The sequence below is a fragment of the Cuculus canorus genome, chromosome 15 (genome assembly GCF_017976375.1).
Source record: "Cuculus canorus isolate bCucCan1 chromosome 15, bCucCan1.pri, whole genome shotgun sequence".
NCBI classification, from domain to species: domain Eukaryota; kingdom Metazoa; phylum Chordata; class Aves; order Cuculiformes; family Cuculidae; genus Cuculus; species Cuculus canorus.
The window spans coordinates 17,643,586-17,773,342 of record NC_071415.1 but is presented as its reverse complement, the minus strand read 5'-3'; the positions used below and the strand labels follow the sequence as shown (position 1 = coordinate 17,773,342).

Sequence of the window (129,757 nt, the reverse complement as noted above, 5' to 3'; positions counted from 1 at the left end):
CAGACTAACATTTGACCCATGCAAACACTATTTTTTTTTTTATTTTATGGATGGATGTACACAACAGATTCAGACTTTGTGGTTGATAATTCACTGTTGTGAGTTCAGAATGTTACAGATTAAGTCCCTTATGAAAAAAATACACATAAAATTGTGAGTGTGGTTAAAATATCACATTGATTTTAAATGGCAAGCTTTCCTTTTGATTTAAGGTAGCAGGCAGTAGAAGTGTAGTAGAAAGCAAATTTCCCTTGGCAGTCTGATTCTTAACAATTACTAAAGCATCAAAATATGCAATCAATAAACAGGAATTAAGAAAATATCTTTACTTGCAGAAGACCTAAATAATGTAAAAGTTACTTTTTATTTCAGGATGACCTACTTAGAACAGCAAACCCAGGGTTTCCAAAGCTTCCTTGATTTGAACTTCCTGAATTTTTTTACTACAAGCACATGCTGTGTTTAATATTTCTTTCCCAAAAGCATACTTAAATTTCTTTAGAATTTTTAAGTGAAAGTCAGAAGTCCATCATTGTGGACTTTGTATATACTAAGAAAATAAAATATTTTTATTAAATTTCTTTTAATAAAAAGAAAATTAATATACAACACACCCAAACCAAATGTAATTAGCTTGAGCTTAATGTTACTTTTGCACAGGCCTATGTATACCAATAGACCTTCAAAACTGAATTAATAAACAGCTGTATTTAATGAGATATTTGGAAGTTAAATCAACTTCAGATAACAAGCAAAGACTTTGAGCCTTGTGCAAACTCGTGTAGTTTAAGTGGCTTGGATGGATTTGATTATTGATGTTTCTTAGGAGGCTCAAAGAGACAGAGATAAAGCTTTGTGAAAGGCTGTCCACAAGGGAGAGTGGCCAGTGTGTTTTTTTCCAGAATTTTAAGATACCAGTTTTACCTCCTGGGGAAGTTTTCTATTTCAAATGTTGTAACTTTGCCATTGTTACACTTGCCAATATTCTGTCACATTTGCACCATTAAATTTACTAATTTACCATGCATTAACTTGAACCATTTTGCACACATACAAGTAGAGATTATTAATACGGTTTCAGTTAAGGAATCTTCCCTGGTGAACTTAAGCAAAATTTTATTTCAGTAAACTGAACTGTTATGAAGCCATCTGTTTGCAAATGATCTAGGACTTTTAATTTACTATTTTTGTCTACATTAACTGTTATTGAATTAACTCTTTTATTCCTAATTATGTGAAACCAACAAGCAGGGATATATAAATCTTGGGATTTATGTATTAACTAGAATAAATTTTTGTGATTATTTGTTTGCTGCTATAAACTGGTAAAACAAGAACTGAATGGTTCAACTTGCAGTTCCCTAAAGAACTGCAATGTAGGCAATCTCCATTATTTTACTTTCCTAACTGATAATTTTTTTTTTTTTTTCATAACTTAACTGGAGAAATAATGTCATACACACAGCAAACTGTTAAAAACTCATGTTTTCTTACCTTTGGATTAGCAGTTTCTGATTTGGTGCTTTACTTGGATGGTATATAAAGCCAACAAGCAGGTTGAAATTGGGTCATAGGAATCTTTCTGGTGCCAAAAAACAACTTAATGGAAATTGTTGAGCATAGCTGTATTTTCTAAGGAGCTTTTCTGTTCTCATCTGATTCTGGCACAATATTCTGTATTATGTATGTTTGAAACAATTGTAAATTAACGCTGAATCCATTTGGCTCTCGTCAGCTCCTGTCAACAGCAAACACGTTTTGTACAGATATACGTCCACGGGAAATAGGAAATATTTTATTTGAAATGTTACATCTTTACTCTTCCGTGTTTATGATCTTTAAATTTCAGTATTCTTAATGAGCTGAAGCTGTAAAACTCCAGTCTACCGAAAGGTGTTTATTAGGTTAATCCTTACTTTGAGTATTAATAAATAAAACTAGGTTTTTTTAATAGGACTGAGCTCAATGAGTAGATTATATATATTGTCTATTTATTTTTTTTTCTCCTTACTATCTGTCTACCTTTGTTATCTTGAAAGCTGTCATGAGCTATAGCTAATATACAATAAGAGGTTGGTATTTCTCAAGTAAGAACCCTAGTAGCTATCTTTCTGCACTGATCAGAGCTGATCTGTGTGGTCCTTCTCATCTCTCTACGAATTAGACTCTACTTAAACATTGTATGTTGGCAAGGAGCAGGGAAACCCCAGGTTAGCTGCAGGGGTGACACAAGCCTGGCTGCAGCAGTCTGGGAAGGATGGCTGAACTAAGCCTTTTCCCAGTGGAAAAGATGGTGTTTTGCCCAGTAGTGGACTCACAGCTGCACTGCCTGCCCGAAAGCAGAGAGGTTTGTTAGATGGAGTTATTGATGTGTGGGCAGGGTGACTAAACAAAACTAAACATGCCCATGTTTGTATTACTACCATTTCACTTATTTTTGCCAGGGCATGTTATAAAAGACATTTCCACAGATGCGAACACTGTCAACATGTGAGCCCAGTTCAGTATGCATCTACCTAGCATTCTTATTTCTGATAATTAAATAGTATTCTGAAAGAATTATAGTTGTTTTACTTGACCATTAAGTTTAGATAAGTGATCATTTACAATTATGTCAACAGATTAGGAAGATACTGGACTAAGAAATGCATTTCCTGCAAGTAAACCTTAGGTTATATAACTTTTTAAAACCAAGTCGTTTGTCACTGTAACTTGTGTAATTTGGAACAGGGATGAATTTGTTTCTTTTTCAGAAACATTTGCCCAGAACAAATGTGTGTTATACAGCATTTTGTTTAGTTACTAGGCTACTTAATGTAATTATATCTTGATAGGATTCCATTGCTAAGAAGGATCAACACTTTAATCTTACCCTCTTTTTGTAATGCATTGTCTAAAATTTAATAAGGACACACTATTACAGCTAAAAGGTGACATGCAGCACACATGGCAGTATACAGTATGTAATATTATGAAATAAATCTGTTCAATCCATTTAATTTTGTTAATCATAATTTGTATTGTAACAGTATTTTTTTAAGTAACTGAAAGAGCTCTTTGGCGTCTATCACAAACACAATATGTTATGTTCACAAGATAATTATAGGTGATAGAAATTCTGCAAGTTACATCCTTTTGTAACATAAGCAGGTAAAAGATGAGTCTACTGTAGGTGGGTTCCCAGCACTCAGGAATAAGCCCAAGAGAACATAGAATGCTCTGGCATGAGTTAACACCAAACTTTGTCAGCTTTTGGTGACATAAAAGGTTTCTCTTGTTTGCCAGGATTTGTCAGAGTGTTGGGAGTGAGTTAAATCTTTACCTGGAATTTTAGGATGTGAATCACAGTGGGCACCTCTAATTATAAATGTTTTGACTGGGTGTCCCAGGTGGAAAATACTGGCCACTCAGATCTCACTGAAAAACAGTTCTATAATTCTCTCCTGACCTTAATTTTTATTAATGTTTTATTGTTTCCTGTGTGGAGAAAAAAATACAACCCAACATCCACACGACTTCTTTTATGGTCATGATTCACCACTATGGAAATCAAGCAAAGCTTGGAAGAATACTGCATGATGGCTTGCCAGTGCTTTGAAGTGCATGGCAGTCAAAGCTGTTTGGACAGGGTTTAACTTGAACATTGTGCTAATGTGTGATTTCCAAAGTTTCTGCTTGTGGTTCTCCACCCAGAAAACAAGAAGACAATGACAATGCACCCTCATGGTTTTCTCCTACAAAAAAAATTAGAAATACACAATAATGAAGAGGAGTTGAAAATATTTAAAATGCAAATTATTATCCTGAAAAGTGGCAGTCATGATTCTTATGAGTAAGGAAGTCAAGGACAGAATTAATTACCTGTAATGTTAAGAAAACATCACTGAATGTTGTTCTTATTTTTAGTGCATCTACAAATGGTTTGAAATTCCAGTTTAGTGGCTTGGGTGCGATTTTGCAATATATTGAAGAATATGCATTTTGGTTAGGAACAATTAGTTATCTCAGGCAGGAAATCTTCCTCTGGTATTTGGCTAAGAACATGGGAAGACTAGCAAGATAAACATATAGGAACTCAAATTTTGTTAAAGTTATTTAATGAAGAGCACTCAGGTGACAAAGAGCCATTTTGTAACTACGAGTATGTGGAGTGTTTCCTAAAATCATCGTGACTGTTGACTTTCCTTGAAAGTGAAAATTGGACAACTGACCTGTAATTTCTAATTAATGCAATAGTGAGAAGAAACACAGGCATGTTACAGTCTTGATAGCTTCCCATCAGCAGGAAGCCTACTGTATTGCTTTGCTTCAATTCTAGCTCTCTAAGCCTATATGGCTTTAAGCTTTGTTTGGTCAGTTTTGGAAGGAGGTTTGTCTCTGGTTTAGTTTCCAGCCAGGGTTATTTGTCTTCTATTCCTTGGTAACCATGAGGCTTTACTGGCTACTTGCACGTGCTCCTCTCACTCTGTGGGTGAATTCTGACAGCTGTGTCACTAGACTTTCTGAAAGGTTTGGCACATCTTTTCCCTTAGCGCCCATGTTCCTGACTCTGGGTTTACAGTTCACTTCTTAGAAACACACGATAGTTGAAGTAGACAAGCGCAGATGTAAAAATGCCATAAAATCAATGATTCTTTATATTAGCTGGCACAAAGTGAAATACAGATGAGAAAACACAAAATATACTACGTATACTTCCCTTCCTTAGTTTTCAGTGTTGTTTTGAGCATAGTCTACGTGCTCCATGTTACCCATTTCCGTACATGACTTTTCTAAATTATGTTGCATGCATGTCTGTGTCAGAATTCTGAAGCCTTCTTACTTGGCTGGCCCACAGTTAGCAAAGCATGCCTCACTGTTTCTTCTCCAAGCACAAGTTTTCTGTCTCTCTCTGATTCATGGCATTTCCCAAATGCTTTAGCTTTTGAGATCCAGTCATTGTTTGATCTTCCTTTTAGTTTTCCTGGGAAATTCCATAGCTCCAGACCCTGGCTTGCAGGAAGAGTTTGGGTAAATTGATTACTATCTTGCTCAGGTACCCCATTGTCCTTTTTCATTTTCACTCTTGACAGGGAGCTGCTAGGCTGGGATGTTTTCCAGTACCATGTCTGGGAGACACATGACTCAGCCCTGACAGCATATGGTTGATTTCACATCCCTTGAAGTATTTAGCATATCTGGCTAATCCAGTCTAAGAGCTGGTCCTGATGAGAACAGTCATCTTGATCCTGGCTTCGGAGTCTTACCTCTGTTACACCAATTCAAATGAACTAATCTGGCAGATGGTGATTTCCTTTTCTGTAAGGATGATCTTTTGCTTGCTTCACTCCCTGAACTTACTGAAAAAGATCAGAAGGATCCTTCTGACAAGATTCTTGTCAGAAGATGCTGGTTCAAGGGTAGGGAATGAGGTTGTGTGGCCAGAAACAACAGAAACCCTTTATGTCAGCACCTAAGTAATTGTATTGGCTTAGCTCCATCATCCACACTTTCACTGTCATGTTGACCATCTTCAAATTAAATTGCTTTACTTAGATTTTTCCATACTGGTGTAGATATAAACGTATCAGCTAAAACTCATTGTGTTAAATATTTTTCAGATATGAAATGACTGGGTTTCAAAAAGTGAAAGAATGCTTATTAATGTACAGTAGAGCACTTAGAAGAAAAAATTACCAAGAGGCAATTTTAATTGTTCTAATTTTACATTGGTGTACATTTTCTTATACCTACTTGTAATCTAATAACTTTAAATATATGTTTGGCATATTTGAGAATGAAAGAAATATAAGCTTCAGATTAATGTTTTAGCATTTAGTCCAAGCATTTAAAGATTTTTAAATAAGTATTCCTAGAAGTTATGTTGCTGTATCCAGTATCCAGATGTGTTAGCCTGGGACTTAGCCTGGCTAATTCTGAATACCATAGCAATCCTTAGAAAAAAAATCCAGCAAAGCTTAGGAAATAAACTTTGACCCATTCTTTGTTTGTAGAATGATTTACATTAATAATACCTTAACTATTAAAAAGGAGAGAGCATAGAACAGAAATCTTTTATATTTCCAGTGTAAACATAGTAAACATTTTGTTCTTTTTTAAATTTTTAAAGATAGGGGCCAGGGTTCTGTATTGTCCTCATTAAAAAACAAAGGTCTGGCAACTTTTGTCATTGAAATACTGGAATGACCCAAAGGCTTGGAGTTGAGATTTTATGTTGGCGGGGAAAGTGGCCTGCCTGTTGAGCATGTGCTTTTTGTTATTTCTGTGAAAAATCAACATATTTAACCAAGTTATAACTTTTTGGCGTAACTCCTAGTATGATCTCCGTTTGCTGGATTTTAACAGTAAAAATGTTTGATAATCCTATCCCCTAGTTATTCCCATAACATCTCTCTGCACGGAGTATGTGCATACCAGGTCCACAGAACTTTTGGGTATGCTCTGTCCCATTAGAGATCTTAATGTGACTAAACTGCAGGTACCTTTTAGTGCAGACCTAGTGGCCTAATGAATTTGCTTATCTTAACTGATGTTAAAGGTGATTCAGCTGAACCAAAACGGATCAGGAAGTCCATTTCATTTACTGGCACTTGGGGACAGTAACAAGTTAGTAAAAGAAGTAACATCTTAAAACTATGTTTCTGAAATGTTTGACCACAGCTGGAGAGCCCCAGTAGATGAATTTCTTGGCAAGCTGGTTAAAGAGTTTGCTGTGTCTGTCTGCTCTGCAACTCAGCTGGCAGTGCCTGTCCCATAACAGGGCTGTGCAACCAAAGGAATGTTGGCTTTGTGGTTGCGGTTGTTGCAGTTCACAGCTCTGTATGTTAAAATTTAACAAATAGCAGCTTAATTTCACATGCTCAGCAGTGAACTGTAGTAGTTTCCCCCCCACCCCCCCAGTTATTGTTCTGAGTAATTAGCATAAGTTACAGACCTAAGCTATATATGTGGCTAGCATCAAAAAGTACAGCATGTAAAAGGTTAGCTGTATTTGATGTTACCAACAGGTGTTGGTTATAAAGTCTTTGCAGTTACTCAACCTTTTCACCTGATATTAAGAGAGTTATACACATGACAGTTATATCTGATTATGATGGTTTAAGGAAAATAATCTGTCTGAAGGATTCTGCAAAACCACTGAATTGCAAAAGTTCTGAACTTTCTTCGTCTGTAAGTTAGAGAGTTGTCTTTACAGTATCAGCTTTATATGTGAGCCACCTTACATGAGTTACAATAGTGTAGCTGTTTAAATGAATTCTTTTCAAGGCTTTAACATGAATTCAGCCCTCAGTAATTCCTGTCTCTCCTCATAGTAGTATGTTATTAAGTACTAAGTGTAATGATTTTGTAATTTATGATTTTTGTAAGGATCCAATGTTTGAAAAATTTCAAACCAGTAATTCAATGAGAACATCAGTTTAATGTTGACCTTCTCCAGACCTTAATCATCTTTAATAATTCAGATTTTCAGTGACTAATTATTTATCATTAGTCTGTTTAAATATTGGGTTCCTCTCTGCACTATGACTAAGCAGTCTGGGTGCTTAGATCTTAAACTGAGAACAGAAAGAGTTCAATTCGAAGCTATGCACTGAACTAAATCCTGAGCCACAAAAATCCATTCGTCTCGTAAGCACACATAAACACATGTATAAAGTTACATGAGCAAAGAGGAATCAACAAGGAAAAGTTACCTATCACCAGCGATGTCTCCAGTGTCTGTTAAACAACGGATAAAATTAGTGCAAATGACTGTCGGAGATACTGAGAAGGCAATCGCTGTCTTTTAACTTCAGATTCTTTCTATTTTATGCTTTAATTTTTATTGACATAAACATAATACTTAGAATTAAATCACCTACATTTAAACAATTTTTATATTGTTTTTATTTATCTCCTGAGCATATTGAATCTTTCAGAGCTTATGACATACAAAAGTAGCCTCTGTAAGTCAACTAAAACTTTTCTTATTGCTGATTTATTATGAATATGACAAACTGGTGGCAGTACTTCTGAGATTCTAGCATGCTTCTCAATGATTTTCTTGTCTGCTAGAAACTCTATTTGTGCTAAAAAGCATTTCAGTTCCCATCAGTCTCTGGAAAATGCTATTTTTCTAGTAATTCAAAGTGTTTTGGATATCTGATTTTCCAATAATTACTCCAGTGCCAGAATTAAACTCCCGTGAGTTTACTGCGTCCTTTGCATCTTGCAGCTTCCAATGCCTGTTGGATCCACCTTTTTTTAAACCAAATAAAAGTGTCATAGTTATGGGATGGTGGATCTGAGTATGGGTTTAAATTCTGCTCAAGACTTCCTTTTTCTTCAAACAATACAGCCATGTATTTTAAACATGACAGATGTATAACACATATGTATGTGCACTGTTCAAATATATATGTTGCTTTACTTTTCTCCTGTCATCTCTTTAAAAGAGACCTGGATTCCAGTGCATGAAAGAAATAACATTTAGGATGATAGTGGAAATACTTGAAAGCAACAGCATTACTTCACCACCTGTCACTGCATCAGGTATCCAGGTACCAAACTGGAATGATCACAACACCCAGCAACACAGCAGCAGTCCTGAACTTGTTGAAGTTAATTCATTTACCTGTAGAAATATTGCTCTAGAGGAAAGAATACAAGTACCCTTACTTCTACTTACTTTACTACTTAAGCTTGTATATTTAGCATCATCCAGGATGTCGTGGATGATATCATTAGGCTTTTGCAAAAATCTAATTGAATTTCTACATAATCTTAAATTATTGTATGTGAAGTCCTTGATTATGTTTTTGCTTTTTTATTCTGTCTTGGGAGAGTTCTGTGAGTTTGCTTCTTTCCAGGTCTCATAGTAGCTATAGCCAAACTTTTGTCTGAGGTTTTTCCTTGCCTTAAGCTGGGATTTAAATACCCTCTTTTTCTGTTATGTTCTGTTTACCTCTAATAAATAGACAACTTTGTGTTGGTGCATTTCTGGCTTGGAACAGAATATGGCTTTGACAATCTGCTATAACTAAAGTTAATACAACTTTGCACTTGATTTCAGTGAATAAGATTCCAGGCTCTCTGTTCTGAAAAGCAGTAAGTTGATTATGCTTGTCCAAAGCTAGTTGCTTTTTATTTGTTTCTCGGCATACACTAAGTACTGTCTAGCTTTTTGTGTTTCCAACCCAAATGAAGTCAACTGTTTCACCTCCTACAATACATTATTTGAGAAGAAGTCTGTTTAGCTTTTGCTGGACTTAACTTGAGTCATTTGATATGAAATCCACAGAGTCCAGAACCTTGGACATTAGTCTTCTCTGTCAGCAGGGAGAGGGAAGCAAATTTCACTGCACTTTTCATTTTATACATTATATTGGGGAGGTCTTGCTGCATTTCTTCTCAATTTCGAATAATGCTTAAAATGTGAACATCAATTTCTTTCAAATAAACTGTAGTTTCATGCTTAACAGTTTTATCCACAATTTGCAGGATGATACTTTTTTGATTTTTTCCAGATGTTTGCACTTTTGGGAACATAGTAGTAGTATTTACCTGTTGACAATTAATGGGAGGTCTTGCAGTTTAGATTGTCAAGGTCTTTTGCATATTTTTTTTTTTTTCTTTTTTTGACAGATTGAGGATTTGTTGAATTCCTCTCCTCCTAATATTTTAAACTTATTAAATATTCGGTCTTCCTTTGCTTGCTTGTTTCCTTCTCTGGCTCCTGTTGCTTCGCATTTCACTTTAGACTGCTGGGCATGTCTGCCTTCATTTTTATTTTCTTCATGAGTCCATTATTAAGTCTGAGTGACATACTGAAATAATAGGGGGCACACATTACTGTTAACCACCTGAGTTTTGGGGCAGCAGTATGGCGAACAGAAGGTAACATCTTGAGAGATGATGCTATCTTTACAGCAAAGGCAAGATCTATGGATTAATCTGTGACGTGTATTTGAAGTACTTTCTTGTGAATACTCCAAAGAATACGGATTCCATCACTGAACCATGTTCATATGCAACAAATGAAGCCCATTATAGTTAATTTGCTATACCAAAGCTCTTTTTAGGCTGGTACACCCTCCTTGATTTGCAGAAATAGGATTCAGAAGGAATGTTAATGCCCAAAAGACACAGAAGGAAACGTGGTAGAAAGATAAATTCACTGCAACACAGTAGTGTTGGAAAAACTGTCTTTCCTCTTCCCTTGTAGATGAGGAAAAGTTGAAAATGTTACAGAGCTACTGATTACCTTAGGATCTTACATCATGCTCTTTCGGAAGTGGTTCCAAGGGAGTCATTGTACTCGTCTGTCTCTGTCATCCTGCTGCACCTCGTGGTTCTTGGATAGCTGGATTTCTCTACCTTTATTTTGGAAAATATTGTCTTGTTTGTATTTGTTGTCTGCATTTGAAACGTATTAAATCAATAGGTCTTATATTTTATATCCTCATAATATTCTTCAGAATCACAGTAATTATTACAGGCTTTTGTGCTTCAAATTTCCCTTGATGCCCACCAATACCATGAAGTACAGTAAGGATTGCAATGTCTCACTTGCTTTTCTGCTATGAAATTTCAAGTTTTAGTTATGTGGGATAGGATTCTCGTTATTGTTTCACTTTTTCCATTTTAGCATATGTATAAAAGCAAGGTTCTGCAAAATGGCTATGGTACCCTGAGGTATGTAAAGCAATTTTTAATTCCCATAAAAGATTGTTGTTGAGAATGCTTAGCATTTTGAATGTCTTAGACTTAAAATAGATGGATGATCATCAGAGTGAATTATACTGGAAATTACAGAAGACCAAGGAAAGGTATAATCTGCAATTTACCTCTTCTCTTTTTAATTGTCTTACATAAGTATTTTGATTAAAAATGTCATCAGTAACAGCACATTTCCTGAAATAGAAAAATGATTTATAAGTTAAAAATATGAAATTACTAATACATAACACGTTACTTAAGTGACAACATGTGAATTTCTTTCCGTCAGTTGATTTGTATAGTCAGCCTGACAGAAATGAAAGACTATAGGGGTTTCTGTCCTTGTGATTTTTTTAATAATTTTTAAACATTCTGTTTAGTGGGCAGTTAGTCCATGGTTCCCCTACTGCACAACACAAAGGTTCAAATGGCTTTATATATATTCCAAAATGGAATAAAGCAAGTTTTGTGGGTTTTTTACATTAAACATAGTTTATGGTAGTGGGAAAGACAGCTGTATTTGAAATATGCAGAAAATATTATGTGGAAAAAGAAATAGACAATCCCATGCGTTGCTGCCATTAAGCATTGACTTATAAATGAATTAAAATAGTGTAAATGTTGAATTCCATGACTTATGGTTCCTCTTTCATAATGGGGTGTTTTCTTTTTTTGCATGAGTGGGAAACAAAGTGTAAGAATTTAGAAAAGAAAAATAATTGCAGTTATTTCATAGAGCATCTCCTGATTCTTGCAGACAACAGTCTGAGAGGCTGATATGGAAAAGGTTAGATTTTAACCAGCTGGCTGAATGTCATTGAAACTTTAGAGAATGAGAGAAATAGCAGTTACAACATAATTTATCTTGATAATCAGAGAGATTGAATCACTTACCACATTCCCATAGTGCAAATATTTGTACAGCTAGGTTTTCTGGGTCCTTTCTTTGTCTAGTCAGAATCTTTGACAGTTTTCCTCTGTGCCTTCCTAATGTGGATTTCTTCTGGGCTTTTCCTAGACCAGTACTGAACAACATGAAAGAAGCGGAAAGATTTTGTTTCTCATGTTTAATTACCAGTGCTCCTCATTGTCTTTGCGTGCTGTCTTATAAGTGCACACACTCTTGGACAGTACAAGTAGAGCAGCAGCAAATAACAGAGATAAACAAAGACTTTCAGAAAGCAGGGGAGCATTATTTTGTACGTGTGATTTGGGAATATGGAAAAAGAATTGCAAGGCTCATTTAAAACTTCTGATGTTTAGTCAGGATTTTGTGGAGTGTATAATTTGTTTAATTCAGATGGTTTTATTTTAAATTATTCAAATGTAAAAGCTAATTGAGAAACCTTGCAAAAGTATGTAATTTCATTGGTAATCAAATGTATAGAAGAATGCATCTTCGATGTCAAAATGGATTAAAATTCATACTCGATATATTTCAGCAGTATAGGGTTTTCAGAAAGTGAGAAACATCAACTAGTTGGGGGAATATGTGTGGTTTTGAATTTATTTTTAAAATATGAAAATAATTTTAAGATTAAAAATGAACCTTTGAATAGCTGTGGTAAGTGAAGGGCTTGAGTGGAAAAAGGACAAATAAGCCAATAGCAACTTAATATTTGTAAGGATTTTAAATGCCATCGCTAGAGCAATACTACAAAGTACATCAGAGATATCTGGGACAGATTTGTAGATTAATCGTGAGTATTTTTTTCCTGTCCAACTCTTTCCAACAGTGTTGTAGTCTATAGCCATGCAGACTGTCATAAGTCACCTACATATGAGGTGTATATGTTGTTTCCTCTTGAAAAATAGCTATCCCATGTAAATGAGCATTTGCTTTGGAAAGGATACATCTCTTGAGTAGTTCAGAACTCCTAGTAACAGATTCTGTGACACCTTGCTGTTTGTTTTTCTTGACTGTATCCACCATAAAGTAGCATAACGGATACAGAAAATCCGTTTAAAGTCAATAAATTCTCAAGGGACAAAATGCTGTTATAAATTCTCACTAGTATAGAAAAAGTGCTACAAGACAAGGACAGCGATTTTTCTCAAGATTCTCTGGAAATACTTTGCAGTTATTTTGGCACCGAGAAGCCAACAATCAGATTATACAAATTTGCTTAACCAAGACAGTAGGCAGGAAAGGTGGTCAATGTCATGAATTACCTCCTTATCGGGTTCAGGTTTGCTATCCCACATTGCCGTTACAAACTCCAGATTGCTAAACTCCATTTTAGCAATCCAAAATTCTGGTTTAGCAATCTGGAATTTGTCCCCTTCACTTGTGAAGCCATATGAGAGGGAATTGACTGCCGTGTTTGTATATTTCCAGTTACCACAGAAATCTTTATTTTTAAGAAATCTTTATAAGTCCTTTTAGAATTCCCCTTCTTTTGGATCCTTTTTTTTTTTTCCCCCTCAGGTATCTTTCTTTACTTCGTACTAATATAATTGTATCAAATATAATCATACTTTCATAATAACAATGAAATAGTTTAATGGAGGAGAGAGAAAGTGGCAGTAACAGACTGAAAAACTGTAAAACTAAAATTGTATAAGATGCCTGCTAATTACTTACAATCGACTCGATATTATCAGACATGCTCAACACAGAAATTGTAGCAGGACACACAGAGCTGATTTTTACAGAACACGTGTAGTGCTTATCATCCTTTGTATTCCTTGTAACGCATCCCCCAGATATTATGAAAAACCATAAGGGAAAAAGACAAAAGAAAAATATGGGGTATTTTTAATTTTATTTTTAAATGAAAGCATGGGACTTTCCTTTTAAAAAGATGAAAAGTGTAGTAATGAAATAGCAGACTTGTTGAGGCAAACACATTGAAGTCATTCAGAAAAATAACTGCATGACATCATGTGAGAAAGATAGAACCAAAAAAGGGCAAGTTTTATAGGCCAAATAGCTTTTATTCATTCCCAAAGAATTTGTCCTACTCACATAAGAATTGGGAGAGAAAGAAATAAAACCTTCATCCCTGGAAGCTCACAAAAATACAAATACGTTGTTCCAGACAGAAAATGTCAAAAAAATGAAAAAAAAGAAAACAAAATAAAGCCGTTACTCTAATCAGGAATCCTTACTGAGAAACAATAAAAATTTTTGCTGCTTAAAAAATCAAAGCTGAAAGTTACTCCCAGTAATCCAGAGAAGTCCTGGAGCCATTGTGAATCGCTGTATGCTCTCGTTATCTTATGTTTTCAGCAAACTTGTGTTTGCATATAAAAGGATGGTTTTTGACGCTTTTTTCTACCTTGATCTCTCAGAGGCACTGGAAGAGTTTTACGCCTTCATGAAGTCAGCAAGGTGATTCCCAGGCACTTGCTTGGCACTAGCAAATTTCAGAAACATGAGCTGCTACATAAGGTGATCTGTGCCCTGTGGCTTATCCTGTTCTTAGGCAGATAATTGTGTTGTCTAAACTAACCCACATAGTTCAGAAGGAAATGAGGCATTTGGGTTCAGAAGGCTTCCAGGTCTGAAGTCCTACATAATCTCACTTTTTATGAACTTTAACATATTCAGGCTACTTAGGAATAATTGCTATGCTAAATACAATTGGGAAAACTTACTTGAGATTACTATCCCTACTTATTTTGCCCCAGGCCTATTTATCTGCCCTGGGCAGCTAGCACATAGCAGAACTTGCTTCAGCCATTTTTATGTTTGTTGTCTGACATGGTAGCATAAATCAGTAAAATGGGCTTCTCTCGTCAAGGTTTGGTCACAAGTATGTGCTGTATTGCACAGGCTGAAGACTTTACCGTTGCAGCACTTGTAGTAGACATACCCATCTCCTGCCCTTTCTCATGTTCAATGTATAGGCAATTAACTTTCGGCATGACTGTTCCCTCTCCCGTTACTCTTCGTGTGGTCTGGTAAGACAAGCTTTTCACTTTCCTAGTTCTCTCTGTATATTTTCTCTTCTTCTCAGCCATTGGAGTCTGCATTGTAAGCTTGCTGCACAAGATCAAACATGTTGGTTATAAGAGTGATCTTCAAAGATCACTCTTCAGCCCCAGTCTTCATAGGACAGTTGTGCTCTGGCATAGCTTGATACCAGGAACTCCAACTTCCTCCATAAAAATCACATTCTTCACAATTGCAGATACTGCTTGCTGTGTCTATAGAAAAAGAATGCAGTACTCCTGCACTACTCTTGTGGAATATAGAGATGGATGATATTCCTCAAAGAATTCTGATTAACTTTGAGTAACCTCCACTTACTTTATCACAATTGGATCCCCTGAGCTATAGGGCTGTTTCTTACTTCACTGGCTTTGACAGAGAAAAGGTAATCTGCAAACACCTGCCACACCTTGATTCCTCCATGAACCAGCATCAGCACACTTAAATTTTACTATACTGAAAAACATTCACTTCATATTAAAACCAACATGATGATATTTTTGCTTGATATTTTTTGGGATGTATTTTCCTTCTTTATTACATGTTCCTAGAGTAGATAGATATCTTAACACAATAGACAGTTTTATTAATATTTATCCATTTGCTTCTGTTTTGTCTAGATGTTTCCACTTTGTGCTTAACCTATAACACTAACGCTTGGAAACTTGTTCTAAAAATCCATTTATGTCTCTTTCTCTGGCCTGTTATTATTTTGAGGTTTTCTGTACTTCAACGGTATCTGTTTCTGGACTGATACAAGTTACCTGCCTCTTTGTTATTTTTACGTTGTCTCGTGATGGCCAGTTGCCGTTCTGCACCTTCCCTCCAGCTGTTAGCGATTTTCATGTCATGTAGCTCAATCCACTTTCTTTATTAGAAATCTTTGTCCTTGAACACGTGCAATATGCATAGAAATGAGTATATTGTCAAATTAACATATAAAAGTCCTTGAAACTGATGTTTCTGGGAATGTAGTTATACTCATGCACTATGCAGTCACAGTGTTCTGCTTTTATCAAACAGAATAAAGGAGCTACTGTTGTTGAGAAGAAATAAAACAGAAAAAAAATGTGTCAAAACTTGATAAAAGCAGCAAGATAATATTAATAGGGAACTGGCTGTGTTAAATGAAAAATGAAGATAAATTATTTTAAATGGTTTCAGTTGCACAAGATTAGGATAGTTGGATACTTTTAGTGCACATATATAAGTAGTCACAATTATTGTCTTGAATCAGTTCAGAGCTACCTTCAGAAGGCAGTGCATCTTAAAACAGCATTATTGTCACACATGAATGTCATTTCCAGGAATAACACCTAAGGTTTCAGAGCTATATGGATGCCTAAAAGCAAATTTGCTCACTTCCTGGTATATTGATAAATTAATGACATAGAGTATTTGATGCACTTTTAGCTTTGTGATTTAAAACCAAAAAAGAGTAGTCTTAAAATTCTAAAATGCTAGAAAGGAAGAGCTATTCTTAAAGGAATTTACTTTGACTACAAAATTTCTCTATGGGACCATACAGAGTTTTAAAGCACAGACCAAATCAGACTAAAAGTGTGGCTGTAGTGATGAGCAGTGCCATTTGAATATTTTGCAGTACTAATATGAGAAGTGATGTGAGATTTCTAAATTTCTGTGTACAAGTGTAAACTGTGGAAAGATGGTACTACTGTTGCCAATAATTTTGGTTCCATTTATTTACATACACGTATGCATTTAGAATCACAACTGTACTGTGGTAGAGTAAAACATCCATCCCTGAGGGACCAGTTCCCTGGTAATTCTGAGATCAAGACCTGTTCTGAGCCTTGCTCTACTCAGAGGAAGTTTTAGTCCCTTCTGTGACAGTGTTCTCACTCCACCTTTTTGAAAGCTGGGTGTTTAGTCTCCGTTAGTTACTCTGGAGTCCCTCAAGAGTAAGTCCCCAGAAAACAGGCACCCTTTTCCCCCTCCTCAAGAAGCAGGCACTTCCGGAAAGCAGCTTTTCTGCACTTGCCTCAGTCTCTTTCCTCAGGCTACACAGAGAGTGTAGATTTAGACAAACAACTTTCTTTTGCATATCTACAGAAAATTAATCCCACCTGAATCATGATAGAAACGGTCCTCTTCCTTTCACCTTGTTCTCATATATCAAAAGAAAGCATTGAGAAAATCTTCCAAGTAAAATTATATGAAGGCTGAGTCCTCTTTAGAAAGCTCATGTGAAATATGCATGTGGTAACAACTAAAAAAAAGAAAGGCCTTTTCTTTTGCACTGTCTAGAAGGAATCCCATATATTTGTTCCCATAATTGACTCTAAAAATGTAGTTGAATAAGCTTGCAGGTTTGCTTAGTAAATAGTCATCTAAATCCATTGAGCAAACTAGCATTTATGGTAACATTTATAAATGTAATAGTTAATCCCTTATTCCCTTATAATTCAGGTCCAAAACAAAGCATGCCAATACTACTTTCTCATAAATTAAGCATATTCATCTTTCTAAACAGATGAAATGCATTTGTCATACTTTACTGGAGATCTAGGGAGAAGGACACATCTGAACCTTTAGTAAGAATAAGGGCAGAAAGTGACAACCCTCTGTGAGAGGCAGCTCTGTGCAGGGAGGGTTAGGGTTTGGGGCTCCTCGTGGAGAGCTGTTCTGCTGAAAGCTGGCTGCAGAGAGTTGTCCTAGACTTGAATAAGGGAGTTGTAGGTGGGGCATAAAAAAACACCGAAAGAGTTGCAGCTTTTTTTCATGTAGGTACAAAGAACCCTCCCGAGTACAAAGGTAGTCAAGGTCTGTACTAAGAGATAGCTTTCAAAAACTTATGTTTCGGATTATATTAATTACTGTCACTTTAAGGCCCGATTACCAAAATTTGAAAGTGATACATGGAGGGTAAATAGAGGAACATGCAATGTTTTAATTTTTGGTGTTAGTACATTTTACATGGCATGTACTAGTAAAACTCTGAGGAAAGCACTGGAATTTGGCTTAAATAATGCTTTATTTCTTCCAACAGAGATAAATTAAAACAAATCCTGTGTGAGCTGGTTTGAGTTCAGCATTTCACAATCGATGCAGTTAAGTAAGCAGTTGAACTAACGTATACACTACGCGTCAAATCTTTTCTCATAAACTAATGCTTTTGAGTTGAGTATGTAAAAAGCACTTCTTAATGTTATATTCTAAACAGCGTATGTGGTAATGCATAAAACAGAAACACATCAAGAAAAAACAGTTTTCATCTCAGGAACTTGTGGATTGAAGCTGAAAAGAAATCCAAAACTCTCTATGACAAGCAAACAATTTTAACTCATAAGACTGATAAAGCAATGGCTAGGAACCAACCTGGCTCCCAGAAAAATGATTTAATGTCTCTAGCACTCTAGAAAAGCTTGGTGTGGCCTTCAGTCTCAAAGATAATTCCACTTGTTGCAAAGCTTATCTGAAGTCCAGCTATTTTTAAATTATTAAAAAATGCTTTAGATTCAGAAGCTCAAGGTTTCACTACTTTTTTTTTTTTTCTTGAGGCCATATGTAGCTCTAAAGGGGCTGTAAATAATACTTATGCATTAAAGACATTATAGGATCAAGAAGAAAAATGAAAAGACAAATGCATTTTAAAAGCACTTTATTAAATTAGATGTCTATTGCCATTGTAAACCACAAAGAATAGGTGAAATTTCCTGTACCTTAACTGTAAATGTTTCTCTAATTCAGGAATCTAACTCACTTCTTTTTCACTAAGTATAAGTAAGTTTAAGGGGAAAAGAAATGAGGAGTGAACGAATAACAACAGTTTGCAGCCATCCAGAAGATAAGTAAAAAGTAACAGTGTGGATTTGTGAACAACAAACTGTGTTAAGGAAGTCTGATTTCCCTCTCCAACAGGCTAGCAGGTCTTGTGAATGAGATGGGGGCAGTAGGAATTGTATGTTTTAGTTTGAGTAAGGCTTTTGACAATGTCTCAGATGGCATTCTCATAAACTGTCTAGGGAAATACAGTCTAGGTCGTACATTGGCAACATTAAGGGCTGTATGCCAGATTGAATTTCCCCCTCCAAATTATGTGATTAAGAACCTGCTGCAAGCTGGGAGATGTTACATCTCAGACAAGATGCTTCTTACTGGCAGTGTGTCACCTTTATGAAAGATAACGGCTTCTCATATATATCCCCACCAATGTGCTGTTATTCCTTTTGTCAGTGCACACACAAGAAGAGGGATAAAAATATAGGATGAGAAGGCTGTAAAAAGCAATAGCTCAAAGAGGCCAAGCTCTGCCAGCTAGCCAATTTTATTTCCTCTCCTGATGACAACTACCAAGGGTACTGAAAACAATATTTACAGGATATAGTCTTCTTTGAACAGATAAAAATATAACCCTACACCTATCTTCTGTCCTTTCTTGCAGAAACTCAAAGTGTATGTATAGATTTTGGTTACTCTTGCTATAGATTCAGCGGTGGTTGAAAAGTAGTCAAAAATTATCAGCTTGGTAGGACTTTACAGAGGTGCCTAAAATCTTATACTTTTGGTTTTTTGTTTTTGGTGTCTTGAATGCCAAAATTGGATGTTAGAGTATAATTAGTAAAGTTTCACAAGATGGAGAGGAGCTCCCAGTAGGCTGAAAGTCAAGATTAGGAACTGGGATAGCCTTTACAATTTCAAGAAATAGTCTGAAAAACATAAGATATGATTTAGTAAGGAAAACCGCAAACTTAAATGTTTAAGTATAGATAATTCCACCACAAGTGTTATACAGAAAATAATCTGAAATAGACTGAAAATAGACTATATCACGCTGTTATGAAAATGTGGGTGGTTTGCCATAGCCTTTTAAACAACTTTACTACTGTTTGTTTGACTAATCCTGTTAGCCTGTCAGAACTGCTAATATCTTTTGAACTAGGCACCTCCACACCAGTCATCTTTTTAAAGATTCTGTGGCTTGGTTTCTTTATACCTGCAAATTAAGTTTCTTGTGAAGCACATTTTTTAAAACTGACATGATTTTACTGAATGTGGTTTCCATCTCTTAATATGGAGTATGAGTACTTCACTGAATTCAAGTCATAATGACAGACACAGCAATAGTGCTGGTCAAATAAGCTTACAGAATCCCTGTTTTCCACTCCTGCTGTTCACCCTGACTCTCATGCCACCCCTTTTCCTGTGCTGTGCTGGCATAACTATCTGTGGGCTGATATGGAGCTGAATCAGGGAACCTCATCCACCTGAAAAATACCACTGTAAAAACCCACACCCAAACAAAAGACAAGCCCACAGAGAAGCATAAAAGACTGTGGAGCCTTTGAGGAACATGTAAGGCACACTATCCCCTAAGGGATTTGTAGAATCATAATCTTAGGCATGTCCACAAAGGCAGCTTCACAACATTGACTTATTGGGGTGTTCGTCTTGGGACCTGTCCGATTAATATTTTGCACCGAGAAAGATCAGCATGGATTACAGAAAAAGTGATTTATTGGATTATGAGACATAACGTTATGGATAATTTTTTTGCTACTTGGTCCATGGAACTGCTCAGCAGTGAAAATCTAAAGAGTTGCACTCAGAGTCACTGCTGACAGCTTGAGAAATAACAGGTGATGAAGAATGAATCAGCACCAACAGCTAACTGTTCATTCTCTGCTAAACAAACTGTCAAAAAAGCAAAGCTTGGCTTAGAAGTACAAGAATTAATCAGTGCGTGTCAGGAATAGAAACAACGATTGCTGATGTGCCACCTGGGCATATTCACGTCCACTGGTATCAGTGGGTATTGCTGATATCATCAGCAACAAAGAGTAGGAAAAATTCAGGCCAGGAAAGTACGAGTGAGCTGGCTTAGCTTCTGAGTTTGTTTTGGAGGTAGATTAGTAGCAGAGTTATGTCTCTGGTGAATGACTCTGATATGTTATGTGTCAACTAAACAAGCCAAAACAGAAGAAAAACAAAGCAACTCACCACCTCCAAATGAAGTTGAGTGCGGGTGCCAGCTATGCTCAGCTATTCAATCCAGAGTGAATCTGTCAGCTCTAAACCTGCACATTCTGACAAACACTTCTTTTATGTCAGAAGAACAAAAAAGTCTTTATGAAAAGCTGAAAAATAATTCCCTAACACTAATGAGGAAGTGTTCTTCTGTTCACGCAGCTTCCTTCAGTGAGTCACAGACTGTATGTTGTCCCGCGTAACTTCAGGTACTGGTATGTAAATTTTGAGTGCAGTCATCTTAAAGTCTTGTGTCATCCTCCAAAAGTTACTTTCAGAGTAATTAACTTTTAAGGGTTCAGCCTTCCAAAGGTCTGCATTGCATCTGGAAGTAGCTCTCATTCTGGCTTGGAGTCTCAGTTATAGATGCTATTGACAGTTATAGAATATCTAAAGCTTCCTCAGCTTAGCTCCAAAAAAATGCAGCAGCTCTGTTTCCCTCAACTTGCTCTGTCCCAGACCCATAGCAATGAACAGGAGGAAGGGTATCGTAACTAAAATGCATCATGAGCTGAATATTCTCAGATCTGGCTATTTTGTGCCATCAAATAATCCTCTGGGCAGACAAGAATGATATACTGTGTTTGGTTAGGCCACCAGCAGAGAGACCCTTAGTCCATAAGATCAGTTTTGGGAATGATCAGAAGTGTAGTGTTTAATATAGTATGTTTTGCTTCATCAACCTGAAGAGAGGATTGTTCATAAGCAATGAACAGACTAGCTCAAAATTTATAGCAGCTAGGACATGTGAGGCATGCTGACTTGATGTCTTTGGGGACTGTCTGTAATTTTTTCTTTTTTTTTTTTTCCCCCCTTTTTTTCTAGTTTGGCCATCAAGCACACACATCCTCCTCAGCCAACCTCCTCAGGACTTCCTTGCTAATGCCCAGTCTTCAGTCACAGCTGAGATAATGAAAACCAACTCAAATTATTCTTGTCTGTGAAGCTATGTTTATGTTCTAGAACTCTTTCTTATATTGCATATCTTAAATTAATTCTGTATTTCACTCTGAACTATGTTATATTTTTTAAATAGTTAAATAATTCTATTTTCCTGAACATCAAATCCAGAAATAGTGAAGCTTGATAGTCATTAATATTATAGTCTGGAATCTGTTTATTTTTTCCCCGGCTTCTGTCTAGCAATAGTCCAAGTGGTGGCATACAACAGATCATTTCAGTAAAAACTCATTCTGTAATTGTTTTGCTGTATAGTTTGCAAGCAGGCATTTTTACTGCTATTTTCTGGACTTCTTCATATGAAATTAAATGTTTGGTTTCTTAATTTTAGGTAATAAGATTGAAGAAACTAATGAATAAAGCGAAAGATGTCTCGTATTTTATCATTTAGATAAAGAGACAAATTAAATTCCTCCTCATACTACAAGAAATGCACTAAAAATGCTGTTACTTACAGTAGCTCCTAGTTCCATAACATTGTATCTTTAAAAAGAAAGTCCATTGCAGTGGCTTTGGCAAAGTCTACGGCAAGATGGTTTAAACAGCACAGCTCAAGTCAAGCCTGGCAAAGCATCCAGTGATGTGAGTGACCTTTTAAAGAGAGTTGGTCTGCATTGATTCGTTGAACTCTGAATCTAATTTGAGCTGAATGGCATTCATGGAAGCAGTAAGACTTTACAGTGATGATTTTACTTTTAATGGTTTGGTAGGAATGTACTTACGATGCATAGTGAAAAATAAGGGAGCTATTGAGTTAAGGGGGAAGTCAGGTGTCCTCCACTGGGATTCCAAATTTCCTTATCTGAATACTGGGAACTGTCTTGGGAGCCAGGGCTTTCTTACTCTTTTACCAGATGATCCAGACCTTTCTTGATACAATAAGGTCTGTAATGTCCGAGAGGGTCACTGTCCAGTCTAGCACAGCCAGCCACATAGCAAAGAATGATTCAACTAAGCAAAGCCAATGTTTCATTGACCCATCAAATGTAAGAGCATGAGGAATGGATACCAGAGGATTATAGTGCAGGTAAAAAGAACATAATCAGCCTTTAAGAAATCTTGGTTAAACAAGATTGGGTTGAACAACATAAAATGTGGAAGAAGTATCATGTGAGCTGATGTTTTATTGACACACCTGTATACAAATATCTTGACTAGCATGGGTAATTGTAAGAACCTAAAAGCAAGAAAATACTACAAAACACTGGAATTAAGAACTCAGGTTTTATGTTTTGATAAAGAAAACAACGGGAGTCAGCAAGACTCTGGTATTACAGGATGTTAAACAATAGCAGTTGAGGCTTTTTGCCCCACACATTAGTATTTTGAACAATGCAAATTACTGTTCTGTGCTTCTCACCAAAGGTCTGTAGGCAACATGATTTCTCTCTCCAAATGTTAATTTTTTTTCTAGGAAGAATGTGTGTACATGATTAAACCAAGTTTGCCCTTCTACCTACTTTTTAGAGAAGAACCATCTTTCCATTGGTGTACTATAGGAATGAAGCTCCCTCCCCCTTTACAGAAGGTGGCACAATTCAGAAGAAGTTTTTTCAGAACACACTTAGTTTAATTACAGGATCACTGAACACAGCACTGTTTTCTTGGCAAGAGGTAAAAAAGCTGGCAGTTAATCAGTTTCTCTGGAGCAGTTTCTTGGCATTACATTGCTGCATTGGAAACCTGGATTTCATTTCTTATTTTGTTTTGCTGTTCCCCTGCTTCATTTCCTCTTTATCAGTTTTTTTTTTCCTAGTGGTACATAAAAATAACTTGCTGTATTCTTCGTTATGAAGAAAGAATTAACTCATTTGCTTTTTGAATTTTGAAACAGTTATGGGATGTGCGAAGAATTCTGCATATACGTATGCCTTATCTAATAATAAATAAGGTAGCTAAATGAAGATCATGAACAGCTTAGAAGGAGAGATAGCAGTTTAAAGGGATGTGTTGATTGTTAAATTTATATAACTGCCATTGTTGAACTTATGTATCAAAGTGCATTACAGACCTACCTGTTTTTTTTCCTATGTATACAATGTAAAACTACTAGTATGTCAGGCAAGAGAAAGCCCGTAGGGTACCCTGAGAGAGCACACCCACCAGCAAGACCTGTGAACTAGGTTAGTGTTTAATCACTGTTTTAATTACTGATTTACTGCCTGTCTCACAAAATTAATTTCTATTGATCACTGCATATAAGTTGAATTTAATACTTGGAAGTAGATACAATATATTAATAGCTGTATTTTTCAGAGAAAATATATTGTTCTCCTTCTCTTGTCCTTTTGAAAGACTAAGTAAAAGAAACAACACAAGTAACTGGCAACTGAAGAGAAAGATGTTGTAAGCCCTGCATATATATCTATACCTGGCAGAACATAATTTTCCAGATTTTACAATTCAGATTGCTAGTCTTCTACACTTTAATATAGACATGCATTGGGATTATGAAAAATTAATTGATAATCTGCATTGGATTCATCATGGAGCTATCTGAGCAAAGATCAACCACAAAGAATGACATGCTTAATATAATTTTTATCTGTATACCTGTCTAGCATTCAAAATTGCCACGTCTGCTATATTCTTATCTTCATTTCTATCATCTCTGCTTTTAATGCTCTCTGAAAATAGTTTTATCAATAATTCACTTTTCACAATTAAAAAGTTGTATTTTTTGCTCAGATACCTTGTTATTTTTATGTTTGTACAGCATATGGAAGCAATAAACAAACAGATTATTCTTAAGAGCAGGCCATGCCAGCACTTGGGCCTTATAGTTTTAGTTCATTTTTGTAATTCTGTGTTCTATGCAAGCTCACTTCATCTAAAAGAAAAAAAAAATTGGAAATAGTGATTGAATATGGTTCCCATTACTAATTCACGTCTTGAACATTATCATGTCTGGTAACAGTTTCTCATTCCACAGTTTCTGGTGTGAGCTTGGAAGAAGTACCCAGATGAGATAACTGTTTCAAAGTTTTTTGTCTTAGGATGTAATTTTGCCCAGTGCTGAAGTAAAATACTTATGTTCCTATTTTGAGGTCTACAAATCAGAAAGTAGAGCCAAAACTTTGTTAGGTTAAGATGTTATACTGTGTTTTGTGAAGGCAGAGCTTTGGAGTTCTGAGGGTGTTTTTTAAAACAGGCTTTCTGTACTTCTGTTACCTTCTATGAAAAACAGAATATTTTCAGAGGCAAAAAGGAACAGGACAAAAAGAGTTAAAAATTGAATAGTACACTGTCTGAAAAAATTTAAAATTCACCACTAACTCAATGCAGCAATAGCTTAAAATTTTAGTTTAAATTTTGCATCATGTTATGCAGTGTTTGTAAGACTTCGCAATGTTTTTCAGGAAGTCTACAACTCATACATTAAACTATGTTTCCAGAAGTATTGCTTATGCATATCTAGGTCTCTAGTGGCTTGAGCTGATCTCTCATAAATAATGTTCAAGTAAGCATACTCCTATATCTCCTATATAAAACCTTTTTTTTTTTTAAGACGAAGATAACACAGGTCTCTACCCATCCATGCTAGGCTTTTTGTACAACTTTTGTATTCTGTACTTAGAAAAACAGTTAACAGAGCTAGATGATGTTTTACTCTTTCTGCAGAGGCATCCTCATTCTGAAGGAAGATTCAGTTAGCTCATTAAGTACATAGCATAAATTCAGTTCTTAGTACCCTGTGTGTTCAAATAGTTTACGGAATCAGGTTGGTATTGATTAAAGTCATTTCCTGCACTTGAGGGCTAAATTATGCAAGTTCTTGGAAGCAAGACTCAGATTCAACTGCTTGTTTGCTCAAGTATATTCCTAACTCAAAAAAGGGCTGCACTGAACTTTTAAGATATTTTGGTGTATTTAGTAAATTTTTAAATATCTAAATACAGTATTTAAACTGGATTTCCAAGGGGTTTGATATTTCTGAGAAACATAAACTAGAATGTTACTTCAATAGTTTTAGTTCTTTTTTGAGAAGTTATTCTTTTGAGCACTCAAAGCATTTGTTATGTAATACTACTTTTACTATTCTTGAATTTCTCAGCTTTGGAAATAGTACTGAAGATGTACCTTGGATTTGCTGTTTTCATCTTGTTTCTTCCTTTTCTCTTGACTGCATTCTCATACTACAGTTTATATAATGATAAATATGAGAGTAACGCCTAGTGCTTTTGAGTCACTTCTGATGATAAATATGAGAGTAACCACTAGTGATTTTGACTCACTTCTGATTTCCTTTCGGGGCTTTCTGCTTTTTCAGGCTTAATCACTACTATTGTAAAAATATTTGTTGTCTTCATACAAGTTCCCAAGTGATTTTGAGTATGACTTGGGTGTGCCCTGTTATTCGTACATATATAATGGGCACATATATACACATTGCTTAATTAACTGCCAGTTAAGTACAAACCTCTCTATTTTTACCAAATGTTAAATTGTTAAATATACTTTTATCCTGTCATACTGTTCCACACTTAGGACTGTTAGAGGATTTTACTCGACCTTTATTTAGATGTGCTAATCCTGGTAAAATATATAAAAATATTGTTGGTAGTTGAACTTAATCGGTTCCTATTTGTTCTACTTTTATTAGATTTAGTATCTAAATTTGGTGCATGAATATAAAATCTTTCCTGAAGTGCTCAGGATCTTCCAGGTTTAAAGTACTTAGCAGAGTCCAGTCTTCTCTCAGTGATTTTCTGCACTCTGAATCTACAGTGAACATTCTGTTTCCACTCTCAAGAAATAGTTTCTTTTTTCTTTTTAGGGTACTGATTTTATTAATTTATTAGCAGAACACTTATTTAATCACATAGCATTTACTGTGCCTTCTCCGGGGTTATAAGTCATTTGCAGAGTAGAGGTTTACTATTAGTCTGGTTATCTCATGATTTTCTGATATTAAATGTAAGAATAAAGCTTTTCCCAAATTGGAGTAATGGGTATTTATAGCTTACTTTTGAGCCATGTAGTGTCAAAAGCAACTGAATTTGTTTCCAATCTTTCACATAGATACTTTTCAGTCAGATTTATTTTTTTCACCATCTTTTTCCATTATTTGTTTTCTTTTAACTGAGTTGTACTATTGCCATTTACAATATCGACACAATTAAGAGTGAGAAATAGAGGACAGAAAGGAAAAGTAAGAATAAACAACTTATAGTGTTAATAATTCTTAATCAGCTACTGCTTTTGATACTTTAAACATGTGATAATTAATGTGGAAAGCTCTGGAAGCCTTAGTAAACTAGCTTGATCATCTGAAGAATGCCAGTACTTATTAGGGAAAGTTCATGATTCATACGCAAGGATTAAGCCAAGAGAATCTTGTGACCTAAGCAGCCTTGCTCTCCAGTGGTAAAAATGAGATTTTCTTATCTTCAGAAAAATAATAATTGAGATGGAGAGCAGGGATGGAAGCAGACAGTATACATTTGATCTAAGAGCTAGCAGTACTCATTGTGGAGGGAAATTGCTGGTTTGGCAAATTGTTGGTGTCATAATAGAAATGTAAAGTTAAACTACGGTATATGGAGTGTTCCACAGAGATGAATCAGAGCATGCCTGAGAAAGAGCAAAGATGAGAATTGTAACATGAAAAGTTAGAGGTTTATCTTCAGTGTCTGAGTTATCCTTAAGAAATTTTTAGTCATTTGCCTAATAGTCAGAAAATTGTTCTTCCTTGTGTGTTATAATGAAAAACACATGAAAATGTGTGTCACATTACGGTAGGTAGTTAATGCTAGAAGACTGGAAGCAAGATTTGGAGTGATGACATGAAATCTAATCCTATTTTTAATAGTAAACATTGACTTGACAGAGTCAGTCAGCTTCAATAATTCAATTTCTTCATTTCTACAATGGGGATAATAATTTAACATTTTATTTATTTGTTTAGAATCTTGAAAGAAAAGGCCTTTGAAAGATGAACCATAAAGGATAAAACGTGTAAGGGAGCATTGCAAACCAACCCCCTGACTGAGAAAGTCACATTGACAGAAACAATCTTGGTTATATTTAGATATACTTAGATGTCTTGCCACCTCTATCTCTCTCTCTTCATCCTTACTTTAGTGTTTTAACTTATTATATTTCACAAATTGAAAGGGGAAATGAAAATAAGATGCAAAAGTTCTAACCATCATCACTTTTTAATTGGAATCTGCATCCACAAGCATGGGGAAAGTAAAACAGTACAGGTTCGTGTAAGTCCAGTCATCTTATATTGCTTTCATTTCCTTAGAAGAATGGATGAATATCAGCAGACAAACACGTAATCATTGTATAAACCTCATGAGCATGTTGCTTTCTTTAAAAACCATGCAGGCAAATTCCTTAGCATTCACAGTGTAGAAATCTCTGGCATACGTTGAGAGAAGTTTCAGTGGCAGCTTTTGTGGGAACTATTGGTAGGATAAGAGCAAACTCCTTTCTGTGCAGTCTTCTGTACTGGCATTTGTATTTTACAAATCAGTTATAAGGGCATGATGCTGTAAGGGACATACGCAAGAACGCTGCTCATTTTAATAATACGATATCAGTAGTTTGGTTTGATTTCTGTGGACGAAGTCATACCTTTAAAGCTTTGAATTAGCATTTAACATTTACAGCTTCCAGTCTATAATTGTGCCTAAATTGTTAGCTTTCAGTTCATATTTTATTGTTTACCATTGTGCTATTACATAGGAAAATGGATTGAAGATGTTGTACTAAAAAGACTCCCTTATTTGCAGTGTCACTTCTAATTACTTCTACTTTTGTTCTTGCATATAACTTGCTGTTGAGTGTGGCATAGATGTAGTTTTCTCACATACTAGAATGAGAGCTGACATTCAATGCTGTTTGAGAATATGAAGAGCTTAAGTAAGTGCAAGCAGTTGCTGGGTAACTCCGTTGCCTAGCCCTACCGGGGTTTGTCAGTTCCAACTTGCAGAACTAGTCATGGGATTCATTTAAGTAGTGAAGAAAAAGGACTGCTGAAGCGGTCCAAACCATGCAGTGTTTGCAGGCAGGGACCAGTGTGTTCCCGTTCGCAGCCTCTTTTTTCTTTATGCCATATATGGTAAAAGATTTGACACATAACCCTGAATCTGTCCAGGCTCCTGCCCTTTAACAAAGTCTATTCATTCTATATATATATATTTTTTTTAAAAAAAAAAAAAAAAAAAAGCCTATGATGTGCTAGACCAGTTAAATTGTGGTGAGAGAAACATAAAGAAAATGCATCTCTGCCAATCCATAACACTCTCCTACTTATTGTTCCCTGGAAGAAATGAGTATTGTAGCTACCCATTGGAAGTATCTGTTGAAGGGAAAAACAGCAAGGAACTTTCACTTGGTGAACAGGGACAATGTATAAATGTAACATATTTTAAAGTGACGGTTGTAAGAAAACAAGAGGCATTCTTTCTTTCAAATTTATTATATATAATTGACAAATATATATACTTGTATATATATACTTATACTTGTAACCTGTATTTACATTTTGGTCCATCTCTGATTTCTTCATGCTAGAAAACCCACAAAATTTGTATTAGAACAATATTTGATACAAGTTTTATGCTTATATCAAAGTTATACCCAATGTGAATATCTAAAACACACATATATAATCCTGACATTTGTATGGATATAAATTATCTCCATTTTCAATATAGCTCTGAGTAATAGACTGGAATATTTTACCCATTATAAAAGCAATAAGCAAAATGTGGATTACGACCATATGTAGATATTTTAATTTCCATAAATATCGTAAAACTTTAGTGAAATATATTTAAATTTATTTAAAAATTATTAATTATTTATTATAAAAAGAATTTAAAAATCTTGCATTCTACACTGGCATTTTATCCTGGCAGTTGGATTCCTGTATAGAGTCCGGTCCATTTAGTTATGTTCATTGCAGAATACAGATCTACTTACTGAAGTACCGTTTGCACAGGGAAGAATAATACATTTATATACCATAAATAAAAACTGCTTCTACAATGTTATACAAATGTAGTATTTAAATTTTGGAGAGCAATCCCAAGCCATCTCCATACTTAAAAGAAGATTTTGACTCTGTAGTGAATACCACCCATGGATATGGAAATCAAGGAACTATTTTAAATATTAGATGTAAAGAACAGAGGTATAATATTATTCACAAAATTCTGTCACCTGAAACTGGAAAACACTTTACTTGGCTTTATTTAAAGTAAATGTAATTTAAATTTTTGCTGTGATGTGTACTATCTGCATGCAAAATTTCTCATGATAAAAGACTGAAAGACAAACTCTGGAAGTCTGACAAGAAAGAGCTCCATAAAAATACAATAAAAGCCAAGTTTATAACTTTTAAATATAGCTTTAGAGAGAAATTAAGTTTATCGATATTTAAGTACCTCAAGCAAGGAAAACTGGTTTTCTTTCCAAAAAGAAAGCAAAATAAGGGCATAATATAATATTTAGGAATATTTATGTACCCGCAAATCCATGAATGTAGTAGTTCTTATTTATGTTTTTAGCATTCAGGTTCAATTCTCAAGATTTAATACCCTGAAGATGTGAGGTTCAACATACATTACTGTAATACATCCATGTGTTTTCAATTATCTGCATACCACAGCATAAAACATATTTTCAAATAACTTTTTTACTTCTGATTTTGCATGCCTCAATTTTTGAAATGTATTTTCAAATGTATTGAACATTGACAAATCCCTGCTGATGTGCGCTGCAACTGGAAACTGCCCTGGAAGCCAATTCTTTTTACACTCCAGAGTAAAAGACAGTAAAGTCTTGAGAGTGAGTGGGGAAGAGAAAAGTTCAGTGAGAGATGCTTTCTGCCAAATGTTTCTTTTACAAACATAATCTTTTTCAAAATATTTTATAAGTGGAATATGAGATCTGTTGGAATAACCCCCTAAAATTTATAGATTGGAATCGTTATCGTAAGTCGCCTTGTTCCCTGGCCCTGAAAGAGTAATGCCACTGTCCGTAACTCAAAATTATAAAGGATTTCTTCATAGCAGGCAATACGCTGAATAACTCAGTTTTACAAATACTGGAAATATAGAAATTATTTTAAAGACAATGCTGTATTTTGCTGACTTTTTAACTTACAGTGTTTATTTTGACAACATTTAAAGTTTTCATGTCAGTAGCTGAAACCCAGTCCTTATCAATATTTTAGGAATGTAGCGTATGGAGTTTGTAAATTCCACCAGTGCCCTTAAATTCCACCAACAGAGTGGGGTTCCAGAGCACTCTGCAGATATGTAGCAGCTTGCTTGTATCAGAGGATAACAATTTGCTAAATCTTTTCTAAATGTAATATAGGCAACTCTGTAACATAAAAGTAGTTTATTTGAAAAAATCTCATTGTAATGTGTCTTAATTAGGAGATAAATTTTCCCTCAACTATAAACCATTTTAAATATTGATCTAGTTCAGGTTTACATAGCTTTGACATAAGGCTGAAGTGAATTATTCAGCTTGGAGCAAACTTCATTGCTGACAAAAATCAAACCTTCCTACAAACAGAACAGATACCAGAAATACTAATTACACACCTACAATTATTTCACTACAAGCTGATTGAGATATAACAATCATACTTAAAAACATATTTAAATGACTATTATTTTCAGAGTATAAATATTTTTTGCAGTGAAATAAATGTAAATCTCTCCATTAAATTGTTGTGATGCTGATTTTTTTTAAGAAAGTGAGAGAGATTTCTCCAGTATTTATATGCTCGTATACATGATTAATGGTGTCAGTGCTGTCTTTTTTATTAGCATGTCTTTCCTGTGGTATTTATGATATTAGAGGATTAATTCTACTGGCTGCAGTCAAGTCTAGCATAGAGAGGCACTATGCAGGCTTCTCCTACATATTTTAACTAGGCCACTACATTTCAGGACAGATTCTGCTAGCCTAACAAGAAGAGAGTGCTCAGATTAACACATGCCAAGAGGGTAAGCAGGTTAAAAGTCTAATGTGAAATGGAGTAAAAACCTCCTTTGGCACTCATCTACATTTTCTTCCAGCAAAAGCCTCTGTAAATGTGGATAGTAGCTACCTGACCATTTTTTGTCTGTTGCTGATGATGGTGGGGATAGAAAAGGTCCTGCTCAAGCACTAATCATGCTTTGTACCACAGAGACCTTTGATACACAAAGAAGAAAGGTCTCTCCAGTAAATCCTTCAAAGTTTTCATATTTTATTTATCCATGCTGGTAAAGACTTGAGGAATTCTGACAGAATTGTGTATGCTGAAGTATTTGGTTTGGTGAATAAGTGGTTATCTCAATTTAATCAAGCCAGTGAAGGTTTTCCCATTTAACTTCAATCTAAGTATTAAAAGACTTCTTTAATGCCAAACAGTAGCAAACTGTAACCAAGGTGTTTTCTGTCACTAGACATTAGTGATTTATGTAGGTCATTGTATAAGGTGGTTGGACTGAAAATGTGCTTTTTACATTATCACAGAATCACACAGAATCATGGCATTAAGCACGTCAAGTCAAGCAGCCGCTTTAAGGATAAACCTTACATTACATAGAAAAAAAATCTATGCTTCAGTTGAAGGTAAGAGTTATATTTTTAATAGGCATTTATGAAGAGTACAAGTATTCAGTGAAAATATGTATTTTTACAGCTGAAACATGGAATCAAGTATTTTGTTGTGCACAGTGTGAAATAATGCCTACAAATGGTAATCCTGAATGTGACTTTTCAGGAGAAAGTATAGTTGTCCTAGATGGTTTTAGCCATTTCATAATATGCTTCAGCTCAAAGCAAGTACCTGAAATGTGTCTCTGCGATAACATATCATGTCATATCACATCATCTCATCTCTTTATCTGGTCCAGCTACTGGAATAATGTAAAAATAATTTTCTAGTTATCAGGAAATGTGCTATTTTATAACGGAGAAAGTTCCTTATATTACATTAACAGTCTCATTTTGCATAATATTCCATCCCCCCAAGACAATGGTCAGTATGAAGGGATAGACAGCCAAGCTACACTTTGCCCTCATGCAAAACACATTCTGATTTTGACTGGCAACTCCTAATGTAGCAAAGGAACCTATTTAAGATGATGAACTAAACATATGACTTATGGTTAATTTGTTGTGATCTCTCCTCCTAAACCAATGGGAGTATTGCAGAAGAATGAGTACAAAGAAATTACCAGTAGTAATCTCTAGAAGGTCATCATCCTTGTTTATTCAATGTGTTAATCCAGCTACCAGAGTTTAACTATGCTCGAGAGAGAGCCTCCTCTGGGACAGGAACCAGGCATTTTTATCAACCAGCATTTACAGTCTCCAGTGTTTAATCGCTGAGCACTTAGTAAGCTTGTACAGCAGTTGCGCGATTTTGGGGGTTTGTTTTATGAATATAGCAAAAACTTTTCATTCTGGTAACTAATTTGGCATGAAAACTTTAGCACAGATATTTCCTATATCTATTAGACCTGTCAGAACAAGAATATTCTTCATACCTGAAGAACACTAGATATTCTCAGCGAACTTAGAAATGAAGAAATGCAGTTCTTAATTCTTGTTATTCACCATGCGCTTTAATTCTCCTTGAATTCGTGCTGATTTATGAGTTCACACCATCCTTTGCTTCTATACACATATGCTTTCTTTCACTCACCTCCCTGACAAGATGCCAGAGCTTTCTTTCTGAAAAATTATGTTTTTAAACACTTTCCTGAAATACTGGGATGGCAGGTGTGTGAGAAATGGCAAGAATTTGAAATCAGAATTTGAATGTTCATCCATTGTAGAGACAATAATTTTTATGGTACCTGAAAATAATATGTATGTATGTATATGGATAACTAGGAATCTTTGGGACACTAAACGTGTCCTGCAATATTCAATGCCCAGTACTATGAAATTTTTAAAAATCTATTGTACATTGAGATGCAATGTAACTTGGCATTATGCACATCCCTACTTGTATTTTGCTATTGTTCTGTCTTTTCTGGTAGTGTGAGAGAATCCAAATAACAAAAGGAAGAGCTGACTATAGAAGAATTATTAATTTGACTGTACTTAGAAATAAAATAAGTCGTGAAAGCAAGCTTTTACATGTATGTATACATTTAGAGATAGGATAGTTCCGATTCTTCTTCATTCATGTATTTAATCTAATAAGATGCAGATGGAGTACGAACGGTTACATAATTTCCATTTTGCTAACAGGTTTCTTATGCAAGAGTGTTTTGCTGAAGAACAGTCTCTGCAGCCAACGAATTATTCTTCTCTCCCTCCCCAAATTTCTGTGGTTGCTTTCACCAATGCAAATCTCAAGCTCTTTGTTACTGCTTGAACTGGTAGGTATTACAAAAATACTAGATCAATGACAAAACAAAAATGAGACAGCAGCACCTTGTTTTAAATGCATTAAAATCATTATATAATCTTTCTGAATTGTATTGAATGTTAAAGGGAAGCAAATACAAGACAGCTTTAGATTATTTTTCAAGTCCTATTTCTGAATGTCCTATTTCGCCATTCATTCTGTATTAGTAGTGATAACTTGTGATTCCTGTTTCTTTTCTCTAGACTTAATAAATCAGGGTAGCAGAACAAGTAACAAGTTCCCCATTAAGATCTCATTTCATTACTCTAAAATTGATCAAGACATTTAAGATCATTTAGGTCAAATTTTTTGTCTAAATCAGTCTGCCTTCTTGAAAGATGATATTTGTTTTGGGAGACCTAATATAATATGACGACAAAAATTATAATTGAATTCTCCTTTAGGCAGGAAAATGAGTCTAAAATGCTGTATCAGTGGTCTTTTATGATAGATGAACTTTATTCTACCCTAAACATTGAATCAGTCGGATCCAATGTAAGACAAAAGTTACCAAATAATATTCTCTTCCATTCAACTTAGATATATTAGCTCCTTATGGCCATTTGGTTTTTTGCACAAATTAAGGAAAAATATTCTTAGACTTCAGAAGAGAAATGCTGTCTGTGTCTGGTGTCTCGCCATATGTGATATATTTATCTTAAATACCTACAGCAAAGTTGTTGGTGTGGAGTTGAAAAACTATTCTTTAAGCAATGTGTTGCTCCTGTAGGCAGCCAGTTGGCTAAACTGGCACATTTCTTCTTTGCTTTTGCATTCTCACAGGTGGTTATTTATGTTACAGGCCTACATGAGTTCCTTTGATCCAGAGCTAAAAACCATGTGGAAGGCTTTCTTCGTGCCACAGTCAGGGGAATTAGTTTCCTAACATGGGTTATCTGCTAATTATCACAATATAGATTATCACAGAACAGGTTATCTACTCATGATCACAATACAGAGGTCTGCTGCCATGAAATATTAGATACTTTGGAGGAATCTCATTGCACTGCAAGAAGCTATTGACCTCACAGAAGACTTAAATTTAAATTTACACCTTATAGCTCATCTTACTAGATTGCTCACATTCTGAATCTTTTAGAGCTACTCGTTGCCATAGTTGCTTAATATTGGAACTGTCTCCTGTATCAAAAGACATCTAATTTCAGTGTGCTGTTTTATGAAGGCCATATCATGTACCAAAATTTACATCTACATGTCATTGTCTGGTCTGTTGCTTGAGTTTTACTATTCTAGATTTGAGAATCATAAAAATCAGGATAATCAATTAAATAAATAAATTTAATAAATAATTTTAAATTATTAATTAACTTATTTGAACTTATTAAGGTAATTAATTAATAATATCTAGCATGCCAACAGCAATACTTCTGTGCTATTAGTCCGAGAGTAGTTAAATTTGAAAAAAAACCCCTAGCTGACTAATATTAATATGGTGAATAAATATGCTACCAAGAAAACTGCTTATGTTTTCAAGGAAGCCAAGCATCTTCACACAAACAATTTCTGTCTTGCAGCAGAATGTTACTGTCTGAGAATACAGAGGGTAAAAAAAGCCTTTGCTCTTTCTCCTTTAAATCAGACAGGAGCATGTTTACTTTCACTAAATATCCATATGTGTGTCACACTCTCGTGAGCATTCAGTTGCTGGAAGAGTAAAACTTCTTTATCCATTTCAATAAACATCCTGCACATGCATCTCCTATGTGTGTACTCAAAAAAGGAGGAAGGAAGTCCCGAGAGAGTGTCTGTGTATTCTGTTGTGAGCTCCCAGTGCGAAATGAAGGCAAAGGACACATTTCTCCTAGAAGTGGACAAAGGTACCCACATTCCACAGTGCCAAGCAACCATAAAATCCAGAAGAATTCCTAGTCCTCATCCTTGCCCTACTCCAGGCATCTGGGAATCATTGAAGTCTAACAACTGAAAATATTACCCCTCTGGTTACTGATCACATCTTGCTAAGTATACATTTCATCTACCCATACCGATTTTCTTGTCCCTTTTACCCCATATTGTGAGACAGGATATTAAAATAAGTTCTTCGTATTTCTTTGACAGAGTGTAACAACATTTTCCAGGCAAAACATGTCACAATTTTCTTCATAGTGTATTACTATTATTTCTCTAGAGCCATAAAAATTGGCATACAGTAAACGTCAGTGGTGCTTAAAAGCCTGTCTTAGTGAGGAAAGGGACTATAAAAATAGCGTGGATACTTTTGTAAGAAAAAAAAAGTTAAAATTTTTCTAAAATAGTTGTTCAGTAAAATAAATGATCAAAAAAGTCTTTAGAATGTAGGAGAAAAATCTCCTCCTGCGACCAAGGAAGACCTTTTTCCCTTCATTTTTATCACCTGTGGTTAATATACCTACCTCTGACTTAAACCTTAATACTACATCACTGTACATTATCTTTGTTTCTTCTTGTTTGTATTATGCTACAAAACATCACAAAAAGGTAACTAAAAAAGACATTTGTAGTATATACAGCAGGATTTTTAATATTTACTTTGGGAAATCTGAGTTCAAATACAGAGGGGGTAACACTATCAATTTGTTTTAAGGCATATAGGCCTACTCCACAAAAGTAATCAAGCAAGAATTTAAGGAGTGCTAAACAGACGTGTACAGCAGAACCTGCATAGCACCTGTTTTGTACCATAACTGAATACGCAATATTTAACTGTCAATAACTCTAAAAGGCAAAAAATATGGAAGCAAGATCCCACACCCACAGTAAGTGTGAAAAGATACAGAGCAGAAAATGCTTATTTTTGATCTAACGAAGTCACTAAGCCAAATTCTGACTATCATGCTATGACTTTAGCATAGTTGCTTAAGTTTAGCAGCTCAGAATTTAGACTCCTATATTTCTACTACCTTTAAAATACAGAACCACAATGCAGTGGTGTCAGGTGTACACAGGAGAGAGAGACACTGAGGAATTCACCACAAACAGAAAGAAATGTTATCTATAGCAGTGAAAGCTCCAGTTACTAAGAATAGAAAACCTTTTTTCAGCTGAATAGTTTGGGCATTGACCAATTATTTTTCATTTTCCAACTGTGCTTCAAAACTTTCCAGCACATTTCTATCTTGTTCAAGTGAACTAATAAACTCCTGATACAACTCTTGATACTGCTTATCAACTTGTCACCCATGGCAGTGTTTGTTAACGTGCAACAAGAAAATGTTTATCTTTTTGCTACACTCAAAGCAACCAGCAGAACTGAAAGTTCCTGTAAGACTTAGATGGCAAGTGGCCTGCAGTCTAAAGAGACTTTGGTTTGCTGTTTTATTTTTCATTCCCATGCATTTTCTGAGCACATTTTCTATATTCCTAATGCTAAAGATTGGTTGTAATTATGCTACAGCCTGGAGTACAAAAAATGTTCCTTAAAAATTATTAATTGTTCTTTCCAATCTTTTAACACCCAAGTGTTAAACGTATAGATCAGGACTGGGAGATATAGAATCACAGACTAGAAATAAGGTCCCTATCTCCCAAATATCTTTAAAACTCCGTGTTTTACTGCTGTAACACTGCTGTATTCTGGTATATTAGCATAAAATACTGAAGTTATTTGAAGTGTTCTGTAGGTAGGATGGAAAAATACATTTTTCTGTTCCCTGCGATATAAATCAAAGGTAAGAATATGTCCTTGGAATATATAATATGCTTCATTAGAAATGTTAACTTTTGTGCAATAAGATGAAATTGCTATATTACAGTCGTTATCATAGACTCTGCAGAATATGGTGTTCAAGTATAGTGCTCTGCTCATATTAATTCCTAGTGAAATCAGTTAAAACCATGTAGCTAAACAGCTAATGTTATGCAGGAGCAGGGCTGTAAGCTGTTTTTCAATCTAGTTATTAACAATGATAAAAGCAATTTTCTTAGGGAGTTAGGCAAGATGAAACTCATAATGCAGCAGTTTGGAATTTCTTGCTATTTTGTGGATGACGTCTGAGGAAAAGTCAACCAAACCAGACACATAAAGTAGCAATACCGAAGGCCAAGTGTGGCCTGGTTGCTGCCCAGTGCCAGAGTGCATGCAGCACAGGGGACAGAACCGCAGCATCGCCCTGCAGGGACAGCAGTGCTGCCTTCCGCCTCCCACCATGCTTGCAGGCTTCTGCCAGAAGGCGCTGCCCCCCAGCTCCAGCTTGGTGCCGCACTCCAGTTCTGTCCATCCACCGGCGTGTTGTACGGCCCCGCAATGGCATGTTTAGGGTACAACCCGCCCCACTAGATGTGTGTCTCTGCTGCAGGACATGATGCAAGGAGTGTCCCGCTTTACAAGAAAATCAAGAGGCTTGAATTAACTAACTGGTGTAATTTTTCCACTCACACACACACCATACTGGGATGATAGCAAGAGGTGTGTTATCAGGGAACTGCAGCTGCGGCTCAGCCTTTGAAAAGGAGTCTCAGGGTGGGAGGTGGGTGTTGTCTTCTTGGAACTTTCTGTTTATTAACTGGATAATCTGCAAAGGAGGAGATAGGAACATGGGTGGCACAGAAAGATACTGTGTTTAAGGCCAGAGCTGACTTGCTCTTGCCTACTTCTCCAGATTAAACTGCATTCTGAAATTAGATGGTAGCTGTACTGCTCCCTCCAATAGGCGAAGCATATGCAGTAGCTTACCTTGCTTAGGTTCTAATACAGGCATTTTGCACCTCCCTGTGACTGGCTAGAGGCCCCAGACATTGAATCTGGAACCTCCTGAAGTTGCAACATTTATCTCCTAATGCTCAGACAAAACTCCACAATTTTAATTTCAAATAGGTTCTAAGAAGGGGTTTATTTTCCTTTTTTGTTTTAGATACACCCATATATATGCTTTTAAAAGAATATTATTGTGAAATCCTGGTACAAATTAGAATAAATTTATAAGATAATATGATTTTATATGATTTATCAAAATATTTTATCCAGGTTTTAAATTAGTCCAGATCATATCACAGAGTCTGTGTTAAATTCAAACTGCAATCTGAAGATCTTCTGGACACACTCAGCTCTCCTTACTGCTAACTCCAGTCACGGGATAATTTTGTTCTGGGTTAGTTTAGAATTTCAGACATGACTAGCACAGATTCCCTGGCTGTATATGTGAATATCTCAGGGCTTCCTCTGATACAAAATTAACCTGCTGCAATCTAGTTAGATATTTATGCTGTTCTCACCATTGAGATCTCCCAAAACCTCAGACAGCAGGCATAGCAAGGCTGTAGATTTCTCTTTTAAAGGAACATACAAATACAATTTTTAAGTGGCTTTTTCTTAAAAAAAAATACAACCATGAAGTGAACAAAAAACTCATTTTGTTTAAGAATTCCAGTCACTCAGTAGATCATTTATCGGGTAATATCATCTGTCAAGTCTAACTACTGGATTAGTTAATCATCTCCAAATATTTCAGCTTCTATTCTAATTGCTTAAGTGTAAAATAGGTCATAGTATCTTGATGAAATCTTGATTATGAAATATGTGATTTCTTTTCATAATCTTTAGTAATTCAAAATGATTCCTTATATTTCTACACTTTATAGACACTGGCAAATCTTCTTCCAGCTATAATTAAGATTATGTCAGTACAAAAAAAAATCACAGTCTGAAACAGCTTAGTATAATTGAGAAATGTAGTAGTGACCATTTACTAATGGAGTTTATTTGTGTATGCATTTCTGCTGCCACAACCAACCATTTAAGGAAAAGATACATTGCAGGCTCATCATAAATTCTGGTCTGCTTCCTTTACCCTTAACTTGTGGCCACTTTCTTGTCCCCTGTTCAGAAAACTAATTAGGTCTTTATTCTATAGACTTAGAGCATCTGAGTAGTAATTTCTCGTTTGCAGTTGATTTGCTACTCTGTTTGCTAAAGCTCTTCCCTTTCCTATACCTTTCTCTAACTCAGTTAGAAACTAGATGCCTTCCTGGAGCTGTACCAAACAGCGTCACTGGGACACGGGCACAGCACTGCTTCCTGTGTTCAGACTGATTCTGTCATTCCCATCATCACGTGCCCTGCAGGTAACTGTACATGGAGCTGCCCTGGTGTCTCCTCAGCACTGACTGAAGCAGAAACTGCATCTAGCACATCAAAAGTCCAATAACATAGTAAATAAATAATATTAAAATCAATGACCCCAAGTTCTGTATTCTGGATAACATTGTAAATAGTGAGTCTATATACAGTTGAGGTAATGTTCAAAACTTGAGATAATAATGGGCTTATTCAATACACAAATGAAACAGGCTGAATAAGATAGATTAATTTCATAACTATGTCTTTTCTGCCATTTTTGATAATCTCTTATGAGACTGTTGGTAATGACAAAACTTTATATGTAATGAAAAAATAAAATGCATTAATGCTCTTCCATTTTGTAAAAGAACGAAAGTATCCTCGTATTACTCATTTCTTGGCACTTAACAAACATTTAATATCTTTTCCACTGCGGAATTTCTATTTGAAAAATATTACCTAGTTGCTACTGTTCTAACTTTTAGAACAACACTGTGAATTTTTTGGTTCATGTTAATGACTTTTGGTGCTATAATGAAAAGAAATCAAAATCCCTAAGACAGGGCTCATAGAAATCTTTGCTTTGTTCATATTTAAAAAACAGCTAGGCAGCAAAATTATCTTTTACAAAATATTTAGTATTGAAACCTGCTCACAGCCTATTCCTAGACAAAGTGCTGTTAGCTTCAGTGTTGCAGACACTTCCTCTGGGGATGCATCAGATCCAGAGGTTTTTGTGACATATTATTTCAAAGCAAAATAATTAAAATATTTAAAATAAACAATTTGAAGTAACTATTTGAATTTGAAGGTTTAAGTATACATTTCAAACCATGTGCTTGGCTCCTGTTTTCTAATGCTTATTATTCAGTGATGAAAATGTGTAAAAAATGACAATTGCTTATCGGGTGATTCCTATTAGATATAAGAAGAGACTGGAATATAGTGTTACTGATTTTGATTCCTTTCCTTAAATTTAATCTCAGGATTGCTAAGTCCAAGCAGATATTTTTCTTGAGAGCAGCCTCTTATGATAAATATACATGTTCAGAGGGAGTATGAATTTTGCTACGGCCTGTATGTATCTAAGAAGGTATGTATGTAAGAATCAGCTGTTGAGATGTACAAGTTACACATGAAATTTTATGAAGGATTGCTTATGTTAGGGAAAAAAAATGGATGTCCTCAAAAGATTACATGTAAGATAAGACTGTAACATAGAAGAAATACAAAATCAGGTCAGTTTTAATGCTCAACTCTATCACAGTATTCTTCACATAGTATTGTGACTAGCTTAGCCCCCCAAAGACTTCTAAAAAGTAATTAAAATTCCAGTCTGTTCATATTAGCAGTGTCTACATATAAAGGTGATATAATTTAGAGCTCTGGGAGTGCTCCCTTCACAGATCCCTAATACTACAGAACTGCACAGAATATGTACAGTCTCCCACATGTTTTTTTAAACATTTTCAATTAGATGTAGAGCCTTTAGCTAGGAGTGTTACTTGGAAAGAATGTTTGCTAACGTGCACATAGATAGTTAAAAATGGTTATTAATAAGCATTAATAATTCAATTAATCTAATACCTTGTAAGTAACCTTTATCACTTTAAAAGCTGTCAGCCATTCTATGTTACACAACCTTTCATTTATGTCAGAAAGTGCTAGGAATCCTCTTGCAATCAGTAATCCAAATAAAATCAGTGAAGTATCAATATGAAAATTTAGATTAATATAATGATTAGCATTTCTACTGCATTCTGTCTATACTTTCATTTGAAATACCGTTGCCTGTTGAAATGGCGTACGTTGAAATGCATAGGCCAGCGTGTTCTGACCTGTGAATATTATATTGTGCAACACGGCTCATTCTGTCCTTCTAGAAAGTAATTTTCTTGTTATTGTGGTATTTATCTGGGCATCAAAAGTTCTGTGTTCCAGTCATAACAGCGAGCTTGCTTTGTGACCTATAGGACATGACTTAACCTGTAAGATTTTCCTGCCTGAAAAATTAGAAGCACTCCTTTAGAAAAATGAAGAAGTGCATTTCCTTGGGATTAAACTTTAATATAAAAGCGCCAGAGCAGGGGGACAATCCATCCCAAATATTCAGAAGGCTATTTAAAGGCATTGAGCACTGTCGGAGGGACAATGTGACACCATATATCTATTATATTTATTTATTTCAGCTACTGAAATAAATGTTACTAGCACTGCACATGTCAAACCAATGATCTATTGTGCTACAATACCCACACAAAAACACATCATGTTTACATTTATATATTCTGCCTTTTCCTTCAAGAACTGTGGAAATCTCAGAGCTCAGAGGAACCTGCCACCTAGCAGAAATAAACTGGGCCTGAGAGATGAAGCGTGGGCACTCCAGCCCTGGAGATCTCTCACTCTCATCCCGAGGGATGGAGAGAGGAGCCATCCAGCACGCCTACAGACTATACTATCCCACCTTCCGCAAAAACCCCACCAAGAGGTGTGCACACACAAAATGTTTTCGAACTAAATAAGCATTGAATAGCTGAGCACCCACAATGTCCTTTCTAGGTTTTATCATAAATTTGATTTGATTTTTTTTTGTGCATTTAATTTAAATAAAAGTACTGGGCAGATCTGTTCATTTGATAAACGACCTGATGTATGTTCTTAAAAATGGTTAATAGTCCAGGTGACGTCTGCTACAATTTGCAAAATATGTCATGTTTTCAGAGACACACCCATGAAATTCTTATGTTAAAAACAAGTTAATCATATGAAAAGAGTAAAGCTCTCACTCTTAAGCCAAAATATATTCCTCTTCATAATACCACACAGTTATCGGCATGTCCCTTGGATTTATGACTTATGACATTTGTTTACCAACAGGTGGTTGCATATCTTGCCGTTTATATTTTAAGCAACAGTAAACACAACTAAAAATAATATAAGATAAACAACATAAAACTCAGTGGTTTGTTTTAAAATGTATTCACAGAAAATCTGTATTTATAAGCTAGGTCTTCAAGCAGTTCACACCAGGCCCAGCAACACAGAAGAATTCTGCAAGAGCAATAAGGATTTTTAGGGGCATTATGATAGTGTAATGGAAACACATCTGCCCCCAAAAGTCCCTCATTTTCCCTGCGGTAAACAGCCATGCAGGAAGTGGTGTATGCTGTGGAACATCAAGAATGAAACTATAAAGAAAAATTTTTTGAGTTAGAACAATTCTCCAGCAATACTTAAGGATTTCATAATGTCCTGTTAGTCCACTGTACAGGGAAATTGTAGTTTTGCAAATAGCCTCTACCTCATTTACTTTGGATAAAATGGTCCTGTCTACTCACCAAAGTGAATTCTGAACCAGCTGTCTTAGAAATACTATTAGTATTGGGAAGCTGTAAACACTATACGTAAAGCACAGACAATCCAGGACAATTTTCATTTTTAAGCTCCCAAAAAAAGCAAAAAAAGGCCAAACCAACAGAATAATCATCATTAGCAGTTGACTCGCATCTCTCATTTTTACAGATTTAATTCAGTGACAGTGCAAACATTAGTGTAGAATAAAATGATACATAATAAAGTCACATAATATCTTTAATTTTAAAGAATTTCTAAATATTTTCCAACCAACCATGTGAGCAGTTTTCCACACATACAGAAAGACCACTTGGAGTAAAAACACAAAGAGGAATTCCAGTTTAGTAAAGACTGAATACTTTATATTTAAAGATCTGCTTAGTAAACCAGGTGAACTTCTAGTTATGCCTATTCTATTGACGTACTCAATGAAAAGCTACTCTTCAAATGACCCACACTACATAGCACCAAACAGGCATATCTTTCAATGAGTCTTGTAGCAGAAAGTATAAAATATAATAATATTCTTGAAAAAAACAATGCTCAATTACTCATATATTATTTAATATGGTGGTGTTCTATGTAATACATTTGCTCTTTGTTTTATTCGTGTTATAATATAAAAAATGGATCCAGCTCTTTCCTCAGGTTCCAGAAATTTTACTGTGATCTCACATGTATTTTTCATTGATGTAGGTCCAACGATTTCAGTGGAGATACCGCTGACTTACACTGGCATCCAGGCGCCTACAGACAGAGGTGTGTGCAGTGTGTGTGATTTGAAATAGGCCGTTTCTTACAAAAGAAAGCTTTTGTACAAACAGCAGCAGCATCAAAGCAAAAATCTAGATTACTCTGACATTTTAACAATAGTAATATATGAGAAATAGAAATACTGTGATAAAATTACTGCGTTCAGCTCTTTTTACTGACTAGTAAAATATCTGAAATTATTTTTCTCACCCTTTCCTATGTGCATTTTGTCTTTTTGATTTTGTTTGGTTTAATTCTTATCCTGATCTACAAAACAAAAGAAAATTTATTACTTAAAAAAATCAGTGTCTAGTGGCTGTTTTATATCAGTTCGTGTAGAAAGGCCATGATTCCAGTAAAAAGGTTTGGACTGTCTGACTGAAATTGAGATACTCAAAATAGCAAAAATGCATCAATATTACATTAGCTTGGTGAATTGTAGCCTCAGCCATTTACAGCTAAATTAAAACATTACAGCAGTAGTAACAGAAAATATTGAAATAGTTTTGTTTAAAGTTATTCAGATGTATCAGTGATGTAAGCATTCAGTACACTAGGAGATCAGATAGGACCGATACATCATTTTTAAGACTTCTTTTGAGCTCAGCTAGGAGCAAGTATGCTCCAAATAGGAAAAGGAAAAAAAACCCCATATTTTAAAACTCTGGAGCCTATCTGTAGAGAATTATGATTCTACTGTGAAAAATAAAATGTTGATAATTGAAGACCCTTGTATCCAAAAGGGGGCAGAAATCAGTGGTAACCTTTTGAAACCAGCCGCTAACAAGGAATCATATTTGGCGGGCTCAGAAAGCAAGTTACCTCAGTAACAGATGTGGTTTTATTTCTATTCCTATTATCTTTATTTATTCCGTACACTTGTAGAAATGTCCTCAAAGAAATCCACAAGGTGAATAAGGCATATCCATTCACACCTCACCTACATAAACGTTGCCCTTGCACTGCAACCTTGTAAACAGAAATTGTTGGGCAATTTGACAACAGGCAAAAAAAGTTGATTCTTTGTTTCTTTTTTCCATGCTTGTGATTTTACCAAATTCCCGGTATTGTTTAACGGAGAAAAGGATATGACATCGCAACAACAGATTCACCTATTTATGCACTGATGTGCACTGTGAACAAAGCAAATGGTGCCTTAAATTGATTAATCTCACAGAAACTTCACAGTCTCAAGGTATGTGGTCTGAAGCGGGTTTGGCAGTTCATGTAGTACAACTACTTCTCTACCACTTCTTCCACTACAGGTGCAGTGTCCAGGTGATAGCGGTGTTTTTTCCCTAATATTTTAAAGCCATCCAAAAAACTTAAACATTTCTTTGCTTCGTAACCTGTGAAATATGAGTTTTAAGGCAAACAAAGCCCTTTTTGAGTGATATTTCTGAAAAATATGTTCTGACCATGCTGCTGCGTGTACACATGTATTTTCTTTGTGGCACGAGGTCCCGGTTTTATACAGGCAAGCAGCACTGATGTGTAACATATTATCAGAGAGCGAAGAACAAGACACAGCTTCAAAACCAAACCTTGGGTGTCTCTGTTCTTGCCCTGGAAAAACTCTGGAATAGCTTCACACAGGAAGGGATGACTGCTTTTGCAGCCTTTACTGTGGAAAAAATTTTTAGTTGTTGCAGGTCATGAGTTTCCAAACTCGAGGTCACCACCTCCCTCTCTTTCTTTCTGTGGCTAGATCAGAGGGGAGTCACAAATTTTCTGTTGCAACATGAGGTCAGAAGGTGTCAAAGGTTGAGGCCTCACTTCAGAAACTGCAGGCCACCGACCAATCCCCAAACCATCCTACTGGATTCTGGTGGAGATCCTGATCTTTTCAGTGCTTTCAATAAAATTTCAAAAGTAAACAGTTCAGGCCATTTGATAATCCCCTACTGATTCAGTGTTTGTAAGCTGTCTTTTTAAAGGTTTGTTTAAAAATGCGGAAAAGCAATTCTAAAAATGCTGTTTAAAATTTATTTTAAATAGAAACATAGCTAGTAGGGCTTTCAATTTTATAAATTGTAAGTGCAGTAAATAATTGGAGCTGATCTTTCTAAGTATTATTTTTTCAATAATTCATGACAGTTTTTATCTCAGAAAAAAAAAATTTTGATCGCAAACATTCCATCTACTTTTTATCTTCTGTAAATTTCTTTTTAAATTTCAAATGGCAAGATAGGCTGATCCTGGGTATTTAATTATTAATGCTCTGGATACGCAATGCACTTCAGGAGTCTCAGCTCTGAGGCCAACACCACCCCACCCCCCCCCATTCTGCACGCAAACCTTGGGGGGAAACCAGCACCAAGGGAAAGAGATCAGATTTTTATAACATGTTCAGGGAATCTATCACTGTTTTGTCTAATCATCATTAATTTGGATAACACAAATAAAATGAAAATACATTTAAAGTTTAATATGTATACATGATATCCACAGTGGTAGAAAACCATTTTACAGCACACTAGAGACAATCAGGAGCTCCTTCTGTGAGCTTGCTAATGGGAAAAAATGTGAATAAAAATTTTGTATGAGGAAGGCCTACAGAAGTGTAACTGTGTTCTTTAACACTGCTCATTAATCATTTAAATAGTTTATTAGTTCCATAGCTAGCTAGGTTATTGGTGCTAGAAGGAATGCATGTGAATTTTATGCATATTCAGTAGAGAATAAAACAGAACTTATTTGAAAAAATATCTAAAAATAGCTGGTTAACAAAGTGTGCTATGTAAAGCACATCTTACTGAAAGCGGCTATCCAAAATTACATATTTTAATTTAAGACCTTTAGAGTAATAGTTGTGAGAAGCAACTGCTCTGTTTCAGCAGAGCAGAGTTATCTTTGCTGCTGTGTGGACATGTAAGTTTGTTTCTCTTTTCCCTTAGTGCAAGATCCTCACATTGATCCACTTCCTAATCTCTGATTCTGTGCTCTTATGTTCTCAGAATACTAGTGAAGAGACCATAAAAGTTAAACAAATCCAAACCTGACATTTGTAATATTTGACAGGTCTAGAGTGTATTCACAAACTAAGCAGTATAATACAACCCCAAAAGATATCTACAGGTAAATTTGTAGCTTAAGTAGTACATGAAAACTTAATCTTCTCATAACTGCTGCTTTTGAACAGCGTTACTTCATGCAAAATAATAGGTAAAAGACAAATTAGCAGCACTATCCTGATCTTAGCTCTTCCACATCGGATTTCAGCTTTAAAGAGGTGAGGAATTTGTTTCGCTGAGGTTTGGACATGTCCTGTTTCGCGAGTAGCAATTATATTGCTACAAAATGTAAAATGCCAACTTCCATAGAAAAGTTTTCATAATTCAGCCTGATATTGACTTGTATGAGTACACAGATCCTGCATATAGACACACGATGTATCACGTGCTAACAACTTTGTTTTAACACTATGTCACTGTGTAACTTCAGCTGAATTTCCAGGCCTTTTTATTATACACACATCGACTTAGTCAGAGTACGTCAGCACTTAAAATTAATCTGACTGCAACGATAATGTGACCACAATGTGAATGTCTAGATGTTTATGTGTAACTTAAGCAGGTGATTAGCTGGCATAAAATGTCAAAACTATGACAAATGCATTTACACCAAGCAAGAGGATGCTCCTGTATGCATTTTGTGTGCATATGCTGTATACATGAGCCATTGTATAAATGATATTGTGTGAGTGTAATGTGTTTCATTCAGACTTAAATATATGTATAGTATGTGCAGAACCATGAGAAAGTTCATCTTATCTACTAGCAAACTTTCAACACTTACTAGAATCACACAAGGAAAGTACAACTACATATTTTTAAAGCAAAAACTATGCCTAGAGTCTTTAGGGTATTAATAGCAAAATGTAAAAGAGTAACATGAACTTAAACAGCTCTACCAAGCTCAGGTTTTCAGTGCCTTACTCATAAGAATGTATTCTATGACTTATAACGGTACAAAAAGTAGTAATTTTAAAATCTCTTCATAGATACAGACCATACACATTGTAGACACACAAACACCCACATGTGAAAACCCAGCTAGTTAAAAAGACACAATAAAACAGTTTGTGAGGAAAAAAAAATGAGGAGCGGATTGACAATACAAATGTTACTGGTATTTATATGAAGTTTTCAAGGTTTAAGCTGCCTCTCTTTTCTAGGGACTTAGTTCCTTTTCTCCCAGTTCACCTCTATCGAATGAGCACTCTCTAAATTTTTCTTCTGCTTTCGCTGGCTCTTTTAAGAGAAAACCAACAACAACCATTAGAAAACTTTATGTTTAACTTTCAGAATGATAGTGTTTTCTATCCACTTTTTATTGCTAAAGACAACATTAAAGTTAGAATTAATTATTTAGAGGGTACGGTAACCTTTTACTAAGTGCAGCAGCAGTAGTTTACTACTTAGCTTGATGTCCACTGTGAGAGCCCTAATGTACTGGTTTCTTTTGCAGAACAAAGTGACCACCAAAAGCGGGACTTTGTGGGCCAGTTGGATAAAACATAAGCTCATCTCGCCCCCAAAACCCCGACTCTGGAACCACAACCTTCCAAGATTCAATTTCTAAGTAAACTACCTTGGTAAGATATGCCAAATCAACAGAGAGAAACGTTGCAGGTAATTTTCAGACTAACAGAAGATAATGTTGTAGCCAAGTCACAGTACACACCCCTTCACTTTCTAGCCAGCAGGAACTGCTAACAGATACTATTTGTTTTCACTGACAGTTTATGATTTATTTATTAAGTAGGTAAGAAGCATCTATACAAGTGCCCGTCTAAATTGTCACAGAACTCCCCCGGAATAGCAGTTATTTATCAGACCCAGCACTCAAAATCTCTGTTAAGATTTCTTCTCAAAGTGAGGAATAACTGACTAGTTCATCTCTTCTGCTACATTTCAGACTAAAGCTGACACATTAGAGATATATCTGTCATTATTCTAAATTTGTTATTTCTACGATGACCTAGAGAATATTTTCACTTTACTTGAGACGGTTCGGTCTCTTCCCACGAGCAGCGGTACTCCGAGAGCCCTCGGCTGCGTCTAAATCCTTCTACCCTCAGCATTAAGTTTCTTAAGAACTTCTTTCAAAGATGAGAGGAAAAGCAGGAATCCGTAGACAAAAGGAACGTATTTTCTAAATCCTTAGTTTATAATTCCAACAGAACTTCTAAATAAAGTCCAAGTTTAAAAGCATTATAGTTTACACTTGGACGACAGAGGTAGGTAAACGCTGTCAGTTACTTTAAAAGAAACTAATCACCGCTCTCGAAAAGCCACCGTTCCGTTTATTCTGCTTCCGATAATCGAAACGCGGAGCCGAGGGGCAGCGAACACACCTTGGAAGGAGAGCGCGGCGCAGTCGGTGTCTGAGCGGAGCCGCGCCCCGCCCGGCCCCCGCGGTGCTGCGGCGGCTCCGCTCCCGCACCTGTGGCTCGGCCTCCGCGCGGCCTGCGGGGGCGGCCCCGGCACTTACCGCTCCCGGCTCCTTCCGCTGGCAAAAGCTTCAGTCATTACATAAAAGATCGCCCTGCCAGGCGCACGGGAACCTTTCTTTATCACGGTCACGCCACGAGCTAAACGAGAGGCCACCACAAGGAGAGGAGGGGGAAATCCAAAAGGTTTTTTTTTCTTACGATCCTCTTCTTTTTAAAAAAAAAAAAAAGAAAAAAAAAAAGGCGGGGGGGGGGGGGGGGAAGTGCAGGGGGTGGCAAAGAGCAGCCGCCAGGAAATAAGTCGGGAAGATTCACTCATTGTTGCCACAAAGCCACCTCTCCGTGCGCTTCCCTCCGGCGCCCGAAGCCGAGGCGCTGAGCCCCCGCAGCCCCGCGGGGCGGCCGCCGCCCCAGAAAAGGGTTCTTTTTTCCTAGAAACTACCTCCAAATATAGTAACAGGGAAGGGGCATTCCTAGAAATTCGGGAGACGTCAGAAAGGGAAGATTTGTGAAATTCAGCTTCGCTTCCTGCAGAGGGCTCCTAGCACAGGGGAACAAAAAAAAAAAATCAAGTGAGCAGTGAAGTGCTTTTCATGCTTTTCTGATCAGATAATGGTTAAAAAAAGGAGGATCGGTAAAACACTTAACTCGCATTTCTCCGATACGATCTAGGAGTTTCATACAGGAAGAAGGCTAATCAGTAACCCCCTTTCCTCATTTTCTACTGATGTTTATAGATGCCTATCTCCTGTATTTACTTTCCCTGGTGTCCTTGTATCAGACCTGTGCAAATAATAGGAGTATGTGTATGAGTGAAAAATGGGCTGAACGATAACCCTCCCATGTATCACAGGAAGGCTAATTAATGTTCGTGTGTCATTTTAAACAGGCTTTGCGGGCTGCGTCTTTCACGCTACACCGATGTGAATAATTCATGTTATTACGGTAGATGTGTGCAATATTGTTACTCGCATGAATGGGGATTTGTAGGTTGGCTTTTACTTAAGGGCCCAGTACTGAGAATTGCTGAGTGCTGTCTGTCCCCATTGACTTAATGGTATCCTAGGCTGTTAATTAATTCTGCTCAGCAATTCATAGGATCAGGCCTTGACTGACAAATATAAATTGGGGCTTGCAGGAGACCCGCACACTGGCATGAGCCGCTATTATTCCTCACATGTCTTCTAAATCTGTATATTTGCTTTGTGCTTGTGTCTGACAACCATTCCTTCTTTAGTCATGTCTTTTAAAAAAATGCCAGTTGATATATTTCATACAAAAGAGAAATTAATGTTTGCAAAGCAGTAAATGGATGAAGAAGTTATTTATATGCTATTAGTAATATAAAGATGTCAATGCATTTGTAACAAAGCATCATTTATCTAGGAATAGCAAAGGCTGCTATAAAAAACACAATAGCCAGCTTTTGGAGAAAGATGATAGATTTCTTTCAATGTGTGCAACTCTTGCAGGTTAATTGAATTTCTGTAATGAAATTCCCCACAGCCACATGAAATCCTTGGGTTTGTTCTTTGAATTTCATTATGATTTGCAGAGTCTTCTCTGCCCCCAAATCAAATGCAATAAAAACATTGGAGTCTGGCTTTACTTCAGTGCTTTATAAACCCTCACATTTAATCAAAACTTAGTTATACCAAACTTGTCTGTCTGCAGTTCTGAAGGGGAATTAGCAGAATTCACCTGGCAATCCTGTGTGCTTTGACACCTAAGTGTGTTTTAACTGTTATTGCAGTGCTCAATAAACAATTGCTTCAAAATGTAGAGCCAGCTTTCTGAGAGGTGCACCCACAGTATTTCATTGGCAATAATGCCTGGTTAGAAGTAGATTTATTGTAAGCAATCACTTGGAATTCAAAACAACTCTAGTTAATTGCAAAAAGGCCTTTTTAAGCTGGCTGCCTTACTTAAGACATGCTGCTCTACTCTGCCTGTCACTCTCATTTCCTGAGAGAAAAAGTGAATGGCAGCTCGAAGTTCAGGATCTTTTGATCATTAGAAGAAATGGATGTGCTGTCCTCTGTTGGCCATACCGGTTGTCACATGTGAAATTCAATTAACTCGAAAAGGCAGCAAGAGGCTCTGTTTAAACAACAAAAGTGATGAAACTAAATTAAATTTTCTTCACCTCCTGCTTTCAGCAATAAGAGTGCACAGTGTGAGGGATTTCTAAATAAAAAAAATGATGCGATGATGGATACTAGAAGCTGGATTAAGAAAAGGACTCATCTCACCTGATACCACGCTACAGATTCTGTCCTGGGATTCGGCCCCATTGGACGCCGGCTGCTGTTCTAACCACTCGCTGTGGGCCACCTGCCCTGCGGTGCCCAACATGGTGGGGGACACAAGGAGCTGCAGCTGCCCTCCAGCTCCGGGGCTGCTCCCGGTGGGGGCTGCAGCGCTGCCATGCCTGTGGTGAGAGAGGATCTGCCTAGTTAAATTTTCAGTCACACAGTCCTGTCTGGGGACAGGGCCACGTGTGCCAGTTGGGATGTTTGTGCGATGTGATGGCAGCTCTGCAGCTTCTTGTGGTGCTGGAACTAGGGCAGCTCGGGCTGCGCTGGGTACACGGAATGCAGGTTCCCTCAGTCCTGCTCGTGGTGTCCTCTGTGAGGTGCCATGTGCAGAAATGCTCTGCTCTGTGTTGGGAAGCAGCAGGAATGTGTCCGCTTTGGGTTCTTGTTTCAAGAACAGTAAGTAGCAACTAGAGAGGATCCCGGGGGACTTTAGCAAGGATAATGAGAGGCGCGATCAGAGGTGTAGAAAACCCGACCTAAAGGAGAGATTTTAAAATTTGGTGATTGTGTTGTCTAGAAAGGAGAATGCTGAAGGCAAATATAATAATGCTTTCAAAAAGGCTTGATGTTGTGTAAATGAATCTATGACATGGCAGTAAACCTGTGTGGTATGTTAATTATTTCTACATCTTGACTGCTACTGGAGCTTGCAGTTTCTGGTCTGCACTAGCTTCTCTTACACTGTGATTTCAGAGATAGTTTTCTGATTATGAAATTAATTTCAATTAAATAACCATAAGACATGTCTTAAAATATTACTTAGCAAAATTTTTACCATGCTAATAATTTATCAGTGTTATTTAGCAAAATGTAATTTCTGTCTGCACACTGTGGAGAACCAGGCTCTGTATTATCTGATTTCTGTGTGTGTCCTGCAGCACAGACAGGCCTCAAACCTTTGTTTTGTGGGTGGGTGAGATGCAACCATAGCTCTTGTGCATACCTCGCTTAGTCTTATGTTGCTGAAAAACAAGCAAGGATTGACAAAAGCATTACTCATCACAGGCAGGGTGGATCCTCTCCAGGTTTCTACCTGTGGTTGTAGTAACAGCAAGCAGTATTTATCAGATATGTTTTGTCCTTGAGGCTGATTTTTATGTTTAGTTTTGCAAACATTCTTATGAAAGCAGCTTCAGGGACACAGCTGCTCCTCACTGTCCTTCATATCCATGAATACAAGTACCTGAGAGAACAGAAACCAATTTAGAACATTTGAGGCTGTTGTTTTGCATGTGCTCTGTGCTGAAACTGTCACTGCTCAAAATCAATAATTTATATTTTTCTTCTCTCTGGGGAGATTGGGCAGCTTTGTCACAGATTTCACACTAGAGATTTCAGGTTCGGAAATGGGCTGGATGGTATGCACTATGATTTCTTCTCTGCTGCTGCTTCATCAAATTTACAGCAAATTTGCTTAAGAGCAGTTCTGGAGACCTGTAAATATTGACAGTAAGTTAAGTGAAAAAAAATTTGTAATTACATTGTAATTAAGACATCCAGATAATCTTCATAACACTAAACCTGTGCAAAGAAAATGTAGAATAAATGGTTACAGCCTTTCTTTAATTCAAAACACAACTTGAATGATGATTTGGACCTACCAACAGAACGTGCGTATTTTATTTTAAAATATTTTAGAAAATATAGTGTAAATAATTAATGACGGTTATTATTGTTCACATAACAATAGTACAGTTTTTATTTTAGGCAACAGTGTGCACAACATGAGAGGAAGATTCGTCAGGAAGGAAAAACTGACTCTGTGGACTAATCAAAGGTCAGTGATGGTAAGCAAATATCAAACATGAATCAGTAAAGATTTCCTTCAGTTTGTAGCACTGTTATTTACATTGTTTTGACAGTTTTAAGCACTGTCAGCACTTAACTTCGTGTGCTGGTGTCAGGTCCATTGCTGTCCCTGAGCTGGACTTCCTGGCTGCCCGTGATCCCGCTGGACCAGCTGTGTGTGCAGAGCCCGGTCTTTGCTCGTGCTTGGACATGGGTGAGCATCATGCTTTTTTTTTGAACGTGACCAGTCCAGCCCTTCCTTTCCTGTTTTGAACGTGCCAGGGAGGTTTTCTGTTTATAAGGATATAAAATGTAAAGTGGACACTAACCAGATTGCAATTAATACTTCTAAGTGATTACTGCTACAGATGAAGAAACCTCATGGTTCACTAACCAGAAGGCAGAACTAAATTAATAAATAATTAATTTAATTAGGAGGAGGGGAGGGGCATGGTAGCTGCAGCCTGTGGAGAACATCTCTTCAAATAGAGTTTGCAGAGGCTTCACTTGTTCGTCGCAGGAGCGAATCCGTGTGGTGGTGGGTGCTGGCACGTGTAGGACACGCGTGGGACACGGCTTCGGTGCGTGTCTTTGCCCTGTGCACTTGAAACCATCTACTTTTGGTTCTTCAGGCCAAGTGTCTCGACCACAGCATTAGGCCACGCGGAAAGCGGGTTGAAGACAAATGTTTCTGTTGCTGCAAACGTGAAGAGAGGTGTGGGGAGGGAGTGGAGCGCGGGGCGGGCTGGTGCGAGTGGTGGTGGAGGGGCTGGAGAACGAGCCGTAGAGGAGGGCCTGGGGGAGACCTCACTGCTCTCTACAACTGCCTGTAAGGGTGTAGAGGGGAGGGAGCTGGGGACAGGACAGGGGAATGGCCTCGGGGGAGGGTCAGACTGGGCATCAGGAAAAAAATTTCTCACGGAAAGGACCACGGTGCCCTGTCAGAGGCTGCCCGGGGAGGGGGTGGAGTCCACATCCCTGGAGGGGTGTAAAAGGCGGGTAGACGAGGTGCTCTGGGTCGCAGTTTAGCGGCAGATGGAACGGGGGCACTCGATAATCCAGGAGCTCTTTTCCCTCCCGCTGGTTCTACGAACGCAGCAGGGCGGTCGCTGGGAGCGGCCCCGGGAGCCGTGCAGGGCGCCGCCACCGTTCCGTCCTGCCGCCTTCCCCTAAAAAAAAGGATCGAGAAAGCTCCTGCAAGCGCGGAGCCGCTAAGGCACGGACGGGGTTCGAACCCGTGATCTTCGGTTTACGAGACCGACGCCTTACCACTTGGCCACCGCGCCTGCGTTAAGAGCGCACCCCAACGCTCTTCTACGGCTGACGCCTCTCCCGCCGCCCTCCCTGCGCGCGCGCCGGCGGTTGGCGGGAAGGGGTCGGGGGGAGCCCGCGGGCTGTGGGGGCGCCTCGGGGCGGGGGCGCCGCGGAGCGGCTGCTTCGGGCCAGGAAACAGCTTGGAGAGGGGTGAGAAGGCGGGAATGAAATCTCCCTTCGCGGGGAAAAGGAGCAGATGCCAAGCGTCGGCATGATTCAACGCAATAGGTCAAATTGGGTCCGCTAAGTGCCTGGTACTTTCCCCCTGTATAAACTTCAGTGTTGTGAAATGCGGAAGAGATCACTCAAATACATGTTTTTCTAGATTTGGTCTTATGGGTGGCCAAATCTTACAATTTCAGTATTTATGAGTGACCTGAGAACAAAGCTCTTGGTTCTCATTCATTGTTGTGGCCGTCTCTTCAGATTCCCTATGAAACTTGATGGTGAAAAAAGCCAAACTTGATAATCAATGCCAATTTGGTTATGAAGCAGATATTCCTGTAGTAAATGGCGCTGGGGTGCATGGGGTAACCCACCTACTGTGTGCCACTATAGAGATTAAGAGGAAATACTTGTTATGGTTTTAAGTAAATTGCCTACTCTTTGAGCCCAACTGCCTCAATGCATGTGGTGCTCAGTGGTAAGCTGATTACTCAAAACCATAGCTTTCATAACTAGAAATGTAAATTAGGTTTTAAAACACGTAATTGCCTGAGGTTTCTTTTGATGTCTGGATACCTTTGTTTTAGTGTCTTTTATGCTGGTCATTACCCTTGTTTGAGCTCTGTGTAAAAGCCCTTATTCTTTTATGCTGAATCCTCCACATGCAGTGGTCTCACAAAATCATCTTTAAAGAACAACGTGAATTTCCTAAAGGAAGGTTTTTAGAAGGCTCCAGTGCTGAAACCATAATGCCAGAAATTTTGTTGGAAAGAGAAAATAATCACCAGGTATTTTTCCTTCCTTCCCTAAGGCTCACTCTTACGAGATGGAGGTTGTTGATTTAGGAGGGGACTTTGATGTCTGTTTTAATGTTCAAAACTAGGCCTTTTTACAAATCCCCCCAGCTCCTTTGAGGTGATATAGGGGAGCAGTCATATTTATGCAGAGTTTATGCAACAGTATAACTGAGTTTAGAAGGTCTTGCTGTGAGGTAGCTGGAATGCTCCTTAGTTATCAACGGCTTGAGTGTAGAGTTGTGCTAGCTTTATGAAAGAATATTTGCTTAGTGTTTTAACTTTTAATCAACAGCAGTTATCTTGGAGGGATTCAAGAATGTTGCAGCATGAAGTAGTCCTGCAGTACTTGTTCTGTGGAGAAGACTGGATGCTCATCTCCAGGTAATTTTTTATGAGGAGGGAAATATTTCTTATAGTTACTCTATACATTTGTGGATAAACACTTAAAAAAACAACTAGCTGTTGTGTCTCAGATGCTCCTCTAGTCTGTTACTTTGATTCTGTTTTAGGAAGGTCTAGGCGGGGTTGTAGACTGCAGTATGATTTGTAAATCTATGTGATTTCTTTGCTATCTAAGAAACATCTCTGACTTGAGATAGTACAAATATTCCAAGAAATATATCACACTTCAGCCATATTTGTATGATACACAAGCAGCCAATAGACAGGAGTATGTAGCATTTAATATTATACAGAATAAAGACAAATTGTGATGATGGCCATTTGTAGAACATGGTTTAATACATTCAGGTTTTATTGAAAACCAGGGTTTAGCTTGTGGAAGTCATTCAGAATAATCTCACACTTTGTAAGTCCTTGTCTTGGTGTTTACATCATAATATTAATATGAACACAGTCTGGAGGGTGAGGAAGGTAATGTGTTTATATTTCTTGATCTTTGTAAAACAATCAAAACCTCAAATTGCCATTTGGCACCAAAAGAAGTGCTTTATCTCTGATATATCCTAACTATAAATTCTGTGATGCAGAAACACGTAGTAAAAAACTGTTTGTACTTGTTTTGCAATACTTGTTTGGTGCGTGGTATCTGAAGGTAAGTTTGTGGCATACATGGCCTACAAACATTTAAAATATTTAAAGTCCATAAAGAAAAGGTACTTTATGAGATTTGCAGGGCATAGTAGTAAGTTTTAACTTGTTCAGGTTTATGGGTGCTATTTACTACTTGATGGTTTTTGTAATATTTGGACAAGTTCTGATGGCATCAGCGCACAACAGACTTTATTAAGGGTGATCTGGTATGGGTACTGCGTCCACAAGAGCAAGTATAACAGTAAATATTTAAATAAAGTAGCTTCATCGTGTGAAGAAACTTGTGCATATTGCACATCTCGTAGCTCATTCTCCTGAAGAAATGCATAGAGGTGTTCTAGAATACAAACAGCAGAATACAAAGTGCAAATACAAAATCTCACAGTCCAGCATGTCTTGAAAACATTGGAAGAATTCAGGAAAGTCTCAAATGAAAGTGAGTGCAATCTTGTCTACGTCAGAAGTTAATTTCCTATTCCTTTCTGTGCCTTATTATAGTTCTGAAATATCCTTTAATTTCTCACAGAATACCCTTATTCTATGTACCTACTTGCGTTATTTAACGAATTCTTTTTTATTACTGGAGAATTACAGGTAGCTCCTGTTCAGAAAAATGTGATACGAATACTATTTCCTTTCAAGTTAAATTCAAGACTAGTTCTGTAAAGTATATAAAAAAATTGCAGTATTTTGTAGCTGATGAGAATGGTCATATAAACTTTCTTGGAGATTATTTCTGTATCTGTGACAACTCAGTTAGGAGCAGAAGCCTGTGAGGTGAAATACACCCAGTACGCTGCGATAATATTTTAATAGTTTTTGATTTCACTCTGAGGGGCCTTAAATATTAATTTGTATAAGTGAACAAAATGTTGTATTTGACTCACAAATGAGGTTAAACTGTCTGGGGAATATTCAGAAGCTTGCCTGATTGCAATGGAAAAGCTTTCTGAGAGACCTGTCTATGTGGCCAGATCTGAGCAGCTCAATGGAACTATTCCACCAGTCTGCTCCAGGGCAGTGACATGCTTGAGGTTCACAATAGGAACATGCACATCTCTGGAATGCCTCATTTATTCTGTATTTTGAGTTGCCCTTTCTCCCTCCCTGAAAAAAACCCAAAAAACCTCACTTGGAGTGAGGAAGAAACTCCTTTTTTTTTCCTTGTTCCTTTTTCACTGTTGGAATGAGTCAGAACGATATCAGAGCCTGTGTGTCCCTTACCTTTGCTTTTATACACAATTTCAGTGTTGCAGCTTATTCTCCTCTCCAGCAGCAAACGGTGTGGATTAATCCAAGGGATTATCTTTAGTGACTTGACTTTTGCTGGTTGACAAAACTACATAGTAGACTCGTACTATTCTCCCCCAAATCTTACCACAGCATCTGGAGTTTTGATCAATTTTCCTTCTGCTTGCGCTGAGTTTAAACTAGTGTTTGTTCAGTGATCTCTTCAGTACCCTGTGCAGTCATACACATCAGTGCATTCGTTATGTAACCTTAATGTCCTGTCCTGTGCTCGACTTTAGAAGAATCTCAAAATGAGATGTTTTGCTCTTGTGAAAAAGAATGGGGAATGTCCAAAATGACTTATCTGTGCAGTTGTTAGTACACTGTCAGAGCTTATTAGGTTTGTGTGGTCAACAGATGGTTATGCTCTGGGTAGCCTAGGAAAAGCACTCCCTTCCGAACTGTTAATCACTTCTTAAATATACTATGGCAGGATAGGTATTCTTAGATTCTTGGAAGTATAAATTTTTTAAGATTGGGCTGAGCCAAAGAACAGTCATATTTCAATGAACTACTTAGTAGATGATGTGTGTGGGAGCGAACCCCACCAGCTGCACATCACAAGAATACAGTGACAAATTACAAAATAAGGACTGTATGGCTTATGAGCTATATTAAAAAGTCACTGATTACAATTCTTAATTTTTATGAAGCCGCTTGATTTAAAATACATTGAAGATGTATATGTTACCTGTGTGTTATGTAAGACAGTTACACTTGTGCATTTTTTCTTAAATGACAGAAGTACTGAAAAGTCTGGGTTCCTACCCTGCCTTTTCTTGAGAAAAGAATAAAAACCAGAAAAGGAATTAATATAATAGTATTGCTTAAATAAAAGTAAAAACTTAAACTTTGAGAGTAGAGGGAATCTCTGTTCTTACAGATTTTGCCTCTGATTTTGAAGACAAACTATTATTCTTTTGGAGTTTGTCTTACTGCAGATTTCATTCTTATTCCTTTTTCTGAGAAAGATATGTGGGGCATAGGCCGAATGTTTCTCAGCTCATAAGAGTAAGAGTTTTTGTTGATTATTATTAATGGTATTTTAAGTAGTAAGCATGGACAAATGAACACAGTTTTCCTTTTTTATTTAGACACTTAGCAAAAATGCTGAAATATCAAACATTTCCTCAGTAGCTACAATATTGCCACTATGTACAAAATATTTGATAAATGTAGTACACATATAAAAATACAGTATGCATTACATATATACAGTACAATGTGCAAAACATATGGCATTCAAACATATGGAATTGATCTTAGGGGTGCAAACAGCAAATACAAAGGCATCATGGTTTCTTATAGAAAGGCAATACATAAACCGACGCCCTGATTGCCATAATTTGCATTTAGTAAAGTAGTGCTTAAATGAAGAGGGCCCTAGACACAGGTGTCTATCTTCTTCTTTTCACAAAATGAGATGCTAAGACATAATTGTGACCATGAAAATAAGAAGAGAAACACCTCCCAGGGTTAGCGTTATTTCTACTGCAAGCAGTACTGTGAAGAAAAATCCTATCTGGAAAAAAGCCTGTGCTATTAATACAAATTTCTCAAACAACAAAAACAACTCTGTACTGTTAAACATCAAAAACATATTTGAAAATATCTACATCCTTAATTTAAAAAAAGTATGGGCTTTTGGGGATTTAATTTCCTATGCTTCAAAATACAAAGTGCCTCCTTTGGCAATATAAATGGCAATGCTTTGGTTCCTATTTAAATTTTTATAATATTGTAATTTATTTTAGGCTGTCTCTTGAATATCTGAGCTGTATTTTTTATAAAAATAGTGTGATCATATAGTTATTAACCATTCCCTGCTTTTATTGAGAATTTGCTCTCATAGCTAGAATGGCTTTTTTTGGCTAGTTTTCTACAAATACATTTATGCACTTTTAACTTTAAAAGTGTTTTTATTCAGTATTGGACACTACAGAATGATGTGGTGTCTCTTTTTTGCACTTTATAGTTATTCGTAGCAGACTGGTATAAAAGGAATTTGAGATTACTTCATGTTTTAATGGATGCTCTTTATTGGCCATGTATACACTGTATGCAACTCGAGTCCATGTATCTTACATGAAAAACCATCTGCAGTTTGGTGAAGAAGCCGTCAAAAGATGATACTAAAGATAAGTGGAAGGTTTTTTTTTTTCCAGTTTTAATAGAATTTATTTTAAGTTTATAATACACTGAAGATGCCATCCAAATAACAACTGTTTACATCAGTGAGCTTTACTGTGTTTTGATTACATAATGCCCTTCCAGTTAAATGTATTCTGTGACTGCATTTCCTCTGCCTTGAAAACAGTTCAGCAGCTTGTTCTTGGGTTCCAATTACAGTGCCTACTGCATTTTTCAGGCATCTGAATGTCTGAGATTATGTAACATAAAAGTTTATTATCAAAACTTCCATTTTAATCAGCTGTTTCCTTGAATGTAACTCCTGTTGGTGAATACTGAAATACCTTGGAAAGAAATTTCAGTGTTAAGTAGTGATTATTTCTAAAAGCTGTGGCCTCAGCTTTATAAAAGTCTGATTCTGCAAGCCTGCATTGCTGGATTAGACTGAATTTCTGTAGAGATCAGCTACCACAAGTTCATTTCAGAGAACTGCTAAATTTATGACAATGATTTCTTAACTATATATAATGTCGAACAAAAATTTTGCCTGTAGACTTACTTGCCTTAACTAATGCTGAATAGCACCAAAAGTGCGTAACAAATGCCATTTCTGTATTAAATGCAGGATTAAATGTACTCAAACTCAGGTTGTGACTTGGTCTTGATTAACATCAGCCTTGTAAAACATATGTCTGAGCTCTTTCCATGTCTACAAGTGTAAACACCAACTTTTAATTTTCATGCTGATAAAATGGTATTCTTAATTACTTTGAAGGATCTACTAACAACACATTTGACAGGATGTGTTCTATTAGTATATTGCAGCCATAAGTGGCAAATTTAGTGCCAGTGCATTCCTTTGCAGCTGTTCTCTTAATGAGAAATATTCAGTTCTGTACAGTCAAGCTGCACAGTCTTGATTAAATTTCTAAGATGTATTGTATTTGTGTTACAAAATTGCCATGTAAAACATGCACACACAAAAGTCTAAGCAAAACCTATTTCTGCCATAACAGGCCTATATAACTATGGCAAATATATCACATTTCAGAACAAAATCTAAAGCAAACCATTATATATAGGGTTTAATACACATAATTCTGAAATGTACAAAAATGTAATCACACATTCCCTACACTAGAATATTTGTAGTTTAAAAACTAAAATGATCCCTTTTTTTTTTCTGCAAATAGACTTTTAGAGTAGAAAGCTATACTCTACTGATAACAACACAGCTCAACTGTTTCGGTTTATATCTGCACATAGATTCCTATGCATTAGCTAATATTCTACACTGCCAGTACAGATAGTTTTGTAGCAAGATGGCTTTGCCAGTTTTAAGCTCTATTTACATGCACATCAAAAATGACAATACAGTTACTTGACGTTAATTTGTCCTCTAAAAATTAATTTACTTGCCTCTTATTTAATCAGAAGGCAGGGTCAAAAAGGGGTAACTCTAACCACACATGGTAGGAAGTCTCATGTATCACACATAATAAATTGACAGTACTGCAGAACATTAGATTTCATTTGAATTTGTTCCTATCAGACCAAGAGTCCTTAATTCTTATTCCCGTAACAGCTGAGGGCACTTAGTATCTCAGAGTACTAGCTCCCAAGACAATATGATGGAAAGGAATGCAAAAAGTTGAATGTATTTGTTCAACGTTATTGTAGAGTCCTATACCATCAACATTTAAGGCAGACAGTCCATGTGTAATATCGTACTCAAGTATTGTAGGCACAGCAAGAAGGAATAAGGAAATATGTCTTTCAACTTCATCTGTTGTTGTGAAAATCTTCATAGATTGTTTTTCAGTACTTAGTTTCAGATTCAAGTAAATCTTGGCCTGTAAATCTACTGAAGATACATGATTTAAAGTGCTGGTAACTGATACGATGCAAACATATGATGCCAGTTTAAACCATGAATCAATGATATCGTCCACTATTTTATCTGAAGCCAATGGAATTCTGTAATATTAGCAAACCAGACAGCATTGTACATCTGGAGACATAAACTTGCAGTTAATTTCACAACATTTTCTGACAAAAGTATTTTGTTGGATGCTAATATGATTGCATTGTGTTTTGGGTTTTTTGTTTTTTTTTTTAAGAAATGAGATACAGGTTGTTAAATAGTTAACAGCTACTATACGTTTTCATTATATTTCTGATACTCGAAGTAAGCAAAAGCTTCAGGGCATTTTTGTTAGTTCCTGCAAAACTTTATTTTTGAAGGTTGGTAGTGAGGAAGGAATTGTGCAATGAGATCAAGTTTCAGGCTAGAAAACATACCAAGTTTCTGTTGTTCAGGAAACAGGAAATAATTCCAATTTTATGTTTGATTATCAGCCTATGTCATCTATGGCAACATTGAACAGCTATTACCTGAGAGACAACCATATTTTACTTCTATTTGCATTTTTGGTTTTTTTTTCCACCTGCTTTCATAATAGAAAAAAACAGCAAAGGGCTTTTAAAATGTAATATTTTCATGATCTATCAGGTAAGAGCTTAATTTTTGCTGTTCTCTGTTCTAGGTATGAAATGTGCCTTTTTATCACAAAACAGTACATCCTGATACTGCTATTCGGGATTCTCACTGAGTGGCTTCTCTGTTTAGCTTCCCTGATGTTATGTACTGGTAGACAAAGCTGTTCAGTAGACAGTGTTCCTGAAGAAATGATGGTGTCCTGTCAGTACTGTCCCCTACAACTTGGTGTGATCCTACAAACAGCTTTGATTGAGGGCATTTGGGCTATTCTTGCATGGATGCTCGCAGGATCATAGTGTACAACAGCATTAATTGAATTTTTCTACTTCCTCAAGTTGTTTTAATATGCTGAGACACCGGATTCAATGATCTAACAAATACCCTCAAACACAAAGTAAATTAGGATATTTATTGTTTCCATTATAGTAATCTCGTTTGAAGACCACTGTTCCCCTCTGTTCACAAAAATAAGCTATACAAAGTTAAAAGAGTATACAAATAACTGTCTGATATACACATTAAAACCTACCTAATAAATCCAGAGCATTGCTATACAAAATTCAGTGTACTCAATATTACCTGGCATAGCTCAGTGGACTTCTTGCAGTTACACTTCATTTCCCTTTGGATGCAATTAAATTCTTCCCTCATGGTTAAAGACTGTGGGAAGAGTTTTAAAAACCACAAAACCAAAATATAAAAAAACCACCTTGAACAGAGACTAGATATATGAAATTTCACTGAACCAGCCAGTGCTTCTACTTGCCTTTGCCCTCTCAATTAATTTTGAACCTGGCTCAGGCTATCCACAGGAACAATGTAGTGCAGTGATACCTCACCCTCCATCAAACATTTGTTCACTGTGTCAATATTGACAGTTGAAATCTCACTTCTTCTCTAAGTTTAGCCATGTTGTGTTGTTCATTTAGGCATTACAAAGTCAGAGGACATTAACTTCTTTCTTAAATATTTGTGATGCATTTACCTTGTGGTACTTTTTAATCAGTAAGTACAATCATCTTTTCTTGACTTGTGAGATACAGCTTTCAGAGGGCCCTGATGCACATTACCGATAGAAGCATAAACTAATTCACTGTTGTAAACTTGAAAATCAATAAGGAATTAGCATCAAGCACTTGTTGTTCTAAACACTACTGCCTTAATTTATCTCAACTGCAATCAGAATTGTACAATAATGGACCTCTGCTGTAAAGAGACTTGCAGATCATGTTCTCATTGGCTGTAGGTTAATCCCAGTGCAACTGTAGATCTTGTGCATCTAGAAAGTCAGTAGAAAACACGCTGGGTGCAGTAGAACTGAGAGGAGTGAGTCCGGAGGAGGAGCTGGGCATTGTAATGTCTAGCCATTCCATATTGTCCAAATTTGTATCGGGAAGGTCAAGAGACAGACAAGAATTATTAGTGGTAAACTGTGGGTCGGATGTTTCCATGGGTGAATGAGAGTGATCTAAAATGCTGGAGTGATTAAGCAGATCATTCTGGAGGTCTTCGATTAAAGAAAATGACTCTCTGTCATCGTTACTACTTGTCAGTTGAGGAATTCCATTACCTGATGGTAAAGTTCCATCCAAGAGGGCTTCAAGTTGGTTTTCCAAACTTATAGACAAGCTGCTTGTTGGTTCTAACGACACAGGAGGGGGGGCCATTTGGATTTGTGGCGGTGGGCGGGATATCGCTGTATTCACTGGCATTGTCGTGATGTTGGCTGTTACTGGTCTCATTTTAGAAATGGGAGATGGTTCTTCCTTTATTGGAAGGGAAATCTCTGTAACAAAAAAAAAGCCCACAACTGAATTCCAAAAAGATAATGACATACATCCTCAGGCTTACAACATCCACCTCTTTTTTTGCCCATTTGCATCCACAAGTGAACTCAGTGGAGTAAGAGTAATTTTGCTGTTCTGACAACACGAACACTACATACATCAGACACGTCAGGTACCTTTGGAACAACAAAGTATTTTAAAACAAATTCTAGAATTCCACTTTAAGTAATACTTCAGCCAGTTAGAATATTTATATTGATGAAAAAATGAACGATTTCCTAGATGTTAGCTTTACCTCCTTCATGTTTGTAGTTCTTCTAATTAGAATTATGGAGCCAACAGATCTCCTCATTTAGAGAGGAGTATCTCAACCAATTTTCAGTTCCACTTCTGTTTAGTACCATGTGCACCTTGATGAATTCGGGTTTAAGAGATCAGTTGGTGTGAACTCTCATTCCTGATTCTGGAATCTGAAACTACTCTTCTGTCATGGAGTTCCTTATAAGACAGTGGCAGTTACAATAAAAGAAAATAAAACAAACTAAGTTCCAGTTAATTCTTAGATGAGAATGAAGTCCAAAAATGGGATCAGACAGCCCAAAATATGCAAATAAATCCTCTAGCACAGAGGATGTTTCTGCTAGCAAAAACATCCCTGACAAAATATCTTTGCACCAGTGTTCCAAGCAAACATCACATTCTTAAAACCTGTAAGAGCATCTATTGAAATAATTGCTTAACAAAAGTAAAAAAGCATTACTAGATGGACCCTGTCACTTTCTTGAAATAAATAATATACTAAACATTCTTCAGCGTTGAACTCACACAAGGGCAAGAGCCCTAAATGCTCTGCGTTTTTCATGAAGATGATCAGGAAAGGTTTGCTTTTATATGGCAACTTTGCAAATATGAAGCAGTTGTTACCTTTAAGATCAAATGGGTTTAGTAATGTAGCACTCAAAGCAAATATTTAAGTAAGCACACCAATGTTTCCTACATCCTCTGTTCCAGAGGTAGAAGTTCTTCTAACAACCCATGCAATATTTTAATAAAAGTACTGCAAGCATTTTTTTATTTAGCTTGAGTTGTTGATTGCACAGGTCACTTATCTCAGTCTGTTACTGTCTACTCTATTTTCTTCAGCTGACTTTGCAAAGTCTTTGAAAATGAGAAAATACTTTGATGTTTACAATATTGCTAAAATCTTCTAATACCCTACAACCAGTCACTTATATCCTGACATTCACTGCTGTCAAGATCCTTATATGACAACAGTACAAAACATTAAGTTACTTGAATTGCTTTGCACCAGAACATTTCCCAGTGTTATAATGGCTTCTTAGCCTACAAAGACTCATGACACCCGAAAGCTGCCTCCTTTTACCGCAAAGCTACTTTGCATATTGCTTTAGTTATTTCAGTTCCTTTCTGATAGTTCCCCTATTTTAGACACAGAAAGTTGTTATTAATTAATGTCTCTATCTAGTTCACACATACTTTTTCCTGTAATTCTTTTTTGATGTTTAGAGTTGATAATACAGGGCTATACTTCAGGAAATTTTATTATCAACATGCTTTCGCTCTTAGCTAATTCTATTTTTTGTATAATTTCAATATACATGATATGAACTTGCTCAACTTTTCCAGTTTTGGTGAAATACTTCAGTGCTAACCAAAGGTGTTATTTTAATCATTTGAATGCTGCGTGGATTACGGCAAAGGTCTGCCTGGGCTAATTTACAACAGAGAAGTTCTACAACAGGTTGACTGTATGTGTTTTGGTCAATGTTTTCTTTAATAGATAATTGCATACTTTCAGAAATACTAGTTTCATCCAGGCTGGACAGCTTCTACCTTCTCTCCTTGGAGGAATTCTTTCCTTTGATTATAGCACTGAGTTTTTATTAACAGATTTTACAGCACTGCATCATGCAGATGTCAATTAGCTTACCTCCACTCTTGATGAGTATATCAAAAAGATCATCCATCTGCTGACTGTGCGCACTGGAAATCTGTAGTGCATGAGAAAAGGGTTATTCTTTTTCAGGTGGTACTTTCGCCTCTCAATAGTACATAAGTACTAACCTATGATTAAGACTAAACCAAAACTATCAATCTAGAAAACAGAAGTATCTTGGAGAGACATTGGTAATCCCTATGTCCAGTCTCAGTACAAAGAAATAGGGAAAAAAATCTGAAAAGCAAGATGACGTTTTCATGAAGGCGACCTAGAAGACAGGTGCAGAAAACAAGGGACAAGAAATGGAATTACCAGCCCTGTTCTGTACCAGGATAAGTATCTGGCAGAACTGTAGGACTTCGAGGGTGCACCGCGAACAGCTTTCTCAGAGACATCCTGCAAACAGCCATCATGTGAGATGCATTTTGTTGGATACAGGTTTTTAATTCCGATTTGTATATTCATTTTCTTTTCTTTTTTTAACAGAGGGGGAAGCTTTTGTGAACCGTTTATCTGTTTTAAATGGCCATCTCCTGAATATCTGATCCATAAGCAAAAGGTACCAAAAACCCCCACAAACCCCTTATTTCAAAAATGGTCTAGGAAAAGTGGAGACTTTTATGGCGGTCTCAAAGCTAAAACAGTGTTTCAAAATATTTGGTATATTCTGGAGATGGGAAGTGATTTGTCATCAGGAGATCTAGCTCCCGAAAAGAGGCCAGTGGGGAGGTACCTCGCTAACTGGTAGTGATAAAGTCCTGTACGAAGACCTGTGTGCATTATCCCAATTATCTATCACCAGCTGGATACTGTAAGACACACTCGTGTCATGAAACAGGAGTTCTTTAGTTAAACACAATTAGGAAAATATTAGCAGGGTAAGTTAGAAAATATTGATGCCAAACAAAAAACTAAAATAAGCAATGACTTTGATAACTCTAAAGAAAAAGACTAAACAGGAGAAAATAACTACCTCACGATGCGATGTCTGAATATTGCGGGTCTGTTTTATGGCCTCTTCATAACGAGGAGGATCTTTTGTCTTGGATACTGTGTTGTTGAAGAGAGATTGTTGTACAATAAAAGGTTGTGCTTGTGATGGAGAGCCAGGCTGTGTGAAATAACAAAATAATGACTGGACAATACATTCTAGTGAATTCAAGATGTACCAAGTTCAAGAGTATCCTATTTAGTTGTACCAATCTACATATTTACAAATAACAATAACATAGGTAATCAGAGGGATAAAAGAATACTTTCTTACGCATGCATAAATACATATATGCATTATTAAACTCTACAAAACATTCTTCCTCCTTGAGTGAACTACAGTATGTACACAGTCACGTTATTTAAGAATGATAATACAAAAATGAACTTTATGGAACATTGTTGGGCTGATCTTACCTTACTAGGAGTAGCAGGTCCGTTCTGCACCAACGGAACCGGACTGCCACCAGTGTGAATGTTAGAGTTTGATGTTTTATTAATAAAAGTCTGTGAAGGTGTTGTAACTGGTGCAGTCTGATAGGAAAATACTGCATTTGATGTGGTAGGTGGAAAAACCTGTAAAGGATTATTGTATCAGTCTTAGTTTGTGATGGTTTGATTTTCTTTTACATTAGTAACATTGAGTAAATGTCACTAATAAAAGATTAAGACTTTTAAAAAAAACAAATGCTTGCTTAAATTCCCTATTAAGGGTATGTTATTTGTATCGACTTTTCCCTTCAGTGGAATAACTTGTAAATCTAGAACAATTACTCTTTGAAAGAAACTTTCTGCTGTCGCAGCTTTCATTCATCACTGATAACTAAAAATATTTTCCCACAATTTTGCAGGGAGCATGAGAAAATATGATATAATTTTTCCGAAATACATTCAGAAGAATATGGATTAGTTTAGTACAGTGTGCACGATCCCCCCCACCTACTGGACACTCCATAAAATGAATTTATTTCTGGCCTGATGCAAGCTCATATAGATGTATCCACACCTGTCCTATGCTGCCTGTTTTAAGATAGAACGGATTGGTTTGTGCCAAGTTTCTTTTAACTACAGATGTTGATGAACAGTGAAGTAGAGGCAAAAGATATAATTGATGAACCTGGGTGTAAACTGTAAATTTGGTTACTGGTATAAAAACTTTTTATTTCTTCAGCTGATAGTCCATGCAGTCATTGCAAATGATTCCAAGAAGTATCCTACTTCTCATAAAGAGAGAGGAAGAGGAGCTATGAGCGTTCTTTTAAATTCAGTATCGCTCCCAGATACCCTTATGAAAAAGGTGTGACAAATCTTTGATCAAGGATGGCAATAAAGCTAGGATAAGTTTTGTGGAGTACAGTCTGAATACCAAATTAAGTCTGGTGTAAGAGGGCTTAGTACAGTTTTTGTTAACCACCTGGATCATCTGTGTGAAAACTGTTGTACTTTCCAGCTGTCTACCACTAAGGTGAATGGACATGGAGATGTCTCCTTATTACTGAATGAATTGAAGAACAAGGGCCAAGTGGTAGCTGAAATGTGAAGAGACACCTCAAGTGTGTAGGAGAATAGAAATGGAATAATTAGCTGGTTTGCATAAGAATCGGAGCTACCTGAGAAAGTCTAGATGGATGAAACCGGTTCAGAGTAGCTTCTCTAAAAAGCATTATAATAATAAGTAGCATTACTCGGCTCAGTTCATTAGCCCAGTTTGCCTGATGAAATATCTAAGCCTAATGAAATGTGAACAGCAGACAGGTAGATCTAATGCTGAATGCATGAAGACTGTCCTGATCTATCATATCACATCAGTATTTTACATTCTGATGTAAAAATCAGTGCAGTTGTGCTCTTTAGTTTCCTGTAAAAGCTGACAGTAGATGTGTGAGAAAACCAGCTAGGATAGCAGGTTGTTCAGCTCCAGGACAGCGAGATGCAGACTAAAGTCCGCAGGGAACTATGTGGTCTCCATGACAACTGATCTGAACAGAGGGAAAGACCAAAGGGTACAATCCTTGGTTATCTCCTGCAATCATTTCAAGGAACTTTTAGACGGCAAAGGAAGCAAACCACTAGTCTGCTTTTTGGATATTTATGTCAGTTTTGACTTCTTTAGGGTAACCTCAATGTTAATGAAATTAAACAGGTTGAACAAGCAGTCCGAAGAGAGATGATGCTCATTTGGTTGTTTTCCCCTTTATTACCCAGCTGTCTAGAGAATAGCAGAGCATAATCATACATCTTCTAAGATAAATTCTTATCTGGAACAAGAGCCTTAGCAGAAGCAGACTGGAGGACACTGCATAGGTAGAAGCCCTGAATCACATCAGAGCACAGGTTTTATGATGCATTTTAGTAAACTGAATTATAAACTTTAAAGGCTGAGATATTTTTAAACAGTTACATAACCTACTGTACAAATTACCCTTTGAAATTTCAGCTGTTCCCGACTTATTCTTCTCTTGGTGCAGGCTGAAAAACATTGTTCTCTGAAGTGTTAGGAGCCTTAGAGTTGATAGCACTGATAAGGAAGCAATAAAAGCCCAAACTCAATCTCTGAGTAATAATAGACCTCAGCCTGGAAGAGTTTCAAAGGAGGAGAAAAGCCTTTTCTTTTGTGATGACTAGTGCTAATGGGTTGATACCAGTTACCATATGAATGCGACTGGATTGGCAGTCATAGCTGTGCACCCAGTGCTGATGAATATTTGTTCTGGAATGGGAGATATGAGCTGATTGTTTTGGCTAGAGAGGAAGAGAAGGCTCTCTCTCTGAATTATTCCCTCATTCCTCAGGAAGAGATGTATCATAGGTATGGTGGGATTTTTCACTCACTGGAATTGCTATTGTCAGTATCAAAGTCCATAACTTTCATTGAGCATGAAATCAACAGGGAAAGTAGGAAAACTAAAAGTGACTCCTATAAAAGAACAAATCTTTGAAACCACAGCTGATGGGGAATTGTCTACAAGAATCTTCCAGTTTGAGCCAGTGGCAAATAAGAGAAACTGCCTCGAATGCTTGGTATACCACTTGTGCCAAGCATGAGGAAGAACATAGTAAGAGTGGTGCCAAAAGCATGCCTTTTAAGAGGAAAATTCTTCAGCCTTAAGTATTTATTTGCAACTGAAAAATAAAGTCCTGCACGGGCCAAAATTCTGGAAAGAGAAGGAGTTAGTAGCCCACTGTATCACAGAAAAATGTCGCATGGAGATGTTACATGACTAGATCATTTATATATGACGCAGATGACACACAAAAAAATCTAAAAGCGCTACCTAGAATTAGATTACACAAGTACTTATTGTAATGCTTACTGCTATCCACAAACCTTTCTGATTTGTTGGGTCTGACCAAGTGCATGCTGCGTGATGGTATTTGGTTTTGATTGTGGAGTATGCATCTGAGGTGCTGTCTGGACCAGGCCAGAGGAAGAAACAGGAGCAGGTATTTGTGATGGGGTCTGTATTCCAGCCTGTGATTGAGCCTGAAGGATGAAGATAAAATATTTCCATTATTTGTATCTGACTGTAAATTGCATCATGTAAAATTCTATTGTATAGATTACTCAGGATAGTAATAGCACATATTCTGGGATGGGTGAGCGTGAACTGTGTCTAGGAAACAGAATTTTTACTCTGTTTGTTACTGATGAATTCCCAGCTAAAAGGTGGTGGTTATTTTGTCAACAGAGTTTAAGAAAGATAAACTGGAGATGGTCCAGTAGAGTGCAGAGAAAACGATGAGAGAGAGCATAACCAGTAAGAAAGGATTATCAGAACCTGGGTTTGGGTAACCAGAAAGACAGAACTGATGATTCATGCAAAAGGTTGTTTTTAAGAGGATCATAGTAGTTTTCAATGGCCACTGAAAGGCCAGAAGCGTGTCTAACCTCAGGAAAGAAAATTTTAGCTTGTAGTTAGGATTTTAGAATGATTTAGACAAAGATCGTTCTGGGCACGTAGCTTCCAGGAACAGCTCTTGCACTACGGACTGTGGGGCCCATCCGCATCAGAACTTTACAACCCTCATAGGTATTGCGAAACATGATGACACCCAGGCTAGCACTGAAGCATAGGCCTACAACAGCTAAGTACACTCTGGAGCTGAAAGAATACCTGGCACAATAATGGGGCAGGGGATTTCATATAGCTGTGTCCCAATAATGCCACTGGGCAGTATATGCTTATTTCTACCTTAAGCCAACAGCTTAAACTGTTTCAACTTGGTCAGATTATTCTTATACCTCTTCACTTCTAACCTATCTTGGCTTATGCTGCATTTGTCCTCTGTGATACTGCCTATAATGAGCCTAAAAATAATATTTAAGTAACCATGGTTTCTTCTTTTAACTCCACTGGAGTTCTACAACCCAGCATTCACATTTTTAAATATGATGAGCCATCACCACACAAGGAAGCTCAAGCACATGTTTTGTGAACAGGTGTCACTCAAAATAAAGTATTGAGTTTGTAGGTCTCTGTTACAATTTGGAGTTGCCAAAATGGTGGTATATGGTGATACAAACCAAACCAACTGTGCACAGAGGCAGTACATGGTAAGACTTTGCAGGAAGGTATTTTTGGGAACAAAAGTTGCAAAGCACTAGAAGACGTTATAGAGACTGGCTCTTCTACTCTTTTCCCTAAAGCAGATATAGGCTAAGCCTGATTTTTAAGTTAATGTTACAAGCAGCACATTTACCTATTTATACTGCATTATGCAAACAGTGACATACTGTTTACATGACGAAAAATAAAAACACCCTTACCTGCAACTTTATGTTTCCAACTGGTAGCTGCACTGCAGTAGTAGAATTCGGTCCCTGGATAGACAGCGGAAGGAGCAGCTGTGCAGTTCCTTGGGTAGTTAATAAAGCTGGAGGTTGAGCAACAACTGCAGTTTGTGGCTGCCTCTGTGTATTAACATAGAATTGAGAAATGGCATTCTGACCTTCAGCTTTGGCCACGGGTATCTCCTGCTTGATAACAACTGCCTTTTTGGCAGCTGGATTCTGACTGCTAGTATACACCGTTTGTCCTAAAGAATGACTGGCTACAGGCGCAGATGGACTTGTACTAGAGCAGTCAATAAGAGCATTTTCATCTTTGACAGCAGCATTCAATTGCTTCTGTTCCGAAGCAGCCGAATTACCAGAGGCCTGAGCCTGTTGCTGTTGTCCCCGTTTTTCAACCTCAAGTTGCATTTTCAATACTTCCACAAGTTTTTGCTCTTGTTCCAGTTTCCTTTTCAGCTCTTCAATCTGTTTTTCTTTTTCTTGAAGCTTGCGGTCCTTTTCTGCTACATCAAACTCCATGGTTGAGGCGCTTCCACTGCTTCGATTCTGATTGTCATCACTCATATTTGCTCTTAGCGGTGAAGTACTTAAGAACTGGGATGGTGACATCATGGTCATGATTTCTGTGAAAGTATCTGCCATACTGGCATCGTCTGTGCTTAGGCTGGATTGTTCTGAGGGAGAGGGAGATACAGGCAAAGGAGAGCTAATGTTTTCAGTATTTACTACTTTGCAGCCAGGTCCAGTAGATGTCTTTTCTGAAGGAAAGCTGGATATTGTATTAGCTGCTGGTTTATTTAGTGTTGAAACAGGAAATGCCACAGTCACTTCCCCAGTGTTACCTGTGGCCCCTGCAGAAGTGGTTACTGTAACAGCGCTACTAGCAGCAACCCCATTGTTATTAAGATCTTGATAGGGTTTCAGACGTTCAATAAGGTCTGTTTTTGTACCAGACACTGGCAATCCCCTTAATTTCAACTCCATTTTAAGCTCCGCTACCTGAAATAAAATACAGCACAATAGTAAAATATATTAAAATTTACTTCTATATGTTCTATCTTACTACATCTTAGTAAGAAAAGTTATTTTTCAGCATATTCATTAGTTATTTTGCCTCTGGGTTCTGACAGTGACTGTGATCTGTCAGAACATTTCCATGACCTGCTCCTTACCTTCACTGTTTCAGTGGCCCAAGCCTTAGTAATTGTACAATGAATAGTAGCGGTGTTATGCTCATTTTTCATAAATATTCAAAATGGGAAAATGAATGTACAGCTCCAGTTCTGGACTAAAAACTTCTGAAGCAAACCTGCCCGTGATGGCAGCAGTACAACACTGAATGCTAGTACACTGGGCCCCTTTGTTGCACTATCAAGACAGGTCTATTTCTGAGAAATTTTATCAGGTCGGTTGGATGATTCAGTAGACCTCAGTAGACATCGAACACAAAAGGCTCTCTCTAATTAGCAACTGAACAGTTACAGCTATGTGCCATCTGGGTTTCTTTTACATAAAAAATGTATAAGCAGTGAAAATTAATCTTATTTCTCATAGAAAAATTTTATCAGTTTTCCAGTAGGCTTACAAAGTGAAGTACAAATGCGTTGAGCGTAGATTAATTCTGTGCTTCAAAACACCAATTATGAATGGCTTCTGTTTATGGTATTCATACACTACATCTAATTATAGCGCATTCAGGCTATATATAAGTTAGAACAAGCTCTAAAAGAATAAAAGGTAGTGACTTAACTAATATTTCAGTGCCAGTCTATAATTTTAAATTACAGGTCTTCATGTTTTGGAAATGATTAGAAGTAACAGCCACTCATTTGCATAACGTCTCTAAGAAGCACAGCAATGCCATGTGAAATAACTGTCTACATAACAATGATTATCAGCTGTTTCCCCCAGCTTGGTATCCTCTACACTTGCTTCAGAGTGCATTCCAATTTTTCCAGGTTTCAACAATGCATTTCTGAATTCTTAATCAGAACTGATTTAGATGATCCAGTGTTAAAACCACCACCAGCAAGTTTCCAAGTATGGGTTATGCTACTGTTACCACATTAGCAGGAATGGCAGTTCATTATTCAGAAATGTGTAAGTGAACGGCTTTTAGTCACTGCAAAGAACAAATTCAGATAGTAACTTAAATATCTTTAAAAGTTAATAGTTAATGACTTAAATTTTGAAAAGCCTTTATCAAACACTATTGCTGGAATTGTATTTTAAAATCTTTAAAGGCTTTATCTGATGACCATACATTACTGTCTTGAGAATCTGATCGTGCAACCCCTTTCGTATACCTTCAAGTCTAAAAAAATGATCACTCCCATTTCTCAGAAACCCAACACCTCGGTAAAGGAAGGGAGAAATGAATGAACTGCCCACTAGATGTCCGTACTTGTCTGCCCAGGGTTTGGTACATTCATGTAGTTGCTATTAAACAAATCTGCATCTAAACCCCTTCAAGCTTCTTCAGACTCATTTCCATTAGGTCCCTCACAGTATTGATTCCCAATAATGTATTTCTGAAGGAAGAAAATCCTATGCAATGCCTTCATATTACAGTTTAAATAGACTTCACACAGTTATTTACAACTTCAAGAAGCTTTTATAAAATTTAGAGTTTGTTTTCAGATGACGTGTTGAACTCTGGTAAGATTTTGTATTTTCTCTTCTCTTTTACTAGTGCGTTTTCTCTGTTGGCTTTGTAGCAATGACCTCTCTGAACATTTTACTATTAGGTCATCTCTTAATTTATACTGCTTAACTAAACTTTGTTATTTACATACCAAAACTGTTATAAGGAAATGACTGTTCTAGCGTTTAAATCTACTTGGGATAAAATTTCACACAAAGGGCATCTCAGAGTTTACCCAAGGTATCAAATTATGCACCCATACAATTTGTCTGAAATTATTGTGCCTCTTCTAATTCTTTGGGAAAAAAATGTCATTTCTAGAACACATGCATGCGAGGAGGCTAAATCAAAACAAATATTTAGTCTGTAAGAGTTGTGTATGAAAACTCAGGCAACCTTATTCAAAACAGTAAAAAGTACGGTTTCCATTGGTGAATAATATCTGGGCTTATTCTTTACAATAACACTTTGCAGGTTATGGCCTATAGTGATGCACAGGAATGGACAAATCCTTCCAATGTTTTACCTTCAAGTCATCCAAGCTTGAAGGTAGAGGTCCTGGTTTCCGGCTGGGAAGACTACTGTTCTGCCTTGGGGAGCTGGCGGCTGATGTTGGTGTACTGTTATTCAAAGTATTCAGTGGTGTGTTCCCGTTGTTAGTCTGTTTGTCATTCAGTGGCCTTTGAGTGATAAGAAAAAGGGGACAATAACATCAATGCTAATTATAGTATGTTCTCAATCAGGAAGCTGTGATTCTGAATCCAGTATCTATCCAAGTTAATTTACAAATATTACTTTTAAAAGAATATAGTTAACATAAGACGTTACCATTAAATAATTTTAGTAAATCAGCACAGAGAGGAAAATATGTGTCAACACACTACTCTGTTATTTTCTCTTCATTTAAGTGTACTGATTTATGCTTCATAGTTTTAATTATTGTCATAGTATCCCTGAAGGATACTGTGGACTGCAGAATCAGTTTATACAAATTAATCATCAGCTAGAGCAACTAGTTACTTTTGACATCAGTAAGAACCCCCACCATGTTGAACTCTGTGTATCAACCCTACATACATACATGTCCAATGTTCAATGTAAGGACAATGTGAAGGCAGTTAACTCTGAAGATGATGCATTTTTATCAGCTGTACTCATAAGAAGAATCTCAAACATGGATCTCAAAATAATTGCAAAAATTTAAAAATGCCATTTTACACTAGATACCACAAGTAAGCTCTTATTTTGTTCAACTGATTTATGAAGAAATGTTTCTGAAATGTCAGTAAATGGAACATAAGAAGCGTGGGTAAGCAGGCAGAAACATCTCTAGTCCAAATGTTAGGATACATGGTAATTATAAATATAACCACAGATGGTATCTTTAACTTTTCTAGCCTCACTTGCTGAGGAAAAATAACTCAGTGAAAACTCATTAAAAAACAACAACAACAACAAAAAACCCAAAACAAAATAACCCCAAACAGTTGAAAGTCATTTAAATTCAGGGTTGTGTGACGGTGGCATGTTACACTATAAGCACTTCTAGGAAAAGATTGGTCTGACATGGTAAGAATGAAACCCTGCACACAGTCAGCTTCTCATTCTGCTGTACAGTACTGGCAACTCTTCAAATATTTTTCTGGCTGTTTCTGTGTATAAATAATCGAATCATAGTATAGTTAGGGTTGGAAGGGACCTTAAAGATCATGTAGTTCCAACCCCCCTGCCAAGGGCAGGGACATCCCACTAAATCAGGCTGCCCAAGCCCCATCCAACCTGGCTTTGAAATCAGAAAGTATACTTCTCACTGTTAAAAGTGCTGAAGATCAACATTGATGAGGAACTCATATAAGCACTAGAGATGAGGCGATAAACAAGTTTTACCTAATTTAAGATGACTGATTCTTCTTATTTGTAAACTGCAAAAATGTAGTCTGTGAATCTAATGCAAAAAGACAATAAAGACACACAATAGTACGTGTCTTTGTAAAAGCCACTGTAAGCTGTGTCTGTAAGCTTCTCTTCTGCTCTGCCTATCTATGTCATATTTGAGCAAATACGGTGTCAAAACTTTCTTGCTTTCACATAAATGCTTTTGAGTTTCAAATATGCATCTGGTCAGAAAAAATGCATCTGACAGGTAGGTGGTTCTGTTGCCATGTCACAAAAATAACTAGGACCTCTGAAAAGCTTACCAGACTTCAAGAGTTTTTTAACAAGAGAACCACCTCATCACCTTGTTAAATGTGGCAAATAATACCCACAGTGATGCATACTGCCATTTAAGTTTTCTTGGGTTCCAGCGCCTCTTAACATTTACAAAACACATGTACTTCTAAAGCACTAAGTTTTTAACTGATCTTTTTTTTAAAGGACACAAACAATGCTTCACATACTTCAGTGGTGCAGGTAGAATTGTCTGGTAGTTGTAGTGTTGTTGCTGTTGGCTCAGGATCTGCAGCTGCAAAAACAGTTGCTGCTGTTGTAGCAGACGAGCATAGTTGGAGTCCATCTGTGGCTCATTTTTCTCACCTTTCTGATCAGGTGGAATATATTGATGATACTTCAATTTTTTCACTCTTGGTTTAGGTTCTTTACATTTCTTGCTCCGATGCTTATCATTTGGGTTCTTTGGGTGGCTTTGCTGTTTATGGATGGAAAAGATTGAAACTGTAACAGATAGCCATTTACAAGCAGTTATGCAAGGTGCAAAGATAGAGCATAGAGGATAAAAATAAAGCGTTTACTGCAAAGGGTTGCCGAATACAGTTATGCCTGCAAATGTGCTCAAAAGGATCACCTACCATCCTTGAAAAGTTAATGTACTCCTGCAGGCTTATAGTGTGCACCAGTAGTAGTCATCAAATCACAGTTTATGATGAAGGCACGAATGAACCTAAGGGATTCTGCTAGCCATGAGCTGTCATTGCAGAGAGGCATTCTTCTCTTACGGATAAGTTCAAAGCCACTTAGCACTTTGTACAAGTCAAAGCTAGTATCTTAAACTCCATCTGTAAACACCTGCAGGTTAGAAGTACTTACAGGTCTAGCTTAAAAACATGGACAGTCCTGTAAATTACAGGATTACTCTTATGAGGCTTTCAGCAGCACGCTTATTAGCAGTACCTGCACATATGGTAAAACTCTCTTCCTTTACAAGCCCTTTGCAATTACTTTGAGTGAAAAGTTGAAGGCAATTACCTAGTCATACAGAAGGTATCAGAGCAGAAATCCTGTGTTGATCCATGCACATATATTACAAAGATAGCCTGGTTTGGGGGATATCTGAATTTGTTATTAAGGTCCTACATTAAGTAAGCTGGTACAAGTCCAGTGATTTCACTGGATATAGCCAAATTTATACTAGAAATTGACTATCAGAGGTTGTCCTTGTAAATTTAACAGAGAATTAATTTCATGTGGTTAGGTAGTTGTCTATGTACATATAATCATTACACAGCTGAAGACCTTTGGCAAAATCACTGAACTGAAATATTCTGGACATCTTCGAACACAACCCCCTCTGTAACTGTACTTGAAAAAGTTTTCCATGGTGCTGGCTAGGTCAGTGCAGAAAAGCGGATTGAGTATGTTCTTCTGGTGTTCAAATACAAGGATACAGTAACTTCTCTCACACAGTGTGTTCTGCTGATACAATACATGAACTAAGAAAACAGTTGCAGAAAAGGAGAAATGCCATTCACCAGTTTGGTTACAGGTAGACTATGAATGTGGCTGCCTCTGTTCCTATGAAATTATTCACCATGCAAAACTAGATAAGGAAAGATTAATTCACCAATAGAAAGCAGAAATACAATCTTGCAAAAATACATTGTCCCTATTTCTTAAAAAACTTTCATAACAATGTAACGTGTAATTCTGCTTGAAAACTTTTGTCAACTGTACTGTAAGGACCTCTTGAAATAACAAGCCAGTCCCTACAAGCATTTATGGCTATCTTAGTATACAGAAGCTTTCAGTCAGCAACCTAGTATGTTCTCCTGAACACTAATAAGAGTTGTTGTTAGTCACAGGCGTGATAACATTACTCGTGTATTTTTTCATTAAATATAGCACTGGAAAAGGACACAGATTAAGAACAGTCCTCAGATGCCACTATTACACAGACACCTACCTTTACTAACGTTGGCCCAGGCTTTGCTGCAGATAAAGTATTTGTGGTCAGGGTGGTTGTAGTAGTAGAACGTGTAACGTGCTGTTCAATTGTAGAGGGAGTTTTGAGAAATTCGGGAACTGGAGAGGTTAAAGGTGGATACTAGTATTAAAAAAATATAAGGAAAAAGAGAAACATTAAAAACATCCATTGTCTGGATAATCAAAAAAATGTGAAAAGGTTAAGACAATTTACTATTGTGTCAAATTCACAAATTACTTTTAGGAGGAATGGCGAAAACAGGACTTTTTCGTGTACATGTCTACAAGTATTCTATAAAGCTGTATTTTGGCACACTTTGAATACATCTAATAAGATCAACTTTTTTCATACCCTGACTTCTTAGTTTGCATCTAAATATACCCTAAATTGATTTTTACTAATACAGGACTTACTTCTAGCTTCACCAAAGCAAAACGGTAACTGATTTTAATACTAATTTTTATAGTATAGCACAATAAATATTTTTCCACCATTAACATTTTTCTTAAATCTTCTTCAGAATCCTCTGCACACAATAAGAATCTTGCCACCCAAACCATCATAAAAGCCTCTCTCTCATGAAGGTCAAATGTCAACGTAGGAAAACAAACTTCTTGTTTCAGAATGATCACGCAGCAGCAGAGCAGGTGCATTTTGAAAAGACAACTTCCTAGAGTACTTTCCTGGCAACCAGACCTCTGACTGTGCCAGGAGGTGCATTTCTTCTGTATTCGACCACCAGCACAATTACATTACTATGTAGGTACAAGCCAGTAGCCTACCGAGTTTGTTCTCTTCCTGCAACAAATATCATACATCTTATCTTTTCCTCAAGCCTATATAGGCTTAGGAATTTTCTTATTCTTTTCTTGGCACCACTACACCTAGAATAAAATTCCCCAGTGTTCCTCCATAATAAACAAAGATCACGGAGATTAACTTTGTCATATCAATTTCTTCTGTTCTGAAATTGTTTTGATTTAAAACCTATTTCTTTCTCTAGTAAGTATCCCTCTGATGGGATATAGACTCTGCACATAAACACCACTTGTTTTTCTAGATCTCAGCCCTTGTGTTTCTAGCTACACAAATTAACTTATTTTCTCAAAAATAAGATATTTCATTCTCTGATCATCCTTTCCTGTTTGTTACAGTTTTCATTAATCTTTTCTTGGATATAAGTAACTGGAAACATGTATAGGATATTTCATACGGGGTCTCTCACTGGATCCTTACAGTGGTATCAACACTTCCACTCAAATACCTCCTCTGACACATTTGCAGGTTTACAGAGAAAGTACATAGTTAGTCACTTCACTGCTGCCTGCTGCACGCCAGCTGTCTTTCTCCTCAGTTTTCTCTTGAGCCATTTCTTTTTCACGGGAAGGACAGGTTGTGTTTTTTATCTTTTTAAGAACTATTCCATTCTATTAGAACTCCATTTCTCTCCTAAAGGCCAAACCTCCCAGTTTTCTCTGCATAACAACAGTCCAACTTTGTGCTGACTATGCCTTCCAACTTTTGCTAGGTGATCCATTCTTATGTCGAGGTTGTGCATGGTGACATGAAACCAGACACTCCCCAAATCAACTCAATTACCAGCTTCCTTTCAACACAGTATTTCCTTCTGTCTTATCTCTGCTTATCATCATCTTCTCCGGTTCTGCAAGCATTTAATATGCTAGAATACTAAATCCAGACAGATGAGATCAGTTGCATTTCTGTTGTTTGTGAAAGTAATTAGATCACCTGGTACAATATTCCCTTAATAAAAGCCCATCCATTTCCCTTATATTTGTATCAGTAAATGTCCTTTTTCTTCAGAATACATTCTAAAATTTTGCATTCTAATTCAGTGAGACAGGTACTTCTCCCCAATTCATTTTCTTGTGCTCTACTATTCTTCCATGAAATTGTACCACAAAGGCCTTAAATGAGTTTCCTAAAAAGATTTGGTGCACATTGTAACTTGATGTCCTGGTTCTTTTGTATTTCTGGGATGGCAGTTACACTGAACTCTCCAAATTTGTTTACAAATAAATTATAATAATTTTCCTTTCTATCTTTGCATTTCTTTGATACGTTTTGCTGTGTCTCCAGCAGTCCCTGACCAACAGGCAGTTATAGCTAGCTTGCTGTAACCTTTCTAAACTCTATAAAGGTTTTAATCCTTCTGTAGTGCAGCCATTCATAGGAAAAGCTCCTGATACTGCTTATTAAACTGGAAGATTTAGTATCCCATGCCTAGTCTCTGAAACATTGCACATGTGCCTGTCTTGGGGTTGTGTCAGTTTATGGTGGCAGGCTAAAGATATAAATGCCTCTATTTTTATATCCAACTTTCTAAGTGTTTGTTCTGGAAAGCATCCGATATCCACACAGTATCTGTTATTCACTGGACTTGCATAAGAATTGGCAGGGGACTTACTCTTTAGAAAAGGGTTCTGGACGCTGTATTCCAACATATTGCACTCCTGTTGCTATGAAGTTTAAAAGGCTTATTCTAGTTATAACAGTAGCATTTAAAAAAGCACTTAGTCTGTCTTTGAATTGAAGTATCATGTACAATATTACCATAAAGCACAGGAGAATGCTAATGGTCTCATGATTTTCACTGTTCCTTACATTTTGTTTTCCTAAAATCCCATCTGAAAAGCATTTGCAACGTTTGAAAATTCATTACATAATCTTTTACTACTCATCATTCTGATCCTTCTTGAATCCAAACAAATAACTTGACTCCAAACACACTGTTTACCCACTCTTTAAAGGCTATGAAAACGAGGTCCATAATGACAGCACAAAAATACTCTTTAAAATGGTAAAGTTAGTAACTTTCAAAAAAAATCCTCCTTAACTCGCCCCTTCTTTTAACTGGGCTAGTTAACGGTTATGAGTTTAAAATTACTAGCTGAGGTATGACAAAACATAGTGAACAATCTACGTAAGCTAAACATAGTTACCTTTAAATAAGTACATATATCTCATTAACAATAAATGTACATAATAACTCAAAGGTAAAGATAAAGACCTGTGAAGCAGGCACTGTACAAGGTATTCTAGAAAGCATCCAGGTAGCTGTATGATTATACATAAATCCCCATGTTTTCAGTAGCTAACAAGATAAAAAATGTATTTGTAGCACATGATGTTTGTTTCAGTACTGTTTTGGCAAATTACTTTACAATGGCTCATTTATAATGTGATTAAAGAGAGGGCAGGCAATGTTACTGTCCATTTTGATCACTAAACTAAATTGTTGTGAGTTTGAGAGAGAATTCTTCTTATTTTTGTAGCTCTGTGAAAACAGTCAAGGGTTTTCATTCAAATACACTGTTCTTTAAATCCTCATGCGTTTAAATGCTCTACTATAAAGACAACATTTTATGTGCCGTGGCAGACTTAGTTACATTCCATTCTTTGTTAAGTAACTGGAGAAAATACTAAAAACTTCAACATAAAGGTTATTTTCATTTCTTTCATTTCTCATATATTCCTTAGGCTATATTTTAAAACTATAGGAGAGAACATTTAAATTATGTGGGAAGCTGTATTTTTTACAGACTTTTTTGGAGATACTGGCATTGACTTCAACTGTTGTTTCAGTGAAGTATAATTCTAAACGAGTTCAAGACCTAAACGAGTTCAAGGTCTGTAAGACCTTGCCCAGAATGAGGACAGACATTAAGTAATCAATAACAGATGGAGTAAACCATGGATATGACCTTTCAAGTGACTTCTGGAAAAGCTGTAGATCTTCACAGGCCATAGTGAATTTCAGTGAATTTATGGCTTTACTGCAGTCTATGGGAATTTCATCATTGCCAACAGCTAAGTCAGGGTTCTAGTCTACACACTCCCAATCAGAAAATGGGAGTCCCAGACACTCCTTTGCGACAGCAAATATATTAATTACATGTGAAAACATGCCCCGTTTACAGACCAGAGAATGTACCGTGAAGATTTTGTTTCAGCATTCAAAATCTGTACCTGTGTTGATGTAGTAGCATTTGGTGTTGTTGGTGATGGTGAGTCACTTGGTTTTGGCTCACCAGGGGAAGCTGCTGAACCCTGGGATTCTTGGCTGGCTGGCTGATCTGGTGATAAAGCATCACTGCTGTCTTCGTCAAATGAATAATCATCCAAAGCTTGAGGATAATTCTCTTGTCCAACTGCTAGAATGTTTACAAAGTAAACAGATTAAATTTAGACATTAGTGGCAGAATTAGTTAACTGCTGGAAAACGGATCAGTTTTCAGCACAGTCTAGGCATATGGTACCCAAGTATTTATTGTGTTTTTAATGTAGTGATAGCCATATTAAATCATATTCAAGGAATCGATAGTTAAAACTAAGTGCACAGCACAAGTTGTTTTAGTAAGAGATTAAAAGGTACGTTCAACATACGTGGAGTGCACACAGACACCTGTAACAGACTAATGGTCACATGTTTGAGTATTTTGTAATAACTTCTCATGAACTTTACCCACAAGTATTAAATTATTATATTCCACAATGCTATACAGATAACAAATAGAAGCAGTGGGACTTCTACTTGCCTATAATAGCTTCTTTAACACTGGAGTCTACAGGAAGAATATTTTTTTCTACAAGTTCCATAGGGCCAGGCCTCTGAGCAATTTTCTCATTCAGATCATCTGCCAACCGAGCTCTCTTCAGTTTCATCTGAGTGGCTTGTAGTGAAGGCTCCGCAAAGGTCTCTAAAAAGAGATATTAATTTAAATATTTTGTTGCGTCTTTTCTCCAACTTCATGACAAATAACATTGTCTTGCCTTTGCAATAACCATTCCACTTCTAGCCAAAGCAGGCAACTATTCTAAAAATTCTCAAACTAATAAGCAAAAATAAGATTATATGAGTAGATGTTGTTCATCCCTGTGATCATGTTTTTCTATAAAAATAAGCTCTTTTTTTTAACAGCATTAATACTTTTTGGTAAACATTTTTATCATGTCCAACAATAAAGCGGGGAATAGAAAATAAAAAACACTCATTATAATCCGAAGACAGCATTTGCTGCTCTAATGGTTTACCAGGGTGAACACTGGTAAAGGTTTAATTATTCCATTCATTTTTTGATTCTCTCTTGACAAATACCTTAAAATCTTACCTTTGAAAATAGCTTCTAGCATAAATGTCAGTTTTCAAAATCGTATTTCAAAGAAAGTATGGAGATGATAGCCTGTCAATATGGATGCAATCTATCAATGTGGAGACTCCTGTCTGTGTTTAGCAACCAAACACATATTTGGAAAACTAATGGCTATCAAATTGACTTGGATTATGGTGAAATACAGTAATACAGCCCCATTCATTAAAAGACTGTTAATGACCCAAGCAACAGGACAACAATAAGACAAGATAAAAGGCAAGTTTATTAAAGATTGATTGGAGGGGGGAAGTACAAGGCTGTCGGGTTATTTTAGGATATGAGTAGAAATTGAAGCAATATATACAGTACATGTACCTACACCATAGTATAATTACCGTTATAGAATTAAAGCAATATGCTGTTGCAAACAAATACACATTCGAGAATACTTCCACTGCCTTAAATGGAACTATTATTATACAGATTTATAATACAGATCACCACAGGCATTGTAGGAGCAGAGAAATAGAGCGAGTAAACCTTTAGAAATAATTCTTATCAAAGCCTAATTTAGTCAGAAAACTAAGTGCATGACAGAAGTTCCCTCTAATAGCAGCTAACGAGGTAAGTGCAGCTGGGTACGTACCTTCAAGGATGTGCATTCTGACCAGCTCAGACCGGTCTGGCCTGCTGCGAATCTTGTGCTTCAAAAAATTTTCAGTCTTTAAAGAAATGAGGGAATAGCATTAACTAATGTTGACTAGGAAAATCCAAGTAGTTTGATAAATTGCTGATGTCCAGTCAATATTTGCAGTTGCGTTCAGATAGGTGGATATCACTGTTAGAACATGGGCAGTAAAGGGATTTGGTTTGGTTTGTTCTGTTTTTCTATCAGTTAAGCAGAGCTAATGAATTTCTGTCTCCCCAAACAAGTTGGGAATGTTTCTGGATCTGATTGCATACCACCACACAAAATCACTATAGTATAAATTTGCTACAGGAATATTGCACAAGTGTAATTTATCCGAGTATTAAGTATTGACCATAAGTTTATCATCCCACCTTGGTCTGCGAAAAATTAAGAAAGTTCCTCTTGGATCTGACATGCATATTTTGTTTTAATAGATTCTTCCAACATAAAAGTACATGTTATTACTGAAATGGTAATAATTTTTTCATGTACTCAGAGAATTTAGTATCGCATGCAACTGACTATCCATTTCCAGATGTTAATAACAAGTTTCCACAAAGTGCTTTACCCTGGCTCGCTCCAGACTCTTTATCTGCTCATGGAATGCAGCTGGACTTTTCAAAGCTGTGGAGGGAGAGTAAGAGTTAAATTGAGAAGTGATTTTCAGAAGAAATACCCTGATCAGTATGTTTGAATGGGTGTATAACACCACCTCAGAGTCATGTTTGCATCTGATTGGGCTTACATTTGACTCACAATAGTTATATTTACTTATATTTAATGGAGATGATCAACATTCCTGTACAAACAGTTGGAACATTTGATTTTAACAGATATTACCATGCAACAGTTAATTTTTTCACTATTTCTATTTACCAATACTGTTTCACAGAATATATTTTATGAGGTAAGGTTCAGAATGCCAAAATATTGATTTATTTATTCCGCTATAATTAAAATCTGTCTATACCTCATACTTGCTGTTACCACAGAAAACTGGACAGTCCCTCAAGAACTATTTGTGCTGATTTTTAAAAAAGATTTGCAGAAGACTCAAATGTTTATATTAGAAAACAGAATTATGGTTAGCTACTAAATAGCCCACAAAGACTAAAACCCACTATTCAACTAGAAATAATATGAACTGTAGAATGCTTCATCTAAACTGGACTGTTGAAAGGAAGTGAAATGGCAGCTGACACGATCCATCTTATTTGCCACACTTTTGGCAGAAATAAGATACTGCAAACCAAAATCTTTAACACTTTTTGACAGCTTAGAAGTGTTTTCCCCAGGTTTCACTCAAAAAGAAACAGATATTCCATTCCTGAAGATAACTGGTGCTATAGGCCCAGTAAGGTGAAGTTGCTTTAGCAAAGCAATCTGAAGTCTGCTGCATACTCAGAAACCTTCAAGAACAGATTAGCTTTAAGATACTGTGCTTTCAAGCAAGAATTCACCAGTGTAGACTGGGCTATTTATAATAACTTAATTTTGATATGTTGTCAATGGCTGGGGGGCTTGTTTGTTTTAAGAAAAAACACTTTTCAGAGTTTAATCTTTTAACAACTTGGACCTATTATCTCGAGCTCAGTCTCATCCCACGCTGTCCACTTAGGGATTCTCAATATTTTCTGCGCACCCCTCATTCTAAGCCCAGGCTGATCTCCAAAACAAGTCAGAAGATGTTATACTAAACAATTAATGGAGTCATTGGGAACCCAAGTGGAGGAACAACAAAACATCTCTAAGGAAGGAGGCAACTCCTGTGGAATTCTAGGCCACTAAATATCTCTATTCAGGAGGACCTTTTTGTGATTCCTAAATTGATTTTAGTTATAAATACTGCTGCTGAAACAACCATCGAAAACAGACTCTTGCAACAAAGTACAGTTGCATAAAACAAGTCAGAATGAAAGGCCAAGGCACAGAAGCTTCTACATTAGGGCACACAATCCAATGTGTGATGCCTAGCCAACTCCACTGCCTCACGGCCTGTAACATTACAGCCACTGTCGTGCAAGGTTTGACACAGGAGACACGTCTGTTGGCACAAGAGTCAGTGTCTATGTCCTTTGTTTTTGTTTGGCAGCCCTTGCCATCCTGCTCTTTAAAGACTGCTGGCTTCATTACTGATGTCCAGTCATAATTCAAAGAGAGAAAATAAAAGGAGAATTGGACTATGTGTGCAAATCCTTGTGTTTTCATCACAATGGCTACTTTAACTGAAACATTAGGCACGCCTGGTGAATTTACTTCACGCTCATTTAGATTACCAGAATGATCCCATAAGTGTTTTCAGAAATGTTTACCGTCATTATTGTATTGAATATTGTATATTCAGCTCATCATTAATACAGTATAGCAATACAAATTACAAGAAGTAACATGTCTTACGTGGCATGATGCCCTGGTCCACCAGCTGTTCTCGCGTCCGTCTCTGCTGTAGCCTCAGCTGAAGTACTGACAAAAGAAAACAACCAGCCACTCAGGTGTGAGCATACCAGCCCTCTGAGAGGACAGAAGTCCATTCAAAAGAAATCAAGCATTTCAACTTTGGAAATACTTTTTCTACGTGTATTCAGACCTAACGGTAGCCTTCAAGACACCTGTCATTAAGCATCAGTTGCTCTGAACACACTTTGGAACAATTGCTTCCAGTCCCTAGTTCTATTGGAGTTTGCTGCTTTCTGGTCACATCTGGTAAAGGGACTGTATTTCTTACATACATTTGCTTTCCCTGTACATCTAAATCTAGGCATTTTTTAACTCCCCATGTGACATTACTCTGAGAGAACAGATTCAAGAAAACATAGTGAGGTATAAAGAGCTTATACTAGAAACTGCAACACATAGTGATTATGTAGCCTTCTTGTATGTCTTAAATCAATCTTAACATGACTGCACTATGATGTAATTGAAACTATGTGCACAGAACATTTTAAAAGAACAGCTCTGTTTGTTTGATGTTTTTTCCTTAAGATTTTTTTTAAATAGAAAAGGCTATTGTATATTTAGATAAATCTGATTGAAACACAAGAAACTGAAGAGGAGGCAGATTTTGCCTCTCTTACCCAAGAGCAATAAAAAAGCGATACTATCAGAAACACCCTTATCCTTTCTCTGAACATCAGAAAATAGTGTTTTCCTGATTGAGATATGTGTCATCATAATTATTTCAAGGGCCAAATAAATCCAGTACTGTCAAATTTGGAAAATGTTCACAGTTTCAGAGGTAACTTATGTTTTGTTATGTTTAATAAAATGGACAAAGGTTTGCATCTTATTGTTGCTGTGAATAATAAACAATGTGGCAAAAAATACTGTACCAGGAAGTACATGAAACCTGAGGGAGAGCATAGACAGAAATGCCTTGTACTTGCAAAGATTAGGGCATTTTTGTAAATGTTCCCAGAAAAAAAAAAGTAAAAAAGTAGTTGTTTTTTTCTTCTGTTGTTCCCTTCTCCTTATTTCTGTATGGATTTATCATAGTGCTGCATTATTTCTTAGACACATATAGCCATTAATGTGAAATTTCATCTTTTGAACAAGAGATAGTTAAGATGCTTGACCAAGAAAGAAATATATTAAAGATGTAATATTTACATTCGTTAATTGTTCCCTGGGCGTATGATTATGACATGCTGTTCCCATTGTATTTCCCAAGGAAGCAAAACAAACTAATGCATTGTCCAAAAACATCAAAATGAATGTAATTCTTAATAAATTAGACTAAGGACAAAGTTTGTTGTTTTCTGAATTTAGAAGGAACTGGCTTATTTCCTGTTCTACAGTGCAGGAAGGATACTCTTCTGGCTAAAGCATTATAACCAGGAATAGCGAGTCCTAAAAACAAGGAAATTATTTTCTTGTGTCACACAAACATGGAGAATTTAAATACAAGCATTTCAGGGCTGTGGTGCGGCAGTTCTGTTCAGACTTTACAGTATTGTTACACAGTATTACAAAGGACAGAAACTGGAAAAGGCAAAAGCAACAACAGTAAAATGTAAATTGATGGAAAGTCAATGGATGAAAGAGTGGTGAAGCATTGGAACAGGCTGCCCAGGGAAGTGGTGGAGTCACCATCCCTGAAGGTGTTCAGAAAGCATGCATATGTGGCACTTTGGGACACAGTATAGTAGGCACAATGGTGTTGGGCTGACACTTGGAACTGTTGATCTTAAGAGTTCTTTTCCATCCTTAATAATTCTACAGTTCTTAAAACCAAATGGACAATCCCTTGAAAAATATTAAGTAAATTTTACCCACCCAAATTATGTGACAGTACATTTATAAACAGCATAGCAAGACTACTGTATTTCAGACCCAATATTTGTGGTCTTGAGTAGATCAAAACTTGACTTTCTTCTGTTCTTTGCTCAAACTATGCTTCCTTTTGCACAACTAGGAAATCATGGAAACGGTTGAAAAGCACATCCTGCTCTGGACTTCATTTGCTCCAAATGTACACCATGTTTAAACTGGGCTTTTTTGGTACATTAAAGGCACTGCAAATATGTCTGCCAAATTTTTTGCCTAGTTACAAGTCAGTCTTAAATGTATGTCTCTTTCTTTCAGGCTCAAGGTCTACAAGAAAAATTACCTGCTCCAACATCAGTTATGTCCACGGCACAGCTGGTATATGTCGTCAGACACAGTAAGTAAATCAGAATTAGTATTTCTTTCAATTCCATCACCTGGGACACAGTGGATCAATTACATGTAAAAGGGCAGAGTTTCATCAGAAATATATTATTTGAGATCTGGGTTTCCCAGATCCAGATATTGACGTGCCTCTCAGACCAAGGCTCTTTACCTGTCATATGAAAGGACCATTTGGTGTTCCACTACACCAAGACAAACAACGCTCACTGCTAGGTCTTATGGTTGGTCTGGACGGTCTAAACACATTGGGAAGTTTGTAGGAAGTAAAAAAGGCCTCGCACTGCACTTTGCCAATGCAAGTAAGCTAAATAACTACCTCAACACTTCTAGCACTCATTCTGCTATATTCCTCTAAAGTATACTTTAAAAAGAGTCTGTCTGAGGTACTTTCAGCTGCTGAAATGTCTCTTGGAAAAACTCAACCCAACCAACCACCCCGCTAACAACCCCCCCCCCCAAAAGCATGCCGAAGTTTCTGTATCAAGGTCCTGTTTTGAACCCTCTTGCAAATGCACTAGTAAAATGGAAGCGTCAGGAACATAGCACATGTGTCCGAAGAGGGAGACACTTTGAACACTGTGTGCCCTGGTATTGACTTGTTGAGCGAGATGGGAGTTCCCTGTCTGTGCTAGAAAGGGGCAAAGACTGTGCCTTCCTCTGACATCAGGCTCATGCACCGCCCTGCACCAGGGAAACATCAACACTGTCACAACATCCCCCAGTGGATGTGTTACCTGTGCTTGTGGCTGTTGCGGTTTCTGTCAGATCCTGAATGAATACTGCTGGGCCATGGCCGTGACAGGTCGGATGCGCCCAGGAACTGGGGGAGGGAGACTACAATAAACCTGTTCAGCAAAAATTAGTGCTAAGGCTATACGCAGCTTATCTCTCATTTTCCCACTAGCTTTAATGAACATTAATTCCAAATGCCGATGATGCCCTACTATGTAATTTATGAATATTATATCTATGATTTGCGGCTTCAAGTATATGAGATATTTGGCTTACACTTTACAGAAAGAGTAAAACCTGACCCATATCCTAAACAATGTATTTGTAATACAATGTATTTTGTAATGCCAGAGGCATTAGCCAAAGTTACTACACTGTACTATTGGTTCCAGTGTTTGGAGGTTTTCTGAGGGGAGTGCTTTTTTGGTTTTGTTTCCCCCCCCTCTTTGTTACAAAGAACTGTTTACAGACAAACCAGCACGGAATGAGCGGAAGGGAGAATTCAAATGACAGGAGGCACTACAAAACAAAGTTCCCCATAAGGTGGTACTTGCTCTAACACTGTGTTGACAGAGTGTTCTTATCGGGGTAAATCCATTCAGGGTAAATCCATTGTTGCCCTGTAGTTTACCTCTCACCTTTACACTTTTAAAATCAGGCAGTTACTTGTATAACATCTGAAATCATAAATTATAATCTCCAAATTAAAGGCCAAGAAATAACAAAGATTTAGATATGCTAATATGCTATTAATGCCGGTATTACTGTTCCTCATATTTCAAGTGTATGTGTAAAAGAAGGGTTATGTTAACACCACTCAGCAAATCTAGTTGCTAAAAGATGGCACAAATATTTTGCAGTTCACGTTATGTGTCAGGAATCCCCTTTCACACCACTGCAATGCTAATAAATTGTCTTTGAACTCCTTCTGAATACAAGCCATGCACAGACAGGTCAGTCAAACTCCTGTTTCGACTGAGCTAAGGGGAAGGAGAGTATTCTCTTCTTGCAAGGCAGTGTATAATTTTAAAATTAACACTTTATCCCCATGTACAGAGATTCCAAAATTTCTATGTATTTTTTTCAGTCAATAAAATGATAATTAAATATTAGATTGCTGATTGGTGACAAAATCAAAAAGCACAGTCCCTCCTCACAATAAGAACTTCTGGTTATTTGACTCTCATAAAACAGGAGAAGTCTTCTGACTTCACTGCAGGTACAGATTTTTCACCACCTGAAAACCTGAGTGCCAGAGGCTGGTGCTCCCACTCCTATAGTTTTTCTTCCAGTATTAGCCTACCAGGGAATCAATGCTTCTATATGCAAGGGAATGGAGATGATGGTACAAAAAGGAGCAGTTATCTGTTAACCGATGCACTTTCATTTTCAAATGTATTTCTGTTTAGAAGTACATTTTCTAAATTTCATGGCCTCTGTTTTCAAACAGCAAGTACTGTTCAGGTTCACACATACTACGCCCTAAAGGGGCATAAAGATTAAGAATAACTGAAAACAAGCCGATCCTCAGTAAGTTGCTGAAGCACTCTGCTGGTTTGAATGCGAGAAAGCTGGCACAAATAGGCACTCAAGCAAGTGCACATCATGTTCAGTGTAAGATGCTTTGAAACGTAAGAAACGAGAGGCAGTCCCATCAGGTTTTACTTGGTGTGAACGGGACAGTAAGAAAAAATGAACTATATTACTGAATCACTTAGAACAAACAGCTGTTATCATAGCTGAGCAAGTGATTTCTGTTAGAAATCTGTAATTTTCATCCTATGGAAAAGATGTCTCAGCACGGTACTGTATAGTCACCAGCACTGGAATGTAAAGAGTCCAAAAATAAATTGATAGTTGTCCTGCAGGAACAGTGCTATCTACACTGATTGACAAGCTTTCACCGCTGCTTCTTGTCTTGACAAAAACCAGAACTCACACTGTGCATGGTTCCAGCACTAATAACTCCCCATCTGGCATAGTTAATTACATATCCTATTAATTTTAAATAAAATTTAAGTTTTAATCTTTTTATAGCAAGTACTATGAAACAGCAAATAGCTGTTGATATTTAACAATTACACAGATGAAACGGACATGAGACCATTGAGAAGGGGTTCCTTAGCGTACAGTTCTTTCAAATGACAGCAACAAGAAAAATAATGCATTAGGATTTTTCGTGTTCTGTACGCAATCAATTATTGTTTCTTCTAAAGTTAAAATCCAGTGGATGTTAGCTATCTAAGCCCTTAAAACTGCAAGTAAAAATGGGAAAATATGATGTCTAACATTCCTGCATACTCCCTTGGAAATTTCCAAGAGCAGTAGAAACTCCAGTGCAGGCTGCTAGGCTGGCTGCCATGGAAACCGGCAGTGCTGGGAACAGGGCCCTTTCCTTGAATTTAAGAGCTGTTACACAGAAAGCCTCCATTTCTTTCTGCCAGCTTAAACCAGCTTTTGTGCAGCCAAGGGCTCTAACATGCTGAGGTTGAAACACAGAGCAAGAGACGTTACCAACAGACGTTCTAGCTGCAGTGAAGCACTGCTGCAGGAGATGAAATATTCCATTGTACCCTTGATCTGAAGTAATTCCTAATAATTTGGCACCGGGACTATAGCATTAATCCAAGGGTAAGAACAGCAAGGTGGCAATAATGTAGGAGAGAGTCGTTTATCTGATGTTAAGTGATCTGAGCATCATCTTTGTATTAGAATTCTGGACCAATCTCTCAGCACAGGACGACAGTTATAGAATGCAGACATTGGGTGCCAAGTTCTGAACTCTTTCAGTGGTTACCCTTGCACCCCCGGAAGGAAGGAAGGAAGGAAGGAAGGAAGGAAGGAAGGAAGGAAGGAAGGAGAGGAGAGGGAAAAGCCATGAAAATACTTAGCTACCTATAATTTGTTGGAAGTGATTCTAAATGAGTTGTACAGCATTCTAAAGGTAAAATGCATTTAAAATTGTGATACTCACTTCTCATCAGTCTGAAGAGAGTCATATATATCTTAAATTCTTCCAGTGTTAAAATGAAAATAATGCATTATTAAAGCAATCGGATATCACCTAAACATGACCGAGTATGTCATACTGCATTCAGTCTTCAAAACTTTTAGATATGCCAGGGTATCATTTAAAAAAGGAAAATACTTTACTTAATTTGTCCTTCTAAAAAAACCTCTTAGTTATTTTTATATACTTCTAATATTCTTTTCTTCCATTAATGTGTATGTGATTCTTGTGCGAAGACTATAACCAAAATAATTAAGAAAAGTGAAACAGCCTCTGAAGCATGGTCATTTTAAGCAATTATTCATAATATCATTTCAGCTTAGAAATGTTCTGGCTAAATATAAAGCACGTGATTGGAGATCACTGAGGGACACTTCAGAATTCTGGGGGGAAATGCTGCAAGACCTCCACATCTTTTAAACTGGACCATTGTGACTTAAAGCATTTGTCTGTCAGCCAGTAATCATGTACACAAACTGTTTCCAGAAGTACCATCATCATACCGAAAGTAGAAAATGAAAAGCTAGATGGGAAAAAAAGCTAAATGTAAATTTAACATTTAAAACAAAAATATGAAGCATAACAATATCATCAGTTGAGAAGCTTAAATGACTAGGATATAGGACAATCTGTATCGTATCCTAGTGCCATTGAACATGTTGCTTAGAAACAAGCCAGAACATAACAAGCCTTCAAACAAATTACTGAAATGTCTGCTGACAAGAATGTCTATACCATGTATGTAAAAAGCAAAACCTATACTTTTCACAATTCTTTTTAAATCTTAAAAATGAGGAAAATCACTATGGGAAGTCTGAACAAACAAAAGCTTACATTTCAAGTATTCTGTGAAATTGCAAACCTTAAGTATGTTAACAATAACATTTTCTAAATGTGCAAGTATTCCCCTGCTTAGAACAGCCTCCTGATTTTTAAAAAAAATAATTTGCATTTCCTCAAATACCACTATCTGCCCAGAAGGGTTCTGTCAAGGGACTCATGAAACTGGGGTTCAAATTCTGCATCTGCTATAGACTTTCTGTGATAATTTAGAGCATATTACATTGAATGATGACAGATTATTTCCAGCCAGGCCCTCTCAAGAAGGTACTACCTCCATTTTCCATGCTCTTCCGAGAAATAGGAAAATCGGCAAACAAAATGCATACAGAAGCATATCCTCCAACTCACAAGATTACACATTAATTCAAAACACTGAGGAAGGTGGATTTACACTAAGATGCCTGACTACAGACTGGGATATAAGCAATGGCATTGTCTCAGCTGTGCTGTGCAGACAACATCATCAGATTTCTGCCAGTGCTTGCTCAGTGGATGAGTCAAATTGCCTACAGTGACAGCAAAGTTGCTGCATTAAGGAGTTTGCCTTAAAAAGGTGAGGTACGTAGATGCTTTGTTGCATGTTCTGTGAAAGGAAGAAGAAACCTCCAGTGTAGCAACAAAACAGACAGTGGTTTCGGAGTGTGGTTTCATAACTTAGTGTGATCTAAGACAGGTTTATTCACGAAGAGACAGTGGTCTTTTCCTCCCTCCAACCATAGCTGCTTCCATTGCATCAACACTGGCAAAGATGCAGCCTGTAAGGTCAGTGCTCTGATCTGGCTGAAAGTTAATGCTACTGAAATAAATGGTCTTCAGTAATACCTGCTCACTGATCCTATTTCCTTCAGGGTTGTTTAATTACTAATGCCAACAGAAGAAAGAGGCTGGCAGTAAGCAGGGTAGGGCTGGATGAGACTACACCTACTTTTGGCAGCAGCAGTCTTAATCCTAGCCTTTTATAAAATCTTTAAGAAATCTCATTGTTGCCATAGTAGGCTTCCTTAGAACTCTTGGTTAGTCACTGCATCCTCTAATTGTATACAGGTTGCATACAAGATCAAATTTCTACATTGTTGCCTTGGTTTATTAAAGTATTCAAGCAGTGCTTATTATAATAGCATTACCATATGTTTTTTATTCACTTAAGTGCTACACTGAAGACAAAAAATTTTGTGGAATAACTGCCTATTTACTTTTAAGACATACAACTATCCCACTGTCATTAAAGATGCTGTTTACGGTAAAGTTACAAATTTGAACACAGCCTCACAGGATCAGTACACTGAATTTAGAGTGTTTCATTTATTAGCTAAGATGATAGGAATAATACTTTTTTCAGTATTTTTCCTCATTATCTGTATCTCAAAAAACATACCTGATAGACCCACTGATAAGGGGTCATTAACATACCTCTGAACACAATATAACAAAATGTAAAGCATTAAAACAAACAAACAAACAAACAAACCAAACCCTGCAAATGAACCGCAGAATCTTAAGTCTAACGTGCTGCCGCAGGAGAGCAGTAGAAGTCAAGAGTATCACCAATACTCAACATGCTAGCAAGAGCAGGAAATCTGTTAAATAAACAATTCTCATGCAATATTGATTTGATTGAAAGGGAGGAAGGGAAGAAATCCTTCCTGACCAAATGTGGTAATCTTTTAACCAGGCAGTATGAACACATTCCCAGCAAACACCTGAGAAATCCCCGTGCTTCATGCACTCCACCCTATATCCTTTTCCTAGCACTTGCCAGTCCTCACAAAACACTAAAATTAAAGAGCAATACAAATCCAGGAAAGAAATTACGTTTCAAGATGGAAATAAAACTTCCTTCCTGGTTAGGTGTTTTTCCTTACAGTAACCTGCAGGCAAATGGTAACTTTGAAACTCAGATTAACTTGAAAAATACAGTCCGAAAAAACAGGGACCCAATCTCCTTTTACAGCTGAAATGGCACCATACTGACTTGTTTCACCAAAACTGTGTCTTCAGGAGTTCTGCACGATCATAGTGTCTTGCAGGAGTTCATCAATCTTTATATTAAAACAATTTAGGATACAAGGCAAGACTTCCTAAATTCACTTCACTCCTCAGTTAGAAACCTTCTAATATGCAGCCTAAATATATTCCTAATTCCTAATATATGCATTGTTGATGATACTAACTTTTTCTTACTAACTGGATGCACAAAGATGCCCTGATTTCATTTAAGGCTTCCACTTGAATTTTCTAAATGTTTTGGCCACTCATTTGACATTAGAAGTCAGCATTAGATGGATTTCTGAAAAAGCTGTTTCGTTAGCACTAAATGGGTAGCCTCAGAGCCAAACAATATTCTTGTTCCTTGCTCATACCAAAGGTAAATAAAACAGGTAAAATTAATTAAGAACTGTTTTCACAGAATAGACAATATGTAACAATAACATATGAGTTGTTTAGAAGAAAGTAGGGTAATTAAGAGGATTTCCTCCTGTGCTATGAGATGTTATAATGTGTATCTTTTAAGAACATTCATTAGCCTAAGCAAAGAAAAGAAATCATCTTGGTCATCTAAGGTTCCAATGCCCTTACTATTAACTTGCTGAAGACAGCATTAGGATTTGTGTTTCCATCAAAAGTCTCTTTCCTTATAAAGAAGTAAGCAAATAAAGAACTGCACCTAACAATTCTTATGAGGTGCTCATTGCTGAGATGAGCACACTGTGCTATCTCAGGATTTCTAGATTTATCAAACCTGTGCAAAATAGCTTATGAAGCAAAGGCTGCAGCACCTTCTGAATTAGTCAACCTCCATGTACATCATCTGCGTTTGTCAACAGAATGACATTTTTAATTTTTGCAGTTTTAACATTTCACAAATGATATTTGTAAGTATTTTTATATCTTAACAAAAAAAGGGTTGATGATTCAAGTGGCAAAACCAGCCACACTGCAATTTGAATTAAAGGAAAAAGGGGAGGAGAGAGAGACAGAATGCCACAACCTATGTTAGAATATACTGTTCTGTAAGTGTTTTCATGTTACTTATAGAGTTATTTAAAGAGGATGACATTAACTGCAATTGACTTTTTAAAAATCCACAAAATACTTGAATTACACATTTCCTAACATTATTAACTGAAAAGGTGAAGCTCTGTTTTAGAATCTTTAGGTGCAAATCAAGCAGATTTGCACTGTTTTCAAGAACTCGTTCTATATCCTACAAGAAAGAAAAATGCTTGTTTTTCCTAAGCTTCAGAAAGAGGAAAGGCTGGAAAAGGAGTTTCTGTAGGCATTCATACTCTACAAAAGCAGCTTATTATTGCATTGGGCTGCCACAAGAGAGAAAAGGATATGCAATATTCACTGGGGAAGAGTGAAAAGGGAAGACAGGTACTAAGACAGAGAAAAGGACGCAAACATATGTTTGTAGAAAACAATTGTATCTTCTTTTATGCACTGAATAATTAAACTCTAAAATATTCATTATTTTAGACTGGGAGAGCATCCCATAATTGCAGGGTTTTTCCTACTCCGACAGACCTTCATTGTTGTAATGTACATCCTTTCATCTACTTTCTACAGAAGTGATGTATCTTAAGAAGACCAAAGATAACGATTCCTGTGGTTACTTATTAGCCCACCTACACTACCTATGCTACTTTTTTTTTACGTCTTTCTCCCCTTTATTTCTTGGTGGCTTAAATTAGTTAGGGTTTTTTTTTTCCTTCAGTGTTTGCCACAACAGCGTGCTTACTCCTCTGTCTCTCCCAGCTTCCTCGCCTTCTTTCTTTGTTCCTGTTGTCCTACAGAGCTTCAGAGTTAGCAGCAGCACATTTAACTGGGCCTGCTTGGAGCTGCAAGGGAAACAGCATGAAAACGAAGCCACTGTTGGCCCTTCCTCTTCAATCACTGCCTCTCAATCAGTATTTTCCTGCTATAAAGGAAGCAGAACTCAGCCACAGCCACATGCATCAACACTCAACTTACTATTATCCATCTTTCCAATCAATAAGAAACCTTTGGTATAAATAGATTATATAAAAATCAGTGTTTTCTCTAGCTTTAACTTAGAGCAAAGTAATGGGTTTTTTTAAAATAACCTGTCAGTTGCCGAATTCAATAATGAATACGGGCTTTTTGTATTTTAAACATCATTAAGATCCAAGTTTAAAAACAAACAATCCAACCAACCCCCAAACCAAACCCAGCATCTAAATTCTCAGAAAGGCATGATCTCATGTAGAAGGGGTAAAAACAGCAGTCTTGCCATGACACCCAGGGAGCAATCGCAGAATCACTAGACAATAGAGATATCTGGGGTAAAAGCAAGGCAGAGTTCTCTAAGAGGAGAGAAGGAATTTTGTCTACTACAACTACAGTTTGTTTCTGATTGATTAAGAAGTTAAAGTTCGAGTCTTGAACTGCAAAGAGCCTGGGATGTTAACATACACCAGTCAAACTGTTCTATGTCAGGCTGGCAGCTGACCTCAAGAGGTCTCTTCCTTCTCCGTGACACAGGCCAGCTAGAAGAATACCTCCAGCTAGGAGTACAACAACTCCCATATAAATACTACTTTAAATGAATCCGGTATAGTACCATGTCAGCTTTAAATAACACTCCAAAAATTCTTAGACTATTGCTGTTTTACAAACTGATACTTGTGCGTTGTATTCATTTAATACGTAGGCTAAACCCAATCATTTAAGGAGACATAATGTAGTTTGAAAAGCATACAACTGGAAAGCAGAGTCAAATCTAATTGGAAGTGTGAGGGGAGAAGGGAATTCTAGTGAAAATGGAGAAAATCACTGCTGAAAATGTCTAAAATTAAAGGTTTGTGGGGATTTATTTTTAATAGTGTCATATTTAATTATGTTTATTTCATATTTATTTCAATAGTGATGGTCTGAAACATTTTGTGCAATATTTACAGGACAATTTCAGAGTATTTAATGAATTTTAGACTAAATGCTACTCTGAAAAGACTACTTAATAATCCATTTTTCTTCAGCAACCTAGTTTCTTCATTAATAGCTATCAAGCTATTTTCAGTAGTTTAATAGTCTTAGATAAATTCTAAATTTAGCTTTTCGTATTTTGAAGCGGGAAAACAATATCTGATTTAATGTACAAAAATTCTTCCTGACATACAGCATGACACCACAAAAGCTGCTGAACTGCACCTACGCAGCACTTAGGCATTTTCTGACCCCTAACCAGCAAATGACTGACCTTCCTTGAGACTTTTCTGGCTGTTCACCTCAAGGCATTCTTTCTCCTTCAATGGCTTAACATCTCCTGCAGGTAAAATCTCGGAAAAGCCCTGCTGCTGCTTCTTGGAGCTATCGATCATGATGAGAATCCTTTAGAATATCCAGCATAAGAAGAAAAATATCGATCTGTCCCCAAGCAGTACGCTGCTGTCCCGAACACCGCTTCCAGGTCCTCGCTCCTAATACAGGAGCAATGTCGTTGTAGTGCAGCCGAGCGCAGCCATCACCCGTCACTTTGGGGCTGCCCTGCAGCACGCTCCGCCTGCCTTGGAGCCTGTAACTCACTCAGGCAGCAGGCACAGAGTGTGAAGCAGAGCTCCCAAATCCCACCTCTTTTCCTAGAAAACCACTCCCTCTTTTCCTTTAGTTATGCTTGCTTCCTCTGCACAGTGGTGTTTCGATATGCAGCCTGACGGTCAATCATCTGACAAAGAGTGAGTCAAGCAGTTAAAAATAAATCCAGCAGTTGCTGAAGGAGCAGCACTCGCTGATACCCCAGACAAACTACTGCTGAGGGCTCTGTCCCTTCCCCGCTTCCTTTTCCCTTCCCCCACTACTCTGAACAAGGCTGCTGGCAGTAGAAATACTTTATCTTTGTCTGACTGGCACATTCATTACTCATTAAGTTTCAGCAGTAACCAAAGCTGCACGCTGGCATTTGCAAAAATTGCGCTGAGGAACCTTCCCCCTCACCCCAGCCCCGGGTCTCGTTCCAGAGACATTTATCTGGCAGAGGTAACTGGGCAAACCAGTGATTTATTTGCACGTCTTTCCTTGCAGTATAAGATTCTGTTCCTCATCTTAACTATCCAAAACCCAAGTATTTAATTATTTTCCTTTGTGCATCACATACACGTCTGATTATTCCCAGCAGTTTTAGAGTATCTCCTGCCACAGCTTCAGCTCTGCCATTATCTCCAGCGTACCCCATCTATTTTACACCAGTCATCAGCTGTGGTCTCAGCCTGGAAGGTCTGGGGGAAATGGATCCCCTTTAATTATCTGGCATTGGCCATGAGTGAATAGCAGACTAGTTTGCATTTCATGTACTTAGAGAAAATAAACTATACATAATTTTAAGTAGTCACTACATGTCAACAAGCAACTCTAGCAAGTGCACTTTCCCTTCCCTTTAGCCTAACAATGCTATCATTACAGATTTTCCTCAGCTCTACTTCATATTTTAAATCTTTCAGCTTGAAATCATAAAGGACATCTCCATTCAAAAAAACTGTTTCACTTTTATTGCATCAGATTTGAAGAGATTTATACACAATAACAAACACCTGATGCAGAATTTTAAAAGTGGAAGCCAGAAAAAGATCTCCGCGGCTCTTTGGATGTTTCTACAAGGTAATATTCAACACCAACTCTTCACCTGAACAGAGCCCTCCCTGGGCAAACAACTGATAACCACGGGGCGTGGGGCTGTGTGACACAGCCAGCAGGACTTGAAAGCCTCTCCCTATTCCTACTATTCCTGCTGATGGGAGAAGGGAGACCGAGATCTACTCTGAACTGCAGATCCAAAGCAGATGTGATCTTACTAAGCTGTTTCAGCTTCTCGACACCTACGGAGCTGAAAATACAGACAAAAGAAAAACTTTACCACTGTGGTAACAAAGACCTGGACAATCTAAATTATGGTCACCATCTACCTCAGTTACTCTTCCCAGAAAAATCCCAAACACAGTGTTACCAAATTTATAAGACTGCATCTTCTTCTTCTCCCACTAAAACCTGCACAAATTCCTTTTAGGGGAGGATGCAGGTTGGCTGTCTTCACTGTTTAAATGAAAATTCCCTACCATTCAGCCTTCCCCATCCACGCATCTAAGTAAATAAATAAATAAATATTTTAAAAGTATATATATAAGTAAAAATATATTTTAACGTGTGCTTAACTGCATATGTATAAACACACTACATATAAAAATACTATTTTTAAGGACAAAATTTGGTCATCCATTGTGCTACCTATGATTTGCAAAAGGCTCACATAATAATCACTGCACATCAATTACAGTTCCGTTTGCACTGCATCACCTTCATGTAGTGGCCGCACCACAAACAGACATTTCAACAATACACATGCAGCTAGGATTTAGTTCTAAAAATTTAAAACAATTATAGTGTGGAATTTAAAATTAACTCAACATTCTTTTCTAGCTATGCATTTAGTTATCCGCCAGGAATTTCAGGGAAAAAAAAGTCAAAATAAGACAGTTTGATCAAGAGATCTCTTTAAAGGAAAACATACTTTCCATATCGCCTGTAATCACTCAAATGCCAAGCCCTCTAACAGAATTTTTCATATATACCAGATGCCTTCAATTGAGTCAGTCACAGTTCGTGTCTCCCATGTTAATCTCATCACAATAAGCAGATAATTAAAAATAAAAATAAAAATCTATAAATCAAACTAAAATGACGGAATGTTTGTTTAGAAGTTTACCAAATGGAATGACCCTGCTGGAATTCTTTCATGTAGCCTGTGAAAATGTCAGAATATATTCCATTTAAGAGGTCGCAGTCCCTAGAGAGCTCTGAGTTTTGGCTTGAATGTCTTTTCACATGCTTTAATATTTGAAAATTGTTCCTTGTAGACACTGACTGATGTCCTGGGAATGCTAGGATTGTGGGAACTGGCAGCACCAATGACAAAGACAGACTTACTGGGAAATCGGTACCTACTCAGTTTGCTCTCTCACCTCATAACAGATAAGACACAACATTCAAATATTTACAGGGAGACCAAAAGAATCCACACGTTAAAAGACATTTGTTTTTTCTACTGACACTATCTGTTAAAACAAACAACCAAAAATAAACACCCCCAAGCCCTACAGCACCTCCATCTGCCCTCCTCCCCCCCAACTACAGAGAAAAATGTGTATTAATTACAATACGCTGTGTGTTCTTACAAAGTATTATTTAGTAGAGTATTTGCACTTTATGTTCCATGCACTATTAAAACCTTAAAAAAATGACAGAATTGCTGAGGTTGGAAGAAAACTCATGGCATCACCCAGCCCAAGGTCTGCTCAAGAGGGGTCAGCTGGACCAGGCTGCCCACAACTGTGCCCACTCAGATTTACTTCATCACCAGGAATGAAGATTCCACAACTGCTCTGGGTGACCATTACACACACACACACATTATATATACCCACATACTTCTACTGCAAACATATAAATTGTATACTGCTGTATCTGACAGATCTTTTAGAATATATTTACTTTGGGGGTTTTGAGGTTTAATTTTGTTCTTGTTGTGGGAGTGGTGGTGTTAATCTGCATGCTGTTTTCCAGATCTCATTGCTTTCAGCTTACTGACTGTGAAACTGCTGAATTAAGTTGACATTTCCAATTATTTTCTCTGCCAATCTATTATTTTAATCAGAACTAAGTTTTCCATTTGTTTTTCTCCAGTCTTCCCACTAACCATCTTTTCTTCACTTTATCTCTCTCAACTCTCTCAAGAAAACAACTTCAATAACCTCCCATGTACCATTAGGAGAAAAAATATGTCTAATTGCAGATCTCAAAAGAATGAAAAAAAAAAAACCCCTGTCGTACACAGATACAAGGAGAATGTCTCAAATTTCACCTGATCTCCTAGTATCAAATTTGCAGCTTCACATCTATTAACTGCACAGAGGATTAAGAATTTGTTCAGAAGCCATAAAGCTATGCCAAGAATGCATGTTACCAGTGCTACATAATGAGGGAGTAGAAGATAAGAGATAACAGGCAAACTAATATACCCACAACTCTTTTAGATGTCAGAAAAATTCCCTTGGTTCATCAAATTTATTTAAGTAATAATCATGAGGTTAAGCATGATGTAGATTTCATTCAGTTATTTTGGGAACTGTCTCCCTCCCAGCCGGCCCAACTGGTCCCTTAGGAGGACTCTAGACACCATTTGAATTATTTGTTTTCATTTTTTCATTTTGGTTTTGAGTCTTACGGGTTTTTATTTGGTTTGAGGGGTGTGCGTGTTGCATCTTCACCTTAATCCGCTACAGCTCCCCACAAGCTCCAGTGGCCACACAGAAAGTGGTCATTCTCACTGGCCCTTCAGTGCCTTAAGGCCTTTGCTCCTGAATGTCACTGTTCTTATGCAGTCAAAGTAACTAATTTCTGTGGGTTAATTTCTTCTAATGTAGATTTTAAGATGTTCTCTGTCCAAAGGCTTTTTTTGTGACAAAACATCCAAGACCCTTAGGTCTTTCCTAGATTGGCTGAATTCTGCTGTGGGATATTAGTTGCTAGCCATCAAAGAGCAAGATCTAGCAGATCACCACATCACAACCTTTTCTGCTCTCCATTACAAGACATACAACCCGAAACAGAACCAGAATGCAATCCTACATCTACTCCAGTTCTGAGATTAGGGAAGCAGACACCCATTAGCTCTCATTAGCTGGAACAAAACTGTTTCTCCATGCAATACAGAGGATAGAGAACAGGCACACTCATATGTGAAATGATTTATAGCCAAGACAAAGAGCTGAAGCAGGCCTACAGTCAATGACCTATATAGGAGCCAATCCATTCTCTACCCATTTTACATCCATGGACGAGGACTGCATAAGAGTAACTTATGTGCCTCTCTTTATCAGAAAACTGGTAGCCACTGTAGCGAGGAGATTCTGGCACAGTGGGATAGTAAGGAAAACCACTGCAAAGCCAAGAGAGATTGCTGTAAAATGTAGAAGTTAGGGCCTTTTCACCTTACAGGTACCTTGAAACAACTACGACTGCCTGGCCTCTGACACCCAGACCTTCACACCTATCTCTACCAGCCAAAGTGGCACGTTCACCAATTCTAGGAAAGTACTAATTCAGCAGGCAATAATCTTTGCTTATGAAGTGCTTCCTTTTTTTTTGTTAGTATTTGCATGTGCAATCCCTTCCTACCCTTTGGCTGCGAAATAGCAGGTTGGAGGGCTGCAAGAAGCAGCATTCCCATCCACCTCCCGCTGTCAGCAGCAGCCTATCCTTCCCTCCCTTGCACCTCCTGGCTCTCAGACAGAAGCTCGTTAAACTGTGGTACAGTGTGTGGATAACATATTGTTCTGACTAGTACTTCAGCTGCGACATGCTGCCTGCTACTCTGCCATTCTTCCTCCACTGCAGTCCAGCTAAACACCACCCAGTCATCTATTTTCTCCCTCCTGCTCCTAAAGAAGAGCTGCTTCTGTGTCACTTCTCTCCTCCCCCAACCGCTGTCCCTCCCAAGAAAACAGAAGCTTGACTAAAAAACCAAATACAGCATAAACAACCTAACATCCTTCAGACAGGGATGCAAACCAGGAGCTTCTTAAAGCAATGGCATTCTGTCTCCCAACTTCCATTCATGTGAGGAGCCCAACTGCTCAAGGCAGGCGTTGCCTATACACCAGCGGCTGCCATCAGAATGCCGGGATCACAGGCATGTCTTCAGTGTGTGCTCAGCAGGTGACAAGTACCAAAAGCAGAACCAATGATAGGGTAAGTTTTGCTGCTTTTTGGCAAGTGGAACACAAGTTGGCCTCCAGAAAACAGGCACCATAATATGCTGCAATGAACAGGGCACAAGTTTAAATGATTGATACATTGTATGTATTGCTTAATTATCCAGAAAGATGCAGACTAATGAGAAACTGAAATTAAATTCCTTAGTAATCCAGTATTGCCCACAGCCGTTAACTTGAAAACAGCTCAAAACAACCAAACGGGAAATCTATAAATTGTGACAGTCCAGAAGACCAACATACAACGTCCTGGAAATATGATTTTTTGTTATTACACCCAAATACAAATGCAAGGGTACCTTCTATAAACAGCTTATTGTTCTAATCCCAAAATAATTATTAAAGTGTTTGCACTAAGGATGGTTTGGTTGAAGTATTCCAGCCCTGCAATAAAATCTTTATCTAGCAAATCAGCTTGAAAACTCCCATTACTTGCCCTGTTATTAAGTTATGAAACATTAATTGGTTCATATTTATGTTTCACAGACTTATCATGGAAGACATCTGCCCAAAAAATGACATTTGAAAGGATAAAAATATGTTGCTGCCATGGTCTCTCTCTCTCCCCGTCCCTCACCAAAGAAATAATCTGTTTGTCTTTAATAAGGGAATAAACACCTGCATATAGTAAACGGCTGGAGAAGCTTAAGATGCTATTGCTCTCCAACTGTTTGTCATTGATCCTCTACTGTAAGTTGCAACTTCTTCAAAAGACCTGGCAGAGCATCTGAGTATTCCTCTGTCAACCTCAGACACCAGTTCCGGTGGAGATTAATCTAACCCATGAGATTTTGTGCCAAAAAATACTGAGTTATGCTCACCTGAACACTTATGCTAGTTTTGCTGTATGACTGATCTCTGGGGGCAGATGGGGCAGGGGAAAAGGAGTGAAATGTAAAAAAAAAAAGGACAAAGTAGTAACATCTCCACCGACTGCTGGCTCACGAGGCATGCACATGCATTTTCATTGTACGTTTCCGTCACCCTGCTGCAATTACCTCCATGTAAAACAAAACCAAACCAAAGCATAAATCTCCCACACTCTCATGTCATTGGAAAAGGTTGAACCACAGTTTCTGTACTAACTTGTGTGAGCCAGCTGAGCTGCACTGCACAGAACAATACCAGAGTAATGCAGCCTTCTACTGGGCTGCTGCCAGAAGACTCATTCAAGTAAACAAAAGCTTTAAAGGATCACTACCAGAGCTCACAGTAATCATAATGCTTACTGTGTAAAAACATTCAACAAAATAACCTTAAACATCTCAGATCTTTTTGCATGAAGTGCCCATGTACTTCTGTATACTGAAATCTCTTATGCTTACATACTTTATAAAATAGTGACATTAAAATACTCCTTAAGAAAACCAGTTTTGGCAAAAAGTAAAACCAAAGACCACGTATTTAAAGCTACTTTTAATATGGATACACCACCAGGATAGGTGAAGCCATCAGGACAGATGGTTTCAGAAGAGCAAGTGAGGAGAGTTAATGTTAATTGAATAAAGCGAACAAACATCATTATTTCCATACACAACATTTAATCAACGTAGAGAAACGGAGAAGGGTCACTTTGGCACTCACCATTCTTCCGTTCATTGAGAGGAGGCAAGTACTGAGTGGGCTGCAACGAGAGCTCCTTAAATTCATGTGCAACTGCTTCGCTGTGAGGACTCGGCGCAAGCCTTGTTAGTGATCCAGAGTCGTCCTCAGCATCCGCTGTCCCCAAGTGATCCATGGTATTAAATCGTCTGGAGGTAGAGAGAGCAAGTAGTCTTGTAATCACCCTATAGTTGATAAAAATAATAAAGGGGGAAAAGTCATGTAGACACATTACTTTTTTTGTTCATTTGGGGGGGGTTGGTCAGTTCCTTTGCACACAAAATTCAAACTTAAAATTATATACACATTATCTACTAATCCTCCACAAATAAAATGAGTGTGCAAAAATACAGCTAAGCAATGTATTGACAAGCAGTTTAACAGTCAATTTGGCTCTAAGAAGCAGGTCAGTTTCTCTGCTCCCTTTGACAGAGAAATAGTGTTAACTCTGAATAAAGAGTTGGAGGCTCCTGTGCCTTTCCCTCTAGCAAGTGACACAGCCCATTTACCAGCAAAACACTCGCTTTTTTTTTTTTTCAGTAGTTTATATGAGAGAATGCTGAATTCATAGATAACATTTAAACAGCTTTTAATATTTTGAAGCACCGCACAACTTTCCTTCAGATCAAAACCCAGATTTGGTATTAACACAGGACTTCATACCACCAAAGAACTATATTAGAACTAGTTAATGTTCAATCTCTCCAGCAAGGAAGGCTTTTTGGCATGAGTTTTTTCAAATTAATTTTATTGCATACTAGCTACTTATTGTACAATACAGAGTGGAATAAATGCCCCAAATTATTATTTCTTTTCTTTCTATCACTAATGCAGTACTTCATCTGCAGTGAGGAGAGACAGAAGTATGAACTACTGGCATAGGCTTTTTATAGCTCACAGAATTCTATGAAGTCGTTAAGATGCCAGTAAATCAATATGGACTGTTGAACTCTATCCCTGGATTCTGGAAACTCAGTATGAAATATTACCAATTCATGAAGAACCATAAAACCAAAGAAATGTCTTATTATGGTAAAATTGTTTATTAAAGGTTATGAAAATGCAACATGTGTTTCGGTCACCATACCCAAAATATTACCTGATATTTTAAAAATACATCAAGATGACAAAAAAATTATCATGACCATCAAAGAATGGCCTACACTACAAAAAGGGGTAAACAAGCATGTTGCTCAACGTGCCAATTTAAAAATAAGAAATATAACAGGTAAAGCTTGATACGTACCTCAGCAGAACAATTACAATGGTTAAGTGCCTGTTTTTCATTACTTTCCAGTTACCAATTGGTGCTTTCACATTAAATGAAGACACATTAACTTATAATTATGCAAGACTTTTTTTCTTTGTTCTTAGCCTTTATAAGCATAATTTACCCAGCTCTCACTTGATTTCCTGACATGACACTCTTCTCAAACTCCCACTCACCCATACAAATTAAGTACATTATTAACCAAGCAAATTTCTTCAGAGCAGAATTTAAGTGAAAATTTAGCTGCTTCTCTGCTCATATTCACAGCATTTTATCCGCAATGTATTAGCGATGAGATATGCCTTGGCATCACTTTTCAAAGAAATTAAACCATATCAGCTGTCTTCATGCCATTAAATCCATATGAAATTAATAGAAATGCCTTCTTGTACTAAAGGTCTAATATTTATTTTGCTGTGTGTTAGCTTTGACTAACTCTTGTCCCCATGACAGAAAACTAAATATCTTGCTTTAAATTAAACCAGTTTAACTTCCTTCTCTTCTACAACACACTGCTAAACTAGTTACATATATATTTCCTATTTTTTTTTTATTCGGAATGAACGCAAATATGGAAAACAGACATCTCTGTGTACACAAATCTTTTTACTCTCTTGGATATGTAAGATAATGAACCACTATTATTTTTTAGCATGCTCATTTTAACCGCTAGGGAAGACACACACAATTGCTTTATCATCAGCTGGAGGTTACAATTAGGAGTATTTACTTCACATCAAACTAGATTTAAGATATGCAGAACATTTCCTATCTTCAGTCTTTCAAAGCCATATTTCGTTCCGACATTTCTCATTAACTGATTGTTTGGACAGCAGCAATTCAAACAAGAAAAAATGTTGGAGAAGACATTAGTTCACATTAATTAAAACTAAACCCTGTACAATAAATCCTTTTCCAGTCATCATATGCAAAAGTGAGACACTTAGCTCATTTAGAATTTTGTGTACCATTATACTATCATATTTTAAATTAAAGATAACATGTTTGCCTCCTGTTTCTCGTTTATCTGAAGCCTCCTCAATCTTGAAGAATTATTTCATGTTTGCCATCTGCATTTACAGATGGGAACAATTATCTGTGTACACCTTGACTTTAAGAAGACCGATATACAAAAGCTTATTAGAAAACAGAACAAAACATACCGGAAAAGCACAGTCTTTTTTTAAAAAAATACGTACTATTAAAGTCTCAAAATTCTACTCTGCATAATGCAATAAAGCACCATTTTATACAAGGCTCATTTGACAGAAATCATTTGTCACTTCAGGGATTTCCACTCCCTTCCTTGAAACTAAGACATCTGAAGGTTCATTAAGCCGTATGAACCATGATGTGTGAAAAATATTTCTACTTATAAAGTATTGGAAAATATAAAACCATCTTACTTGTAGCAAAGAAAATAAAACTACACCAGTCTTTGAACAGTCCCAAGGGATTTTAGCTTTAGGTTTTTGTTCGTTGGTTGTTTTTTTGGTTTTAGGCTGTTGTTGGGGTTTTTTTGTTAGTTGTTCGGGTTTTTTATTAACAGAGAATTCAGCACAATGTTTATAAAGTTGTAAAATGAAAACTACAACAATCTTATTTTTCTATTTAACCTTCAGAATAGATCATCAAAATAGAATATGCACCAGCACTGCAAGAGAGGTTTTGGTTCACATTTATCTGACAAGCACAGAGAAAGTGTGTCCCAGTACTGGCAAAGGAGAACTCCTGAACAGCGTATGAGTCTTATGTAAGTGTTCTCATAGATTGTAGGTGGTTGCTATCTTTCTAAACTGCCGAAGACAAACGCTTCTTTTATTTTTAAACATTTATCTTCAAAAGAGAAAGTATATTTCCCTAGAAAAATCTCAGAAGGGGAGAAAATACATACTTCCCTGCCACCTGAGACACTAGACTGGCATTTAATTTGGCACAAACTGTGAAATTTGGATGATGCTTAGGTAGTAAATCAGCTTTGATTTTAGAAACCTGCTGGAAAAAAAAAACAGTTAAAAAATCACAGTGTATTCAAACTCTGGCAAAGCCAAATGGCTGACCTTAACACTGCTCAGTCATTTACACCTGCAGGGAACACAGATCACCGTACACAGTGCGGCAGCAAATTATTATTAGTGACATCAGATTAGATGTTAGCAACATCAGTCCCCAGTACAGAATTTATTACAGAAACATGGTGTTAATATCAGCAGTCCAGTCACCTAGGCTTAAGTGTCTCCATTTATAAAACTCAGCAAAATTTTAAGTTACACAGCTAGCATTTTGTAAAACACCCGAATCTTTAGTGGGAAGAATACCAGAACTGAAAAACTGTTGTGGGTTTCTTTTTTTTCCCTTCAGTGTGTCAGGAAACACTAAAAAAGACACTTAAGCTTAAGCACCGCATCGAGCAGGTTAGCTTAACAGTTGCCAGTGAGGGTCATTTGCATTAAGCTCTTGGATCTCCTTGTCAGTGCCTAGAAAGACTTGAAAACCCATACAGTGGGATGATGATCTCTAACCATTCTAATAGTAGTAAGCATTTAGGGGACCACTGAGGTTTCAAATAGCACTTCAGTTTGGACAGTGACCATTAGTGATTTATGTCTGAGATAACGTGTGAAGTCACAACATGACTTCTTGGCAATTCCTCTTTCCATCTCATAAATGAAGGGCAAGGACTATGCTTTCAGAGAGATGCTCTTCCTATCAGGTGCATAGAGAGGCCTAAAGCAACATTTGTAATCTTCGCATTAGCCAAGTCCCAGTGGTCAGCCCCTTGGAATGCTCAGGACCTCATTTCTTTCACAGTATCAATACACGTGGGACTTAAGACACAAACATTCAAAATACACAGGGACTTCTAGATAGCTGACAGTTAGGGTGTTGTTCAGGTAAGAGAGTCATTTCCCAGAGACAAGAACTGGGGATGGAATAACTGCTTCAAAGAGAGGAAAAGATACAATGTTTTTAAAGCATGACTCCTTTTGGCATGCTGCCTGTCAGTGAACGGTAAAGAGAAAAGTAAGAAACAAATAATAGGGTTGGCTGCAGGAAATCCAACTCAAGTCAGTTCCTGGAGCAATACCAAACCTAGGCGTCTGCTACAAAGACAATAATGCTCCTCAGCCTAGTGTACAATGGTTTCTCTGTGACCTCTAAAATGCAACGTATTCTATTTGATAGACACTAACATATTGTATATGCACAATTTCATTTCAGCTGTGCTTAACATCCTATATGTTTGAGAGCTTACTCAGTTCCTATACAAAAAACTATTGGGCTCCATTTGTGATTGTTCTGAATACCTTTTTCTGCATATCAATACACGATTTCCCCCCCACACTCTAAAGACTACTTATATTTCATTACAAACTTGAAAGAAATAGTAATCATAATAATGATGATGTGGCTTTGGAAAACAAAAAGTATTTAAAAGCACTTAAAGCTGCTGCTCCAAATCACTAGCCTGTTTTTTACACTGAGTCTCATATATTGTTTTTTTTTAAATAACAAGGACATAAAAACCAAAATGTAACCTCTTGCATTTAGCACTGTAATTATAACAAAAAAGTTAAAGACAATTTTTTTTTGTGGAGGGTTGTTGTTTTTCATTTCCTCAATAGATTTCAAATCCACTTACATGTAGAACCAGTAAAGATGAATATATATGACTGAGTACAAAATGAACATGGACATGGGAAGTACTTGCTATTAATAATCACCCAGATTAATGGTAAATTAATGGAATATGTTTGTCTGATTAATTTTTGTCATTTGTAATTTCACTGATTGGAGAAAATGTATCAAATTAAGTTCGCCTTTGATGCAAGAATGCTTGTTCTGTTGATACTTAGGCCACTTATTTTATGTATTCCACAGTGGATTAAGAGACCAAAAGATACTTTTCAAGAAAAAAAGTCTTTAAGATATCTAACCATTTTAGTATTCCACTTCATGGTGTGATTCTATTCCTTTTCCCAAAACGCAGTGTCAACAGTGCTGACAACGTGGTGTTGCTTTCTACTTCTGTCACTAGTTTCTCACATAACCTCTCTCACTGCAAGTAGTTTGGATACAGTATATGAATTTCAAAATTAAAGATGACATTAAGTTATTACATTGAAAGAGAAATTGCAGTCTTACAGTTAAAATACAGTGCATATATATTAATTAATGAAGATAAATTTTGTGATAAAATACACATTAACAAGGACTTAAATCTTGCGGCTATTTTTAAAGTTAATTAGAGAAAAGCAGAAAAAGATGAGAAATATCAACAGCTGACTAACTATGAGTAATCATCCTGGATTATGCATTATCAGAAACTCACTGTTCATTTCAGCATGCAGAAGCAGATGATAGAACTGAGATCCTGTCATGCTTTTCACCATGCCAATCACTGGAATGCCGTGCTTCTTAAAGGAGCACGGAGTCAAGACCAGAGTGAACTATTTCAGATAATTTATTAAATAACAGAAAATCTAACGAGTAATTTTTTTTTACTGTGTAGCTAAATGAATACCAGTGAGCAGACATTAGAATCAGACTGATTAAAGTCTGATAAGAAACAAGCTACACTAGCAAATGCATACCATAAAGTATGAAAGTATAGAAGAATACTTTGGATGGACAGATGCAGGGCATGAGGCAACAGAATACTCGATGATACATTCCTTCCTGTATTATCTCCAGGCAAAAAAACAAAGGCACCTCAGATGCAGTCTTCAACAATTTTTTACTTTAATTCACCTTCTGAGCAGACATAATTCGATGTCTTCTCTTCTTTTTTGTGGATATTCTTAGTCAGCAATGCTCATAATAGAAGCTCTGCTAAATGATGTTACGCATACGCACACCCTGTGCATGGCAATGTCATTTCCAAATGCTCAGAAAATATAATAGTAACATTCCTGGTTTTTCAGTCTATTACAATTATGTGGATTGTCAACATTTTACATTTGTTTTAACACTCAAATAAATAAATAAAGAAACCATGTACACTATTGGTGTGCAAACAGATGATGCTTCTAGTTTCTCATCCTCATGGATCTCTACACATTTAAATTATTTTTCTTATCTTTTGATAGCCAAAATGCTGATCTATTTTAAAACTAAATGTTGGTAGAGCACCAAAAGCATTTCAGAGAAGGTTAAGTTACTCCATGATTTCATTTGTTTGCTTAGCTACTTCAAGATGTTCCCATTTATGACTAAGCTGCAGGTGCTATTCTGTTTATTTTAGTGCCTGTAAACCAAACCCTTGAATTGAACAAAGCAAGGAAAGCATTAGGATTCGAGTCAAAAAGGAAGGAACTGCAGGACCGTTTCCCATTGAACATTCTATCTTCTACCTTCCTTCATAAGCATGACTAGACATTACACAATAATTTCTATAAATGCCTTGAAAAATATATACTTTGCTTCTTTTTCTTTATATATGCTGCTACAGGGAATGGCAAAATTTTATAGCTCGTGTACCAAAGACTGGCATTTGGCCTCTTTAAAAAAAAAAAATGCAATCAACCTCTATAGGACAGAATTTCACTTATTATTCACATTCATCAGTAAACTAAATATTGACTAAACATGAATTAAAAATAATGTAGCATAATTAGGGTTCACTAGCAACTTCAATTTAAGGGATCCAGCGAACATCAAAATGATGATATCTGAACTGCAACTCAGTGTGCTCCTGCATCTGATACACAGTTAAGCAGTCCTACTCATAACCTCAGGGCAACTTTGAAAATCTCTTTCACGAACCTTCTACTGTACCAACATAGCTACATTCAGATATTAACAGTGCAAACAACAACTTGAATTAGCTCTCAGGGAAACCAGTCAACTTGTTGCTCTGAATTTCTGAAACAACTTCTAAAATTTAACCTGCTAACAGACAGAAGAAAAACTTACAAGGTGACAGATTGATGTTTAAATAAAAAAGATAAAAATCATGTTCGGTACATCTTAGGCAGCAACCATTTACCACGCGTTTTTTATTTGATTTACCTTATTTTAGATGTACTCTAAGCGCTTATTCTCTTTCCTGTTCTCTTCTTATTTATAACCATTTAACCTCCCTGTAGAGGTAAAAAAACATGGTAGAACATTATATGTATTTCACTGTCCCAAATGACTGGTTTTACTTTGCAAATTATTAGAAGTATTTAATCATCTTCTCTATTCTGTTTCCTTTAACAAGAAAGAAAACAGGCATAGACCAAGCAGGTCTGACTTACAAGTTCATGGGACCACCTCTTCTTTTCACCAATTCAATTTACATTGGATGATGTGACAAATTTTGAATAGCAACGAAAGTATAGTTATGGGCTAATTAAAGAAGGTGATGGAAGGTTTAAGATTATTGTGGTATAGTGCTGCTCTCTGGCTTAGACAAAACCACTAGGTGAGCTACACCTGTAAGATTTTGAAGGCTCCTCCAGTGCTCCCAAGAATAATTCACAGTTAGCTACATACATTAAATACATTTACTCATCACGTAGCATGCTGTGTGGGTACGAAGGCTCATCCTGCTCAGCTGAACAGGGACAGCGACACAGAATTTTGGCAGTCCCATAATACCACCTCATGCTCTACTCAATACATGTAAATTATGCTCCGCTGTATTTTTCATTATCCTAGAGTCAGAATGGGGCCAATATATTTTACTTTTCTTATAGGCAAAGCTGCTACTGGAATGGGACAAATATGTTTATTTGTTTGGCTTAGAAGCATTACTTTCTATTGCAAACTTTAAAAAGCACTTAAAAGGGAAAGAGCACAGTCATGTCATCACTTATGCAGCAGCTATCATTTAGATCCATGGCTTCAAGAAGACAATGTCTTCCCTCCTCAATCTTCTACTGATACTCTCCAAGTTACATCTACTACTACAGCAGGGTTAAAGAACAGTTATTAAACCTCACCTGGAAGCAAACAGAACAAAAGTGTCACCTTGTTTTCCCAAACAGTGAACCACTGCTCAGCTGCTCATATCCTACCTTGTATTAAGTGACCTGATTTTTTATACAAGTGACAAAAGGTCAGAATGTGAATGCAATTACATCGTTTGTACTAGATCTACACCTTGCAGTATCTTCCCAAAACTAAAGCGGGAGCTTTTACAGATACAATAAGAATGCATACTGAAATACTGAATTCCAAGTGTTTAAGCACAGACTTTAAGGTAGGAAAAAAAAAAAAACAAAGCACAAACCAACCCCCAGCTTCCTAAAGACTGAAAATTAAGCATGAAGACAGATCACAAATGTAATATTATAACTTGAACAGAAAAATAAATTTTGTAAAAGACAAAAAACCACTCTACTAAACAAAGCCCAAACTTTTACTTCTCCAATTAAGAAAACTTTTTTAACAAGGCAAATAATGCTCTCTGTGAACTGGGTAAGACCCCAGGAGGGAATATCACTTACTGTTTCTTTATAAAAAGTACAGAATCAAGGTTATAAAGTGATCAAGCTTAATCCTCAGACCACCACCCATATTCTTAACAAAAAAACCCAGAAAAAGTATGTTATTAGTATGGTGCCTGAAATCTCTAATGTTCTAAACAATTTAATGCTATAATCCACAGTCCATGCCCTCAGTGCTTTAAGAAACAATTTCTCACGATCTCCAAAGCTGAAACAAACTTGAATTCCATTTTCCATACTGAAATTAGCTAAAGACTAACAGGGCAGAAACTCTGGGTCAAGAGAGTTTATGTTGCCTAAGGCCACTTTCAAAGAACTCTTATCTATTAAACTATTGTGTGTTCCAATATTTCATTGCCTACAAAACTGCTTACTTAAAAAGAAATAAATAAAAAAGAGATAGATGGTAACCATAAAATTGCTTACGGTAGATTTCTGCACAAATTGCTACACTTAACAGCTGTAACACGTCTAAATCCTCTATTTCTTAGGATTTTCTCTTAATACAACTTAAAGTGAAAAAAAGCCTTTAAACCTCCTCCTTACAAAACAGTCATCATTCTCACCTTCCTCAGTTATAAAGGAGAGGGAAAAAGTCCTCTGTTTATGAAGAAATGGCAGTAAGGAAGAACTGTCTGGTCAAGAAACAAACCTAATGGCCTTCAGAACTACTTCTGAAGAAGAACCACACAATAGAAATTTAATAAACATAAGAAAAAACTCTCTGATTCAAAGACATAAATTTCATATGTAGACTTAAAAATGAGGAAGCCTGACTGCAACAATTTCCTTCACTCAGTTAAGGCTAATTATTTCCAAAGCTCAACTTTAAGGAACATAATATTTAGAAATTTATAATGGAAATAAAACCACAAATCAATTTAACACTCACAGGAGTGTAAAAAGAACCCTGTCTGTATGAACCCTGTCTGTAGCCCCCCAACGTAAAGAACTGTATTATTTCTGAATTGAAAAGGAAGAGACACCATTAATGAAGTCTGATATACTAATATGAAAGTTCTTGTGCAACAGTACCCAATTATAACAAAATTTAAACAGCTTTTACTAATGGTTATTCCTTAATAAACAGAACAACTGCCACCACTAAAGCATCTAAAGTAAATGCTTTAAGAAAATAAAACTATAGGTATTGACTAATTAAGTCCAAATGCACAGTGACTAAATATAGAACATTCCTGTTGCAAGTGGACTTGGTGGTTCTAACTGTGCTGCCTGACAGAATTACCAGGGTCTCATTTCACCACCCAATTTCTTGTTATGATGGTCTGTCAACGCTGCTGGATTAGTTGTTGGCATGGGTATTACCGTAAATAACCCATATAAATACAGAAATAATAAAGCAGTAACTTCTCTTGAAGTAAGTATTTACTAGAAACAGAGTAAGTACTGCCCTCATAAGCCAGCCATTAAAATCCTTCTGCTGGACATAAACTCCAAATGAAATCACAGTGTGTAATACACAGCTGGAAAATGGTGAGGTTTTCACTTCAGGCACAGTTGTGTGATGACGTTGTGATCATTTTCAGTATTTACCTAAACTATATGAGCCAAATGATGCCAATAGGAGAAAATTTTAAAGAAACAACAGCAATTCCGAAACAAATGACCTGCTACCTGATCAACTTTGCTTTTGGAGCCACTCCTCAGTATTCAGCGATAGTGGGTATTATCACTTTCCCTACTTGCAAATTGTGTGTAGGTTTTGGATTTCCTACCTAAAATAACTTATTTTAGGGTTTGCAAAAACACATTAATTCTTATGAGTTCATCTCATTAAATTAAATTCTACAATTTTACTAAAATAATTCCACTTTGTAATAGTGAAAAATTTAAAAGTGAGACCTAACTTGCAAACACATGGCTTCATCCTCAATTTTACATTCAGTTCTGTAGCAAATGCTGCTGCACAGTGACACTAAATCAATGAAAGTCTGACTTCACCTATTTTCAGAATTTTCTTTCTAGGAGTGGACTTAAAATTTATTTCCTTTGTTGGATGCAAAGCAAGCACGTGTAACTATAAGCGGAAAATGTGTGAACAAGCATGCTGCCATCAGAAAAGAAATTTTGAATTATTAGAAAATCTGACATATTACTACTAAACTGTGTCAAGAGCTGAATCAAAAGAATTTTTAAGATTATTTCCTAATTCACACAGTTTACAAGTTTTTAACAAAAACCTTATAAACATACTGAGTGTATTTACAGAGTAGAGTATAGCCATAAAAAAGAGTGCAACTTACATACTGAAAATCATTAGCTAAACATTAAGGCATTTCTTTTGATTATCTGTCAAGTCATTTTTTTTAAACAGAAAGATACTTTTAAGATGATTTTTTAAATGTATTTTAAGACTATATTTTTAAAGAGAAAATCCTAAAACTTAACCCACCAAGTAACATGAAATGTTAATAATGAAAAAAACAAATGCTCGAAATTAGTTCAGAGATTTATTAGTCCATTCAAAACCTCCTAAAATAAAAACATAATGATCCCATTGATTTCTATCTCAGCATATTCAGCAAGCTCCATTTTCAACATATGCACATTCAAGGCCCTCATCTGTCTGATAATCACCAAAGAAAAGCACACACATGCTCTTTTGCTTTCACATTTCCAAAGTTCTTTACATATAAGAATGAAACATACTATGAAAGATGGCTAATTCACAACAGACACAAGTATTGATAACACAATCAACTGAGATTAATGGTGACATCACATGTTCTCTTTGGTAACATTTAAATATCAACACTTAATAAGACCGTAATTCACAGTTTACACTGAACGCCCGTCAATCTAAAAGATTACCTTGCAAAAAATTGACTGCATCTAGAACACTGGGATGCAAGAAGGAATGCATCTACCACAATGACATTCATACAGATTTCTTTGCTTATGTTAAATCACAGGTATTACTTTTCTAAAGCTTTACTAGCATGTGGTTCTAAATCCTAAATAGCTTTAAGCATGTGTTCAATTCTGTGGAACCCACTTAGTCTCATAAACACAGGCTTAAAGCTTTGCTGATTCACAACTTTACCAAATAATACATTTTCATTTTTAAAAAAGGGGAACAAAATTGAGGATTGTGCCAGCGACATAATCAGACAGAATGCCAGCAGCTGGAACTCCATGTCTCTGTAATTTTGTGTACGGGAATATTGAGAGACTTGACACTTCATGAGACATAAGAACCATTTATGGGTATTAACTGGCATTTACTGGAATATGCTAACAATATGAACTCCATTTTAATGAGTTTCTATACCAATTGTTTTATGAGCTACCTCTTTTACATTTATAATGCAGAATGACTGGGCAACATACTTTTAATGTGTCTAGAATTTTTAATCAAGTTCTCAGCAACTGTTCTCTGATGTCCCAGCAGACTTCTAACATCAGAAAGAAACTGGCAATAAAAATACAATTGCCCATCTTTTTCAGGGATATAAATTAGAGCTAATTATCTCATAAATCCACAGCTGAAGAAAAGTAGGAAACTAGGAGGGTTGGTTTTATTTTCAGTGTTTTGTTCATTTGCGTTTCACAGCCAGTGTGAAGATCAAAAATGAGCTTAGCCATGACTTCTCTCTCATTTTGTTGCTTTTGGCGTCGTGCCCAGGTTTAAGCCAGTTTTCAAACATTCAATTAATGACTTTAGCAAAGTACCCAAATGTGAAATCTTAAAATACTGTCCTACTGAGTCAACAATCACAAAGGTTCATTTTATTGCACAAGTGCAAAACTGTTACATTAACATCTGGATTTAATAACAGTAATCTGAACACTATTCAATAAATTCTGTAATGAGCATCTGCTTTGGAGTTTCATGATATAGAAGATTTTTGTGCCTCAACAGCACTGAAGAGTAGTTTTACAGCAGCTGTCAATCATCATCACAGAAGATAAATTTGAAAAAGTTTTATTCCATAATTAATTCTATGCAATTTAGGCACTTGAACTTCAGGTAATAAAAATGCTTAAGAAACAATGCCAGGAATACTAGTTCGCTATGCCCAATGCAGCACAGAATAACTACATTCATGGTTGTCAAGTGCAAATAGGCTTAATTTCAGTCGTTGATCATTTTTTTTTTTTTAAAGGCATGCTGCTAAAAAAGTAGCAGATACATTTGCAGTAAGGAAAGGCTGCGGATTTACTAACCCAGGACATGAAGTGAACTGGTTTGCCAAGTCTAATCAAAGCTGCTCTTCTTCATGTAGCCTGAATGTAACCCTAAAAACACACCTTACCTTCAGGTTAAAGGAAGCTCTCGTATCTGTGTGTGTTTCCAATCAGTAATTTTTTGCCCAACACTACAGTTCTGGAGTTTGTTGGAATACATCAGTGCTCCAGATACATACTACCTTCTGTGTACATCCAGAAAAGTTTGTACATCTCTGTTCTTCCATACTCTGGAGCAGTTCTTAGCCATTGAAGTTGCATGTAGTGTCTGGCCTTTTCTGTAGCGGTGGGGCCAATGCTCTGTTTCATCAAGAGGCCTCAGTAGAAGCTATCAGGGAGGCTTTAAGCTTGGTGCTTTGCGTCTCAGATACTCTGAAAACAAAACAATCCTTCCTAGCCCGCCCCCCGCAATAAAGCACTTTTCCCATACAAAAGATGGGGAGGGAGGGGCCAGGATAAGAATTTTCACCATTTTGGTACCAGCTGAACATCAGAGGGGCACAGTTCCAAAACTGAGAATGTTTTAGTTGACATAACCCAAAGTTCCTTATTTTACGAAGTTGCTCGACTCCCTTCCTATTGAAATTGGATCCTGTCGTGAGCCATAAAGCATTCTTAGTTACTCCCTTCCAGAAAGGAGTTTCTTCTTCTCATCTATAACTGAATTTATTTAATCAAAATGCATTGGATATGGTGATACTTTGGAAGTGCTGTGCTGTGAAGTGCTCTGGCGCTAGGCTGGTAATTGCCTGAGTCAATGCAGAATAACTGTTAAAAAGAGACAAAAAATGCTCTATAGACCAAAGTTTTGCCTACCAATATAAAAAATATTAACATTTAGGAAAAGTCTAACATAATCTGTGAAGGCTTGCAAGTGTGCCAGTCCCTTAAAAAAAGAGAAAATATTATTTAATCAGCATAAGAATATTTAAGACAAAAATTCTAAGAGGTGATTAAAAACACTCATCAAATGGCAAAGCAAAACCACCACAATAGCTTGCTCTTTGCTTATGTAACGTAGGTACTACATAGCCTCAAATTCGTGTTTGCATGAGAACATGTCTCTTGGAAAACCTTCCATTTTAACAGGGTTATAAAACCACCACAATTTAAAGTGATACATTGCTAACTAAACCAAAAAAATCCCAAACACACACACAACAGCTTTACAAAAAAAACCCTGTATTTCAAAAGTTTTAATTGTGGTAAGACATAGCACTTACCTTGTATGTTTAAGCCTCCTTATATAGTTGTCTGTTTCAGCACATTTCTGGTCCATTGGAAAGGACAGACAAGAAAAACAAAAATCACAAAAACGTTACAAGGATTCAAGTTACACAAGTTATTCTTTCTCAGCTTCTGCAGTTTTGTGATGTTACAGTATCTTATTAAGTTAAAGTCTTAGAGTGAACTAGTTTCAATATGGTCTAGGCTCTTTTTTAGCACTTTTCATGTTACTACTCAAATTCTAACACACTGATCATTTGTCTTTCCAGTCAAGAATAACAGCGCTTGAAGTGCCTCACTCACTCCTTCTAACTCAACTACAGTATATGAGACCAGTCCTAGCTCCTTCAAACCCAGCTCGCGTAATTCCTTAGAGCTAGAATGCGTTCACACTTGGAATTTTAAGTGTCAATCATATCTACGCACTATAACTTCATTTAACAGATACGAATTTTGGTTTTCTATAGATTCCAATACAAAAGGAACCTTTATTTAAAAAAAAAAAAAAGGAAACCCTTCACAACCAAAGTTTGGCTTTTTGCTGTGACAACAAATCAAATGTATTTGTTCCGTCATCAACGTTTATCAGTGCAGTTTAGAGAATACGTGTACATATATGCATATACAGACACACACGATTACGTCAATGGAAACCTACTGCATACTACAGTCAAAAAAATCCCAGTTATCTTTAAGGTCCCATACATTGCTCAGCCACACAACGCTGTTTTCATCCCAAGAGATGATTTCTAAGAGATAGGGTCTTCCTTTTTTTAAGGGTTTCCATGCCCAGCGGCTGAAGCTGATGTTATGGTTTCTATATCTAGCCATGAAAAAGGTTAAAATATAAACATGTAAAAAACCAAACCAAAACACACAAGAGGAAGAGGTTACAAGACAGGAACACTAAGACAGGCCTGAAAAAAGAAATGGCCTAAATAAAAGGTATTTCTGCTTTCTTCCAATTATTTATAAACTCTCTTTAAAAAAAAAAAACCAAAACCCCAGAGCCACAATTAAGTGTATTCCCTATCCACTATCGTATTTATTCATAATTTAATCAATTATCTAATTTGATTTCTAGGCTAACAAGGAAGGGCTCCAATTTATTGAGCCTTTTATGTGTATAAACAGTAAATTTGGCTGAATATGTGCATACTATCCCCCACCAGTAAAGCTTTTTAGTAACTCATTCAACAGAATCCCACAAAGTAAAAATAAAATATTAAAGCAATTTTCAAGTCACTGTATGACTTGCTCCTAAAAAGATCACCTGTACCTTCAAATCCAGTTTGCTACATTTCTCCAAATACAGATAAATTCCGAAAGTCGTTCTGCGCTTGCAATAACGTACTGAGGATTTTTTGAGTCCAATGTTTTTATTTTCTTAATAACCGGTGTGATTACCAGACAGCACTCTGTCAAGTTTAAATGTGCATTACACAGAAGGAAAAAAATAATCACAATTTGCCTTAACTAACTGCACAGGAAAGAAAACTTCAGGAAGGAACTGGGTAAACTGTCAAACACTAAGAAAAAGAAGTTATAAAACGCCAGGTGTGCCTTTGTTGAGAGCTTTTAAGCATCAACGAATTCAAAATCCGGGCATTTTTCCATCATTAAGGGAAAGCGGCAGCGCGAGGGAGACGCGTAAACCCCTTCCCACGAACAGGACCCGCAGAGCGCTCGGGGCGTTCGCGCGGCTCTTTCGGAGGTACTGACAGCAAAGCTGTGCGATCGCACAGCGCCGCTCGAGACGCGCACGGGAAGATCAGCAGCTCGTAGTTACTCCACGACTAAACCTATCGTTTACTTTAACCCCTGCAGGTCTGCGGCCGCCCCAGCACCCGCCGCGCAGCCCGTTCGCCCTGCGGGGCGGCTCGGAGCAGCCCCCGCCACCGGGAGCGGCCGCAGCACCGCGGGCCCCACCAGCCGGCCCCGGCCGGCCCCGCGCGAACGCCTCAGCCGCCGGGCGCGAGCCGCTTCCCCGGGCGAGCGCTCGGCCGGTCCCCGCTGCCGCCGCAGGTGAGCGAGCCCGAGCGCGGCCGGGGCCCCCGCCCGCCGCGGCCCCGGGGAGCGCCCGGCCCGGGCCCGGCCCTGCTCTGAGGCGGCGCCGAGGAGCCCCGCGCCCGCCGCTCCCCACCGCGGCTCCCGCGCAGCGACCCCGCCCGTCACGTGACGCGCGCGGACCCCGCGCGGGCTGAGCCGCGGCGCCGTCCGCCCCGCGCTCGCTCGCCCTCGCTCACCCTCGTTCGCCGCCGCCGGCGCCGCGGACGCGTCCTCTCGCGAGCGCCGAGACCGCCCCCGGGCGCGCGCCCCGGCGGTTGGCCCGCGGGCGGGGGCGGGGAGGGCGCGCGCGCGGGCGCACTGCGTGGGGGGGCGGCTGCATCCGGGCACTCGCGGCGCGTGCCCGCGGCTGAGGGGACTGCGCCTCGCGCCCGTCCCAGCGCGGGAGGGTTAGTGTTCATCTGGGTAATGGTGTCCTTTGGAGGTCAGGCAGAAGAGTCTGACAGCGCTGTTGTCTTTCCAGCTGTGTCTTCCAGGCTCTGTTCACTTATTGGCGATGCGAACGCCTTGTGTTCAGCGTGAGCTGTGCTGAAAGGGCTCTCTTCTGCCATCTCCTCTGTTTGCAGCCTTCCCCCGTCTCAAGTGCAAGGTGAGAGAGCCGGAGCTGCTCTGAATCAGTAAGAGATTTGGCTGTTGTGAAGTTCGTATTAACATTGAAATTAAACCTTGGGAAGTAGAATCTGCATAAGATTTCTGGGAGAATTTGTCCATATTGTGAGAAACACCCATTCGCTGTTAAAACATTGAAAAGGACAAAGTCTTTGAAGCAAAGGCAATAATATTTTTATTTTACAATTCAGCGCTGAATCGGATGCCCTTCTAAAAAGACATCCCATCTTACAAAAGCAGTGGGTGTATGGGTATACAGACTGGCTTCAGACAAAGAACTGTGTAAGTCCTTAAAGAACATTTACTTTTCAAGTTTATCCAACCCTGTCTGGAGACTCCTTCAGGTTCTCTCCTGCCCCGAGATGACTACATCTCACAAGTCAACTAAGCACATCAATAAACTCTCGCAGCCCTAAGACAGGTTCTCTCTTGGCCTAAAGCAGCCGCATCGTACAGGACAGCTGAGCATATCAGGCTCTGTTCACTCATTGGAGATGCGAATGCCTTGTGTTCAGCTGTGCTGAAAGGGGTCTCTTCTGCCATCTCCTCTGTTTGCAGCCTTCCCCCATCTCAAGTGCAAGGTGAGAGAGCCGGAGCTGCTCCAAATCAGCAAGAGTTTTGGCCGTTGTGAAGTTCACGGCAACGTTAACATTAGTCATAGAATCATAGAATCACCAGGTTGGAAAAGAGCTCTTGGATCATCGAGTCCAACCACAGTCCTTGCAAGGTAATAGAATATGCATAAGATTTTTGGGAGGATTTATCCCTATGGGTGTTGGCGGGAAACATCCTGCCCAGCCCTTGTCCCGCTGCACACGAGGGATGGGGATCGCTACTCGTGTTCCCCGGCCTGATAGGGGTTACTCGCTCCCTACATCTCCAAGCCGAGTCGTGGTTGATTTGCTGGCGCTTTCGGTGTCTGCGGCCGCGGGGCCGGTGCCGGGGGGAGCGCCGCCTGTCCCCCGGAACGCTCCTTCGGGTGCTGCAGTAGCCCGAAAATCCAGAGTATGGCTGCAAAGCTCGGCTGTGCAACACCCCCCGAACAGGACGGGACTCGTAACGCCTGTGCTTTCCCCTCAGGCTTAACTAGAAACGTCGGAGGTGACTCAGCTCGATCAATCGCGGGGGGAGGGGGAGAGGTGGTGGAGACTGTCTTAGAAGAGGTTTTACAAACCTGATGATGCGTGCTTGAGAACGTGCAGTAGCAAAAAATACACATTTATGCTGCGAGTTGCCTATGAGCACGCCCGCCCGCCAGCGTTTGTTGCCTGTGTTGTGCGACGTTGTGCTTGCCCCAGTGAATGTCTCGGGAACGGGCTCCTGCTGATCCCGAGCCAGTCCTGTGCCGTAAGCGGAATGCAGCAGGCCCGTCATTATGCAACTCTGCTCGTTTGGCAGTTTTTTAGCTCCCGGGTTAGGAGCTGGGCTGCCACTCGGTGCGACGGTCCAATACAGCTTTTTTATTATTCACACTTCGCTGGCGTCCAGGAGCTCTCCAGGAGGCCAGGTAGTGCTTGTGCTACGTGCTAACAAAGCAAAACATGGTTCTGGCTCCAAGTTCTCCAGGGTGGTTGTTCGGCAGTGAGAGCACAGGCGAATGGAGCGTGTGCATGCATTTAAAAAAATAAAAAAAGTTAGGTTTTAATTTCTTACGGTTTGCTTTACAACAGTCTGTTATGATTGAAGACTTTATTGGCATTTAAAGAGTCAATGATTCAAATTATTTAGATGAGTTGGAGGAGTGGTTATTTGTTTTGATTTTTAAAACAGGGTAGGTATCTCTTGCATTCCTCCAGATTACAGTTAGCTAATCAGATTTTATCCAATTTCAGAAACAAACTAAAACTTGCAATGACCCGGAAACTTAGTAATGAACTGTATAAACATCTCATTAAAGCCTGTAATTTGCTCCAGGTTTTCTTCCATCACCCCTCAAATAAAATAGTTTGGATGCAAGTATGCTGTTCAAACCAGAAATTTGAGCGAATACGAATAGGTACTCAATTTAACGTGTAGCATTTAATTAATCAAATTAGGATTATAAAGCAATTATGGCAAAATTGAATTAAAGCGATTTATATCTGAAATTTCAGTTTTCTAAGAAAATGGAAAAATGCCGATAATAGCACAGAGATTAAGAACTTAATCCTACTTTGCTATTATGTTAGAGAAGGTCCTAAAACTTTGGATGCTAAGGCAGAGAAATTAGAAACAAATAAATTTGATGGATATCTGTTGCATCCAAACATAATTTTCTCCAGTTGAGAGAAATGATGCTCTAAACTCAGCACAAATCATTGCATAAGACCGGACCGCTATTGCTGTTAACAAAAGCAGCAGAAAAAGTAATGGAGGCGTACAGAACTGGTAAGTGTGTGAGACTGATACAAAGAACTGTGCAGTGGAACAACTGTTGAAATGCCTCTAGTTCAAGGCCTTTTTTGCATGGAAAAATGCTTTTGATGTGGTCAGAGATTTAGGGATTAATTAAAGATGTTTACAAACTGATTCTTGTTCAACAGTATTTGTGTTTTAACACAAACCAGGGATTCAGCCAAACATAGCTACATGTCTATTTTTATATTTAGTCTGTAATTAGAAATCAAGGACACTTCATCAAGTCATCCCAATCATCACACCTAAAACATGTATATTATCCTTCAAAATGACTAAATATTTGTTACTGCGCTCTCCTATAAAATTTTCTAATTTTTTAATGGTTTTGGAGTAAAAGTTGGTCTAGAGAGTTCTACAAAAGCTAATAATTAAACATCAAATAAATCCTCACCTGTAAATGCAGTAGTATGCACAAAACTGAAGGTAATCAGGGAAGAACAGGTTTATAATGTAAATTCTACCAAAGAATTCTGATTGTGAATGGTGCTGAAGATGGGATATCGAATAAGTATGCCAAAGAAATTATGTTGTGACTTTTCTTTCGCCTTCACATGCACTGAATAACAAGAATATTTTCTGTATTAATCTCTTGGAATGGTTTCCATTCACAAAGAATTCTTTGTTTTCTGTTTTCCTGAAAATGCAAGACACCCCTTTGCTACAGAGATATTATATTGACAAGTTCAGCCTGGCGCTTCACCTTTTTTTTTTTCCTTTAAGTTAGCCAACACATTTAAAAACCAAAAACATAAAAAAAACCCAGCTGTGTTTTCAGGTAACATATAAATCATATTTCTTTCTGGTATATAAGAATTGAAGTTATGTAATTGCTGCAGAAATGCAGATTGCCTCTTCACAGAGTGTACGGAATATGGGGAAACAAGCACGTACAAGAACATTGTGCAAGAGGTGGAAAATCTCTTTAATGTCACAATGCGGTCCAGATTATTCTAGTTATTTCAGCTGCCTCATGTATTAAGGCATTGTCAGTTTGTTGGTTAGAAGGATATAGACATGGTTCATATTGTGAGATACCTTGAGTATTCAATGATAAGGAATACTATAGAATACTAAAAACCTGAAGAAAAAAGTGTCAGAAGCAGAGGTGTGTTAGAAGGTTGACATTAAATACAGATGATACTCATTTCTTGAAGCTATTTGTGCTTTTTAATACAAAAGGGTGATAACAGCCAGTGAAAAGGAAGATACATTTAAAGGAGCGAATAAGTGTTTGAAAATGGTTTTGCACATAAAACGGCTCTATGGAAATTGTCCAGCTCCACACAATAGCTTGTCTTTTGAGCACCACCTTTCCTGTCCTGGGCATGAACATGCACAGCATTTCCTTCTTATTACAGGAAAGCTCAAGCAGAGCACTTGGCATTTACCTCCAAGAATAACAATGAACTCTATATTCTGTTTTCTACAATAGAAGTAAGCCTAAGGAACAGAGGTGCAATGATTTTAACTGCTAGAGTAACTCTGCTCTTTGAAAAGATGGACCTAACTCTCCCTCTGTTGCTTTCAAACTAATGTCCTGTGGTTGTAAACTGCCATACATGAAAAGTAGACAAATGACATAATATCTGTATTTTGAGATCCAAAATAATGTACAAATAAAAATAGTTGTTGTGATTTATGACAAACATGTGTTTCATCATGCAGTTGTAAGCTGTATATTTTAGGGAATAATTGTTTATGTAATGAAATAAGGCTTTTTTTTTTTTAGATTATTCAGAAACTACAGATGCTTTTTAGTTCTAGTACAGGCTTTACAGGAAAAATTGGATGTTCTGGAAGTGTAAACACTGTGTTCAGATTTGTTAATAAAGACAATTCATTATTTAAAACACAGTAAAATATTCTATAATTAATTTTAAATTAGCACAAGAATTACCAAATTCACCAGTTTTGCATGGTTTTACACATTTCAAAGTCATATCAAATACGAGAATATCAGTAAAATCATTAGTGTACTTGTCTGAGATGTATCTGTAAAGATGTTACCACTGACACCTCAAAGTCATTTGAATTGCATAGAATCATAGAATCATTAGGTTGGAAAAGACCTTAAGAGATCATCGACTCCAACCATACCTGTCTACTACTAAAGCACCTAATCTACCTGCCTTTTAAAGATCTCCAGGGATGGGGACTCAACCACCTCCCTGGGCAGCCTGTGCCAGTGCTTGATAACCCTTTCGGTGAAGTATTTTTACTTAATGTCCAATTTAAACCTCCCCTGGCACAGCTTGAGGCCATTCCCTCTTGTCCTATCACCTATTGCTTGGGAGAAGAGACCAACAGCCACCTCTCTGCAACCGCCTTTTAGGTAGTTGTAGAGAGCAATAATGTCTCTCCTCAGCCTCCTCCAGGCTAAACAACCCAAAAACTTTCCAGCAGTTCTTCTCTCAAGTGTATTAGAAGAGAGAGGGTGTATTATGTGTCCTTTAGGCCAACAAGTCTGTATATGGATTGATAAAGAGAAGAAACTGTTGTCCATAAATATTAATAATGTATTGCTGTCACTCTGCCTGTAGATATAGCTTCATATAACATGGAATTTCACTGCTGTTAATGCAGTAACCAGGGTATCCAGCTGGCTCGTTATCAATAGTAACTTGTTACTGTTGTTTGGGGAAAGACATTGTCTTACAGTGCTTGTATTCTGCAATTCTTCTAGTCTGTTTTACTGATATATAAATATTTGGTAACTGTATATGAGAAGCACACTGGCTTTCTGGGGAGGAAATTTGTATACACTGCTTGATAAAACCACATGATGTGTAAAACTACTTTCTGAGTAAACTCAGCCAATAATTAAAAAAAAAAAGTTAGTGTACATTTTCAAGTAGTGATTTTTTTTTTGTTATCCTTATCTTCAGGCATTGTGACATTCAATTATAATGTTCTTCTCAAGAAAGCACTTGAAGCCTGTATTTGCTAACACAAATAACTGAAGTACTTTGTTTAAAACAGCCAAATTTATGCTATTACAGAGACGAGCTTTTATTCATTGGTAACCTTGCCAACCACAATTAGCACCCACTCAGAAAAAATGCATCATACGGTTGCACCTCTCTACAAACAGAAATGCCATTTAAATGAATTATACTAAACATAAGAATTTTTATTTAGTTTTTGTTATTAGAAGTATAAGAATGTCTTCAAGCTGTGAAGAAATTTAAATGCCACTTTAGAACACGTTGAAAATATATTGTCACTGAAGCACTGAAAATACCGTATTCCTATACATAAAATCAATTTCTGCACATGAGGTTAAGAGTTGAACATTTCAGAGAATTTCTGTAAATCTTCTCTTCCGTAGGAGTGCCAGGGAACCACCCACTTTGGGCTTTTCTCTTTAGGTTGCACTTAGTCCACAGGGTATGAGTTTTTTTGCTCATCTTGAATGGTTATTGAATGATTAACCTTTAAGAGGTTTAATTACACATTATTGGAATTCAGATACTGAGAAAAGCATTTTGTTATACTTGTTCACTGCTCCAGGTGTTTTTGTTAGAAAGTAGTTGCATTTTTTCCAGCGTATCTATTGAGTATCCACAGCCCACAAAGGAGCAATTAATGTTGAAGCTCAAGAGAACTCCAAATACAGGATAGGAGTGCAGAAATTACTTATTGTTAGGAAATTTTAAACATGTCCAAGCTAAAGGGAAAAGAAAGATACATAGGAAACTTTCTAGTAACCGATATTTTTACCTTATTTTCACTTTACAGAGATAAATCCCTATTTCCTTGTGTAGGTCCTGTAGTAGGGATTTTCTTAGCTTTTGCAAATATCCATTGTTTGTTCTCTCAT

At 37.2% G+C, this 129,757-nt stretch overlaps 1 protein-coding gene, 1 long non-coding RNA gene and 1 other non-coding gene across 15 annotated transcripts; 1 reads left to right on the top strand and 2 right to left on the bottom strand.

Moving 5' to 3' along the window:
* Nucleotides 1-49,989: 49,989 nt before the first annotated feature.
* Nucleotides 49,990-101,043, top strand: LOC128853699 (uncharacterized). Of its 2 annotated transcripts, XR_008452392.1 has the most exons (5): nucleotides 49,990-53,683; nucleotides 53,811-54,275; nucleotides 56,263-56,351; nucleotides 89,665-89,743; nucleotides 100,795-101,043. It is a non-coding gene; the product is annotated as an uncharacterized LOC128853699 (long non-coding RNA). The 2 variants fall into 2 exon arrangements; XR_008452391.1 differs by having other exon boundaries at nucleotides 49,990-54,275.
* On the bottom strand, nucleotides 54,909-54,980 carry TRNAT-CGU (transfer RNA threonine (anticodon CGU)). Its single transcript has one exon. It is a non-coding gene; the product is annotated as a tRNA-Thr (tRNA).
* On the bottom strand, nucleotides 59,385-123,210 carry MRTFB (myocardin related transcription factor B). Of its 12 annotated transcripts, none has more exons than XM_054080289.1 (18): nucleotides 123,111-123,176; nucleotides 120,861-120,907; nucleotides 114,005-114,075; nucleotides 106,705-106,871; nucleotides 87,481-87,546; nucleotides 85,652-85,707; nucleotides 85,039-85,114; nucleotides 83,838-83,999; nucleotides 83,269-83,453; nucleotides 79,258-79,398; nucleotides 77,519-77,766; nucleotides 75,646-75,799; nucleotides 72,449-73,474; nucleotides 71,009-71,164; nucleotides 68,098-68,256; nucleotides 67,664-67,801; nucleotides 66,682-66,742; nucleotides 59,385-64,729 (listed from the first exon to the last, which is right to left on the bottom strand). In XM_054080289.1, exons 4-18 carry the CDS (start codon nucleotides 106,856-106,858, stop codon nucleotides 64,191-64,193), a joined length of 3,321 nt encoding a protein of 1,106 aa, XP_053936264.1. In that variant the 5' UTR covers nucleotides 106,859-106,871; nucleotides 114,005-114,075; nucleotides 120,861-120,907; nucleotides 123,111-123,176; the 3' UTR covers nucleotides 59,385-64,190. The 12 variants fall into 12 exon arrangements, with proteins under 12 accessions (XP_053936264.1, XP_053936261.1, XP_053936262.1 ...); XM_054080286.1 differs by having other exon boundaries at nucleotides 106,705-106,907; nucleotides 123,111-123,175; XM_054080287.1 differs by lacking the exon at nucleotides 123,111-123,176 and adding an exon at nucleotides 122,144-122,281 and having other exon boundaries at nucleotides 106,705-106,907.
* Between the last annotated feature and the right edge of the window lie 6,547 nt (nucleotides 123,211-129,757).

Coding starts and splice junctions, on each gene's coding strand:
- MRTFB (XM_054080282.1), bottom strand. CDS start 121,695: ATGGCTAGATATAGAAACCATAACATCAGCTTCAGCCGCTGGGCATGG. Junction 85,708..87,480: donor GGACCAGGGCATCATGCCAC/GTAAGACATGTT, acceptor CTCCCTCCACAG/CTTTGAAAAGTCCAGCTGCA. Junction 79,399..83,268: donor ATGCTACTACATCAACACAG/GTACAGATTTTG, acceptor TTTTAATACTAG/TATCCACCTTTAACCTCTCC.